General features: G+C 42.9%; 2 protein-coding genes and 2 long non-coding RNA genes across 8 annotated transcripts; 3 read left to right on the top strand and 1 right to left on the bottom strand.

Annotated features, from left to right (window-relative positions):
• CREBRF (CREB3 regulatory factor) lies at positions 1,787–66,578 on the top strand. Of its 4 annotated transcripts, none has more exons than XM_013990647.2 (9): positions 1,787–1,941; positions 29,271–29,474; positions 31,395–31,520; positions 33,381–34,467; positions 40,613–40,807; positions 42,000–42,189; positions 44,017–44,090; positions 50,026–50,148; positions 60,938–66,578. In XM_013990647.2, exons 2-9 carry the CDS (start codon positions 29,466–29,468, stop codon positions 61,051–61,053), a joined length of 1,920 nt encoding a protein of 639 aa, XP_013846101.1. In that variant the 5' UTR covers positions 1,787–1,941; positions 29,271–29,465; the 3' UTR covers positions 61,054–66,578. The 4 variants fall into 4 exon arrangements, with proteins under 4 accessions (XP_013846101.1, XP_020932557.1, XP_005657688.1 ...); XM_005657631.3 differs by lacking the exon at positions 1,787–1,941 and adding an exon at positions 2,644–3,477; XM_021076896.1 differs by lacking the exon at positions 1,787–1,941 and adding an exon at positions 3,627–3,748.
• Positions 59,594–74,147, bottom strand: LOC102165988. 2 transcript variants are annotated; one of them, XR_002339698.1, is made up of 4 exons: positions 72,906–74,147; positions 72,085–72,510; positions 68,131–68,339; positions 59,594–59,679 (listed from the first exon to the last, which is right to left on the bottom strand). It is a non-coding gene; the product is annotated as an uncharacterized LOC102165988 (long non-coding RNA). The 2 variants fall into 2 exon arrangements; XR_002339699.1 differs by having other exon boundaries at positions 59,594–59,676.
• BNIP1 (BCL2 interacting protein 1) lies at positions 72,204–85,671 on the top strand. The gene is made up of 6 exons (XM_003134044.6): positions 72,204–72,562; positions 75,005–75,097; positions 77,409–77,500; positions 80,565–80,666; positions 81,827–81,945; positions 85,070–85,671. Exons 1-6 carry the CDS (start codon positions 72,479–72,481, stop codon positions 85,264–85,266), a joined length of 687 nt encoding a protein of 228 aa, XP_003134092.3. The 5' UTR covers positions 72,204–72,478; the 3' UTR covers positions 85,267–85,671.
• On the top strand, positions 94,779–107,882 carry LOC106508165. The gene is made up of 3 exons (XR_001304773.2): positions 94,779–95,071; positions 102,202–102,352; positions 105,893–107,882. It is a non-coding gene; the product is annotated as an uncharacterized LOC106508165 (long non-coding RNA).

Genomic DNA, 121,896 nt, shown 5'->3' with positions numbered 1-121,896 from the left:
AAAAAGGCAAAAAAGAGAAAAAAAAAAAAGAAGGTTATACGTTAGACTTAAGAAAATAATTATAATCCTGCTGCTTTCTGTGTGGTAGGGAAAATACTGATTCCTTCGTTGGGTATCGAGACCCTAAAGCATTTTGAAGGATACAGAGATTAGGTATCCTTTTACTTTCCTCTTTGGTATCTACATATACTTACCTTTTAATATCCTTCAAAAGTATTATTTTAGTAGCTGTTAAACTGCTGAAGGCTAGAGTTAGAGTTATCCTTACTTGCTATTTAAAAGTCTGCCACAGATCTTCCAAATTATGTCTCTCAAACAATCCAATAATACTATCGTTCATTAAGCACTTACTCTATTTGAAGCACTGTGGTTAATACTTTATACGAATTTTTTCACTCACTTCTCACATCCACCACATGAGGGTTAAACCTTTGTGAGGAGCCTCACAAAGGTTAAATAATGTGTGCTAGTTCACACATTGATAGAGCAAGGATTCAAATCCACGTTGCTATTCAACCAGTATTCAATGACTGCCTGTGTGGCAGGCGTGAAAGAGGGTAAACAATGCCAGCTAGGAGTTCCCTTGTGGCACAGAAAGTTAAAGATTCAGCAATGTCATTGCAGCAGCCGGTGGGGGGCGGGGGGGGGTTGGGGCAGTTCGATCCCTTGTGAGGGAACTTCCACATGCCGTGGGCGTGAAAAACAAACAAACAAAAAATACACAACATGGGCTAGCCCTTGTGCTCTTGAAACTTAGGACCTATAAAAGTCTTTCTGGTTCAAAAGTCCGTGGTTTTGACATTACTACTTATCCCTATCTGTGCAAAGAGGAGCCACTTTTTCAAAGGCAATTTGAGAACTCCTAAGACAAAACTGGTATCTAAAGGAATCTGGACAAGCATTTCTGTTCCCCAGTACTCCTTTATGCTTACTAAAATTAGATTTCTGTTCTGTGCTCAGAAGATAAATTTTGTGCTCTTAAGACGTATAAAGAGCAATCTGGAAGCATAGGCTGTGATGACAGACCTGCGTTCTAGTCCCAACTGGATCATTTACAAATTGCCCGACCTTGAGCGAGTAATTTAACCTCTCTGAGCCTTAATTTATGAAAAATTGCTATATTACCACTGAATGTTATTATTTATAGAATCAGGGACCACACACACACAATCACTCAAGTCCACGTGTTACGAAGGCTTGTTTGTATAGGTGGTTCTACCAGCATTCTGTTTGGTTGTGTATGGATCGCACCATTAAAGGTGCATGAAATCTGGTTAATTCCAGGGTCTGGAACATACGTGCACAATAAGTATTAGTTGAAAGAACGAACGAACAACTCAAGGCAAGATCAGTCTGTAAGAGAACTAGGAGGTTCAGACGTGGAGAACATTCATAAAACAGAAAGTAGATACATTCTCCTTTCTAAGTTAACGCTCTGTTTTCGTAGCTCCTTTCACGTTTCAGTAAACTGTAAAATGGGCATATGGGCACTTTAGGCCTCGCCGCGCAGTTGTGAGATTAGATAAAATGCTGGACGTGAAAGCATTTGTAAACCAACATCCCCCACGAACATGAGTGTAGCTCGGTATCCGAGACAGCCCACGCCTACGCTACACTGGCGGGCGCCGAGCCCCAGCTCCGCCCCCTCTTCCTGGTTTTTCCCGGCAACCCGCCCCTCCGGCGTCATGTGACAGAGGTGCCCTGCCGGACCGAGCTCCTGATTGGCCCGGCTGCAGAACGCCTCGCGATTGGCCCAAGGCCGGCGGGCCCCCGCCTCCCTCCTCCTCCTCGCCGCGGCCCACGTGAGGGGGGCGAGTCACGCGATTTCCGGGAACCCGTCAGGAAGGACATAAACAAAACAAACCCGAGGCAGCATGGAGAGGGGCCGCGGCCCCTGCAGCGGAACCGGACCCAGCCCCTGAGCCGCCCCCACATCCACAGGTGAGCTCCGCTGCCCGCCGCCCAGAGCCCGCTGGGACCTGGGCTGAGGGACGAGCCGGGTGGGGGGCGGAGGAGGACCGCTGGCCTAGGACGCGACAGCGCCGGGTCTCTGGGCCCGGCCGGCGCGGGGCGGGGGCCGGGACCAAGGCCGAGTCTGGCGGCGCGCGGGCCTCAGGCTGCCGCCTGCCGGTCACGGGGGCTCTGGCTCCCCTCCCCCACCCCCGGCCCGGGACGGTTATATAAAAGCGCGGGGCGGCAGTAGAGGGACCCATGGGCGGGAGACAGGCTAGGCCAGGAGTGGGCAGTGCCGGGCGTCCGCCCTGCCAGGCCGCTCGGCCCTTCACCCCTGCCTCGGAGCCTGGGGCCGTGGCTGCCGGCAACCGGCCTGTCAGAGAAGCGAGCGGGTGGGAGGGGCCGGGGAAGGGAGGGGAGGCGAGGCTGGCGGGGGAGGAGGAGAGAGAGAGGGGCGTGTGAGGAAGGGCCGGGGCCACGAAGCTTGGAACCAGGCTGGCAGGGGAGACGAAGAGGCGCGGGCTGGGGGTGGGGGTGGGGTCCAGGCAGGGGTGTCTCGGGGTAGCCGCTCCCCCTTCTCTTCCCCGCCCCGGCGACGCGCTAGAGGGGCCTCCCTCCCGGGATTTGTTTATATGTCTTCTCAAAGCAGCTTGAAGCGGCTTGGAGGCGGAGCTTTCGGCGCCGAGTGGCAGCACGTGCTATCCAATCGGGCATGCGGACGGAGGCGGCCGCACCAATGGGCATGGGGGAGGCGGTGCTGCGGGCTCCCCAATTTGTTAGGCTGTGCCGGGGGTGGGCCGGGTGGGGCGGCCATGTTAGATGGGAGGGGACCGGTGGCGGTGGGTCACAGAGATGGGAGGAGACAGGGCAAAGGGCGAGGGAGCCGGGCCGGGGGCGTTTCGGGTGTCCGAAGGCGAGTCTGATCCGACCAGGAAGTAGCTCAGGGGAGCCTGACCCCGACCCACCGCTTTCCCCACCCGAGCCGAGGCGGCAGGGAAGTACCGAGGGCAGTCTAGCCGCCCCTTGGGGGTGGTTCCTGGGACCAGATGCAGCTCAGTCTCTGGATTCTCCCTCTTTCTCGGCCTTACGCTTCCTGACAAACCCGGCCTCCAAACCTTGTAAATGCCCTCCTTTAACCCAAGAAAGCAAATCTTTTTCGCTGTTTCTGAGCAAGCTTGAGCTTTAAGAATGCCTTAAGAAGGTACTTGGATAAATAGCGGTCTTTTTGCCCCAGGCCTCAGATGGAAGCAGGCAGTAAGAAGGAAGTTGTGCTTTTCTGGAAAAGAAAATCAGGACTAGAAAAGCCGAGAAAGTTAAGGGCTGGGCGGAGTCTCCATTTTTTTCATCTGGATACCTTCTAAAGATCAGGCTCCTCGTGCTTGCCCTAGTCTTAGTAGTAATTTGCTCCTCCTGCTTATATAAATTGGTAGCTCACTTAAATCAGCTTCATGAGAAAACTAAGCATTGAGAACATTATATAGGTTTGAAGGTTCTTTAGGATTCTGTCCTGCGAATACCCTGCAGGTGAGAAAAAGGATCAAGATCTGACATTTCTTTTAGGAAAAAAAAAAAAAAAAAAAGGCAGAAAAGTAGACTTCTAAATCTATGCTAAACTGGTTGTCACTTGATTGCACTTTAAAATATTTTTCCCGTTTTCTTTTAATCCAAAATAGCTAGGAGAAACACCAAAGATGAACGAGGAAACGGTATGAGTAATTACTAGAAAATCGCGTATTTTACTGTTTCATGATTATTTTGGCATCATATCGGCCCGTACTGGATGCTTAGTTTTATGGTAAGGTCACTTTACAACCTGTGACTGCATCGTTGTTGTCAAGGGTACCAGGCTGTTGATGCTTCTTTGGTTAAGTACTTACAGTTAGCAACACACCTTAGGTATGTCTTGCAGGGACTATTCAAGAGTTGACTGTGTTTATTTAGGAATTTGCATTGTCTGCTATTTTGTTAACTGGAGAAACATAATAATTGGTGAATAAATGATTTATTGATTTCTGTATTAATTTGATGTGACTGACTTAAAATTCTGTTACGAATGATGTATGAAAGTATAGTCCCTGATTACTTGATAGACTTCAGATCTTACATATAAATTTTATAGCAAATAAAAATTCTAGTTTATTTTTTATCTTATTCTAAGAATGGCAGATCCAACAGGACTTATTTGGGTGTGATTCTTTTATATGATTGATAAAGCATCTTTGGAATTTTTAGAGTTCTAAGCATAGAAGAGGCTAAATACAACCAGAAGAAGAGATTTTGGATCCTTCCCTCACCATCCTATTCTCTGACTGTCATGACAAGGGAGAACCAACTTTTACAAAGACTATGTCTTATCTAGTTTACTGGTTTAATGTGTGTGGGTTCTTGGATGCCGGTATAGGGAATAATTAGTGTGGCTCCTGGTGGTGGTGAACTAAATATAGGTGGCAGTGAAAGTACAGTGAGTTTGCCTGTTGATTCTAACATCGCACAGTGTTTTAAAATTAAGAAAACTAAATTCGCCATTTGCTTTTAAAGTTTGGTTTTTAGTCATGATTGATAAGAACATGACTTTGAGTGATTCAGCAGAGGTTTCTTTCCATGAAGGCTTGTACTTGGAGGTTTTGAGGAAGAATCCTCTTTACTGAATCCGTATGCAGTAGTTCATCTTTCAGGGTAGATAACCTCTTAGACTGGACATGAATTTGTCATAAATCATTGGTTCTAATGATTCTAAGATAGGGCAAGTAGTAAATATTCAGGCTTTGTGGGCCACTTAGCCATGCAAATTGTAGCCCTAGAATGTATGTTTGGGGCGGTAATCCAATAAAACTTTATTTCCAAGAACAGGCTATAGTTTAAGGCTCTAGTTTGTTTGTCAGCCCATGTTCCAAGACATCAGTCTCTGAGTTTAAGTACTTAGATGTTACGATATTGCAGCATATATAAACATGAACTCCAGGCAATATTTGAGCACTTTCTGAATGTACCTATCTCCTGCCTTGAAGAACTTTTAGAATAAGTGCACATGGAAACATTGTATTCTATATTTTTATTTCATTTGCAAATAGATGTTTTCCTGAAAAACTATTTAAAGCAAGGAATATTAAGACCTATTTATTTTATTTTATTTTTTGTCTTTTTGCCATTTCTTGGGCCGCTGCCGCGGCACATGGAAGTTCCCAGGCTAGGGGTCCAATCAGAGCTGTAGCCGCCGGCCTACACCAGAGCCACAGCAGCATGGGATCCAAGCCGAGTCTGCGACCTACACCACAGCTCACGGCAACGCTGGATCCTTAACCCACTGAGCAAGGCCAGGGATCGAACCCACAACCTCGTGGTTCCTAGTTGGATTCGTTAACCACTGAGTCACGACGGGAACTCCAAGACTTATTTATTTTAGAGATGCATTCTTTTTTTGTTTGTTTTTTTATTTTTGAGGGCCGCACTGGAGACATATGGAAGTTCTCAGGCTAGGAGTGGAATTGGAGCTTTAGCCACTGGCCTACACCACAGCCACAGCGATGTGGGATCCGAGCCGCATCTACAACCTGCATCACAGCTCACGGCAATGCCGGGTCCCTGATCCTCTGAGTGAGGGCAGAGATAGAATGTGCATCCTCATAGGTTCTAGTGGGATTTGTTTCTGCTGCACCATGAAGGGAATGCCCTAGAGATGCATTCTGGTTGAAAAACCTTCGGCTTTAAGATGTATCTAAGAACTTTAGTATATTCAAAGGTATTGAGGTTTAAAAATGCTGTTAGCATATCATTCCTAACAAAAATATACAGCTGTTTGAAGAGAAATTGGTCAAGTGAATAGACAACACACTTAGTTCTATCGTGTAATTAATTTGGAAGCCACATTGTTTTGTTGATTGTGTTGTTGCCTGGGTTGTTTCTAGAATTACCTAAATAGGGTATGGTGATTTTTCAAACAAGACCCCCAAAGTATGGGTTGCCACTCCTCCCCTTCCTTGAAAAATGTCAGGTGGTGCTAAGTGCCCACTGAAGTGGAGATGCCATAACTGAAAGTACTACACGGGCAGATACTTAATTTTTTCATGTGTAGCTTTTTGTTTTGTTTTAATGTCATACTTCGCCGGTCTTGTTGACATGAACTAGATTTTAAGTGTGAGCGTGAAAGTTTAGAAAGGAGAATATATATTGACCTCTTAATACTGAAAAGCCTCATGTGTCCTATAATCTTGTTTCTAGTTCTAATTAACCTATGTTTGCCTGGGTGATTATGAATATTTCAGTTTATTAATTTCTTAACAGTTAGGAATAATGATGTTTTCTATCTCACAGGGGGATATTGGGAAATTGTTAGCGTATTCTCAAACTCTTGTACTTTGAATATGCTCAAGTTTCCTGCTGCTGGAAACCACCTCGCAAATCTGGATTTGGTTTTCTTTTTCTTAGTGATTTCCTCTTAGTTTCTTTTTATTAGGACTTTTCCCCCTCTATAGAATTTCTCTACCCATTTAATAGTGAGCAGCTTGAGGTCATAGTCTGCCTTTTATTTTAATACCCTTAGTGCCTCCACCTTTTAGTGCTTCTGAACTACTTAAATAAGTGATTTGCTAAAAACTGCTTATCTGGAAGGCAGAGAAGTCAGTCTACTATTAGAAGAGATGTTGGGTATGTCTTAGTTGGGAGTAATTAATCACCATGTGCTTATAACAAAAAGTCTTCATTTTAAAGTGGAAATTTTCTTTCTCATAGGAAAACTTATAGAGAAGCTATTTTAATGATATGTAAAAATCCCTTGAATTATTTTTTATCGTTGATACTAACCTGATTTTTATTTTTTATTATGCTTGATTTACAGTGTTCTGTCAGTTTCTGCTGTACAGCAAAGTAACCCATATATACGTTCTTCCTTGAATTCTTTTGTTAGTTTTTTTCAGATACATTCCCTTAGTTAGACTTGTTGAATATTCCCTCCAGGCACACACACAAACCCAAAAAACAAGCAAAAAGCCTTGTGCTTTGTCCTTTGGATTTGTCCCTAGCTCTTGGGACACTTGGTCTCTGGGTGTTTGGCAAATGTGAGTGAAACTTCTTTTATTTCTTAGCCGTTTAGGATAATTACTCATCTATATAGCAAAATCCCTTTGGGGGAGAAGCACTGTAAAATCATTCTTGCTAATAAGTCTGATTAACCCCAACAGGAAGGGCTAGAGGTGGAGGGAGTTCGATGCAGTGGTACTTTGTGACTACAGTACCATCCCATTCCACCACCAGCCAGGCCTTGTATGCCTTTTCCCCAGTTCATGACGTTTCTTCCAAAATCTACATTGGAACTCTTCTCCCTCAACAGCTTTTTAAACTACTCATCTCACCGCTAATTCCCAGCAACTCCGATCTTCCTGTCATTCTGTCCTTTTAACACCAAAACCACTTTTACATCTTTTGTTACAAAGTCATGTTTTCACTTATTTATCTTTGGATGTTGTTGACATTGAGAAGTTTCCCACGAAAGTGTCATGAGCTTGCTGATTTTTTTGTCCTTCCTCTTTTCTTCAGAGTCTTTGTTGCACATTTATTTTCAGTAAATAAATGTACAACATATGTCTTGGTGAGTTTAAACTGCTCCTTTTATTTTGTAGAGGAACTTCCTTCTTTGCTACAAACCATTCCTGGTACTGTTTGCCTTCTCTATTACATGTCTGGCATTCGCTGAGAAATTAAAAATTTTCTAAAGTATTAATAAAATGTCCTTGATGTTATGGGGAGAAAGTAGGGGTAGTTAGGATAGATGGACTCTTGTTTGAAGATTCACTGCACCCTTTAAACATCAAGGCTTCAAGCATCCTACTTGTGTTGTAGAAGATGAGGTGGACCTAATAGTTTTTTGAACCGCTCTTTAGTTAAGGGTTTTCATCTTTACTGCTGAATCCTCTGCTGGAGGTTCACATAGGCTGGTAGAGGAGACAGACATTGCAGTTCAACATTATAGTATATGAAAATACCAAAGAGTTAGACTGCTAACTCTGCCTGGGAAAGTTGGAGAAACTTTCCAGAAAAGATGGCATTTGAAGGGAGTTTTGAAGACCAGTGAAAAAAGTCAGGGAAGTATAAAAGGTGTGTAGGATATGTGGAGCGGGGCTGGTTATGAGGAGGCTTCAACTAGGGCTGGGGGTAGATGAGGAGAAAGCTAATTACTTTTCGAGATTTAGGAGGAAAGAACTTTTTTGCTTTCCCTTGTCCTTACTCTCCTGGGCTTGCAGTGCCCTGCCAGGCCTCTGTCCTCTTTTCTTTGCAGCTCTGACTTTGATTGGCTGGTCTCTTTCCCCCTCGTTTTTAGGTTTTCTTTGGAACTTCATCAAGGTCTGATGCGCCTCCCTTCTTCTCTCTTCTGTTTGGGTACCTTTGATTCTGACCCAGTGTATCCATTCATCACCTTTATTTCATCTCCTTGCTTCCATCCCTTCCTTTACCCTATGAGTTTCTTTTCCTTTTTTTGGCCGTGCCTGTGTCATATGGAAGTCCACAGTCCAGGGGTTCGAACCCTTACCACAGCTGTGCCCCAAGCCTTAGCAGTGACAGTGCTGGATCCTTAACCCACTGGCCCATCAGGGAACTCCTTTTTCCCTTTTTTTGAGTCTTTTCCTTTTGCTATTTAAAAACAAAACAAGAAAAAAAGAGGAGAAAAAAAAACCAAAAATTTTTTCAACACTATTGCTTATTTTGCATATGAAGAGCAATATAATCTCTGAATTGATTCCCTCCTGGGAAATCTTGTAAGATCTTGTCTTTGATACTTAGCCAGGTACTAATTACCCATCTCTATGAATTTCATTTTTTGAAGCATTTTTCTTTGTATTCAGAAATGCCATTTCTCACAGACTACAATGCAGAATATTACTCCTACTATCTTGTATTTTCTACTTTTCATGTGCCTAAAACTGGTTCTATGACGAGATCCTTTTCAAATCTCACCTTTTCCTGAAACTTTCCCAAACTTTCCCAGGTAGAAATGATAGTAGTCTTCTCTGTAGTTTGACAGTATTTTCTAAACACCTTTTTTTAGAATCAACTTTATTGAGGTATAATTTACGTAAATTCACCCAATTTTTAGTTTTGGCAAATGAATGCAGTTATTTAATTACTTCTGTAGTCATGATATAGAACATTTTGATCACTACAAAAAGTCCCCTCATGCCCTTCTTCACCCCTGGCTCCAAATATTGTTTTATTTTCTGTCACTGTAGTTCTTTCTTTTCTGGAATTTCATATAAATGCGTTGATAGAATGTGTTGCTTTTGAGTCTCATAGCTTTTACTTAACATAATGCTTTTGAGATTTGTTCATGTCATTTGAGTGTCAGTTGAGTAGTTGTTATTATATGGCTGTACCACAATTTGTCTATTCATTTACCAGTCGATGGACATTTGGGTTGCTTCCAGATTTTAGGCTATTGTGAATAAAGCTGCTATAAACATTCAAGTACAGTTGTTTTAAATGCCTTTCATTTAGAGGTTGAGTTGCCGAATGATTAAGAAAGATAGTCCTGGAGTTAGCTGTATTCATCAGCAAGCTTTTTGCTAGCTCTGTGGTTTTGAGAATGTTTAAGGTTTCCCATCTGTAAAATCGGACTGGATGGAGATTGGAGCAAGCTGGAAAGCACAGGCCAGTTTCAAGAGATAACTCTTATTTCAGTTCAAGAAAGATCTTGCTGGGAGTATGTACCCAGTGTTGTCAGGTCGGATTTTTTTTTCTTCAAGAGAGTGGCATTTGATAAGCAGGATTCAGAAGTTTTATATGAACTTACCAATTTAGGTGCTGTCAGTTAAAAATTAATTTTTTAAAAACACTGATGTGTGGGCTGAACAAAACCCATGTGTAGGCATCGATTTGTGGCTGCAGTCCAGTTTGAGACTTTTGCTTTAAATCTTCAGGTTTTTTTTGTCTCTTGTTTTAAAATGTACATATTCCTGGTAGAGTGAACTTATTAGGACCTTGTTACGTTTGTTTTATAGTTGAACATAATAACTTGCTGGTTGTCCAGACTTCCAAGTTAAAAACTGATGAATTACTGTAAATGAATTTTATCCTTTCCTCTGATTGCAGAGAGAGAAAATTATGAATGTCTAAAGGCAGAGTGGGACTATTACTTTTTGTACTTCTCTTCTGATAGGTGCTGATTTTATTCAAAGCTGTATTTTCCCAGCAGTTGGGATAGTCTGCCTCCTCTGTTTGATTTATTCTGAACCCTATTGAGACAAGTATAGTAGAGATTAAACTCTGTGTGTGTGTGTGTGTGTGTGTGTGTGTGTGTTAGAAACTATGTAAGGCATTATGAGTAGAAAAATAAATTTGTTATGAATCCGTTCCCTCGAGTTGCTCAGACTCTTTCGTGAAGCCAGTATAAATAACTATAAAAAAAGAGATAAGTGGCAGGTGATTTTTTTGAACAATAAGAACAATAATCTCTCTGAAGAAAGCCCTTTCCCCTTGTAATTTATCCGCCAGTTCTTTATTGTGTATAGGAGATGGCTAGTTTGCAACTTTATGAACTACTTTGTGAATCCAGAGATTCTTTTGCCGATTAAACCAGCATAATGAACATTTCACCCTCATAAAGCCAGAGCAAGGGCATTAAATGACCTATGTTGCCTGCATATCCTTTATTCACTTGAGTTCCAGGCAGTTGGGTTTTTGTGACAATTAAGTGTGGAATTCAGACAATCTGGGATTCTGAGTTGAGTTTGGATTTGTATATGGTCAGTAGCAGCCACATCTCAGGAACATCTTATACCAAAGAAGGAATCTGAAAGCCAAAATGGCCACCATTTATTGTCTGTTTTGAGCCAGGTAAGATTCTTTACGTATTGTCATGAATCACGATATCCTGCAAAGTAAAAGGGGGGGCATTCTTATATCTACAAATAAAAGAAGGCAAGTGAGACTCCGGAATGAAATTCCAAATATTCGATAAAGCAGAACCTTTTATCTTGAATCTAGAGTTTGCTTCCCACAGAGCAAGCCTCATAGGAGTATTGGCGTTAAGGAGGCAGCCAGCCTGTCTCAGTGTTGAAAGAAATGACTGCAAAACTGTACTCACAACCTTTGTGTAGCCCTGCACCATAACCTCTGTACCTCTATAGTTCTGTGCTGGTGGTTTGTATAACCCATTTCACACTAGGGAGGAATTTGAAGGGAGTTCCAAGATTGTCTCTAGTATATGTTCATGCTTTTGTTTTAGTGTATGGAGTTCCTAGGCCAGGGATCAGATCCAAGCCACAGCTGCAATCTATGCTGCAGCTCTAGCGACACTGGACCCTTAACCGACTGTGCCAGGCCTGGGATCGAACTTGAATCCCCGTGCTCCACAAACATCACTGATCCTGTTGTGCCACAGTAGGAACTCCCGTTCATGCTACTTTTGAAAAACATTGAATCTAAGAAAGGAGGAGGGAGATAATGCATTTTGAGGAAGAGTCTAGACCCCTGATTAACAAGAGCAGTGAAGTTGTTCGGTATGTCCAGAGTGTCCTCCGATGGATATTTCCCTGGAATCTTGCAGATGGCTCAAGTGTATTCTCACCTGCTTTTATGCCACTATCTAGAATTGTACTGTTCTCTTTTTCATGTTGTAGATTTCTGCAGAATAGCTCAGAAAACAAAATAATTCTTTAAAACTCCCATGTTTAACCTGCGTAAAATATTTTGTCTTAATTAAAAATGTGTGTGTGTGAGCAAGAGTGAAAGAGAGAATAGTGTAATACGTATCAGTCCAGTACCTGGATTCAGTTGGTTTAAATAAGTTTTGATCCTGTTCTTTCCTCTACCCTCTCCTCCCTGGTCAAAAATTATTTCAAGTCTTTAAAACTGACTGAATTCGAACAGCACTCTTCCTAGAAATTTAAAAGAAAATTCAGGAGTACAATTTAAAATATTTTTACTGTATTATACTACAGTGGTTCAAGACCTAAATTTACAAACTCCTGCAGGGTACTTTGGAGCCCATAAAAGATGCTTAATAAATATGTATTGAATGACTGACTTCTTTGTAATGTCCTCTTTCTATATGAAGAACATCGCACCTCTGACTACTGATCCACGAGCACCTATGATCTTAGGGGATTTCCTGTTTGTTGTCATTCAGCTCTTGTCTAGATGCCTGTCCTGAGCAAAGCATTGCTTTTGGCATTGTGACTAAATAGACATGAGATGTAATGGTCATTCTCAAAAGATTTTGCGCTTTCTGGTAATAAAGGCAAGGGTCTGGGGAAAAGGAAGAGGATTGTGAGCAAAGGCACGAAAAAATCAGAATCGCACTGCTGGAGGTCCTTAAGTGGAGTGAAGTGGGTTTATAAGTAATTCAAGGATTTGGGGGAAATTGTAAGATCAGACTAATATTAATGTTATATTTATTAAAGAGTAGAGGAAAAGGGGGTTGGAAAGATTGTTTTTTTGTGCCTGTGTACTTTGAACATCATCCAGGAGATAATGGAAGTTGAAAACTCACAAGCACAGTGCTAATGTGATGTGGAGGTTTAGGGAGAATAATTTTATAATGGAGCATAAGAAGTGGAGAGAGGGAGAGGCTAGAAGCAAGATCTGTAGGGCAGATATTGGGATGGTAGATAGAAGATGATGAAGTCTAGGCAAGAGTTGAGAAAATGGGAAAGGCAAAGTCAGACAGGTACATACATGCTCTGTCCAAAGTCAGTTGTCAGTGTGTCTTTGATAAAGAGACTGGCATGATTTAATAACAAAGCGAGTCGGGAGGAGGAAGAAAAGAGCCAAGGCTGAGATCCGTGTTACATGCCTGGATGTCTGAAATGGTACAATGGACAGAATAGGACTGTGTGGATGGGTGGAGTGGTGGCATGTTGTATCTGAGTTCATGGGAAGTGAGTGAACAGGGAAACACCTGGATCTCAGATGGTAGGGATGGTGTGCACTTGTGTGTTTAGGATGAAGATGCAGAACCCCCGAGAGATGATCTTTGAGGCACTGAGGGTGGAGATGGTCTCTGTGATGATAGGTTTGCACAGAGGCATCCATTTGCTGAACTTTTACAAATAATGTAAAAGTGGTTGGACAGAGAGGGTGGGGGTTGCTAATTACACTAAAATTAACCCTAATTATTTCCCAAGTTGTTTTATTAAATGACAAGGAAGAGCAGTTTGCTTTGTAATCTATAAACAGTTACACCAAATATAAACTGAATATTTGTTGCCAGTGGGAATCAAGGGTGGCTGGGGTTAGAAACGCATTTTTTGGTTCTGTCTAAAACTGTCCCATGCTCTTGTTATTGTACTCTGAACAACTTAATTGGCAGATACCAAGGTTGCAGAAAGCCCGTAATATCTTGTAGTCGGTAGTTTTCAGAAATAAAAACTTCCCATTCACCTCACACTGATCCGGAAACCTGCTTTAATGATCTTTCTTATTGGTTTTCAAAATGGTTTAATTAAGCTCCCATGTGTTGTCTCTGGGCCAAACCTTTGGAAAGGAATTGAATTTTTTTTTTTTTTTCCTGCTGCGTATGAGTATCTCTCTTAAAAGTCTTTTTTTGTTGTTGTTTTTTGATGATTTTTATTTGTTCCATTATAGTTGATTTACAGTGTTCTGTCAATTTCTACTGTACAGTAAAGTGAACATGCTCATACATATATATATATATTCTTTTTCTCACATTATTCGCCATCACAAGTGATTAGATACAGTTCCCTGTGCTATACAGCAGGATCTCATTGCTTATCCACTCCACATGCAATAGTTTGCATCTATTAACCCCAAACTCCCAGTCCATTCCACTCCCTCAATAAAATTCTCTAAGAAGGCTTGTGTCTTTCTCCAAGACAACGTTCCAAGGAGAGATCACTTCTGAGATTTAGTATATTTTCTTAGCTCTTCAAGATTCTCAGTAAAATGTGGTTTTAATTATTTAATAAAAATTTGTGGCCAACTTAATTTTACCCTCTTAAAGTTTTTTGGCCGTGCTGGTGGCATGTGGAAGTTCCTGGGCCAGGGGTCAAACCCACACCACAGCAGTGACATTGTAGAGTCCTTAACCCACTGGGCCACCCGGGAACTCCTAACCCCTTATTTTTTTAAACTCTGAGAGTAAGGATAAAAGGAGACTATTAGGTTGACCCAGGGATAAAGAATTCACAAGGTGTTATGGCATAAAGACAGTATCCAAATTGGATTACCATCAAACTAGGATAACCATCTGGTTTGAGATTTACTTGCCTGTTTTCCAGATTCTGGAGTTTTGAGAATTGCTGTGGAAGGGTAGAGAATAGCGATTCGTCTACAGTCATGTTCACAGGATTAGTGTTACGTGATGAAGGAAAAATGCAGCCCCCAGGTTTTCTCCAGTGCATTGCATAGTCAGCCTCTGCTTCCTCAATGGTTTGGAGATTTGAGGATCTCTGACTTCTGCTGTACCATGAACTAGGTAGTGGCTTGATTTAGTAAGCTTCTGAAGGTCTGTTTTATTCAACCCTTACTTACTAAGTAGTTTTCAGAAGGAGAGGAATTGAAGTGTAGCAGTTTGGATGGACTGCGTGGTGGTCTTTCCTTCCTCCCAGCCTCCTCTCTCTTTCATCTTGGGGGTTAAATCACAGAAGAAATTATTTATTTAAATAGGTGTCATGACAGTTACAAAGAGAGAACCTAAGAACTCTGCTCACATGAAAAAAAAAATGATGACTATGAACTAGCAAAGTTTAAAATCAAAATAAACCATGATATAGGAATTATATAACAGTATAAATGTGTTGGCCTTTCTAACCACAGACGTTTAAAAAAATTCTCATTGTGGTAAACAAATTTTGCCATTTAAACCGTATTGTCTACCATTCAGTGGCATTAAATGTGTTGATTTGTGTAACCATCACCACTATTCTGAAATACGGAGAATATTTTCATCATCCCAAACAGAAACTTGGTACCCTATTACTCTCTCAGTCTCTGGTACCTTCTCTTCTACTTTTTATCTACATGATTTGCCTATCCTGATACTTCATCTAAGTGGAAATCGTGTAACGTTTGTCTTTTGTGTCTGATTTATTTCATTTAGCATAAAGTTTTCAAGGTTCATGTATGTGTAGCACGTAGCAGGGTTTCATTCCTCTTTATGACTGAGTGATGTTGCATTGTATGTGTATACCACATTTGTTTATCCTTTTATCTGCAATCATTAGGGTTGTTTACACCTTTTGGCTGTTGTGAATAATGCTGCTGTGAACATAGGTGTACATGTATCTGAGTTCTTGTTTTCAATTTTTTTTTTTTGGTATATATCCAGAACCGGTAGAGCATATGGCAATTCTGTTTAACTTTTTGAGGAAATACTAAACTGTTTTTCAGGTATACCATTTTACATGCCCACCAGCAGTTTTTCCATATCCTCGTCGCACTTGTTATTTTCTGTTATTTGGATGATAGGCATCCTGATGGGTGTGTCAAAACATTTTTAACTTCTACTCTGATGACTGTTGGATGACTCAGAAGTGCTTCTTACCATTGTGAGGAACCAGTTCCCTCAAGATAGTAAAAGGAAGCAGTGGCCTAAGCCAGTGCCATGTAAGGGGAGCTTCAGGGATTCTAGCCATCATATACAGTACCTGCTTATTCATAGATATTTTCATTTATAAAGTGGTTTATATTTTTCTTGATGTCAGCTTCTTTTTTTTTTTTTTTTTTTTTTTTGCTTTTTGGGGCTGCACCCTCAGCATATGGAGGTTCCCAAGGCTAGGGGTCGAATCAGAGCTGCAGCTGCAGGCCACAGCTGCAGCTGCAGGCCACAGCCATAGCCACAGCCACACAGGATCATCACAGCTCATGGCAACACTGGATCCTTAACCCACTGAGCAAGGCCAGGGATTGAACCAGCAACCTCATGGTTCCTAGTCGGATTCATTTCTGCTGCGCCAGGATGGGAATTCCAAGCTTTTTTATTATATATATTGGACTCTCATGGATCAGCTGAGGCCCTCAGATTCAGAAGAGGCACAATTTAGGAACTCTTGGATATGTGTGAGCTGCCAGGGCCACATCAGTTAGCTCTCTGGTTTGCTTTTAAAGGTTGGATTCATGGTTTGAGCAGTCCCAGGAAAGAGCTTTTTTAAGAAGTCCTTTGACCTTACCTATCATTTTACTTTACCTTTTGCCTTTGCCTAATGTACATAGTAAGCCCCAACATATCTTAAAATGGGGAACCAAAATAAACAAAAAAACAAACAAACCCTAGGGTAGGACCTGGTGGAAAAGGTTGTGAAAAAGATTGAAGTCATGGCTCTCTTCTAGTGGTACCAGTGCTATTCATTAGTCAGTCATTTGCCCCATCTCCTTGCTTTGGAGAGGTAGTTCTCTGTTACTGAAGTATCTTCTTGTGCCTATGAGCTGTGGTGGAATAGTTAAATAGTTTTGAATGAGCCAGGTACAGAAAATCTATTGGTAAATATTATTTCTGATGGACCACAGTCTTTTCTCCCTTGAAAAGACTCACAAAACTGTACTGGTACTGGTGAGCCAGAGCTGCGAATAGGGAAGTAAAAACTAAGGGAATTAATTTAGCCTTTCCTCTAGCTGTCATTGTTATTGGTTTGTGTGGGGGTTTTTTTGTTGTTTTTTCCTGAATAAACACTAGTCCTTGAGGTCAGCTTGAGGGCAGGATAGAGGATTTTGTGATCAAATAAGTTTGAGAAATGAGATGTGCTCTGTTCATCTTTTGGTGATTTATAGTGCACGTTTTCACCTAGTATCTTCAAGTTCCCAAGGAGCCCTGTGTAAAGGCAACATAACAGTTTTATTTAATGTGGTGTTTTCCTAACCTCCCAACCCTTTTGTTGAGTAACCATTTAACATTCCTAGGAACAAATATTTCTCAGGCCACACATGGGAAATTAGATCATTGCTTTTTAGGGATTTCGATACCAAAATGTTGAGTAAAATGTGGATATTCTTGAGCCTACACAAGTGTGAAGACATCCCCCCAAAGCAAGCTGTTACACCTTCCTCCTCAGTGTTACTCAGCCTTCTAAGCATTAATGTCCCTTTTGCATATGGCTCCCTAGAATAGGAGGTAGTTTTAGAGCAGTGTGTCATGATGGAAGATTCTGTGTGTTGGTAATTGCCGTAGAGGCCCCTATTCTTTTTTTCCCCTTCCACTTTTGGGTGGGAAATTTTGCTCTTCTTGGTTGTTTCACAATAAATACTTGGAATGATACCAGGCATTTCTGGAAAATGGGTGCAGAATGTTAGGGGTGAGTATAGTTGGTGTCGTGACCTTGAGTCATTAGCTTTAAGAGACCGGGCGAGTTTATCACTGAAAAGAGGTCCTACTGCTTAGAATGGAATTGACTCTCCCCCCACCCTCTTTGTTGCCACCTGAGAGACTAGGAAAAGCAGGTCAGGACCTTCCTTCCAGGAGAAAGAGTTCAACCTTTTACATTGTGGATACCCTCTCTTTGGGAATTGGTGTCTTTAAAATATTCAGCCTTGTTGCCAACAGCTGTTACAGATACTGAGTTTCTGAGTTGGACTAGCTGTGGGATAAAAGAAAGCATTGGCAAAATATACCTATTGGAAATAATCACTTTTCAGATTTACTTTATTACTATAGCCTAATTTAATATCTCATTCAGTTCTTATAACATCTCTATTACATGGTTAAGGGGGAATAACTGTAATTCCTCAGTATGGGCACTAAGACATACATGGAAGTAACTTGCTCTAATTCATAAGGTTGTTCAAGCCTGTTTTTTTTTTTAATTGAAGTACAGTTAATTTACAAGGTTGTGTTGGTTTCAAGTGTACAGGAAAGTGATCCAGTTATACATACATTTTTCATGTCTCTTCAATTATAGGTTATTATAAGGTATTGAGTATAATTCCGTGTTATACAGTAGGTCCTTCTTGTTTACCTGTTTTATATATAGTAGTGTGTATATGTTAATCCCAAACTCCTAATGTATTTCCCCTCCCTTCCCTTCCCCACTATCCCCTTGATGGCCGTAAGTTTATTTTCTGTGTCTGTGAGTCTATTTCTCTTTTGTAAATTGTATCATTTATAAGATTCCATATATATATATTCCATATATAGATTCCATTTATATCTCTCACAACTGTATCCATTCATCTTTTGGTGGGCACTTAAGTTGCTCCCATCTTGGCTATTGTAAATAGTGCTGCTATGTACATTGGGGTGCACGTATCTTTTCAAATTAAAGTTTTCTCTGGATATATGCCCTGGAATGGGATTGCAGGATCATGTGATAACTCTATTTTTAGTTTCTTAAGGAATCTCCATATGTTTTCCATAGTGGCTGCACCAATTTATGTTCCCATCAACAGTGTAGGAGGGTTCTTTTTTCTCCACACCCTCACTAGCATTTATGGTATGTAGAATTTTTAATGATGGCCATTCTGACTGGTGTGAAGTGATACCTCATTGCAGTTTTGATTTGCATTTCTCTAATACTTAGCGATACTAAGCATCTTTTCACATTCATATTGGCCATCTCTATGTCTTCTTTGGAGAAATGTCTATTTAGGTCTTTAGACCATTTTTTGATTTTGTGGTTTGGTTTTGGGATATTAAGCCGTATGAACTATTTGTATATTTTGGAAATTAATCCTTTGTTGGTAACATCATTTGCAAATATTTTCTGAGTCTATAGATTGTTTTTTTTTGTTTAGTTTATGGTTTCCTTTGATGTGCAAAAGCAATTTAAGTTTAGCTAGGTCCCATTTGTTTGTTTTTATTTTCATAACTCGAGGAGATGGATCCAAAAAAATGTTGCTGCAACTTATGTCAAAGAGTTTTATGCCTATCTTTTCCTCTAGGAATTTTATAGTATCCAGTCTTTAATCTCTCATTTAAGTCTTCTCTTTTGAGTTTATTTTTGGATATGGTGTTAGAGAATGTTATAATTTCATTCTTTTCCATATAGCTGTCCAGTTTTCCCATCACCACTTTTTTTTTTTCCTAGTTTTATTTTATTTTTTGGCTCTTTTTTTAGGTCCGCATCCATGGCATGTGGAGGTTCCCAGGCTAGGGGTTGAATTGGAGCTATAGCTGCCGGCATATACCACAGCCACAGCAACACGGGATCCTTCACCCACTGATTGAGGCCAGGGATCGAACCCACAACCTCATGGTTCCTAGTTGGATTCGTTTCTGCTGTGCCACGATGGGAACTCCTAGTACCGCTTATTGAAGAGACGGTCTTTTCTCCATTGTATATTCTTGCCTCCTTTGTCATAGATTAATTGACTGTAGGTACATGGCTTAATTTCTGGTCTTTCTGTCCTGTTCCATTGATAACGTCTTTTGTTATGCCAGTGCCATTACTGTTTTGATTACTGTAGTTTGAAGTATAGTTTGAAGTAAGGGAGTTTGATTCCTCCAGCTCTGTTCTTTCTCCAGTTTGCTTTGGTTATTTGAGGTCTTTTGTGTTTCCATACAAATTTAAACATTTTTTTGTTCTAGTTCTGTGAAAAATGCTTTTGGTCATTGATAGGGATTGCTTTGAATCTTTAGATTGCCTTTGGCAGTATGGTCACTTTAACAATATCAAGTCTTCCAGTCCAGAAACACAGTGTATCTTTCCATCATTTGTGTTGTCTTCAAATTCTTTCATCAGCATCTTAGCAGTTTTCAGAATACAAGTCTTTTGCCTCTTTAGGTAGCTTTATCCCTAAGTATTTTACTCTTTTTTTTTTTTGTCTTTTTTTTTGTCTTTTTGTCTTTTTAGGGCCACACCCATGGCATATGGAGGTTCCCAGGCTAGGGGTCTAATCAGAGCTGTAGCTGCCGGCCAACACCACAGCCACAGCAATGCCAGATCCAAGATGCGTGTCTGCAACCTATACCACAGCTCATGGCAATGGTGGATCCTTGGCCCGCTGAGCAAGGCCAGAGATTGAACCCGCAACCTCATGGTTCCTAGTCGGATTCGTTTCCGCTGCGCCATGATGGGAACTCCAGTATTTTATTCTTTTTGATGCAATGGTAAATGAAATTGTTTCCTTATTTTTTCTTTCGATGTTTTGTGGTTAGTGTTTTGAAATGCAACAGATTTCTGTATATTTTTTTTTGCATCTAGCACCATTAATGAATTCATTGATGAGCTCTAATAGTTTTCTGGTGGTGTCTTTAGGATTGTCTATGTGTAGCGTCATGTCATCTGCAAACTGCCCTCAGTTTTACTTCTTTTTTTCCAATTTGGATTCCTTTTATTTCTTTCTCTTCTCTGATTGTTGTGGCTAGGGCTTTCAAAACTATGTTGAATAAAAGTGATGAGAGTGGGTATCTTTGTCTTGTTTCTGATTTCAGGAAAATTTTTCACTTTCAACTTTTCACCATTGAAAATTTGTCATATGTGGCCTTTATTATGTTGAGGTGGGTTCCTTCTTTGGCCACTTTCTGAAGAGTTTTTTTTTTTTATCATAAATGGATGTTGAATTTTATGAAAAGCTTTTTCTGTGTCTATTGAGATGATATGGTTTTTACTCTTCAGTTTGTTAATGTGGTGTATTATGTTGATTGATTTGTGGATATTGAAAAATCCTTGCATTCCTGAGATTTATCCCAGGATGTATGATCCATGGTGTATGATTTTTGCATCTGTGTTCATCAGTGATATCAGCCTGTAATTTTCTTTTTTTGTGATCTCTTGGTCTGGTTTGGGGGTGGGGTTGATGGTGGCCTCACAGCATGAGTTCAAAAGTATTGCTTCCTCTGCAATTTTTTGGAATAGTTTTGGAAGGATAGGTGTTAATTCTTCTCTTAGTGTTTGTTGGAATTCACCTTTGAAGCCATCTGGTCCTGGACTTTTGCTTGTCAGAATTTTTAAAATTACGAATTCAGTTTTAGTAGTGGTAATTGGTCTGTTTATATTTTCTATTTCTTCCTGGATCAGTCTTGGGAGATTGTACCTTTCTAAGAATTTGTCCATTTCTTCTGGGTTGTCCATTTTATTGGGGTATATTCGCTCATAGTGGTCTCACGATTTTTTTATTTCTGTGGTGTTGATTGTAACTTTTCCTTTCTCAGTTCTGATTTTATTGATTTGGGCCCTCTCCCTTTTTTTCTTTCTTTTTTTTTTTTTTTTTTTTGTCCTTTTAGCTATTTCTTGGGCCGTTCCCGCGGCATATGGAGGTTCCCAGGCTAGGGGTCGAATCAGAGCTGTAGCCACCGGCCCTCGCCAGAGCCACAGCAATACGGGATCCGAGCTGCGTCTGCAACCTACACCATAGCTCACAGCAACACCGGAGCGTTAACCCACTGAGCAAGGGCAGGGACCGAACCCGCAACCTCATGGTTCCTAATCGGATTCCTTAACCACTGTGCCATGATGGGAACTCCTCCCTTTTTTTCTTGATGAGTCAGTCTGACTAAAGATTTGTTAATTTTATTTATCTTTTTCTTCCTTGTTTTTTTTTTCTTTTTTTCCCCCAATTTCATTAATCTTTTTAGAGAACCAGGGTTTAGTTTTATTGATCTTTCCTATTGTATTTTTAGTCTCTAGTTCATTTATTTCAGCTCTGATCTTTATGGTTTCTTTCCATCTATTAACTTTTGGTTTTATTTGTTCTTTTTCTACTTATTATAGGTGTAAGGATACATCATTTATTTGAGTTTTTTTCCCTTTTTATTCATGTAGGCTTGTATTGCTATACACTTCCCTCTTAGAACTGCTTTTACTGCATCCCATAGGTTTTGGATTGTCATGTTTTCATTTTCATTTGTCTCTAAGTATTTTTTCATTTTCTCTGATTTTTTCAGTGATCCATTGGTTGTTATGTAGTATATAGTTTAGATTCCACATGTTTGGTTTTTTGCAGTTTTTTTTCTTGTAGTTGACTTCTAATCTCATGGCGATGTGGTCAGAAAAAAATGCTTGATATGATTTCAGTTTTCTTAAATTTACTGAGGTTTGCTTAATGGTTCAGCATATGATCTGTCCTGGAGAATGTTCCATGTGCACTTGAAAAGAATATGTATTCTGCTTTTGGTTGGAGTGCTCTATAAATGTCAGTTAAGTTCATCTGGTCCAATGTGTCGTTTAAGGCCTGTATTCCCTTACTGATTTTCTGTCTGGATGATGTGTTCATTGATGTAAGTGGTTAGGGTCCCTCACTATTGTTGTGTTACTGTCAATTTCTCCTTTTATGTCTGTTAACATTTGCCTTACATGTTGAGGTGCTCCTGTGTTAGGTGCATATATATTTATAATTGTTATATCTTCTTTTTGGATTAATCATTTGATCATTATGTAGGATCTTTGTCTCTTATACCAGTCTTTATTTTAAAGTATATTTTGTCTAATAGAAATATTGCAGCTCTGGCTTTCTTTTGATTTCTATTTGTGCAGAATATCTTTTTTTCCATTACCCAGACTTTCAATCTGTATATGTCCCTAGATCTGAAATGAGTCTCTCCTAGGCAGCAAATATACAGATCTTGTTTTTGTATCCATTCAACCAGCCTGTGTCTTTTGGAGCATTTATTCTGTTTACATTTAAGGTAATTATTGATATGTATATTCCTATTGCCATTTTGTTAATTGTTTTGGATTTGTTTTTGTAGATCTTTTTCCTGTTTCATTTGTCTCTTCTTTTGTGATGTGATGACTGTCTTTAGTGTTGTGTTTGGATTCATTTTTCTTTTTTTGTGTGTTTATCTGTTACAGATTTTTGTTTTGTGGCTACCATGAAGTTTTTGTGTAGGGATCTATGTTTATACATGCTGGTTTCAAGTTGCTGATCTTTTTTAAAAATTTTTTATTGCAGTTTATTTACAGTATTCTGTCAATTTCTGCTGTACAGCAGAGTGACCCAGTTATACATATATATACACATTATTTTTCTCACATTATCTTCTATCATGTTCTGTCACAAGTAATTGGATATAATTCCCTATGATATACTGCAGGACCTCATTACTTATCCAGTCTAAATGTAATAGTTTGCATCTACTAACCCCAAACTCCCAGTCCATCCCACTCCCTCCCCCTTCCCTTCGGCAACCACAAGTCTGTTCTCCATGTCTGTGAGTCTGTTTCTGTTCTGTAGGTAAGTTCATCTGTGCCATATTTTAGATTCTACATATTAGTGATATCATGTGGTATTTGTCTTTCTCTTTCTGACTTCACTTAGTATGAGAATCTCTAATCACATCCATGTTGCTACAAATGGTGCTGTTTTGTTCTTTTTAATGGCTGAGTAGTGTTCCATTGTGTATATATAGCACATCTTATTACATTCCTCTGTCAGTGGACATTTAGGTTGTTTCCTTGTCTTGGCTATTGCGAATAGTGCTGCAGTGAACATAGGGGTGCATGTATTTTTTGAATGAATGTTTTCTCTGGATATATGCCCAAGAGTGGGATTGCTGGATCATATGGTAGTTCTGTATTTAGTTTTCTGAGGAACCTCCGTACTATTTTCCATAGCAGTTGTACCATCACATTACTTCAAGTTAATTTCAAATGTATTTTAATACCCTGCATTTGTGTACTCCCCTCAGGATTACAGTTACAGATTTTATATTTTACATATAATTGTTCTGTGTATCCCTTACCTACTTACTGTGGATACAAATGATTTCACTACTTTTTTTCTTTTTTTTTTTTGCTTTTTAGGGCTGTACCTGTGGCATATGGAGGTTCTCAGGCTAGGGGTCAAATTGGAGCTATAGCTGCCAGCCTATACCACAGCCACAGCAACACAGGATTCTTAACCCACTGAGCAAGGCCAGGGATGGAACCTGCCTCCTCATGGATGCTAGTCAGATTCATTTCCAATGTGCCACAACAGGAACTCCGATTTCACTACTTTTGCCTTTTAACCATCCTACTAGATTTGTGTATGGATGATTTCCTACATTTATTGTATATTTGTCTTTGCTAGTAATCTTTTCCATTTTGTAATTTTCTTGTTTCTAGTTATGACTTTTTCTTTTCCACTTAGAGAAGTTCCTTTAGCATTTGTCGTAAAGCTGGCAACAAATTTGTTGAAGTTTCTTTTAACAAACAAAAGTTAAATTCTTTTTTAACTTTGTCTGTAAAGCTTTTGATTTCTCCATTAAATATGAATGAGAGCCTTGTAAGGTACAGTATTCTTGGTTGTAGGTTTTATTTCTCTTTAATCACTTTAAATATATCATGCCACTCCCTATAGAGTTTCTGTTGAAAAAAATCAGCTGATAGCCTCATGGGGGTTCCTGTGTATATTATTTATTGCTTCTACCTTGTTGCCTTTTTTTTTTAAAGTGACCACACCCATGGTATAGGGAAGTTTCCAGGCCAGGGATTGAATCTGAGCCATAGCTCTGGCAACATTGGATCCTTTAACCCACTGCACCAGACTGGGGATCGAACCCACCACCACAGCCATGCAAGTCACCGCAGTTGGATTCTTAACTCACTGCACCACAGCAAGAATTCCTCCCTTGTTGCTTTTATTTTATTTTTTGTCTTTGTCCTTTTGGGGCCGCACCCATGGCACATGGAGGTTCCCAGGCTAGGGGTCTAATCGGAGCTGTTGCTGCCGGCCTACACCACAGCCACAGCAATGACAGACCTGAGCCTCATCTTCGACCTACACCACAGCTCATGGCAACGCCAGAGCCTCAACTCACTGAGCAAGGCCAGGGATTGAACCTGCAACCTCATGGTTCCTAGTCGGATTTGTTCCCACTGTGCCACAACAGGAACTCCCCCTTGTTGCTTTTAATATTCTCTCTTTATCTTTAATTTTTGTCACTTTGAGTACAATATGTCCTGGTGTATTCCTCTGCGGGTTAATCCTGTCTGAGATTCTCTGCAGTTCCTGGACTTGGGTGACTGTTTCCTTACCCAGGTTTAAGGAAGTTTTCAGGTATTATCTCTTCAAATATTTTCTCAGGCCATTTCTCTCTCTCTTCCCCTTCTAGGACCCCTATAATGCAAAACATAGCATGCTTGATGTTTTCCCAGAGGTCTCTTACACTGTTCTCATTTATTTTCCTTCTTTTTTCTGTGGGTGGCAGTGATTTTCACTACTCTGTCTTCCAGCTCATTGATCTGTTCTTCCTTATGTAGTCTCTATTGATTCCTTCCAGTGTATTTTTCATATCAGTTACTCTATTCTTTAATTTTGTTTAGTTCTTTGTATTTTCTAATTCTCTGTTAAAAATTTCTAATTTCTCGCTCTTTGCATCCATTTTCCTCCTGGAGTCTTTAGTTATCTTTAATGATCACTACTCAACTCTTTCTTGGGTAGATTACCTACCTACATGTTCCTTAGTTCTTCCAGGGTTTTATCTTGTTTCTTTGACTGAAACATGTTCCTCTGTCACCTCACTTGTCTAAATTGCCATTTGTATTTTTACATATGTGGTAGGTTGGTTACATTTCTAGACCTTGGAGAAGTGGCCCTCTGTAGGAGACATCCTACCTGTCCTAGCATTGCCTTCCCATCTCACCACCCAAGGGCCAGGGGCCAATTGGTCCCAGGATAGTGTCTGGTCTGTGTTTGCAGACTCATTCTGCAGGCTGCGGGACTGTAGTTTTCCTACTTTTGGTGTGTGCCTTCTGACTGGGGGGTGATGGTGGTGGAGGAGCTGGTTTAGGTGTTTGTGTAGGTTTTTTGGCAGGAGGGCCAGGTGCCTGCCTCTCGTGGGTGGAGTGGGGTCTTGGACCTCTGGTGGGCAGGGAGTGTCTTGGGACATGTTTAGAGGCAGGCTCAGGGAGTCTTTAGGCAGCCTGTCTGCTGATGAGTGGGGCTGCTTCCCCATCCAGTTTGTTGATTACTGGCCAGATATATCCCAGCACTGGAGCCTGTGACTGTTGGGTGGCTCCAGGTCTTAGTGCCAAAATGTCAGCATCTAGGACAGCTCATGCAGATGACTGCTTCTGAATATATCTGCCACAAGTATCTGTGTTCCCAGGGTGGGCCACAGCCACCACTCCCTGCACATCCCCCCCCCCACCAACTCCCCAGGAGAACCCTCCAAGACCAGCAGGTAGGTCTGGCCCAGGGTCCTATGAAATTAGCACTTTTGCTTTTGGTTTTGGTGTGCATGAGATTTTGTGTGCCCCTTTTAAGAGTGAAATCTGTTTCCTGCAGTCAAGCCTTCAAAGCCAAATGCTCTGGGGGCCTCTCTTCCCAGTACTGGATCTCCAGGCTCGGGGGAGCCTGACGTGGGGCTCAGAACTCTCACTCCTATGGGAGAACCTCTGTAATATAATTATTTTCCAGTTTTTGGGTCACCCACCCAGGGAGAATGGGATTTGATTAATTTGGGAGTCTGCTCCTCCTACCAGTCTCATTGTGGGTCCATCTTTATGTCTTTAGCTATAGAGGATCTTTTCTGGGAGGTTTCAGTCTTTTTCAACAATGGTTGTTCTGTAGATTTTTGTGATTTTGGTGTGCTCATGAGAGAGGTGAGCTTAGGGCCCTTCTACTACTCCACCATCTTGTCCACCCTCTTGTTTTGTTTTAATTATGGAATCAAAACTGGAATATAAGTCTCTTGTTTCCCAAACAAGTGCTCTTTTGCTAACTGTGTTGACAAGTTTGTTTTGATGCTAAGTGTTTAAGTAACATTTAAAATAAATATTTGTATTTGTGTGGAAGTATTATAGCTTAGAAAATTTGATAACCAGGAGAGAGTAGTATTATTTTCTTTCTAGAGATGAGAAAAATGAGGCTTAGAATCATTGCCCTACCCAGTGTTGTGTAGTTTGCAAGTGAGATCTATGATTAGAACTTTGCCTTTTTTCCTTCAGTGTTTCCCTGATAAACCAAGCTGTTGGTACATAGTATCTGTAGCAAATGCCAGTAAATTTAAGTTGAAGAGAACTCAATCTCTTCTTGAGTCTTCACCTCTGTTGCCAGAGAGGGTAAGTTTCAGGTATGAGAAAGTATCAAGCTCTTTTCCCAGATCTAGGTTATAGACCAAGATTATACTGGTCCACTTTGTTGGAATCTGTCACTGGAATAATATGCTTTTTGGAGGGTCTAAGTAACAGTCTGGAAAGGTCAGCTGACCTTATTTCTCAGAGGAATCAAGAAGAGTTAGGAATGAGACTACACATCAGCAGTAGGTACAAGGCATGAAGCCACATAAAGAGGAATTGGGCCAGAACTGACCTTTGGCACTAGCAGGCATCAGTCCATTTAAACTGTAGCACTGGGAGTTCGGTTGTGGCTCAGCAGATTAAGAACCCGACATAGTGTCTGTGAAGATGTGGGTTCAATCCCTGAAGATGTGGGTTCAATCCCTGGCCTTGCTCGGTGGGTTAAGGGTTTGATGTTACCACAAACTACTGTGAAGGTCGAAGATGTGGCTCAGATCTGCTGTGGCTGTGATGTCAGCCAGCATCTGTGGCTCCAGTTTAACCCCTAGCCTGGGAACTTTCACATGCTACAGGCGTGGCCCTAAAAAGACAAAATAAAAAATTTTTTAAATTAAAAACAAAACAAAACAGAAGTTCCCATTGTGGTGCAGCGGAGACAAATCTGACAGGTGAACATGAGGTTTTGGGTTCAATCCCTGGCCTCTCTCAGAGGATCAGGGACCTGGCGTTGCTGTGAGCTGTGGTGTGGGTCGAAGATGAGGCTCAGATCCTGAGTTTCTGTGGCTGTGGCATAGGCCAGCAACTCTAGCTCTGATTGGACCCCTAGCTTGGGAACCTCCATATGCCAAAAGTGTGGCCCTAAAAAGCAAAAAAAAAAAAAGGGGGGGGGGTGGAGAGAGAGAGACAGCTCTCTCTCTCTGGATTGAGATGCATAGTTAAAATTCTGTTTCTAGGCCCAGGCTGGGCACTTGAGGGTGTTTTTCCTAGGCTAGAACAGTGCACTTGGAATGAGAGGCACCAGAAGGAAGCGCCTAGCAAAGATCTACGAAAAGCTCCTACAGTGATAGTCAATTTATTAATCTAATTGAGTAGAACAATTATTGAGTCCCTGTTGACTACCTCTTATTTGTTCAGCAAGAGGTCTCTGAAATCAGTCCAGAGAATGTGTTAACTGCAGAGGGCAGCACAGCTTAAATTGACTCTTTTATCTCAGCCTAAGAAATGAAACTGCTTGTAGACCAAATGAGAGGAAGGAGTTCATTGTAAAGTAGAGGTTGTCAAATTTTAGGGAGGATCAGAATCACCCCCAAGGGCTTGGTAAAACATGTTACTGGGCCCTACTCCCAGAGTTTCTGCTTTAGTAAGTCTAGGCTGGAGCGCAAGAAAATTTTACTTCTAACAAATTTCCGGGTTAATACTGATGAAGATTGGACCAGGCTTTGAGGGTCACACATCTAGGAGGAGATGATGAAGGGTGTATAGTTTTTCAGTTTTTGATTAAAACTTTCATAGAGGAGGGTGGAATTTCCATTGTGGCTCAGGGGTTTAAGAACCCGACTAGTATCCATGAGGATGCAGGTTTGATCCCTAGCCTCGCTCAGTGGGTTAAGGATCCAGCGTTGCCTTGAGCTGCGACATAGGTCACAGATGAAGCTAATTGGCTGTGGCTTTGGCCAGTGGCTACAGCTCTGATTCCACCCCTAGCCTGGGAACTTATATATACTGCACTTGGCCCTAAGGCCCTAAAAAAAAAGAAAAAGAAAAAGAAAGAAAGAAAAAAAAAGGAAACCTTCATAGAGGAGGGCAAAGGGAAACTACCCTGTCAGTTTCTATCACAGTCAAGACCCTGTGCCAGGTGGTTTGCAATCATTTAATTTAACCCTTGAAACCACTCTGCACTCTGCAAAGTAGTCCTTATCCCTCTTTCCCTCTCAACATACAAATGTTAAAAACTTATTGAAATAATTCTTACCTCAAGGACAGCTTTCAAACTCAAAGAATAGCGTTGCATATACCTTTACAAACATGATTTTATTTAATGTAGAGGATATGTTAGATTCTGTTGTTTATAATTATGTATTCATACTCTTCTTAGAGATTTATAAGGGGTATAAAATGTAGATTCACTTAGCAGTAATGATTATACAATAGATGGAATTTTTGAGACACTGTTTTCTCATTTGAAACACAAACCGAATGGAAACTTTATTTTAACATTAAGTATAATACGTCTTTAGATCCCAAGAAGGTTGGGCCTATATTAATTTTGCCAGTTTTTTTTAAATTTTGCCAATTGTTTATTAACCAATTCTATTGCAGAAACGAAAGGGAGGGATGGTGAATTGCAGAATAATTGGTATTAAAAACCAGCCAAATTCTTGATATTACAACTATAGTACTTATTCCTTTAAGTGTTATTTGCTTAATGTCATTTTTGAAAGGTCAGCTTGTTTTTAGTGGTGCTCAGTGAAGTTGCTTTGTGTTGTCGTTTGACAGAGTCACACAGAATTATTAAAACAAACACACAAACCCACAGTGATCCAAGCAGTTGAATTGAAGGCATTCTGGGAAACCTGCTGTTGATTGTGAAAATCATCTTTAACCTTAAATTTAAAAGTAAAGCTGGAAAAGAATTTACAAACAAGAAAAAAAAGAAGTTTGGGATCGGACTCACAGGATCTGGGCTTGGAAATGCCTCAGGTAAATCTTACAGAGTAGGTGTAAGATTGCAGAAAGCCAGTACCATTGGTTCTGTAAGTTCTCTGAATCTTAATATAACTTAATATACTCTTTCAAAGATGTTTTGCTTTTGATCTCAACTGGTTTGGAATACATGTTCTTCCTTTGCTGCAGCTTTGAAATTTAATGCACTTGACAGAGGGAACAATGTGAAGGAACTCTTGGTTGGAAGGTAGGCGGAGGTGCTGGCTTTAGGGGAGCTAAACTAACTCCCCTGAAAATCTGCCACAGAAAGCCCACTTCCATCCCCTGTATCTTCTTCCTCTTTCCCAGTTGTTCCTTTCCATTTATGCCCATTGAATTCAAGTAGGAAGAGATGGTGAGGGATGTCAACCTCTCTCTCTTTCACACACACACACCCATTCACACATATACCTGTAACTCCTCAGTACGTATCTGAGAACGGCTGGATCTGTGTCGGTTATGGTAACTACTTTGAATTGACCAGTTCAGGTTTGCTGAAACAGTAAATGAAGTCCTCTTAGTCCCCACTCTTCATATTCAAACGTCTTCCCTTCCCCATGCATTGGTTAGCTCTTATCCACCACTTTTTGTGCTGGGGAGAAACCCAGAGATCTTGAGAGGACAGGGACCCTAAGGTGGCTTTATGTGGGGCCAAGCGGAACTATGCCTTGAGCACAGGACATCAGCAGCTTGCTGAGATGGTTTGGTGACTCAGAGCCAGGCAGCAGCAAAGGAAGAAGATTAGCTGGCTGATAGTGGCCTACCTCCACCCTAACCACTGGGCCAAGTGGACTACAGATACCCATTTCGAGTTCTTTCCCATTCACACTTTCCCTTGCTGTTTACTGAATACTTGACTTTAGGTCTATACAACACTTATTTTGAGCTTGCAGCCTGGGAAGGTTGTGGAAAATTAGAGAAAGAAAAGAAAGGCATGGGAGGTACCCATAAAGAAAAGCATGATGAAAAGCGTCTGTGAAAAGATCAGTCTGTGGTAGGTAGATGGTCAATGAATAGAGCGATATACGTAAGTAGACTAATAGCATTTTAAAAGTTTTGATAGGAGCTTATAAAAGAAGAACAGAAAGACAAAGAGGGAGTTTTTAATTCTTTCCTGTCTTCTGCCATTATCCAAGTTAAAGATCAAAGTGAGGACTTGTTTGGGCCACTTTAGGGGGTCTTGGCCCAAACTTCATTCCAGAGTGGTTTGTTATAGATACTGAAATGGAAAAGGGGGATGAAGAGAAAAAGAGCAGTGACTCTGGGTGCCAAGTCTCCCCCCCTCCTTTCTTATTAGTCATAGAAAGTGAATCCTTTTCAGGGATCAGGATTAAAGCTACTGAGTTCATGCCCTAGTTATTGGCCTCATGCGGAAGACTTTTTGATATCTGGCTGACTCTACCTCTGTCATGTTCCGGGAGGCATTTCTTGGACTAGAGATGCCCAAATTGTCTTCCGTTTGGGGACTTTGAACTCCTTTAGGAGTATAGTGTGAGACTGTCTTGCTACCTCTACAGACCCCAGGAAATGGCAGGGGATTCTCCACTTCATGGAGTTAAAACAGAGAGTGTCGTTAGAAGTGGATTTGAAGAAATGTAATATAGCCAAAAAATAAAAGTACTCATTAGGTACTATTTGCTGACTCTGGTGGCTAAATAAGCTTTAGTTTTTGAAACCTAGGTATTCTTAACAATTGCCACTCTATTTCTTTTCCTATTTTTAATGCATATTAATTATTTTCCTAATATAAGTCCACAGTTTAATGTTAGTTAAATATTTAAATGTACCAAAATGCAGGGAAAAATACAAAATTGTTCTGAAAATAATCATTTAGTAGATATATGGGGGTGGGGCTTATGTGTGGTAAATTGATCTCGAAGCAGTGTTAACTTTCCAAAATTAAAATCACTCTTGTAGCCTAGCGTAAGCGGAATGGATCCGCCTTTTGGGGATGCCTTTCGAAGCCACACCTTTTCAGAACAGACTCTGATGAGCACAGATCTCTTAGCAAACAGTTCAGATCCAGATTTCATGTATGAACTGGTAAGTAACATTTTCTTAGATTCTGCTTTAATTGATTTAGGGTAAAAGTGTTGTGGTATAATTTTTTAATTTATAAATGCCTAAAAAGAAAAAAGGATGTGATTATGCCAAATTTTATTCTTGTCATTGTCAGCCTAGTATTTTTGAAGGATGTATGAACCCACTGGAAATAATAAGAGGAAGTGTTATCTAAATATCCTTAAGTCTAGTTTTTGATGATGAAGATGGGAAGCCGTCTTTTTTTTTTTTTTTTTTGGTCTTTTCTAGGGCTGCACCCATGGCACATGGAGGTTCCCAGGCTAGGGGTCGAATCGGAGCTGTAGCTGCCGGCCTATACCATAGCCACAGCAATGCGGGATCCAAGCCACGTCTGTGACCTACACCACAGGTCACGGCAACAGGATCCTTAACCCACTGAGCGAGGCCAGGGATTGAACCTGCAACCTCAGGGTTCCTTGTCGGATTCGTTAACCACTGAGCCACGACGGGAACTCCAGCCGCCTTTTTAATGTACGTAATTGCTAAAGGACTTTTCAACTGGGATATTTAAGAATGATAATCTTGAGCAAAGCATATAACAGAATTATGTGAGACAAAAATAGCAATTCTAAGCAATATCTGAATATATGTTGAGGTAAATAAACACTAAAAGACTCCTAAGGAAAACACTTTAGCAATAGCTTTAGAGGTTTTCTTCTGGCCTAGCAGTTAAATGATCTGGTGGTGTCACTGCTGTGGCTTTGGTCACTGCTGTGGCACAGGTTCAATCCCTGACCCAGGAACTTTTGCATGCCATGGACATGGCCAAAAAAATTTAATTACATACAACTTAAGTAACACAGAAGTACATAAAAACTGGAAAACTAAAACAGATTTGTTAATTTACTAAAAACCATTGAATTTTTAGTAAAAAAATCACTAATTTTTTAGCAAAATCACTTAATGCAGGTGGATTTTATAGCATGTAAACCATATTTCAATAAAGCTGTTAAAACACACAGACACACACATGCAGGCAAAACAAAACAAAACCCCCCCCCAAAACTAATAGAGTAATTGAAACAGAACAAAAACAAATTGGAAAACAGAAAATTTTCTCATTTCCTTCTGAGCCTCAACCCACCAAACCTTCTCCCCAAAAGTAATTGCTAGTAACAGAGTATTTCTATGCATATAATGTGTGTGTGTGTGTATAGATATGTGCGTGTGTATATATATATGAATATTTTAAATTAGATTTCATAACATGTAGTAAGCAGCCTTTTCATCTTAGTACATTAGAACTTAACTACATTCTTCTTATAATCTTATTGACATTTTAAAAATCATATCTCTACTCATGAGGAGTATTTTATTCCCCATGCCCAAGAGTTGTTACAAGGTCTTACAAAGATCTTATCTTTTTGTTGGTTGAGTTCCAACCCTCTTTGGATTGCTCTTTATCTCTGTATTTAAGTGCTAAAGAAGACAGATTCTTCTGTGATGAAGATAAGGTCTTCATTATTTGCTTTATAACTGAAGCTTGTTTCTAAGAAGATCCCCAAATCCTTCCAAGTCAAAGATCAGAAAAATGTAAACTTTTTTTCAGAAAAAAGTGCTTATAGTGAAGTTCAAGAGCCCTTGACCATACCTAAGCTTCTCAGGGGGCACATTCTGCCCCCCCTTTTTTTCCTCGCCTAAGGAAGTGACACTAAATGGAATGGTAGACTGTCATGTAAGTAGTCTTTATCTAAAAACAGACCAGCAGTTGAGTACTGATATATTAATTTGATATATAGAAGTAAGGATAGAGGTAAATAATTCTTTCATCAAATATGGTGTATATATATATATATATATTTTTTTTTTAACCTTTCTCAGGATAGAGAAATGAACTACCAACAAAATCCTAGAGACAACTTCCTTTCTTTGGAGGACTGCAAAGACATTGAAAACCTGGAATCTTTCACAGATGTCCTGGATAATGAGGGTGCTTTAACCTCAAACTGGGAACAGTGGGATACATACTGTGAAGACCTAACAAAGTACACCAAACTAACCAGCTGTGACATCTGGGGAACAAAAGAAGTGGATTACTTGGGTCTTGATGACTTTTCTAGCCCTTACCAAGATGAAGAGGTCATAAGTAAAACTCCAACTTTGGCCCAGCTTAATAGCGAGGACTCTCAGTCTGTTTCTGATTCCCTGTATTACCCTGATTCACTTTTCAGTGTCAAACAAAATCCCTTGCCCTCTTCATTCCCTGGTAAGAAGATCGCAAGCAGAGCAGCTGCTCCTGTGTGTTCTTCTAAGACTCTTCAGGCTGAGGTCCCTTTGTCAGACTGTGTCCAAAAAGCAAGTAAACCCACTTCAAGCACACAAATCATGGTGAAGACCAACATGTATCATAATGAAAAAGTGAACTTTCACGTTGAATGTAAAGACTATGTGAAAAAGGCAAAGGTGAAGATCAACCCAGTGCAGCAGAGCCGGCCTCTATTGAGTCAGGTTCATGCAGATGCGGCAAAGGAGAACACCTGCTACTGTGGTGCCGTGGCCAAGAGACCAGAGAAAAAAGGGACGGAGCCTCTGCAGGGCCATGCTACTCCAGCTTTGCCTTTTAAAGAAACCCAGGAACTATTACTCAGTCCCTTGCCCCAGGAGGGGCCTGGGTCGATTGCAGCAGGAGAGAGTAGCAGCCTTTCTGCCAGCACATTGGTCTCAGATTCATCCCAGAAAAAAGAGGAGCACAATTATTCCCTTTTCGTCTCTGACAACTTGGGTGAACAGCCAACCAAATGCAGTCCTGAAGAAGATGAGGAAGACGAGGAGGATGTTGATGACGAAGACCATGATGAAGGATTTGGCAGCGAGCACGAACTTTCTGAAAATGAGGAAGAGGAAGAAGAGGAAGAGGATTATGAAGATGACAAAGATGATGATATTAGTGACACTTTCTCTGAACCAGGTATTGTAATGCTTGGAGGCTTACCAAGCTGACTTTTTCCTACTCTGTCGAAATAGAAAGTTGTGCTATGGATGCTTTCTTTGTCTTAGTTTGGGCATTGACTTAGTTTTTTGTCTTGGATATGTAATTGCTTTTATCTATTCAAACAGCTCTAAAATAATCACTTTTCCTCATGTGTGGTTCATATGCTGATTCCTCGAGGGCTTCTTAATTTGTCTTATGTTAAGTGACCTGATTTGTCACTCTCTGGAGCAGCTGTGCAAAGATGCCCAAAATGGATTGGTTCAAAAATATGCATATTTCTGCATGCATCCCTCTGTTTTAGTTGAGGTAAGTTAGGAGTCCATAGAATGGTGAACCAAGCGATGATGGCTTATATTACTCATTCCTGTAACCAGCAAAGCCTACTTAATGAATAATGTAAAAGAGAGCTTTTTCTTTGTGTCTGCTGCATCTTTCATTTGCACAGTATTTTTCCATTTAAGAAAAATACATGCTATAATTTAATAAGCATGAAGGAGTCTCTGCTCTGCGTACAGCACATATAAATAAAAGGAAGAAAGAAAATGAAACCTGTGGGGAACTGGCTCATTTCAGCATGTACATGGTTGGTCTCCTGTCACTACTGGCTTGTGCAGTTTATTTATGAAAATGGTATTGACAAGTGGCACACAATTAAAAATGCACGAAGAAATGAAGAGCTTCAGATTTGAATGAAAGTTACTTTATCCAGAAATAGCGTTGGTACTGTAATTTTACATAAAAGACCAAGTTATTAAAAAAAAAAAAAAGACTCTGGATTGTCAAAGAGCCCTTTTGTTGTTAGAATTTCCGGCAGTATAAACACAGATATTTAATTTTTGGAAAGATTTTTCAGCCATAGTAGCTATATTATAGCCAGTGAAGCATATCATTGCTAAGAGACTGTCCTCTTAGCGAAATCTTTCTATTGCACAAATGCTTAGATTTATGCATTTGGTACAACTAAGTTGTTTGACTTGGGTGGAGTTGCAAGTAAGGAAAAGGTACTTTACAGTGGAGGAAAAGGGTTTATGCCTTTTCTTTGGTTTACCTTAACATTCAGTATAGTCTAGATAAAACAATTGTCTTTTCTACTTAGCAGGAAATCTTTTCTCTCAACAAGTGAATAAAATCTGCTTTGAGCTCTTTCAGGGATTGCTGTCTTTGCTTAGTGATAAATTAAATCCCACCCATAGGAGTCCAGAGGGCTGCCCAGGAGTGGTCCTTAAAGTCTGACAGATCAGCCCTATTGTTTTGAGTCCCATATTTAGAGTTGGGGTAGGAGGGCAAGGGAGGGTGATACAAGGAGTAATAACTAGGGTGATAACTAGGAGGTGGAGTGTGGGGAAGTAACTGCCTCTACCAGCTGGTGCTAAAAGGAATGTATAAATTCAAGGGAGTCAGTGAACCCCACTAACGAGGGCAGCCAAGGACTGTTCTGTTTATTCCACCTCTGGTTGTAGCTTTTTTTTCTTTGACTTTTAACTTGAATTTCAGTTCATCCTTGATCCTTTGACTTGGTTTCACCTGGATAAATGTATTGAGAGGTGCATAGGTCCATGAAGAGAGACTGCTCGATAAGTTGACTCTTGTTCCTTTTTCTCAGCCTTTTGATTCTTGTAGGGATGGGGAACTAGTGTTGCAGTTGGTATTGTCCTGTCACGCCACATTCTCTTGCCCTGTCACTTGTAGGAGAACCCTGATTTGTGAGTTTGTTGGTGTAAGTGACCAACACTGTTTTAAAAGAGAGATGCGCCCATTGGCACTCGGCAGGGTAAAGCTCTCCTCTTGGCACTATTTAACACTGATGGATGTTTGGGTGGAATTTAATTCACTCACTTCCAGTTGACTTGAAGTAAAACCTCTTTGGTTAGTATTACTTGGACACTTCTCACCAGTGTTTTTGAGTGACATGCTTTAAGCACAAATAAGTGATTTTGCAGTATTTGGGAGGTTTATTCATATTTGCTAGTGAAAATTTCCCTTCTTTGGAAGAAAGAGCTAAACAAGCAACTTTAGGAATACAAACATGAATTATTGGTGAGAGGCAAGAAGAAATTCTTTGAAACAGGAAAGTGGGATAAAGTTTCTTGAGAGTGCTAGTTTTAGAGTGGGTTGATTGGTTTAATTTGCAGCAGACAGTTTACAAAGGCCCTTTTGTGATGACTAGCTCCCTTGATGCTGTTTCTTGGCAGTTGACTACAACAGTGCCTGAGCCTACAAAGCTCCAGGAAAGGTGTAAAATAGAGTTTTAGTCCCTATTCTGGACTTGCTCCCAAGTTTTAATAGAGCCTATTCTGTGGACAGACTACAACTGTTTGGGGTCATAGAATTACATGGTTGTAAGGCTAAGAATTAGGCCCCCAGAATGAGAGTTTATTTTGTAATCTCCATTAAACATTGTCACGATTGACTTTACCAGCTTAATGCAGTAGTCTGCACTTTGCAAAACCAAAGATGTGCAGTCAGAATTTTAGAGAAATTCCCTGGTGGCTTAGCAGGTTAAGGATCCTGCATTGTTCCCTGGCCTGGGAACTCCTGCGTGCTGCAGGCACAGCCCAAAAAACAAAAACAAACCACCCCACAGAAAATCATTTAGGGGAGAGGAATAGCGATGGCCTGGGAATTTTGGTTAGTAGATGCAAATTACCGTATTTAGAAAGGGTAAACAGCAATCCTGCTGTATATAGCACAGGGAACTATATTCAGTCACCTGGGATAGACCATGTTGGACACAAATATAAAAAAGAATGTGTAAATACATATAACTGAGTCATTTTGCTGTGCAGCAGAAATTAGCACAACATCGTACATCAACTATGCTTTATTTTATTTTTGATTTTTTTTTTTTTTTTTTTGTCTTTTGAGAGCTGCACCCGTGGCATATGGAGATTCCCAGGCTAGGGGTATAATAGGAGCTCTTGCTGCTGGCCTATGCCACAGCCACAGCAACACCAGATCTGAGTCACGTCTTTGACGTGTACCACAGCTCATGGCAATGCAGGATCCTTAACCCACTGAGCAAGGCCAGGGATTGAACCTGCAACCTCATCATTCCTAGTCAGGTTCATTTCTGCTGAGCCACGACGGGAACTCCTATTTTTGCTTTTCAGGGCTGCACCCTGGGCATATGGAAGTTCCCAGGCTAGGAGTCTAATCAGAGCTGCAACTGCCAGCCTATGCCACAGCCACAGCAATGTGGGATCTGAGCCATGTCTGTGACCTACACCATAGCTCATGGCAATGCCAGATCCCACTGAGCGAGGCCAGGGATCAAACCCAAGTCCTCATGGATACTAGTTGGGCTTGTTACCACTGAGCCACAACAAGAACTTCCATCAAATATAATTTTAAAAAATTAAAAAAAATTTAGGCAGTAAATGTGGCCTTTTGACCTCCTTTTGGTAATTATGTCAGGAAGGAATGAGTTAGATCAGGATGGTGATCCATCAGATGAAAAGAGAGAAAAGGCTCCATGGGAAATGTTACATTAAACAAAGCACTGATTTGTTAAAAAAAAATTGGGGTGTTACCTATTTTTGTGTTAGACATTGTATATTAGATTATTGGCTATGCAGAGGTGAACAAAACAGATCCTCATCTTCACAGAACTTAGAATTGAGTGGGTTTATTTACTGTCGTAATTTCTCGGTCTTCCGGTTTTATGTGTTCTGTGACTTGGATGCAGGATGGGAGTTTCTTAAAATTTATTTGATCACAGAACTATTTGGGACTGAAGGCATATCTTAGAGTAATAACGTTCCTCAGAACACACTTTAATAAATATTTAATTACCTTAAATGCAAGACCAGTGATCTGGGAATATAATTTTCCTCCATTCTACTTGATCACAGTAGTTTCTGTATTGAAAAGTTGGATGACAAATCTGTCTCCACAGAGCATGTGTCTCTGTGTGTTATTGTGAATTTATGGTCTATACTATTAGAGACTGTTGAAATATTAGATCAAAGAAAACTGAGTATCCTTAAGTTTCTTGGAAAACGGCTGAACATATGTAAGTAAATAAAACCGGTAATAATTTGGGTGGGACAGAAGAAATCTAAATCCTAATGACTCTTTGAATTTAATATGGAATGTATGTGGGGGAAAAAATATTTAGACCATTTACCTGGCTAGGCACAGGGAAGGTAGGAGCCCAATTGGAGCTAGAGCCATGGGGCCTGAGCCAGTTCCAGCTCTACTAGGTTCCTAGAAGCCTCAAATGAAATAACTGTGAGTGAATATGTGAGTGCATTAAATGAGAGAGATGGTGCTTTGCCAGAAATCTAGGCCACCTGAGGGAGCATGTCAAATAAAGTGTCAGAAGGATGGGTTACCTGAGGAAGCTGTATGTAAAAGTTTCCCTTATGCTTTGGGCTGGGATAGACTTGAATGTGGAATAGCAGTTCTTGACATTGATAGGAAGATGGAATGTTTCAGTTGGGTGCATCTGCCTTTGTTGAGGTGTTCCCAGCCATACTAGGGTAATCCCTATGAGCCAGTAATTTCAGCTTGGCCTACTACAGCAAGGACTTTTTTTTTTTTTTTTTTTTTTTTTTTGCATTTTAGGGATGCACCTTTGACATATGGAGGTTCCCAAGCTAGGGGTCTAATTGGAGCTGTTGCCACTGGCCTACACCAGAGCCACAGCAACAGCAGATCCAAGCTACATCTGTGATCTACACCATAGCTCACCAGCTCAAGGCAATGCCCGATCCTTAACCCACTGAGTGAGGCTGGGGATCAAACCTGCATCTTCATGGATGCCCGTCAGATTCGTTTCCACCGAGCCTCGATGGGAACCCCGTGCATCTTTTCTTAAGAAGCATCTAAGTTCTCTGTCACACTTCTTGCCATGTTTTAAAGTACTCCATGAATCTTATCAGGCTGTTAAGCCAGCATTGCTGCAAAAGCTTGTCTTAACTCTTGCCTCAAAATCCTTCTTCTCTCTGAATTCTTTTTAAAAAGGTCATGTTTACCAAGATAGAGTTTTCACACAGTAAAATTCACTGTGTAATTTTAAGTGTATATTTCTTTGGGTTTTGACAAGTACATGTAGTCAAGTAACCTCTACTAACACAATCAAGGTATGGGATAGTTTGATCATCCCCAGATTTCCCTCGTGTTCCTTTATAGTCAGCCCCTCCCTCCGCCCCAACTCCTAGCAACCATTTTGTCCCTATAGTTTTGCCTTTTCTAGAAGGTCATGTAAATGGAATCATGTTTCTAATTAATTCTTTTTTAAATTATACTTGATTTACAGTGTTGTGTCAATTTCTGCTGTAAAGCAAAGTGACCCAGTCATACATATATATACATTCTTTTTCTCACATTATCCTCCATCGTGTTCCACTACAAGTGACTAGATATAGTTTCCTGTGCAGGATCTCATTGCTTATCCACTCCAAATGCAGTACAGTAGTTTGCATCTCCTAACCCCAGACTTCCGGTCCATCCCACTTCCTCCCCCTCCCCCTTGGAAACTACAAGTCTGTTCTCCATGTCCATGAGTTGTTTCTTTTCGGTAGATAGGTTCATTTGTGGCATATATTAGATTCCAGATATAAGTGGTGTCATATGGTGTTTGTCTTTCTCTTTCTGACTTCACTTAGTATGAGAGTCTCTAGTTCCATCCATGTTGCTGCAAATGGCATTATTTTGTTCTTTTTTATGGCTAAGTAGTATTCCACTGTGTATATGTTTTCTTCATTCATTCATCTGTCGATGGACATTTAAGTTGTTTCTGTATCTTAGCTCTTGTGAATAGTGCTTCAGTGAACATCATGGTGTATTCTTCCCAGTTTTTGATGGGGTTATTTGTTTTCCTGTGGGTCTGTTTCATTGTTTTCTCAATCTTAGGTGAAGGTACAAAAAAAGTATCATACACTAACCAAAGAGAAACCTAAGGAATATAGACAGTGTCGTTATCTCTATTATTCTCTAAGTATTTTATGAGTTAGAGATTTCTGTGTTAAAAGTTATTTTATAGATTTGGTTTATTATCTTTGACATGCTAATAATGCTTTCAGAAAGTGTCACATGGCAAATAGAAGAGATCTTTTTGTTTGTCCTGATTGGGTCATTGAAATTTATGGAACTTAAAAAATTGGGATTTTTTTTTAAGGCTATGAAAATGATTCTGTGGAAGACTTGAAAGAAATGACTTCAATATCCTCTCGGAAAAGAGGTAAAAGAAGGTACTTCTGGGAGTATAGTGAACAACTCACACCATCACAGCAAGAGAGGATGCTAAGGCCATCTGAATGGAACCGAGACACTTTGCCGAGTAACATGTATCAGAAAAATGGCTTACATCATGGTAAGAGAGGATTGTGATCATGTATATTGTATCCCTTCCCCCTTCCTTCCTTCCTTCCCTCCCTCCCTCTCCCCCCTTTCTTTCCTTCCTTCCTCTTATTTTTGAAATACAGCTGACATACAGTATTATGTTACTTTCAGGTGTATTTCATAGTGATTTGACATTCGCCTACATCATGAAATGATCACCACGGTAGTCTTAGTAATCATCTATCCCTGATATTTCCTGTCACTTTAAACAGAGATACTAAACCATAATGCTTAATCATTATGCATTATACGAAGGTATTCAGCCCCTGCTAACAACTGGAGAATAGAACAGTAGAGCTGCCATGTTTGCTGTGACTACTCTTCATTCACAAATAACTTTTATCAGTGTTGAGAGCCGTCACCTACACAGAGAGGAAAGCTTGTGTAAAAGTAATTTCCAGTCACTTCCTTTCTTTTTTTCTTTTTGGCCATGCCCGTAGCATGTGAAAGTTCCCAGGCCAGGGATCGAACCTCAGCCTTAGCTGTGACAATGCTAAATACTTAACCCGCTGCACCACGAGGGAATTCCAGTCACTTCTTATTTTACTTATCCTACCCAGGAATTGACCAGGAGCCTGCTGATTCCTGACCTGTCACAGGTGCTATAAACAAGAAGTGTTGGGGAGAAAGAGAAGGGGCTCCAGCATCTCTGTCTTTCATTCTTGTTCAGTCTCCAGGCCTAAATGTAAATGGAGAGATTGGAATCAAAATGGTGGGGGGGAGAAAAGAGGAGGGAAAGGAAAAGAAAGGGAGAATAATTGTGGAGAAAAGAAATGGAGTGTAATATAATTGAATAGAAGGAGTCAGGAGAGGCTTATAATCTTAGGTAGGCCAAATTTCAAACTGTGAACACAGGAGGATGTAATTGAGTAGAGTTCTTCTGTACAAATGTTATTTTTACCTTAATCTAAAGTCTGTACTGAGAAGGGGGAGGGCGTTTGTGCAGGAGAAACTCTTTTGAAATTGTGTTCTATTATCCCCATTTCATGCTGTCACAAGGTGGGAAGGAGAGGGGGCCCGCCCTTCTAGCATAGGTTGCTCAAATAATGAGACCTCTGAAAAAGAAGAAAGGGGAGGGGAGAAGTGGGTTTTTAAAATATGACTGTAGAAAATGTATCTCTTGTTAAATAAAGTGATCTCCACTTCTTTTAAACCACCTATAGGAAAATATGCAGTAAAAAAGTCACGGAGAACGGATGTAGAAGACCTGACTCCAAATCCCAAAAAACTACTCCAAATAGGGAATGAACTACGGAAGCTGAATAAGGTGATTAGTGACCTGACTCCAGTCAGTGAGCTTCCCTTAACAGCCCGGCCAAGGTCAAGGAAGGAAAAAAATAAACTGGCCTCCAGGTAAATCTACTCTTGTTCACTCAGGTGATTGAAGTCTAGAAGGTGTGGTTAGACTTTCCATGAGCCTTTTTTTTTTCTTTTTGGGGCCACACCCACGACATATGGAAGTTCTCTAGCTAGGGGTCCAGTCGGAGCTTCAGCTGCTGGCCTACACCACAGCCACAGCAACACTGGATCCTTAACCCACTGAGTGGGGCCAGAGATCAAACATTCATCCTCATGGATACTAGTTGGATTCGTTTCTGCTGAGCCACAATGGGAACTCCCTCAGTGAGCTTTTATAGAGGGGAGGACCCTTGGCCATTTATTCATAAATATACTTTTGTAAATACTACAGTAAGAGTATTACAGTTTTTCCTTTGACAGTAAAAGATGGTACTTACGCTTCATTGAGGAAGTTTTTAAAGGGGAGAGACAAAAGGACTCGAGTGTTTTATATCATGGTATAACGAAAAATTTTATCAAAGCTTTATTTTTTGTTGTATACTAAGTCCGGTTTTGTTTTGTTTTTTTTAACTGGGGTATAACTTGCTTGTGGTAAAATTGATCCCTTTTAGTATATACTTCTATACATTTTGAAAAACATAGCTCGTCATGTAACCATGACCACAACAAAGATACTAAAATTTTTCCTTATGCCTCTTTGTAAAAGTAAACTCCTTTCACATCTAACCCCTCACAATCACTGATATGGTTTCTGTTCCCACAGTTTTGACTTTTCTAGAATGCCATATAGATGGAATCATACTATAAGCAGCTCTTTGGGAGTTCCTGTTATAGCTCAGTGGGTTAAGGACCCGACATTGTCTCTCTGAGAATGTGGGTTTGATCCCTGCCCTGGCTCAGTGGGTTAAGGATCCAGTGTTGCTATAAGCTGCAGCATAGGTCACAGATTCGGCTCAGATATGGCATTGCCATGGCTGTGGTATAGACCCCAGCTGTAGCTCCCATTCCACTCCTTGCCCTGGAACTTCCATAAGCTATAGGTGCAGCCATGAAAAGAAAAAACAAGGAAGCAAACAACAAAAAAGCAAACTGTATGCAACCTTTTGCATCTGACTTTGATTTCACATGTGGTGAATTTAAGATTCGTCCATATTGTTGTGTGGAACAATAGTTTGTTTCTCTTTATTGACATAGTAGTCCTTTGAAGTGATATGCTACAGTGTACCTCTTCACAAGTTGAAGGATATTTGAGTGGTTACCAATTTTTGGCAATTACGAATAAAATCACCATAAACATTCACTTACAGATGTTTATGTGAACATAAATTTTCATTGCTCTTGGGTAAGTACCTGGGAGTGTAGATTTAACTTTATGAGAAACTACCAAAGTAGCTATTTCTGAAGTAATAAAGTTTATTTTTAAAATGTTTACTATTTTCTAAAGTAGCCTTAGGTACTACTTTGCATACCCTCCAGAAACATGTGAGGATCCCACTTCACATCTTCTACACCTGATATTGTTGGTTTTTGTTTATTTCAGTATCCTAGCCATAGTTTTGTTTTTTAATGTATCCTGAAATTTTTAAAAATCAGATTGGACAAATGATTATATTGTGTGTTTTGGGGCAACTGAGTCCCTTGATATAAACATCAGTATAGGCAGTGATTTTTGGTTGCTTATCACAAAATGAAAAAAGTGAACTGGGAAGTTCCCATTGGCAGGTTAAGGATCCAGCGTGGCTGTAGCTATGGTGCAGGTTGAAACTGTAGTGCAGCTTCCATCTCTGGCCCCGGGGAACTTCCACATGCTGCGGGTATGGCCAAAAAAAAAAAAAAAAAAAAAAAAAGGTAAAATGAACTAATTGCTCCTTTCTTTCACAGGGCTTGTCGGTTAAAGAAAAAAGCACAGTATGAAGCTAATAAAGTGAAATTATGGGGCCTCAACACAGAATATGGTAAACTTCCACTTTTAAGAATTTGATCACCTTCCTTTTACCTTGCTGACCTCTCTCTTTCTTCTTTTTCTTTAGTTTTGTTATTTGCTTTCCTTGTGTTCTGCCCAGTTTTAGGCCAGCCTCCTTTTTGTTCATCCATTCACTAAGCTGTATGCTTGGTCTTACTCCTTCACGTCCTTCTCTTAGTGTGTCTGTATCTGTGGCTGGCCAAGCCAAATCTCTTCTCGCTCCTAAAAAGCACATCTTCTTGTGATCATGGTAATCTCTGATTTCCATTTTACAGTTAGGTACTGGGTTAGCCAATTTTATCGGACTAATGTATATTTTAACCTTTGGATAGTTTGGAAGTGTATCTTATAAATTTGATTGCTCATTAGAATCATCTCTGTGTACATTGTAAACTGTAGATTCCTAGGCTTCTTCCCAGATCCTCTGAATTGTAATCTATGCAAGTAGAACCCAGAATCCATTTTTTGTTATTATTATTATTTTTTTTTTTTTGGCCACCCCAAAGCATATGGAGTTCCTGGGCCAGGAATCAAATCCAAGCCACAGTTGCAACCTATGCTGCGACTAAGCTGGATCCTTAAACCACTGTGCCAGGCCAGGGACTGAACCTGCATCCCAGTACTCCGGAGACACCACCCATCCTTTGTGCCAGAGTGGGAACTTGAGAATCTTTTTTTTTTTTAGGCCGCATTTGTGGCATATGAAAGTTCCCAGACTAGGGGTCAAATTGGAACTGCAGCTTCCAGCCTATGCCACAGCCATAGCAACACTTTTCAGATACTTAACCCACTGAGCAAGGCCAGGGATGGAAACTGCATCTTCAAGCATACTAGTCAGGTTCATTACATCTCTGCCACAACAGGAACTCCCATATATGTATTTTTTCTTTTTTTTTAGGGCCAAACCCTCAGCATATGGAAGTTCCCAGGCTGGGAGTCTAATTGGAGCTACAGCTACCAGCCTATACCACAGCCACAGCAACATGGGATCCGAGCTGCATCTGGGACCTACACTGCATCTCATGGCAACGCCAGATCCTTAACTTACTGAGTGGAGCCAGGGATCAAACCCCCATCCTCATGGATCCTAGTCAAGTTTGTTAACTGCTGAGCTATGAAGGGAACTCCCAAAATCCATATTTTTAACATTACTCCAGTTAGTCTTATGCAGTCATCCTGGTGCATATTTGGGAACCGTTGGTTTAGATCAATACTTCTCCATCTTTCATATCATGGCATGTGCAGACAACTATCATCTCTAAGGCATCCTAGAATATGACAGAGTAGGCTGCTCATGGGAAGAGGCCCCTAAGGGCAGAGAGGATCAATATCCCATACACCTGGGACCCTTTTAACAGCATCCTAGAGGGTTGGAAAGCTCTGCTTTCCATCTTCTGTAATAAGAACTACCCGCCTCCCTTCCTCCCTTACTTGGTTACTCTTCTTGAAGCCTGGTTTCATAAAAGCTCATATGTTCCTTTGCCTCTGAAATTGTCCTCTTCACTGTGTAGCTCTTGGGCGAAGTTGCATCTGAAAGTGAAACAATAGCTAAATGGTCAATTATTACTTGTTCCGGAGACTTTGTTAAGTTCCAGCACGTAAGTGCTCAGTAAACATTGTGCAGTTTTTCTCAGTTCTTTATCTCGATCATCTTGTTTCCATTTGCGAGGGCAGAAAAAAGGTTTCCAACTGTGAAGTTTACAACTTGTAAAGTGAACTGGTATTTTTTTTTTTATTAGTGGCTATGCAGGAACTCTAATCAAGGTAAATGAATTAGGTAAAACAATGGTTGGTTTGTTGGAATGAAATCTATCATTTCCTATTAATTCTTTCTTGCTATTTGAAGCATTTTGATTTTCATCTCTGTGAGTATTGTATGTAATGCTTACAATGTCATGCACATTCATATTTCCTTTTAGAACCCAGCTGACTCACTTTGCAGGGAGATAATAGTGGGCCACTGGGAGCCTTCTGGGTTTCATTTTCTCTGGACACATGAGGCATCTGTGTGTTGTTCAGTTAATATATTTATCCATAATAATACATCTGTGTGGTCATATATTTTTGCATTTGTAAATATATACATGTATGCTCTCTCTCTCTCACACACACACACACACACACACACACACACACACACATGCTTTTCTGTGGTGAAACTATATTCTGGGATAGGGAGCAAGTGGGGAATTGGTAAGGGCCAGGAATATATGTATTTTTTAATGTGTTCTATTTCAAATTGAGTTTTTGATGTCTGCTTAAAATTTTTCTTGTTTCCAGAGCTAACTCAAAGCCTCTGGTATTTTCACTTAAGAAAAGACAAGACGGGAGTTCCCATCTTGGCTCAGTGGTTAATGAACCGGACTAGTGTCCATGAGGATGCGGGTTCAATCCCTAGCCTCACTCAGTAGGTTAAGGATCTGGTATTGCCATGAGCTGTGTTGTAGGTCGCAGACGTGGTTCAGATTCCGAGTTGCTGTGGCTGTGGTGGGAACTCCATGTGCTGTGGGTGTGGCTCGAAAAAGACAGAAAGACAGAAAGACAGAAAGAAAGAAAGAAAGACAGAAAGAAAGAAAGAAAGAAAGAAAGAAAGAAAGAAAGAAAGAAAGAAAGAAAGAAAGAAAGAAAGAAAGAAAGAAAGAAAGAAAGAAAAGATAAGATGGAGTTCCGGTCGTGGCTCAGTGGTTAATGAATCTGACTAGGAACCATGAGGTTTCAGATTGGTGTTCTAATTAGAAACTTTGCCAACTCCAAAATCACAATTATTTTCTTGCATATTTTCTCCTAAGATTTATATAGTTTAGGTTTTATAGTTAGGTTTATGGTCTCTTTCGTGTTAATTTTTATGTATGGTGTAGGTAAGAGTCGATGTTCATTTTCCACCCCTATGTGAATATCTGGTTGATCAAGCACCATTCTTTGAAAGGACTTTCCTTTCCCCCTTAAATTGTTTTCGTGCCTTTGTCAAATCAATTGGCCCTATATGTATGGGTCTACTTATAGACTCTGTATTCTGTTCCATTGATCTATTTGTTTGCTCTTATGCAATACGCAATATCTTACTGTAGTTTTATAGTGAATCTTAAAAGTCGGGTCGTGTCAGTCCTTGTTAGTCTTCCTGCTTTGTTCTTTTCTTTCAAAGTTTTTTTGGCTATTTTAGGTCATTTGCATGACCATATAAGTTTTGGAATCAGTTTATCAACATTTTACAAAAAAGTTTACTAAAATTTTGATTGGAATGTCTTTGAATCTGTAGATGAATTTAGAGAGAATTACCATCTTAACCAAATGGAGGCTTCTAATCCATGAACTTGGTGTCTCTTTCTATCTAGATAAGTCTCTAATTTCTGTCTGGCTTGTTTTATAGTTTTCAGTATAAAGTGTTTGAACATCTTTTGTTAGATTTACCTGGGTTTTTTGGTGCTGTTGTAGATGGACTTGTTTTGAAATTTCAAAACTTTTTATTGCTGGTATATGAAATGGATTTTTGTGCATTATTCCTGTACTTTACTATTTTGATAAATTTGTTTATTAGTTTCAGTAGTAGGTATGTACATGCCCTGGGATTTTCTATTGAAGCAGTCGTCATCTACAAGTAAAGATAGCTTTATTTCTTCCTTACTGATCTTTATGCCTTTTAATTCTTTTTCTTGCTTTATTGCAATGTCTGGGACATTGAATAGAAGTGATGATTGCCTTGTTTGCAATCCCAGAGGAGAAACTTTCACCGTTAAGTTAATGTTGGCTGTAGGCTTTTTTGTAGATAAGATTATTTTGCGTAAGTTCCCTTCTTTTCCTAGTTTCATTAAGCATGAATAGGTGTTGAATACTATGATTTCTTTTTTTTTTTTAACTTATCGAAACAATCACATTGTTCTCCTTTATTCTGGTAATATATCACATATTCCTTTGTCAGTGTAGTGAGTTAACATTAACTGATTTTTTTTATTACTCAATGAATTTATTACAATGATCATCACAATCCAATTTTATAGGATTTCTATCCTACAACCCTAGTGCATCCCCCCACCCCCCAAACTGTCTCTTTTGGAAACCATAAGTTTTTCAAAGCCTGTGAGTCAGTATCTGTTCTGCAGAGAAGTTCATTCTGTCCTTTTTTCAGATTCCACATGTCAGTGAAAGCATTTGATGTTTGTGTCTCATTGTCTGACTGACTTCACTTAGGATGATAATTTCTAGGTCCATCCATGTTGCTAAAAATGCCAGTATTTAATTCTTTTTAATGGCTGAGTCATATTCCATTGTGTGTATGTACCACATCGTCTTGATCCACTCCTCTGTCGATGGACATTTAGGTTGCTTCCATGTCTTGGCTGTTGCAAATAGTGCTGCAGTGAACATTGGAGTACATGTGTCTTTGTGAGGCATGGTTTTCTCTGGATAGATGCCCAGGAGTGGGATTGCTGGATCAAATGGTAGTTCTATTTTTAGTTTTCTGAACATTAACTGATTTTTAATTAAACCAACCTTGCATTCTTAGAATAAACCCTATTTGGTGGGTTTTTTTTTTTTTTCTTTTTTAGGGCTACACCTGTGGCATAGGGAAGTTCCCAGGCTAGGGGTTGAATTGGAGCTATAGCTGTTGGCCTACACTATAGGCAACTTGCAATCTGAGCAACCTAACCACAGCTCAAGGCAATGCCGGATCCTTGGCCCACTGATCAAGGCCAGGGATCCAACCCGCATCCTCATGGATATTAGTCAGATTCATTTCTCCTGTGCCACAACTAACCCTATTGGCTTTGATGTATTTTTTTTAATGTTAGAATCTATTGAAAATATTTTGTAAGATTATATTCTGATATTTTATGTTGGATTCTGTCACTATTATTTTGTCAAGGATTTTTATGTGTGTATTCATAAAGGACATTGGTTTGTGATTTCTTTTTTCATAATGTGTTTGTCAGGTTTTAGTATTTGGGGATACTGACCTCATAGAATGAATTTTGCCATGATCTTCCTCTTTTTTGAAAAAGTTTGATAAAATTGATTTTTCCTTCTTTTTTTAATTTTACCAAATTTGCATTTTGATGCTTCTTTCTTTTTTTTATTAAAGTATAGTTGATTTACAGTGTGGTGTAATTTTTATTTCTTCATTGTATATTTGATAGATTTTTTTTCATTAAAACCCTCTGGGTTTTCTTTGGGGAATATTTTTTTGATAAATTCAATTATGTACTAGAAATAGGCTGCTCAGATTTTTGTATTGATTTTTTTTAAGTTACATTTTTAATAAATTTGTCTATTTCATCCAAGTTGTTGAATTCGTTGGCATAGGGTTTTCTTATTATCTTTATGATGGCTCTAGATTCTCAAGTGACAACCCCTTTTTCATTCTAGGTGCAGGTAATCGAGCAGTCTAGCTGAGGATGGGGATGAGGGTGGAAGTGGGTATCAATTTTGTTGATGTTTTCAAAGAACCAGCTTTTGGCCTTCTTTACTTTCTCTATTGTGTATTTGTGTTCTCTTTCATTGATTTCTGCTCTTTTATTACTTCCCTCCTATTTACTTTTGGTTAACTTTGCTCTTTTAAAAAAAAAAAGCTTCTTAAGATGGGGAAATTTGTTTTTAAAACTGTCTTTGAAGGACTTCTTTTGATTTGTGTAATAAATATTTTCTAAGATGCTATGATTCAATACTAGTTACTGTCATAAGTCTTAAAGCTGTGAAGACAAGTAGGGCAAGTTTCTTATAGGGTAGTGGACACTGATACATGTCTACAACATGTTTTTAAAAGTGGTACATCATTTGAAATTAGTCTCTTTGAATAAGAAAGCTTATAACCATCACTGTTTAATATTTTCTTACTTGTTCTTCATTTTTAACCTAATGTATGTTATTACATAATTAGAAATAAATTCTTTCATGTTAGTGACATGTTCCAAGTGTCCTGTTCTGTCTTACAGATAATTTATTGTTTGTAATCAACTCCATCAAGCAAGAGATTGTAAACCGAGTACAGAATCCAAGAGAGGAGAGAGGACCCAACATGGGACAGAAGCTTGAAATCCTCATTAAAGATACTCTTGGTAAGAAGAATACTGGATAAATTAATAAAAAATGATAATACATAGTATAAGATATATGATTCAAGGGGATATTAATTTTTTTTAAGGAAAACCTCAAGTGCTATCATTGTACTTACTTTCCTTTAGGAGTTTTGTCTTTCAAGATTTAGTATTCATAAACCTGTCCTGCTGGTTACCACAATTTATTATTTAGAATTCATCACTGAACTATTTTAACACTTTGGAAAGAGAAACTTCTAGCAACTTTAGTTTTCTGTGGGGAAAATACTGTCAAGCCTGCAGTATGTACTTTAGTGGAGGTTCCTTCCTTTTTTTTTTTTTTTAACTCTTTCACAGGATTCTAACAAACTTGACTATCTGGTTTTCCATCCCTGAACAGATTGTATGTACCACATGGGGAGGAACAGAGAGGTGGGTGTCTGGATGTCTGGCAGAGCTATGGAGAGTAGAGGGAGCTAATGCAGATATGACGTGAGAACCCTAGAGGCCCAGGAGCTTAGCTGCCATAGGAGCAAATCACCCACTATCAGTAGCATCCCAAGGGCATTATAGCATAACGCAATCCATGAAAATCCTAAAGCGTCATAAAATTAGTTCAGCTATAATATATTCTTTAACAGAATTTATTTATTTATTCTAGGACTGTGTCTTAAAAACTGGTTCTTACATAGTCGTCTAGAGAGTAAACTTCAGTTACCTGAGAATTTTCTTCCAGTTCATTTTTTCTCAGGATGCTGTTTATTATTGAGTCAGGTCACTTAAAAAAGTTAGAGCTTACTTTTATTTATTTATTTTTTTGCCTTTTAGGGTTTGCCCCCGAGGCATATGGAAGGTCCCAGACTATGGGTTGAATCGGCGCTATAGCTGCCAGCCTGTGCCACAGCCACAGCAATGCAGGATCCGAGCCAAGTCTTTAACCTACACCACAGCTCACAGCAACCCTGGATTCTTAACCCACTGAACAGTGCCAGGGATCAAATCTGCATCCTCATGAATACTAGTCGGATTCATTTCCTCTGACTCAAGATGGGAACTCCTAGAGCTTATTTTTCAAACATTAATTTCATACCTCAATTTTAGAGTGCCAAATATGATTAAAAAAAAAAAAAAAAGGAGTTCCCATCATGGCTCAGCTGTTAACAAATCTGACTCTAGCATCCATGAGGACACAGGTTCAATCCCTGGTCTTGCTCAGTGGGTTAAAGATCCGGCATTGCTGTGAGCTGTGGTGTAGGTCGCAGACTCAGCTTGGATCTGGCATTGCTGTGGCTGTGGCGTAGACCGGCAGCTACAGCTCGGATTAGACCCCTAGCCTGGGAATCTCCATATGCTGTGGGTACGGCCCTAAAAAGCACATGCACACACACAAAATTAAATTGTAAATATCTTAGAATCTGTTAGAATTTTTCTGACTTCCAGTTATTATAAATTCATTCCACAAAATTTTTTCAGTGCCTCCTGTGTGCCAGATGTTGGGGGTACAGAGATGAATAAACAGAGACTTAGTTGCTACTCTTCTTATGAAGCTTGTAATCTAAAAATGGAAGACAAGGAATAAATTGAAAAACAAAAATGATAACAGTGTGGTAACTGCTATGAAGACATCTAGATGTGTAAATGGAGTGCAGTGAGCAAGGATATCTTATTTTTATTCATACAGAAATATTTCTCATAGCTACCAAAATGATTGCTTGCTTTTTTTTTTTTTTTTTTTTTTTAATGGCTTCCCACAGCATATGGAAGTTCCTGGGCAAGGGGTGAATCTGAGCTGCAGCTGTGGCAACATGAGATCCTTTAACCCACTGCTCTGGGCTGGGAATTGAGCCTGTACCTCTGCTGTGACCCAAACCACTGCAGTCAGATTCTTAATCCACTGTGCCACAGCAGGAACTCCCTGTGTTTTCTTTAATTGAAAATAAATACACATTGAATGCTTCCATGCACTTAGTAAGTTTCTCATGGTCTTTGCAATGATTTATTGGTTTCTCTTATCAGTGTTGTGTTCATGCTAAATGTAAAATATTCTAGTGTTTCTGAAGGGCAATTTGGAATCATTAGTAAAATCAGCATTACATATAGATTTTGACTCAGTTTCATGAAACTTGACATCATCTTTGATTGAAAGCCAAAGGAAAGATTAAGAGACATGACCAAAGAATTCCTTAGGTTAGGAAGGGATAAACAGCTAGCATTTATTTAGTACTTACTATGGTCCAGGACCTTAATGTTGTTTAGTCATTTACCTCCACAGTTCTGTGAAGGAGGTATTATTACTCTGGTTTTACAAATGAGAAATTGGAAGCAGAACGGAGTATTAAGTAATTTGCCCAATTCATACAACCAACAGGTGGCAGAACTAGGAGTAGAAGTAAGTTCTCCTAGTTGTAAGATTTTAACTATACCCATCATTTGGCTCTGTCATCTGACACTCATCTCTAGATAATTTTTGAGCTGTGTAGTTCACAAGTGGCCCTCTAATTGCTTCCTTCAGTAGACTTAAGAATTTATTTTTCTTGACATTCTATGATACATTTGGTTCTCTTCAGCATTTAACTTAATTCTTGCAACGTTTTCTTCATTCTAAGGTATTTAGGTTCTGCATGCCTTATTTCCTATCTTTTAACCAAAAAAAAATGTAGTGGTTCTCTGTAGCTCTAGCAGTACTCACTGGTCATGTGTAAAAATTAAGATATGTTTTTATGTTTTCAAAAAACAAAAGCTTGTTTAGCGTATTGATTAACATCAGAGTATTTGAAATCAGTTCTAGATTTCACTAGCCCTGCCTCTTACTACATGGGGACCCTAGGGAAGTGAAATTTTATGTCTTCTTTCATAGCATTTTTGTCTTTTTCTTTAAAATCATTTTCAGTCTTCCTTTTGTTAGGTAGAGGGAGGAATTTCAAGTTACAAGAAAAAAATTTTTCCTAGCTTTTTAACTTACAGGTCTTGTATATTGATATGTTTGTGCCTTCCCTTTATACTTGATTGTCAGTTTTATCAAGTACAATCCTTGACTCACATTTTCCTGTATTGAGTATTTTAAATTTGTTTCTCCATTTTTCTTCAGGCATAAAGTGTTGTTATTGACAAGTCAATAATTGCCACATTTTTCCCTTATGTCATTTGCTGTTTTACCCAGGGATAAACAGCAATTTTATCTCAGTAGTTTTAATAGACCATGTCTTGGAGTTGGTCATTTTAGGTTGATACTCTTATGTACAGTCCATGTTCTTTCAATTTATATTTTCAGATCTTTTTAGTTTTTGACCTGTTCCCTTGCTTTGGTTTTCTTCTTTGAGGACTCTTACTGTTTGTCAGTTGGATCTTCTTTGCCTGTCTTCAGTATTTTCTGAAGTATATTCACCTTTTCTCAAATTTTAAAACCTTTTTTCTTTTCACTGCTGTTTCTCTTAAATGAATTACTTGGTGTTCTTGTATTCCTTGAGTTTTTTCTTAATCTCAGAAATTAATTTTACTGTTTCTAATTTTTTGAGGTGTAATTGACATAACATTATGTTAGTTTCAAGTATATAATATACAGATGATATATGTTGCAAAATGGTCAGCACAGTAAGTCCAGTTAACATCCATCAGTATACATAGGTACAAATATTTTTTCTTGTGATGGTATCTTTCCTCTCTCCTAGCTACTTTCAGATATGCAGTACAGTATTATTATTTTTTGTGTTTTCTTAATTTTTTTTATGGCCACACCTGTGGCATATGGAAGTTCCTGGGCTACGGATCAAATTGGAGTTGAACCTGCAGGCCTGTGTCTCAGCCACAGCAACACTGGGTCTGAGCTGTATCCACAACCTACACTGTAGCTTGTGGTTAATGCTGGATCCTTAACCCACTGGGTGAGGCCAGGGGTTGAACCCACGTCCTCATGGACACTATGTTGGGTTCTTAACCTACTGAGCCACAACAGGAATTCCTGCAGGACAGGATTATTAACCATAGTCACCACATCATACATTATATTCCCATGATTTACTCATTGTATAATTGGAAATTTGTACTTTTTGACCACCTTCACCCATTTTGCCCACCCCACCCCCACTCCTGCCTTAGGCAGCCACCAGTCTGTTCTCTATATCAGTGAGCTCCAGGGGTTTTTTGTGTGATTTTTTTTTCAAGATTCCACATCTAAGTGAGGTCGTATGGTAATTTATCTTTTTCTGACTTATTTCATTTAGCATAATGCCCCCAGAGTCCATTCATGTTTTCAGAGATGGCAAGTTTTCATTCTTTTTTATGGCCAAATAATATTCCTATGTGTGTGTCTCTGTGTGTGCATACCACAATTTTTTTATCCATTCATCGATTGATGGACATTTAGGTTATTTCCATGTCTTGGATATTATAAATAATGTTATAATGAACATGGGGGTTTATTTCTAATCCCTTCCTGAGTTTTTCTCTTGCTGATTGGTGTTGCTCTTTTATGTCTTGAAGCATTTTCTATAATATCTTTTAGTTAATTTTGAAACAGTGGTGGAAAGTTCCTGTTGTGGTTCAGTGGTAACGAACCTGACTAGTTAGTATCCATGAGGATGCAGGTTCAATCCCTGGCCTCAATCAATGGATTAAGGATCCATTGTTGCCATGAGCTGTGGTGTAGGCCAGCAGTTACAGATCCGAAGCAACCCCTAGCCTGAGAACCTCCATGTGCCTCGATGGGGCCCTAAAAAAACAAAATAGTAATAATAATAGTGGGTTATGGTTTTTCATCCATTTTTTGGTCGTGTCTTTCAGGCATGTTTTCATTGGTTGTAAGAATTTTCTTACTCTTTTTTCTTGTAATACCTTTTTATAGGATTTTTGACCTTGCTGCTTTTCTGTTGTTCATTTGTATGTGAAATTAGCTTTCCTGAACTTTTAAAAGAAAGTTTGGTTCAAGATAGCTTTTCTAACTTCAGTCCTCACTGTTTTAAGTTAAATGAAAAGAAATCTTTTGTATGCATTTGTGAGATGGTAGATGGTTATTTAGGTCCAGCCACAAAGGGGACATAAGAGAGGAACAGGAAAAGAAGGTTTATCCTAGAGAGAGAGAGTCACCACATGTTGAGGGGGCCACATGAAGGGAGCATTAAGAGAGCAGGTTCAACCAAGCAAGTAGGGAGGAGGCAGAGAAAGAGAGAGAAATAAAAGAACTAGTGTGCAGGTACCTTGATTAGGGGTCAGGCCGAAGTGTAAAAGGTGTGAGGGGATTTTTTTTGGTCACTAGGTCAAAGTCAGGTGAGAGCAAGAAGAGGAACTTGTGGCAGGGCCGTCCTTATCAAACTAAAGCATATGGCAGCTTGCTTTCTGAGATTTCTTTTTCTGTACCCCCCCCTCCCATTTTATCTGGACCATCTCTTCCTTTCATATCTACTATCTGTGTTTTGCTATGTTTTTCTTAACAGTGCTGGCCCTTGTCCTACACGGGAGTCCTAGTTGGTCAGTTTTCTGTGTTCACAAAGGCTAGACTGCTCCAGCCCCTTGACATCTTATGGTGGGCTCCTGGCACTCACCTCAGACTCACTATTCTCTTGGACAGACTTTCCTACAGCTTCAGCTGTTCTCCAAGTTGGCCTCCTATAACTTGTAATAAATAGGTCCATTATTGCCTTTTGATTCATCCCATACAAGTATATTTCTTCTTTTTTTTCTTTTTATGGCTGCACCTGTGTCATATGGAAGTTCCTGGGCTAGAGGTCGAATCAGAGTTGCAGCTGCAGACCTCTGCCACAACCACGGCAGCACCAGATCTGAGACACAACCTTTACCACAGCTTATGGCAACACCAGATCCTTAACTCACTGAGCAAGGCCAGGGATCAAACCTGCATCCTCATGGATTCTTGCTGGGTTCTTAACCTGCTGAGCTACACTACAATGGGAACTCCACACACTAATTTTAGTATCATGCAGATCTTAGAACCTTAGGTAGGTTGTTTCTATCTTCTGGAATTTTGGGATTCTTGGAGGTAACTTGTCACTTGTTAAAAGTTTTGCATCGTTTTGCTCCTTAATTGCTCTATTTTTATGTGGGTAATTGAGATTAAAAACCCATGCTGCCATAGAACCATCTTCCCAGAATTCCCTTCTGGAGCAGCTTAAATATGTTGGAGTTCCTTTTCCTGAAAAGTTTCGTAGAATATTCTTTGAAAATATCTGGCCCACTGTGGTTTTTGTGATTAACACTTTGAAAACGTTCCTTATGTCATCCATCATAATTTGTCAGGTTGCAAGCTCTTTTGGAATCAGTTTTTTTTTTTTTTTTTTTTTTTTTTTTTTTTTTTTTTTTAATGGCTGTACTCATGGCATTTGAAGTTCCCAGGCTAGGGGTTGAATTGGAGCTGTAGCTGCTGGCCTACACCGCAGCTCACAGCAATGCTGGATCCTCAACCCACTGAGGGAGACCAGGGATTGAACCCACATCCTCATGGATGCTAGTCCAGTTTGTTACTGCTGAGCCATGATGGGAACTCCTGGAATCAGTTTTGATCATTTATTATTCCTAGAAAACTACCCACTTCTCCAGGCTCTCAAATTTATCAAATTGAGCAAAATAGTTTTTGTTTCTGAATTTTTTCTGTATCAGTAGTGTTCCATTTTCATTTCTTAATTTTGTGTTTATGTTCTCCTTTCTTTCTTGAATTAGTTAGTTTTAGGTTATTCTATTTCTCCCGTCAAAGAACTAGCTCTTCTATACATCAATTCCTTTAATTTCTTCAGTTAGATGATTAATTTTTTTAGTCTTTCTTGTTCACTAATATAATTAAAAACTTTTTAAATTTCTTCCAAGCACTGCTTTAGTTGTATCTCATAGATTCTGATATACATATTTTAATTGTTTTCTGAATACGTTTTTGTTTTCTGACCCAAGGAATTATTTGAGAGAGATTTAAAATTTTCCAAGAGCTCCCGTCATGGCTCAGCAGTAACAAACCTGACTAGTTTCCATGAGGACATGGGTTTGATCTCTGGCCTCGTTCAGTGAGTTAAGGATACAGCATTGCTGTGAGCTGTGGTGCAGCTTGGATCTGGTGTTGCTGTGGCTGTGGTGTAGGCTGGCAGCTGCAGCTGATTGGGGCCCTAGCCTGGGAACTTCTGTATGCTGTGGGTGTGGCCCTAAAAAGGCAAAAAAAAAAAAAAAGGAAAAAGAAAGAAAGTAAATTTTCCAGAAGGTAGCAATTATTATATTCTAGTTACTCTTTTTTTTTGTGATTTACTGAAAAATTTAAAAAATCTACTTAACATATGATTATAATTTTTTTTTTTTTTTGTCTTTTTGCCATTTTCTTGGGCTTCTCCCATGGCATATGGAGGTTCCAAGGCTAGGGGTCCAATCGGAGCTGTAGCCGCTGGCCTACGCCAGAGCCGAAGCAACATGGGATCTGAGCCATATCTGCGACCTGCACCACAGCTCACGGCAGCGCCAGATCCTTAACCCCCTGAGCAAGGCCAGGGATGGAACCCGCAACCTCATAGTTCCTAGTCGGATTCGTTAACCACTGAGCCACGACAGGAACTCCAACATATGATTATAATTTTAAATGTTTTGTGGGCATTTATAAAGAAGACATATTTTCTGTTTTATATTAAGACTCCAATATATATATGTTAATTAGCTAATCTTAATTAAATCATCTTTTTATTTTTGTAGGGGGTATCCATTTATTTTATTTAGAACTGAGAAAGGCTGCCACTAATGTGTTTCAGTTTCCTCTCATATTTTCTGTGTTTTGGCTTTTGAAAGCTGGGATGTTTGAATATGATTTATTACTGCTGTATGTTCATTATGGATTCAAGTCTTTATCATCAAGAAGCACACATCTTTTGTCTTATTTCCAGCTTTTTCCCTGAATTCAGTCTTTGTGACATTACAGTCATGAATGCAGCTTTCTTATAATTTTTTTTTTGCTTGGTATCTTTTTGCCTACCCTTTTATTTTCAATCTTTCTGAATTACTTTATATTAGATACATTCTCTTTCTTTAAAAGATCTTAATTAAAATTAAAATATAATTTTCATTTGCATAACATAAAATTCACTTAGATTTTTATATCTAACTTATAGTTGGATTTTCTTTGTTAGTCTAGGAGTTTTTCTGTAATAGGTGAGTTTAGCTCTTTTTTTTTTTTTTTTTTTTTTTTTGTCTTTTTGCCTTTTCTAGGGCTGCTCCCACGGCATATGGAGATTCCCAGGCTAGGGGTCTAATCGGAGCCGTAGCCACTGGCCTACGCCAGAGCCATAGCAACTCAGGATCCGAACCATGTCTGCAACCTACACCACAGCTCATGGCAATGCCAGATCCTTAACCCACTGAGCAAGGCCAGGGATCAAACCTGCAACCTCATGGTTCCTAGTGGGATTCGTTAATCCCTGAGCCATGACGGGAACTCCTAGCTCATTTTTATTTATTGATCTATGTTTTTAGTTCTATCATCAAAAGATCTGTTAGGATTTGTTCCTATGGCTTTCTTGCCTTTCTCTGTCATTCACTGTATGATCCATTATTATAGTTTCATTTTTTATGTATTTTCTGATAGTTTGCAAGCTCTGCATGTTTGTCTTGCAAGTTCACTTTTTAACTCTAACATAACTTGTATACTTAATTTTTCCCCTCAACCTTTCATTCAAGATATCAGTCCTACAAGAAAAATATAAATAGTCCAGTGAACATCTGCATATCATTCAACTAGTTTTACCAGTTGTTAATATTTTGCTGCATTTGCCTTATTTCTACCTCTATATTTTTTTCTGCAAATATTTGAAGGAAACTCAGAAACATAGTATTCTTCATCTCTATGACTTCAGCATGTATTTCTCAAGAAAAGGATTTTTTTTACCTTAAACACGGTGCTACTATCACTTCCTGCTTCAACATTGATATAATATCTGTATGGAGTCTATATTTAAATTTCCCAGGGTTCCCATCATGGCTCAGCAGTAACAAACCCGACTATTATCCATAAGGATGCGGATTCAATCCCTGGCCTCACTCAGTGAGCTGAGGATCTGGCGTCGCCTCGAGCTGTTGTGTAGGTTGCAGACACAGCTCGGATCCCGTGTTGCTGTGGCTGTGATGTAGGCCGGCAGCTATAGCTCCAATTCAACACCTCACCTGGGAACTTCCATATGCCATGGGTGCAGCCCTAAAAAGACAAAAATAATAAATAAATAAATGTCCCTAGTTGTCTCAATAACGTCCTTTATAAGCTTTTGTTTTGTGTTTGATCCAGTTAAGGATAATGAGTTGCATTTAGTTGCTAACGGATTGCATTTATTTGCATTTAGCTATTATATCTTTTTTTTTTTTTGTCTCCTTTAATCTAGATCAGTCTCCCAGCTTTTTTTTCTTCCATAAGAAAATCCAGGTAGTTGATCTTGTAAAATGTCCCAACATCTGAATTCATCTGTTTCTTCATGATTAGGTGGGAGTTCAGTTTTTGTGGCAAGAATATATTGTAGATTATATATATCCTTATCATTCCATCAGTCAAGAGGTACATGGTATCAGTTTGTCCCAAGATTGATCCTGCTGAAGAGATCACATGGTTAAAGTGGTGTCATCTCTCTATTTCTTACAGTATCTTTTGACTTCTTCTTTTTTTTTTTTTTTTTTTTTTTTTTGTCTTTTTGCTATTTCTTGGGCCGCTCCTGCGGCATATGGAGGTTCCCAGGCTAGGGGTCCAATCGGAGCTGTAGCTGCCAGTCTATGCCAGAGCCACAGCAATGCGGGATCTGAGCCACGTCTGCAACCTACCCCACAGCTCACAGCAATGCCGGATCATTAACCCACAGAGCAAGGGCAGGGACCGAACTCGCAACCTCATGGTTCCTAGTCGGATTTGTTAACCACTGCGCCACAACGGGAACTCCAGTATCTTTTGACTTCTTATGAGCAATAATTAAATAGTATTTTTCTCCTTCCTTCTCCTTTTAATTGCTTTTTTTTTAAATTTTAAAACATGTATACATGTTACTTAAAATCAATAAATCAAATATCTTTGGGAGTTCCTGTCGTGGCACAGTGGTTAACTGAATCAGACTAGGAACCACGAGGTTGCGGTTGCAGGTTCGATCCCTGCCCTTGCTCAGTGGGTTAAGGATCTGGCGTTGTCGTGAGCTGTGGTGTAGGTTGCAGACGCGGCTCGGATCCCAAGTTGCCGTGGCTCTGGTGTAGGCTGGCAGCTACAGCTCCGTCGACCCCTAGCCTGGGAACCTCCATATGCTGAGGGAGCGGCCAAGGAAGTGGCAAAAAGACAAAAAAAAAAAAAGCCAAAAAACTTTGACTTCAGCTGTAGAAGATGAGGAAGACAGAAGGAATCAACATGCCTACAGCGTCTACCACCTTTCCTTTTCTCTTGCGACTTTGCTTACTCATCCACTTTTCTTTAAAATGAAGAAAAGGGAACATAAAATTTATCCAATCATAAAAATGACTAAAAATATCCTTCAGGTCTATATTTTCAGTCACGTGGGTGAAGCCCATCTGTGAGATGTAGTGAGGTTGGAGCAGTTGGAAGAGACTGGCTGGAGAACAGGGAAAAACACGTCGAGCAGGCTTGGGGCACAGTGCCTATTGGCAGGCATGGGATTTGGGTTTGGACTGTTCTTGGTTTGACTCTGCTAATCTTACAGGCTCATGATTTGGTGGGTAGAATTATTTTCTGGGCTATAGTAGCAAACAGCAGAGCATGCATCAGGACCAGCATTGAGCCGAGGGCCACTCCTAACCTTCAGATTTTCCTACTCATTGCCTTCGCATGTGTCTAAGCGTGCCTTTTATTCTTCAGGTCTCCCAGTTGCTGGGCAAACCTCAGAATTTGTTAACCAAGTGTTAGAGAAGACTGCAGAAGGCAATCCCACCGGAGGCCTTGTAGGACTAAGGATACCAACATCAAAAGTGTAATCAGCCTCATTGGACCACTGGTCAGAAATGTCTGTGTTACGTTATTCATTGTAAATTTTCATTCTGTTTTGCATGTCAGTTTAGCATTATGTAAACATTTACAATTAGGTTACATTGTTTTAAGAACTAAGTAGCATAAGTGAAGCATGATCCAAAATACTTGATTATTGCATTTTCAGAGCATAAACCATGGTTAAAACTGCTACTGGCATCAGAATTGAAATTCATACATTTAAGTAGATGTTTAGGTACAGATTGCAAAATCTGTTAAAGCAAAACACTTTGGAAGAGTGTAGAGAATGGTAAATGCCAAATGTTGTGGCAGGTTTATGCTCTGAACCACACAAAAAAATTGAGGAAGCATTTTTTTAAACAGTCAGTTTAGATTGTTTTTAGAATTACTGCTTTTTGTTCTAATTTTCCACAACTATTAATTTCACTTGTACATGGCACAACCCAGCATTCATGCCCATGTGCCATATTAGATGTTCATTTTCTGAGCTCAATATGGTATATATAAATATATATAAATATATATATATATAATGTCTGTGCAAGTAAGAAAAAAAAAGCATATTCTTTGTGCCTTGTATTTTGGGGAAACTATAAAACTGGTAATATTTTGTATGATGAAAACCCTAATGAGGAAAAACAAGATATATAGATGGAAAAATTATGGGGTTTAAATGTTTTTTTGTTCCAACTCTTTTTCAGATTTTTTGAATGTATATAGGACTATGTTGAAATGTAGATATATGCCACAGAGTCTGTGTATTGTATAAAAAACAAAACAAAAAAACAAACAAAAAAAAAAAGATGGCTCTAGAAAACTCATATTTCGGTACTTGACCGGAAGAAGACAAATACTTGCACATTATTGCGATTGTTTTATTTTTTGTACCAAAGACAAATGCAACTGATATGGCAAACTGCCAGTCTAAGTAAAGTTTTGCACAGCTTACATGATACTGTATGAATGTATGAAAAAAAAAAGGAGAAAAAAAAGAAAAAATGAAAAGGTCAGGGTTAGGGATCTTACTGAACTGTGAATTTTATTTCTGTTTGGGTCCAATTATCTACAGAAGGAGCATCCACACATACAGATATTATTTTGCTGTTCCTCTAGTTCGCTTCCATAGTAGATAAGTTGGTGGCCATTTAGGTGTCTATAAGTCTTTTTATTTCTGCACTTATTGTAGGAAATTTTAATATATTTCATTTTAGTAAGCTATTGGTAAAATAGTTTTTGACATTGAAAATTTAAAAGTTTATTTAGCTTATTGTAGTATACTTCCACCAAACAACCAAAATACAGATTATTTTTATTGTATTATGTATATATATGTAAAGAAAGAAAAAAGCTAAAAATATCTAATTCTTTAGTTGCCACTTTTCCAATTGATGTATTATTGTGCATGTAATATTTTCAAAGATCAACACAAGCTTAAAACAAAAACAAAAAAATTTATAGATTTTTATATTTTTGTACAGGTATTTTCAAACTAGCTTCTTCAAACTTAACATGTGACTTCTATAGTTTCTAGAACTGAGAAATATTAACACATTTAGTTTTTAGGTGCTCTTTTTTGCTCACATAAAACAGCTTCATTAGTCAGTGTTTTAACTATGTTAAAGCTTTACCTCCTGATGAGAAATTTCTTATGTCAAGGCAGCATTATAAACCTTCCCTACAGATCTTTCCATCCTGTCTCTCTTACTGTTTTATTTTTATTTTCAGATCTTGTGTTTTGAATTCTGAAAACTGGTAGCCTAAAAATTATATCTTAAAAAAAAAAATCCTATTTAGCCAGAAAAAAAAAATACCAAAAATTTCAGACCTAGCTGCTGAAAAAGCATGTATTTCTCCAACTATTTCTCCATTACCCCTTGGAGAATTTATTTTTAATTATCTTTTGTCCATACAGTTGTCTCCTTTTCTTTTACTTTCTCCCTCCCCACCACCCTTGCCCATTTGTAAGCACATGAAGCTATAGCTTATAAAGGTTTGATTCTAAAACACACAGTAACAACTGAGCAACTATGCTTTCATGCTTCTTTGACATTATGAAAAAGAAACTCTGAGAGGGATTGTCTTAAAGGCTTAGCTGAACTGTGATGCACAAGATTCCCCTGTGTGCTTGGTGGAAATGTACCTGGTTAGTGGGTTCACACTAAACAGATAAGCTCAGATCTAATGGTTTAATAGAATGTAAGTTTATTGTTCAAAGTTTTTCCTTTTTAGGTGGGAGAAGGCAAAGCACAGGTTTGTAACTTGTGACAGAGTGTGTCTGGGAAATTGAAACATGTTCCAAAATATGGCAGTTTTGCAATCAGGTGAAATCACTTCAAGTTAGAGATTCAGCTGATGAGGTTTATAAAATTGCCCCTTTCTAGCTGCTCTGTTAGGAATTCTGGTTTTTTGATACCTTTTTCTTGTCTGCAAACCAGAATTTGATTTTTTGGTCTTGCATTTCAAAAAGACTTTGAATCTGTTTAGTAGATTCCATATCCTTGCATTTCAGTGTTTTATATGTACTACTTAAGTTAAATAGTTAAAAGCTTTTAAATAGTTGAGCTTTTTAATGTTGACACTTTATTTTGTACCTATTTATATATGTATGTATATCTTAGAAAAGCACTTTGTTAAAAAAAATGCATTTTATATGATTCCTGCCATTTGCTGCTAAATCTGGGCTGGTCAGAATGCTGCAGCGATACTTGATCTAAATAAAAACCTGGCAGTAAAATGTAGAGTGAAAGTTAAATCCTCTTGCTGTTTTAACTTTATCATAAAGATGACATAGGCAAGCTGTGCAGCTTTACATTTTAACCAGGGGACTCTGTGGCATTTAAAACCGTCTAGAAATGGTTGTACTTTAATGCCAGTAATAATCTGCTTCCTCTATTGTCATTAAAATATATACGTTTAGTGTATCACACAAACAAATCTTATAAGGGTAACGTAAAAGTCCCAACAATTGTACATGTTCTGTTTTTGAAAATCGTGGCATGTGTTTTTGGGTGAAGATCATTAGAGAAGAGCTCTCTAAAGGTTTTCTGTGTTCATACATGGTAGCTCATAATGAAGTCCAGAATCTTACTTTAAGTGAAGGCATTGTGAATTCACTCAAATAAACCCATGTTCCAAAAGCAAATAGAAACTTTGACCCTAGTACTACTATGATTAAAAAACAAAAACACAAAAAACATTCTTCCTCGTTTCAGATACACTGGATTCTTTATAGAATTTGTCTCCATATGAAAGCATGCTGTCCAGTTGTTCTTGTTAAGATCTTGTCTGAGTTTTGAATTGGGTGCCACACTTTTTCAGTCAATATGATTGCTTGTTCTACTGTACCATGTATGATTCTTGTCCTTTCCTATGTCCTTCATGACAGATTATGATGTGGCTTTATATTGTGCCTTACTTGTACATTTAAAACAAAACGTCTTCATTCCCTTCCAATTCCTAAATCTTTCACTTTGACCTTTTTGGTAAGAGAATCAGAGCTATTATAAAAACATCATGAAGGATTTCAGATGGGTATGGGTTCAAATTCCCTCTCTTTGTTGTTATTTTATATTTGTATGAAAGACCAGTTTTGAATGGTCTTTGAATATGAGAGGGAAGGATGAGCAGTAATTTCACTACATCCCTTTTTCCTAACTTTCATGAATTTGTCATACATCTTCTTTCTGATGCTTGACTTTATTTGCTCCTTAGCAATAGTCTGCATTTAAAGAAAGGTGTGTTCAGTTCATCAGCTTGAAATTGACTATTTCATTTTTCCAGAATTTTTTAGGAGAAGAGTACTCGTTTTGTTTGTTTTATACAACAGATGACAAGTCTCTTTAAAAGAAACAAAAGTACAGTACTTTTGAAATACAATGCTGTTAGTTTGGATTTCTTTTTTATATATAATATTCATACAATTATCTGATGTTTGCCTTCATTAATAAAGCTGTTAGTTTATTCACCAAAACGTCAAGAATGGATGTGCTTTTCTTTATTCCATACATTTTAAGATATTTTAGCTGCTAAGATTTAGTTAACTTTCTAAGAAGCGAATTCAAGTTGCCTTCAGCAGGAAATAACAAAAACTTAGGATCCCTTTCTTTATATAGTCTTCCTGAAATTCTGTTCAAGTATTTTCTAGTTAATTATGTAACAGAATGTTAGCATCTCTCCAAATCTCGAAACTTGAATTTTGAGAATGCATTGAATTATGCTTTCAGTGTTAAAGTAAAAGGTTTCAATTTATCCTTCTAGTGAAGTCTCTTGTGGAATACCATTTCCCATGGAACTGAGGCCATTTCCACAACTTTGCACAGAACTGCAGTCTTGTTCTTCCCTCGGATCATGACAAATAAGTCTCACACAGTGCCGTAATACTTGTGGATTCTTTTGTAATCTTTGTAATCTTAATAAGGGCATTATGAGAAGATGACTCCATGTTTTTTTAATATTTCAAACACATTGGGATGTACTAATGAATGTCAGCTGTAGGAATGGTGGTTTCGTTTTAAGGAATAAGCGTGTTGGGGGAAGATGATGAAAATGTACTACTGAACGTTTTACACTTCCATAGGCAAGTGGGGTTATGTGTTGAAGCATAATCCGCATGCTTCGTAAACTGACCGAAATTGTAGAAATTACACCTAGGAGCTGAATTATGCCAAATGGCTATTTTCCTTTAAAAAAGAGATTTGGGGGTAGTGGTGAGGGAATTGACCCTTAAGACTACTTCTGAATAGTATTTTGGAATTGAAGACTTGGTGACCAGCACAGAACATCAGAGTTGGGTATTTCAGTGTGCCAAGTTCGGGTGAACTAGGTTTGCCTCTTTCATAACAATGTAAACACAATGGTGTAGTTCATTAAATTCTGGGTGGATGGGAGCGGGACTGATTACTGTGTCTTGCCCTTCGCCCTGTGTTTTTTTCAGAACCAAATAACAGAAATGTATACGTGTGTACTGTATCTGCCTCTTCACCACATTTTTATGACACTGTATTCCACTGCCTGCTTTTTTAAATTTTTTAACCTTCTTTCCCTAGGATTTGTCCTGTATCTTAGCATTTGTGGTTAACAGTGATACTAGGGCTGACCGCACATAAGAAGTCACAAGAGAAGAGCGGAAGGGCAAGAATTCAAAGCATTTGTTCATACCATGTGGCGACCTCTTTTGCATAGTCGCGTAGGATCCTGTTTGTAATGCTATCATAAATATTCTGTAGTTTTGTTTCTCCCTCCCCCAACTGGAGCTATGAAACATTTTATTGGATTCAGTCTTGTCTTTTGTCTAGAAAGAATTTTATCTTGTTGACGCATGAGCTGTTTAAAAATTATTCTATTAAATGTTGGTTAATAGTTGTGCAGTTTTTCTTTTCAGAAGAAAAGGCAATTCAGACATTGCCTTTGCTTTCTGTCACCTTCCAACCCCTCAGCACTTCTAGTCAGATACAGATTCATCAGTGTATGCAACATCCTTTGTAACTTAAAATAAAAAAAGATGGAAAGAAAAGGTTTTGAATTGTTTGCCTCATGTGTTTGTCTTTCCTTTCTCTATTGCTTTTCTGTTGCTTTCCAAGGTGACTGTCCACTCCTCTTCAAAATATAACCCCCTGCGGCGAATTCCAAACTAAAGACAGCACTGAACTCTTGAGTACGCAGCCCCTCTCTTGGTGTAGGGTACGAAGAGCTAACATTTTCCAACATTTTGGTTTGAAAAACCCGCATTTTTCAATACATGAGTGAAATTTAGCGATTATGTAGAATTATTTGTTGACTTAAAAGATTCACATTCTTTGTAGTTGAGAGCATAGTTTAGTTTATCCTTACTTCTCCTCCTGGATTCTCTGGCCAAGTGATTTCTCTGAGAGAAATTAAGTATTTTGAGTCTCCCCTAACTTAAGCCTTTGTATGCATTTGTGTTTCATAATTCTAAGTAAGTCCCCAACAGGGCTAGGCGTATGCATAGACCTGTTACATCAGGGGGCCGTGTGAACACCACAGTAGCCGTGTGTTCCTTTGGCCAACACACACTGGTTTAGCACTTACTCTGCCGAGACTTGTTGTTAGGTCCAGGGCTAGAAGGAGATTAAAGAGACCTCCGGGGAGTTCTCTTGTGGCCCAGCAGGTTAAGGATCTGGTGGTGTCACTGCTGTGGCCCAGGTTCAATCCCTGGCCCAGGAACTTTCACATGACATGGGCGCAGCCCCCCAAAAAAGAAAGACCTCCAGGGACACTCAGCTGACAGAGGCCACAAGGGAACAGAACCACAGAACAACACAGGAGCTGTTATGTTCCAGGTACATTATTGCAGAGGCATTTGCAAGGACACAGGTACCAGTGGGCTATGTTAGCGCATGGACAGGCTGTGTTCATTGACCACCCTGGTCCCTTGAAGAAGCCCCTTTTGCTGCATTGAGTGACACTGAGGCACTGAGGAAGCAAAGTGGACCTGGTCTCTCGTGGACTGGCTCTGCTTTAGGACTTGACCTCACAGAAGCCTCAGTCGGGGTCTGGGAACTTTCAGGAGCTGGGTGAACCAGGTCAGCGTAGCACTTAGGAAACTAAACCCTCTGTAGGTAGCTCCCAGTGAGGTGGGTCATTCGGTCATCCCTCCTCACCCACACTCTGTTTCAAAACCAGGAGAGTGCCTTAGCCAGAGACAAAAAATGGCTAAGTATGAAAAGCAGCTGGGGAAGAGACTTGTGGCTGCCTGATGGGAGGGGGAGGGAGTGGGAGGGATCGGGAGCTTGGGCTTATCAGACACAACTTAGAATAGATTTACAAGGAGATCCTGCTGAATAGCATTGAGAACTATGTCTAGATACTCATGTTGCAACAGAAGAAAGGGTGGGGGAAAAAATGTAATGTATACATGTAAGGATAACCTGACCCCCTTGCTGTACAGTGGGAAAATAAAAAAAAAATTAAAAAAAAAGTAGCTGGGAAATAGTATAATATCCCAGCAGAAAGGTTCAGAATAGGAAGAAGCATTAGAAGGTCCCAGAAGGCTAGAGTGGCATTCATTAAGCCCCAGCTAGGTGCTTTTCCAACAGGGAACTCACCTGCTGCTCTCCATGGCCCAGTGAGGTGGGTGGTCATGTCTATTTTACACAAGAGTCAGACGAGACTCAGATGCAGAGACTCGCCCCAGAGCCAGCTTAGGCGGTAGATAACTCCAATTCAGATGGCACTCTGCTTGCATCCCTCGGAGACAATCCATGCATCTCTGTAAGGGACCTGGCCACATCACAGGCAATGTTTGGATGGATGTCTGGGTAGAAGGGAGAGAATGGGCTTAAAATCTGAAAACCAGAAAGAACTCTGGCCAAAACTTAATAGATGTAGCAACCAAGAGCTAGTGTCAGGATCAGGAGGTAAAGAGGACAGAAGGAAAACAACGTTGGCAGGGAGTCAGAGATTGGGGAGTGCAGGTCACCAGGCTGCACATCTGTTTCTCAAAGATGGCCTCTAGCTGAAGGGCTTTAGAATTGAGGGGTATTTTTGTTAGAAGGAGGTGTGCTGGAGGTCAGAGAAAAGGGAAACTATGTTTTCTTCTTTCACTGCAGCACAGAGATGCAATTGGTGACTGGTGGTCACAGAGGAATTACCGGCAAGAAACATGGTGGGAAAAGGGGCCAAGGTCATGTGGGCACATCAACCACCAGCAGCCTGGGTTTCTTCACTGTCCTCAATAGGGAGCTTTTATTTGTGGATCCAGGATGTTTGACCTGAAAAACGTCAACCTCAGTTTTTTAAAAGGTTTTAGTCTTAAACATCACCAGGAATAAACTGAATAGGAAATGTACAAAGTCTAAAGAAAACATTAAAATACTATCAAGGACACAGAAGAAGACTTGAACAAATGGAAAGATAGATCAAGTTCGTGAACAGGAGCGGTCAACGGCATAAAGCTCTCCTAAAATAAGTCACTTAATGTCATCCTAATAAGACAGACCAATACAATTCAGAAACTCTAAAGTTCACATAAGGGAAAAATGGTGTGTTCAATCCTATTATATTAAAACACATAAAATTGTAGTATTAGAGTTGGAGTTCGCATTGTGGCTCAGTGGTAACAAACCCAACTCGTATCCATGAGGATACAGGTTCTATCTCTTGGCCTCACTTAACGGGTTAAGGATCCGGTGTTGCCATGAGTTGTGGTATAGGTCACAGACGAGGCTCAGATCTGGCACTCCTGAGGCTGTGGCATAGACTAACAGCTGCAGCTCCCTTTCGAGCCCTAGCCTTGGAACGTCCATATGCCTCAGGTGCAACCCTAAAAAGCAAAAACAAAACAAAACACTAGGACATGTGGGGAATTCCTTTGAACCCATGTGAGCATGGAAGGCCTTTCTAATGGGATCTCAAATCTAGGAGTCATAAATGAAGATTAACAAATTATATATGAAACAGAAATAAAAAATTTCAAATCTTGAAGGTCCAAAATACTTAAACGGGAGTTCCCATCATGGCTCAGTGGTTAATGAATCCGACTAGGAACCATGAGGTTTCAGGTTCGATCCCTGGCCTTGCTCAGTGGGTTAAGCATCCGGCATTGCCGTGAGCTGTGGTGTAGGTCGCAGACGTGGCTCAGATCCCGCATTGCTGTGGCTACAGCTCCGATTGGCCCCCTAGCCTGGGAACTCCATGTGCCACAGGAGCAGCCCTAGAAAAGGCAAAAAGACAAAAAACAAACAAAAAAAAACCCAAAATACTTAAACGAAGTCAAAATTCTGTAGCTTAAGAGGCAAAGCGGAGTTCCTGTCGTGGCGCAGTGGTTAACGAATCCGACTAGGAACCATGAGGTTGCGGGTTCGGTCCCTGCCCTTGCTCAGTGGGTTAAGGATCCGGCGTTGCCGTGAGCTGTGGTGTAGGTTGCAGACGTGGCTCGGATCCTGCGGTGCTGTGGCTCTGGCGTAGGCCGGCGGCTACAGCTCCGATTAGACCCCTAGCCTGGGAACCTCCATGTGCCGTGGGAGCAGCCCAAAGAAATAGCAAAAAGACAAAAAAAAAAAAAAAAAAAAGAGGCAAAGCTTATCTGTAGGAACAAATCCTCCTAATGAATAAAGAGCTCCTGGGAATGGATAGGCAAAAGACCAACAACCTAATAGAAAAACAGTAAATACAAATAGTTCTCAACCTTATTCATGATAAGAGAAATGCAAATTAAAAGGTGGCATTTTTCACTTGATCCAATTGGCAAAAATCCCAGTGTTTGTTATCACACCATGTGGGTGAGGCCATGAGAAAGCGGGCGTTCATACCACATCGCTGGTGGGAGTGTAAATTGATATAACCTCTAAGAAAAGCAATGCAGTTGTATGTATTAGAATTTTGAAATGCATGTAACCTTCGACCTAGCCATTCCATTGCGCTGGGCAAGTCATTATTCTCTCTGTGCCTGTTTCTTTATCTGTAGGAAGTGGATAATTCTACCTCAGGGCTGTTGTGAAAGAATGATACACATAAAGCACTTCATATAAAGTTCCTGGCACAAGGGAAGAGTGCCACAAATGTCAGTAATATAATAATAGCGGCCAATGTGCTTTGCATTCTTAGCATGTGCCACATTACTACATTGTGCTTGGTGCTTTTTATGTATGACTTCATGTAGCTGTGATCTCCACCAGCTAGCCTCTGAGGAGGCTGAAGTACCGAGAGGGGAAGCCTGCCTTAACCCTCACGTGGCCTCTCTATTAGATGCAGTGGAATAATGAAGGCCTGGAGGGAGGGGGTGTGGAACACTGGAGGAATACAGATGTGGGAGCACGCAGCTCCCCCCTTATTCGACACTATTCAAGGGGCCATATTTGGTTTTTGAGGGAAGGAAGATAGGGCTTTCACTTAAGGCTCTGCCACTTTTAATTTGGGCAACCTTGGGGCAAGGATGTTTTGTTCTGTTTTTGTCTTTTTTGTCTTTTCTAGGGCCGTACCCACGGCATGTGGAGGTTCCCAGGGTAGAGGTCTAACTGGACCCCTCATCGGTTCCCAGACCGCAGCCTACACCAGAGCCACAGCAACACCAGATCTGAGCCTCGTCTGCGACCTACACAACAGCCCACTGCAATGCCAGATCCTTAACCCACAGAGCAAAGCCAGAGATCAAATTCAAAACCTCATGGTTCCTAGTCGGATTCGTTAACCACTGAGCCACGACGGGAACTCGTTTTTTGTTTTGTTTTGATCTGGCCTTAGTCCAACTCCCGAACTGTGAAACTGGGTTATTACCTATTTCAAGGGTGGTTGTGAGGCTAAAGGGCAACAGCTGACACTCAGTTTTTCCCAGTCTATGATTGCAGAACAAAGGTGAATGGGGTGAGGGCAAGTGGGGAAAAGCATTCTAAGAAGGAGAAAAGCACATTCCACAACTACAGATCCAGACTTCCCATTTGCTCAGGGTGTTAAGCATCCAGCACTGTCACTGCAATGGCTGGGGTTGCTGCTCCGGCAAAGGTTCAATCCCTGGCCCAGGAACTTCCACATGTCCCAGGCACAGCCAAAGAGAAACCACCCAAAAAACAAAACAAAAACCCCACAACTACGGACCCAAAAAGAGCTTGAAGAATGCAAGGGGGGCGGGGGCGCTGGGTGGGGTAGCTGATGGTCTTGAGGGCCAAGTTAAGAAACTTGGACTATTTTATAAGAAAAATAAAGTGAAAGACTCTCTGTCTGTTGAGAGAGAGACAACAGCCAGGTTGTTATTTCCATCAAAACTACTCCAGCCAGGTAAATTATTTAATAAATCTAATTGTACACAAAAGGGAACCGCCAGGAGCAGAGAAGGGGTATAAACTGGAATGTGACTTACCAGTTGCGCATTTTAGACGCAAAGATCCCTAGCACTCAAGCTGGACTAACAGAAGATTCCCTAGGGACTTGCCTTGAATTTCGTATATTTAAAAAAGTGTAACAACGTTTGTCATTTTTTTCTTTCATTCCACAATTTATATTCACTGTAGAAAATATGAAAATACAAGAAAGTTTAAAAAAGTGTAAACAATTGTTAATTATACCTTTCAGAGATATCCCAGTTGATACTTTTCTTCCAGCGGTTCCCCCCACCCCCCGCCCCCATGCAAAAAACCCCGCATTCTTTAGAGTGGCTGATGGGCGGAGTATGCGGAGGGATCACCGTTAAAGCGTTCTCGATAATACCCTCGGCTCTCGCTCTCGCTCTCGCTCTCTCTCTCTCTCTCTCTCTCTCTTAACTAGATCCACACCAACAGGCCGACTGAGTGCGCGCCCACGTGTCAGGGAAAGTCCCCACCACTGCGCCGCCGCCCTCGCTCGCCGCAGGCCGGTCTTTAGGGGGCGCTGCCCCAAGGCCCGGCCGGGAAGGAAGGGAGGCCGGGAGAAAACGCGTTGGAACTTGGGCCCCGCGGCTGTCCGTAGTCAGCATTCCCCAACATGGCGGCTCCCCAGGATGTCCACGTACGGATCTGTAACCAAGAGATTGTTAAATTCGACCTGGAAGTGAAGGCGCTTATTCAGGTACTAATTCCCAGGACCCCCAATGGGGACCAGCGGCCCGAAACCCAAGTGGTTTTGGTTTTCTTTCAGCTCGGCGGTCTCACTGCTGAGCTTTCCCCATCTGGTCAAGTCTCCGAGGTCGCTGGCCCCGCCCCCTTTTCCTAGCTGCTCCCCTTTTGGTCCCGTTCCCTTCATCCCCTGGACTCTTCTCCTTGATCCTTCTTCCGGCTCCCGTTGGCTCGCCCTCTCCAAGGCCTCTCCTCTCCCTCTCCCTTCCCCAGCCTCCGCCTCAGGCCTGGCTACCTTTTTGTGGCCCCTGCCCCACTCCGGCCGTTTCCTCGCCCTGCCCCAGTCTCCAATTTACCTGTCATCCTGCTTGGCCCTGCCTTCTGACACCGCCCTTTCCATCCTTTGGTAGAGTCCTGGGGGCCGTTAACCCCGGCCCCTGTGGCCAGTTCCGTGGGTCTGATGTCCCGGGTCACCAAAGGCCCCTTGGCGCGGGAGGCACTGGATGAAGTGAACGTAACCTGGACGTTGTGATTTGTAAATTAGGAAATCGAGTCAAGGGCCAAGGCCTGGGTCAGAGGGCAGATAATGGCAAAACTGGGGTCGGACAGGGAAAGTCAGTATAGAAAAAAGACTTGAGTCTACTTCGTTTAACAGATGGGGTAATTGAGGTCCTTTGTTTTAGGCCGTTTGAGGGTAGAAGATAACAATAAACCCCTTGGCATAGGCAAGAGTTAGGAATGTAGAAATGGTTACTTGAGTTTAGCAAAAGGAAACCAAGAGTTTAAAATCTTCATTTGAGGCAGATCGTTTCCATTTACAACAAACGTTACTAAACGTTGGATGTAGACTGAGAATTTGCAGCCAACTGTGGTAAAAGGTGGAGGAAAATAAGGCTCCCCACAGAAGCCAAATGCAAAATAAACCAAATTAATAGTTTATTATATGGAGCAAAGAAGTGTGATTTAATGCATAATCCATAGAACAAGTGAGGCAACTTGATGCAAACAGTTAAACTCTTGAACTTCATGTTTCCGATGTATAAACTACAAACCTCTGGGCCAATTTTAGAAAAATAAGTTGAGGAGTCATAAAACAAACGAAACTGTCTTTTCACATAATCTATATTGCTTAAGCCCTTTTGGGCACTCTCTAGCTCTCTTTGTTCTTGTGATGAGAACAGTTGATCATAGCTAGAGTTAGCGCATTCTTACTGTGTTCCAACTCCTCTGCTAAACCCTTTACTACATACCTGATCTATGAAGTAGGTAATGTTGGGATGAGGAAACTAAGGCACATAGGACTCAGTAACTTTTTCAAGGTAAAATAAAACAGCTTATAATTGCTACAACCAGAATTTGAATGTACATAATATATCCTAGGGCCTGCTTTAAAACCTGGCCCTGGAAATTCTGAATGTCCAGAAGCAAATTCTAAATCTATCTTTGAGCATGTTTATAAACAGTGACTTACAATAGAGGGTTTATAAAATTAGATCAAGAAGTTAATCTTGTCATATAATGCCAAATATTAGCATCCTGACTTTTTTTTTGGTCTTTTTGCTATTTCTTTGGGCCGCTCCCGCGGCATATGGAGGTTCCCAGGCTAGAGGTCCAATCGGAGCTGTAGCCACCGGCCTATGCCAGAGCCACAGCAACATGGGATCCGAGCCGCGTCTGCATCCTACACCACAGCTCACGGCAACGCCGGATCGTTAACTCACTGAGCAAGGGCAGGGACCAAACCCGTAACCTCATGGTTCCTAGTCGGATTCGTTAACCACTGCGCCACGACGGGAACTCCGCATCCTGACTTTTAAGTTGGAACCATGTAACATTACAGTCTAATGTTATAATACGTCAGAGTTCCCATTGTAGCGCAGTGGAAATGAATCCGACTAGGAACCATGAGGTTGTGAGTTCAATCCCTGGCCTCACTCAGTGGGTTAAGGATCTGGCGTTGCTGTGAGCTGTGCTGTAGGTCACAGACGCTGCTCAGATCCTCTGTTGCTGTGACTGTGGGCGTAGGCTGGCAGCTGTAGCTCCCATTGGACCCCTAGCCTGGGAACCTCCATATGCCATAGGAGTGCCCCCCACCATTAAAGTAAAGCTACAGTCTGTCTTTTAGATGTCCATTCCTGTCACAAGTTGCTTTAAGTCTTTCATAATGGCTGAATGGAGTTTTGGTAAACTTCAGGAACTAATAGGTCAAGATAGAGTTGTGTTTCTATCTGTGCTTTTATGTTACTTGCTGAGAAGTTATCTAAAGCGGGATGAGAAAAATGTAAATTACATTGTTTTTGCTTGTGTTGTAGAGGTAAACATCAAAGATCAGGATGAATTTCAGTTAGTAGGCCAAACTTAGTTGTGACCTAAGCCAACTCTCTCACGGTACAGCTGGTGTCGTTTCATTTCATTGCCTTGAGAAAGGCTCCCTCATCTCTTCACTTTTTCCTAGGATATTCGAGATTGTTCAGGACCCTTAAGTGCACTTACGGAACTGAATACTAAAGTGAAAGAAAAATTTCAACAGTTGCGGCACAGAATACAGGTAAGTGTCCGCAGAGCAGGGATGCTGAGACTGGGCAGCATTCATTGTCCTTGGAATTTTTCAACTTGAAGACTCAGAGATCACTTGAATTAACTTTCTTTTCTCTACCCCTCTCTCTAACCCATCCACCTCAATTCATTACAATTATCTGGTAATGGTTTTTTTTTTCATACTGTCACTTTGGCCTCTTCCTCTCTGTTTCTGTGTCTCTAGTCGCATCATATGCTTATGTAACAGTCTTGAATTCAACTAGGGTATATGTGCTGTTTCCAAAATCATTAGAGCAAGGAAAGTAGGTGTTTCTGTGCTGTGCCCTGAGTGAGGGTAAGCTGGTAGCATGGGTCTGTCCATCCCTGGGCGGGTCTTGGGGCACCTGGTCTCCATCCATGTGATGCTGGATTTAGAGACTTGTGCTTTTTATCTGACCTGGTCCCAAATGCCAGCCCTTGTTGCTTAACAGAAGAAGACAGTCTGTTCCAAAGATACTTGAAAAACTGGCAGTTTGGACCCTGAGAAACAGAATGTCCATGTCCTGTGTTGCTTTCTAAGGGATTTTCAAGGGCAGTTTTGCCAGTATGCAGTTTTTGTCAAAGGAGGTCACTCTAGGTTGTCAGCAATGTCACTGAACCTAGCTGGTCTCTTTCCGCCTCCATCTCTAGTACTGATTTAATCATTTTAATTTTTTAAAACTTAACAATATATATTGTAGATCTTTCCATGTCAGTATTAGGAAGTTTCCTTATCCTTTTTTTTTTTTTTGCTTTTTGGGGCTGTACCTGCGGCATATGTAAGTTCCCAGGCTAGGAGTCAAATTGGAGCTATAGCTGCCGGCCTATGCCACAGCAACATGGGATCCAAGCCACATCTTTGATCTACACCATAGCACATGGCAACACTGGATCCTTAACCCACTGAGTGAGGCCAGGGATCAAACCCGCATCTTAATGCATACTAGTCAGGTTCTTAACCCGCTCAGCCACAATGGGAACTTCGTCCTCATTCTTTTTTTTTTTTTTTTTTTTTTTTGGTCTTTTTAGGGCTGTACCCTCAGCATATGGAGGTTCCCAGGCTAAGGGTTAAATCAGAGCTGTGGCCATTTGCCTGCAACACTGGATCCTTAACCCACTGAGTGAGGCCAGGGATTAAACTCCTGTTCTCATGGATACCAGTCGGGTTCGTTACTGCTGAGCTACAATGGGAACTCCCTCATGGAAGTTCTTGAACCACCCACGGAGGATGAATTTGAGCCCCAGATCAGTGTGAGGGTAGCTCTGTGGTTATATATTCTCCAGGGAGATTAATTTTACATCCCTCTAGCCAGACCCCACAGGAAAAAAGGACAAGCTTCCATGTTTTCTCTGTGTGGGTTGACAGACATTTTCTTAGTGCACCTTTTCATGGAGGGTGTATTTTGCAGTCCTAGCTTAGTGGTATTCTCTGTTCCCATTCCCAGCCTCAAATGGACAAAAATGCTTTTTCTGTCCCTACATGGACTTTAAAACCCTGTTTGCTACCAGTCTGCAGTGAAATATGTACAGAGATTGAGAGTAAGCATTTAGAAACAGCAGTGTGATAGTTCTGTCCTATATCAGAGTGGGATTTGTAGGCTCCAGTGTTTGTTTGTTTTGGCTATCCTGTGGCTATGGAGTTCCCAGGTGAGGGATTCGACTCAGAGTTGCAACCTATAACTGTGACCTATGCCACAGCTGCAGCAACGCTGGATCTTTGACCCCCTGAGCCAGAGGGGGGATGGAACCTGTGACCTGGCGCTACAGAGATACCACCCATCCCGTTAACGCCACAGGGGGAACTCCTGTGTTAGCTTTTAAAATCATTTTGGGGGAGTTCCTGTCGTGGTGCAGTGGTTAATGAATCCGACTAGGAACCATGAGGTTGCGGGTTCAATCCCTGCCCTTGCTCAGTGGGTTAAGGATCCGGCGTTGCCATGAGCTGTGGTGTAGGTTGCAGACGTGGCTCGGATCCCGCGTTGCTGTGGCTCTGGCATAGGCTGGCAGCTACAGCTCTGATTCGACCCTTAACCTGGGAACCTCCATATGCCGAGGGAGTGGCCCAAGAAATGGCAAAAAGACAAAAAAAAATAAATAAATAAATAAAATCATTTTGGGGAGTTCTCTTGAGGCGCAGCAGGTTAAGGATCTGGTGTTGTCACTGCGGTGGCTTGGGTGGCTGCTGTGGCGTGGATACAGTCCTTGGCCTGGGAACTTCCACATGTCACAGGTGCAGCCAATAAATAAATAAATAAAACTATAAATAAAATCATTTTAATTTAGAGCTGTTTTCCCCCCCAAAGGAGCTTGAGCAGTCGGCTAAAGAGCAAGACAAAGAGTCAGAGAAGCAAATTCTGCTCCAGGAAGTGGAGAATCATAAAAAGCAGATGCTCAGGTAAGTGGAGCCTGACCCCCTACCAGTGGCCTCAGCTGGGTCACTTGCTCCCTGTGAGGCTTGTGCCTGAGTTTGCATAATAAACCTGCCTTCATGACTCAGTTGTGCCATTTATACCCAGACCAATTATAATTCTTGAAGCTGGGGGCAAGCAGGGACTATTGGGTAGGTGGGGCTGTGCATAGTTTAAAAGAGCATATTGAACATTATACTGTATTGTAGTTTTTTTAAGCCAAAAAATGGTCGTTTTTGTAAAATAAGGTTCTTTTTGATCTAAGAAGAACTGATACCAGAAAAAGTCCACTGAAAGTGAAAGTAACATAACCTTCTGTTAAATCAAATTGAGGGTTTCATTGCAGCTATATGTGAATCCTTGATGATATAATTGAGGATAATGTGCTATTTCTTGGTATAGAGTTGGGGGACTTTTCCAACCAAATTATCTTAAAACATGCAACAGTACCTGACTCTTGGCATTTGATGTTTGTGCCATAATGATAAAGAGGATTGTTATTGCAAAAATAATTGAGGGCCCCTAGTAGCCAGACTCTTCTCTTTTGAAGTCCGTATTATGTCACCATCCTCGTAGGTTTTCTCCTCGTCCTTGTTAGCTGGTCTAACATCTGTATGTGTCTGCAGCTTTGCTTCTGATTTGAGGAGTTCTCCACTATCATCCTTGCTTCCTGCAGCTGTGTTTTTTTCTTTTTTGGCTGCCTCAGAGCATTTGGAGTTCCCGGGCAGGGATCAGGTCCGGGGTGGGAGGGGGGCGGAGAGAACGGTAAATGGAGATCCTGTTGTGGTTCAGCAGAACACACTTGACTAGGATCCATGAGGATGCAGGTTCGATCTCGGGCCTTGCTTAGTGGGTTAAGGATCTGGTGTTGCCGTGAGCTGTGGTGTAGGCCGGCAGCTGCAGCTCTGATTCTACCCCTAGACTGGGAAATTCCATATGCTGCAGGTGCAGCCCTAAAAAAGGCAGAAAAAAAGAAAGATCTGAGTCGCACTTTCGACATAAGCCGAAGCTGCAGCAACCCTGGATCCTTAACCCACTGTGCTGGACAGAGGATCAAACCTGTGTCCCACAGCTCTCAAGATGCCACCGATCCTCTTGCACCACAGCAGAAACTCCAGCAGCTGTGTGTATAACACCCAGCGGTCAGGAGAACAGGGACTGACAAAAATACGGGTGTGGTAGAGGCTTTGTTAAGGAGGAAGGGATGTGTGGGTGACAACCAGTGATGCTTTGTGTCATGATGGCTTTTATGTCCCTAGACCACCATGGGGACTCGGGTTATAAACACTGTAAAGTCTAGCAAGTTACACCGACAAATTCAGCCCAGCATGTGTTTAAAGTTGAGAGCAGCCATTCATGTTGTGGAATTCCAGGATAGAATAGAGAAAGCAGCTAAGTTAATATTTAGGCATCTGTATATTGAAACAGTCCTTGTGCTTGCATACCTGGGTTATTGTGCTCGGGTCAATAAAAAAAAAAAAAGGTAAATATTTGTTGTCTGTCATTCTCCCCAGTAAATGTGATCCCCTGAGGGCAGGCTCTGTTGCTCACTCATCTCTACACTGCAGATCCCAGCAGAACTCCCTTGCAAGCAGATCAAAAATATAATTCATTCTTTTTAAAATGTTGCAGGAAGGAGGATCCCTTCCAGGGCCCGAGCATGGGCTTTTGTCCAACACTCAGAAATGAATTGTCCGAGGAGACATGTGCTGAAAAGCAAAAGACATTATTGGGAAGGGGCGCCCAGGAGGAGAGCAGCAGGGGAGGGAACCAGGAGAACTGCTCTGCACGAGGCTCACAGTCTCAGGCTTTACGGGAATGGGGTTAGTTTCCAGGTCGTCTCTGGCCAGTCATCTTGCTTGGCCCACATTTGGTCCAGCTCAGGGTTCTTCTTGGTGGTGCAGGCACCTCTCAGCCGAGACGGATCCCAGCCAAGGATTCCGGGAGGTCGATGGTCTCCTCCCTCCTCTCGGCCCCTCCCAGATCCTCCCTGTTAGTCTTCAGGGCAGCACCGGGTTCCTCATCAGGGCCTCCTGCTGCGACCCAACTCATGCAAGCGGCTATTATTGTGCCTGGCCAAGGTGGACCGCTTCAGGTAATGGGTTCCCCAACAGAAGTGAGACAGCGTAACATGCTGGTCAGGCATCGGCCTATTTAAACACTTCCAACACAGAGGTGCTGTTCAAAACCGCCCTATCAGTTTCTGTATTGTCCTTGCCTTTTTAAATATTCTGGGGGTTAGCACAGCTGATTTGAGCAAGCTTTGTAGGAGTTTGAGCACATGAGTTTGCATCTCTGAGGGGCCCCATTAACTTTTTTATAGTCCATCTGCAAAGGCCCCACTCTGACTCCAGAGAACTGTTTACCAAATTTGAGTAAATTTGGGATCAAGTAAAGAATGGAAATGAATCATGTCAGATGGGGCCCTGCTCATATGTGCATTTGTGTCGTCATGATCTGTCTGTGGTATATAAAGAACAAGAAAACTTGAAGAAATACTGAAGACTATCTTTTAATGATTTTTTATTTCCTACTACATATATAGATTGAGCAACTAATAGGCCAGTAACTCTCACTCTGGGTACTGGTGATACAAAGCTGAGCAAGGCATGGCTCTTGAGGAACAGAACCAAGCAGCACACAAGGCAGAGCAATCAGGTGTAGGAGGTAACTTAGAACGTGGCCTTGTGTGCCCAGCGAGGAGTTGGGATGTTGTTCCCAAGTCTGGACCATTGCAGGCTATAAACACAGGCATGCTGTAGCCAGACTGCTCCCTCTGGCGGCCCTGGGTTGGGGGGCAGATAACAGGCTGTAGGAGAATGTCCCAGAGGGAGCCTCCAGCGTCTGGATAGAGAGGTGTTAGGACCTGAGCCATAGCAGTCGTTGGGGCAACCAAGGGGAGGAAGTGGCAGGAGGTGGGGATGAACTCCGGACCACACCCGGGTGGCTTTCCTCCTCCTCGTTCCTTTGCCAGAAGGAAGACCCACTGTAACTTGAATTGACAGCCTGGTGATGTCAACAGAAGCTTACACGTGACCCTTCTGATTCCAGCAATCAGACCTCATGGAGGAAAGCTAATCTCGCTTGCAAAATTGCTATCGACAACTTAGAGAAAGCAGAACTTCTCCAGGGAGGCGACCTCTTAAGGCAAAGGTATCTGTCTTTTTGTCTTTCTGGGCTCTGGTGATAGAATAGACAGTAATCGGCAAGGTGCAGAACCCACTATAGGGAACGCAGTCTTGTTTTCAGCGTAAAATTAGTACTTAATTTTACTGTATGTTGTATTTTTTAAAATATGAAAGAAATACGTGCTAATTTGTCAGACATTGGTAAAAGAAAGAAAAATATGAATTACAAAGGGAAAATAAGTCCTAACCATGCTACTCCTGACCGTGTTGATATATTGCCTTCTCCCATTACTTTTTCTTCCATATGTTTTATAAAGTCAGCGTCGTACCATAGATAAAATTTAGTCTCCTGCTCTTCTTTATAGCACAGAGACTTGCTTTTTAAAAAAAAATAAATAACTCTTTAAACAAAATTTTAACAGTGCAGAGTATTCCCTTTATTAACTAATCCCTTGTTTGTATGTTTGTATATTCTAGTTTGTCAGTATGGTAAGTAACACACCAGGGCACATGTTAGAACATAAGGCTTGGTCCACATTCTCTCTTTTGTGGCCTACGCCCCAGCCACAGCAACGTGGATCCAAGCCATGTCTGTGACCTACACCACAGCTCACGGTAACTCTGGGTCCTTAACCCACTGAGCGAGGCCAGGGATCAAACCCACATCTTCATGGATGCTAGTTGGGTTCATTACCACTGAGCCACGATGGGAACTCCCTGTCCATATTCTTGATGTTTCCTTTGGAGAGAGTTCCAGGGGTGAGATTATTGGGTCAAAAGCATGTATGTTTTCAAGGCTTCTAATACATGTGTGTGGCCAGATTGCTTTGAGAAGGCAGCACCAGCTGACGTTCCTGCTAACATTCTGCAAGGGTGTGTGCTTGGCCCTTGCCATCATGGAACATGATCATTTAAAAATATATTCAAATTTAATAGATTAAAAAAAGAGGAGTTTCCTGGTGGCCTAGTGGGTTAAGGACCTGGTGTTGTCACTGCTGTGGCTCAGGTCACTGCTGTGGCATGTGTTCGATCCCTGGCCTGGGAACGTCTACATGCCACAGGTGTAGCAAGAAAAAAAAAAAAAAAAACCCAAACAAACAAAAAAAGCCAAGAATGTGATGTTATTTGAATCTTTCTTGCAGTCAGGCTTTTGTTGACATTGCTCCTCCCACTCTGGACTTTTAGGAAAACTGCCAAAGAGAGCCTGGCCCAGACATCCAGCACCATCACGGAGAGCCTCATGGGGATCAGCAGGATGATGTCCCAGCAGGTCCAGCAGAGCGAGGAGGCCATGCAGACGCTAGGTAAAGCCAGGGCGCCGTAGGAAGCTGCCCCCGTTCCCCCCCAACAAGCTTTCCAGTTGGTGTGGTTTCTCTTGCCTTTGACAGTGTGGTCTTACCCAGAGTGGGATACACTGCGCTTATTTCCCTTTCCAGTTTTGACAGTTATACCACAAGACCCACCCCACCCCCCATCCAAATGTTCTGAAGCACTCCCGGGGCCTCTCCTAGAGAGTCGGTGCCAGCAGGGCTGGGGAGGGCTGCAGTCTGTTTCTCATCTAGGGCTCTGGGGACCCCCTGCCGGGCAGAGAGGTGTTCAGGCCTTGGCTGCCAGCTAGTCTGCTAGGACCTCAGCCCACAATTGTCCCCAGCATTATTTTTTCTGTGAGCTCCTCTTAAAAGTCAGAGGCCACAGAAGCAGCTTCTTGAGCCCATCTGATTCTCTCTGCAGCTTTCCCGTGATGTCTCCCTTGTAACGCAGATGAGACTCTCCCTGTCGGGAGCTCCTGTGTAGGGAAACAGAGGAAGCAAGTTTACTCTTTGAAGCACTATTGGAAGATTTCACACAAGGACAAAGGTAGAGAGTGTGGTGTATGAATCCCACAAGCCCATCACCCTGTTCAGCCGCTGTCAACTCCTGGCCAATCTTGTTTCAACTCTGTCCTCACTAGGTCCCCATCTGAATTACTTTGAAGCAAATCTCAGACATCATTCATAAATATTTCACTGTGTCTCGCTAAAAGATACGAGGCTCTTGGAACAAAAAAGAAACCAAACCAAACCACAGTAGCATTATCATCTGTAAAAATTTTTGGTAATTTTGAACTGCCTTTTTTTTTTTTTTTTTTTTTAAGTACACTAGTCAAACAGGCAGAAGCAAAAGAAAACAAGCAGCTTATCCCCAAGGTCCCTCCCTGTGTTTGGTACCTATGTGGGCATTTAGTCTGGGAACCAGCTGCTTACTTCTTGAGTATGCCCTGGGGGCAGGGCCCAAGCCCAGGAAGTGGCCTTGGAGAACATGACAGGGAGGAGCCAGCTGGCCTGGGAATCAAGGGCTTTTCTGCTCGGGTGTGAGTGACAGGATACCCACCTCCAGCACAAGTGTCAGAAACAGACCATATATTTAAGCCATGAGAAAGGTGCATCGATGCTGAAGATTTCTGGGGTGTTAAGGGTTGTTCTTGGGGCCCATTTTATAGGAGAGATAGCCATTAAAGCAAGAAGAATGCAGTTCTTAATTCTTTCCTTTATGGCTCACAAATTCAGCTTGATTTAAAAGCCTATTAGAACCACATTTTTTTTTAAGCCCTAGGGATATGATGTCTGGAATTTGCTGCAAAACCACAGGAGTCGGGGGAGTTGCATGGGGGTCATGAGGGGACAGGATTGCCAGGGAGTTGGCAATTCTTGGGTGTGGGAGGTGACACATGGCATTTCATGATGGGACTCTCTCTACTTTGTGATGGCTAAAATTCCCTATAAAGAAAGTTTAAAAAGAAAGGCCCATTAGGTTTTTAGTTAACAGGTCCTTAGTTTTTGGGGGGTTTTTTTGTTTTAGTTTTTTTATCTCTTTAGGGCCACACCCGAGGCATATGGAGGTTCCCAGGCTAGGGGTCAAATTGGAGCTGTAGCTGCCGGCCTACACCACAGCTCACAGCAATGCCGGATCCTTAACCTGTTGAGCAAGGCCAGGGGATCCATTCTCATGGATACTAGTCAGGTTTGTTTCCTCAGAGCCACAACAGGAACTCTGGGTCCTTAGGTTTTTGAAAAGGCAGCAGGCATGGAGAAATATGGCTGAGAGGGATTTTTGTTACATGAGTGTTTATTCCCCTTAACCTGTGTTTTTCTAAATGCTGCTCTGTTTCCTCTGGTAATTTCATTCACTTGCTTATTAACTTGTAACTTTGTGAAAAGGTTGTCTAAATTACTTGTTTTAAGGAAAAAACCTCCAGGTCAGCACTGTCCAATAGAAACGTCATGTGAGCTTAACTTTAAATTCTCCATTAGGCACATTTAAAAAAAAAAAAAAAGTACAAAATCAATTGTAATAATATATTTTGTTTAATCATTCTGATATGCAATTCAAAGTAAAAACTCTTGAAGTATTTTACATACCCCCTTCCCCCCTACACACACACTAAATCTCTGAAATCATGTGGGTCTTTTACCATAAGGATATCGCAGTTTGGATTGGACACATTTTATACTCTCAGGTGCCACGTGTGTCTAGTGAGAGTCAAATGGGGCTGCACAGCCCTGGGCAGTGCAGGAGGGAAACAGACTGCCCTCCCTTCTGATCCCACCCCATCGCCCACCTCCAGATCTGCTTTCATATCCTCCTGAGAGCCTCCAGCATGTGTAGCACAAGCAAAATTTATTCATCCGCTTCTTTCTTACACAAATGGAAACATTTCACACCTCCTTCTTCACACCTGCCTTCTCACTTGGCAGCATGTCTCACTCTGTGCATGTTCTGATGATGCCCTGTTCCGCTTTGTAGGAGAATCTGGCCAGTTAAACCTTCTTCCCCAAGTGTCAGACCCAGAAACCCACATTCAAGAGTTAGTTTGACACATGGGCACTGTGAGCCTTAAGGAACACGTGCCTCCTCCTAGGTCACATGGGCCGGAACACAGGTGTCACATGTTTAAGACTACAGCCAGTGTCCCAGGACTGAAGGCGTCCTGGCAGGGTGCCCTCGCAGGTGGAAAGTTCTGCCTCCGGCCCCCATAGAGACCTTATAGTGCCTGTCCACGGTCACCCAGGTAATTTTGTGGCTGGTGGTTCTTTTCAGCCGTGCCTGCCTCCTTCAGAAAGCAGAGGGTGGTGGTGAGGAAGGGGACTGCCTTCTGCCCTTTTCCCTGGTGATGTCCACGTTGGAAGGACTCTTAATTATGACCCTGTGATGTTGTATGTAATTAAACCCTGTCGGTCTCTGAGCTGAATCGACCCAGGGGTATGTCTCTCCTTGCCCTGTCCCTGTTCTGTGCTCCTTGGCGTGGCCTCTGTTCACAGCCTTTGCTCTGGCTCAGAGGGACTTGCTTCCAAGCACAGTGGTAATCACTGGTAACCCAGTGGACAGAGCAGTCTTCGGATTTGGTGCTTGTCAGTTTCAGAGCCAGGCTCCCTCCCTCTTTTGTTTCAGTCAATTCTTCCCGGACTATCCTGGATGCAAATGAAGAATTTAAGTCCATGTCGGGGACCATCCAGTTAGGACGGAAGCTCATCACAAAATATAATCGCCGAGAGCTGACGGACAAGCTTCTCATTTTCCTTGCACTGGCCCTCTTTCTTGCGACAGTCCTCTATATTGTGAAAAAGAGGCTCTTTCCGTTTTTGTGAGATCTGAGAGCTGCCACCTTTTGCCCTCTGAGCTCCAACATCAAGATCCAGCCAACCAGACCGGCCCACGCCCCCTAGTCCGCTCCAGTCGCTCCACAGGTCAGGTGGAGACACAGCCCATGGGTTTCTGCAGGTGGCTAAAGTGTAAGGGGCAAGCAGAGCAAGGGCAGAGAGGCCTGTCATCGGGACACCTGCAGGGACATGAGGACTCCAAGAGCCGTCGCACACTGTGGGTGGCTGCTGCATGGAGCACTGGAGCCAGCTCCGGGATTTGGTGTCCCTCCTGCCTCTCCCTTTCCCACTGTGGCCTTCATGCCAGGTCTGGTGAAGGGAAGAGAGGAGGGAAGGGAAGGAGGAGGAGGAAAATACATCCATTCCTTGAATAAAGTTGACTATTTAATAGCATGAAATGCATTCGGTTTTCTAAGGTATTCCTCTGGGAATTCGTGTGCCTGCTTTTGCTGTCTATAGATTTCTAGGACATGGACTTGGATCACTGATTTGTTCACTCAACAGAGAATTATTGAGCAGCAGCCACGCACAGAGTATTATAGACACTGCCGTGGTCCCTCCCTCAAGGAGCAAGATGAACAAGATCCCCCAGGCTCTAAGGGACAGGGGTGCACACAGCCCCACTGGAGGCAGCTTTCAGCTGACGTCTCAAGAGGCTGAGCCAGATATCCTCTTTCTCCACACAGTGGCCTGCCTGTTCCGGGGGTGTGCGCTGTCTCAGGGGCCGGCCCACGCCTTGCCTTTCTCTTTGAGGTTCAGAGCTAAATATAACCAAGAGAGCCAAGCTGGTGATAAGGCGGGGCCTGTCTGGGCCCGAGTTCTGTTGAGGCCTGGCGGATAGTAGGGCCTGGGCCAGGCCAGGCCAGGAGATGTTAGTGCCTCCTGGTGCTATAGTCCTGGCTGGCCTCACACACAAAATCCCAGCCTCCCCCACTATTTATAGCCCCAGAGGCTGTGGAGGGGGAAAGTGGAAAGAACATGTGGATTTGAACCTGCACTCAAAGACCTGGTTTTGAGCCTTGGCTCTACTGCTAAGGAATCACATGACTGTGGGCAGGTTACCTTATGTCACTAAGCCTCAGTTTCCCCACCTGTAAAGTGGGCCAGATAGTCCACATAGACACCTATGGAGTCCATTTGTGATCACACAAGAAGGTCAAGTGACAAGTGCAGCTTCTGTCTGAGCCATGGGATTCTCAGTCTGGCCACCTCTAGACCTCTGGGCCCTAAGGTTTCCTGCAGCAAATACCAGGGGTCTCCAGGGGAAGCTGGCCTGGGCATTGGGTGTTCTGTTTAGATGTCCGAGAGGTTAAGGCCTGATCGTCCTGGGACCAATTTACACGAGGTTGGCTGCACACTTCAGACTGACTAATGAGTAGGTAGTGAGTTAAAGTGTATATGCACACTTTATATATATCATCCTTAAGCAACTTCTGGCCCCAGAAGACACTCAGTGCATGCAAGTTGTGCACGTGTGAGTCTTATTTATAGTCGAATTAAAGCTGAGAATAAAGCACAGATGGGAAATTCCCACTCAGATTCCAGCTGTAAGTGCAGCAGATGGATGTGATCATGTTAGGATTTTCTTGTCTTAACATTTTTCTTTATTCCTTCCCACTAATTGTCAACATCCTCCTCACATTATGGAAATGCGTGGGCGCTGTACTCCCTAAAAATTCTCCCTTTGACACTTTATTCCTCTTTCCCTTGCTGCCTTCTCAAAATAAGGCTGAATTTGACCCATTTTGAAATGTCATCAATAGCATATCTTGCAACCCCAATCAGCCATCAGGTCCTAAGTCGTCCCCAAGGGGCTGTTGGTGTGGAAGGCCGCATCCCCACGCTCGACCAGGAGGGGGCAGTGCTCACATTTGCTCTGTGGTCTTACTGTGTGTGAACCATTTTCATCCCTCCATATGAAATGCTATGGATTTTTTTTTTAAGCAGATACCAGATTTTGTAAAAACACGCAAACATACAAAGCTTACCTATAGAGTTTCTGGAAGACATTTCATAAATGACCTTAATTTTCAGTATTAAACAATAAACAAAGCTTGGGTTCTCCATTTTGCTTAGCTGACAGTCAAGGAATTAAAAGCGTAAGCACAACCAACGCAGGAGAGATGTTACCAGAATCCGTGTTCTTGTTCATGCAGTTGAAGAACGAACTCCGCGAACACACAGGCAGCAAGCAAGCAAGTCTTTATTAAAGGAAAGCAAAAAGCTCCTAGGACTGCTGAGAGGAGGGAGAAGAGCCCCCCTTCTCTACTGTCCTATGGGGATTTTTATCTCTTAAAGATGGGGGGCACCAATGTGGGGTCCAGAAAGGTGTGGTTTTCTCCCTTTGGCTTTGCTCAATTACCTATATCAGTCCTTACCCAATTTTAGGGGTGTAGGTCTCATGGTTTCTTTGCCCTTTTCTTCCGGTAAATGGAGTCACAGGGGATTAGGGATTAATGTCCATCTGGGCATAGGTGCACTCCCTGTAGTAAACAGGGCCTGTGGGGATGTTACTCCCTGGAGCCCTAAACCACAAATGTTAATCAATGACCATATCAAAGACTGCACTGAAGCCCTGTTACTACACTGACGACCTGAGTTAATATTCTGCCTCACTATCTTCAAGTGATAGTTCATTCAAGTATTTCCTGAGCACCTACTTGTGGCAGGTACTGTGTTAGGGATACTCAGTGAACAAACCCAAGATTCCCTGTCGTCATGGAACTTGCAGTATGTGGGAGATGGTGGACAGATGATAAAAAATAAATGTACTAGAAAACAAACTTGTCGTTACCAAAGGGAAGTGGAAAAAGGGAGGGACAAATTGGGGGATTGGGATTCACAGATACAAACTACTATGTATAAAATAGATAAGCAACAAGGATATATTGTTTAGCACAGAGAATTATGGCCGTTATCTTGCAATAATATACTGGAGAATAATCTGCAAAAATATGGAGTCCCTGTGCTCTACACCTGAAAATACTATAATATTGTTAACTATATTTCAATTTAAAAATTAACACACTAAATAAATCATTCATTATGTTAGAAAATAAATATTTTGTGAAATGTAACTCCATGGGAAATTAGAAATTTGCAAAGAAGGTGAAGGTGTAGGGAGTGGGGGCAGGTTTGCAATATTAAGTAGAAAGGTCAGAGGTGGCCTCATTAAGGAGGTTAAGATGTGAGCAGAGTGGACCCCTGAGGGAAGAGGGTTCCACACAGGGACCAGCTAGAGCACAGGTGGGAGCATCTGTGAGATTGTGGTTTATAATAAAATATATTTGGTTTCTAAATAAATAAAATATATTTGATTTCCAGCACAGAGCTCGTAAAACCACTGGAATTTCCTGCAATGGGAGTGATAAAGTTGTCCTTTGTTGTGTCCATGAGTTGATTTTTGGAGATCTTTAAGGGTGGGAATTGGTTGCCAGGGGAACCAGCCACGTGATTAGAGGGTTGGAACTTACAGTCCTACCTCTCAACTTCCAGGGAGAGGAAAGGGACTGGAGACTGAGCTCAATCACCAATGGCCGATGATCTAATGAAGCCTCCATAAAACCCCAAAAGGATGGAGTTCAGAGCTTCCAGGTTGGTGAACACATGGAGACTGGGGAGAGTGGTGCACTTTGGGAGAACACAGAAGCTCCGCCCTTTTTCCCCATCCCTTGCCCTGTAGATCTCTTCCATCTGGCTGTTCCTGAGTTATATTCTTTTATAATAACCTGGTGACCTACTAAGCAAAATGTTTCTCTAAGTTCTGTGAGCTGCTCTAGCAAATTAGTCAAACCCCAGGAAGAGGGGTTCATGGGCACCTCCCATCTATAGCCTGTTGGTCAGAAGCACAGGTAACAGCCTGGACTTGCAATTAGCCTGAAGTGGGGGGTGGGCAAGGCCATCTTGGAGGACTGAGCCCCCCATCTGTGGCATCTGCTGCTCCCTTCAAGTGGGTAGTGTCAGAATTGAGCTGAATTGTTGGATACCCAGCTGGTGTTGGAGAATTACTTTACATGGGGGATAAACCCCAGAATTGGTGTGTGACTGGCATGTCTGGGGACTAGCAAGGGAGCCAGTGTGGCTGGGGCAGGGTGGGAAGATCGAGAGAGAAGGACCACAGGTGGTCAGAGAGACGGTGAAGGACAAAATCACGAATGGCCTTGCAGGTCCCTGGAAGGACTGGCCTTGTACTCTGAGGGACATGGGGAGCCATTGGGACTTTTGAGCAGAGGAGCGACTTGATATGATTTATGCGTTGATAACAATGTGAAGGGGACACAGGCAGAACAGGGAGACCAGTTAGGAGGTCAGTTGGCAGCCGTCCGGGTGGCGGTGATGGTGGCTTGTACCTGGCTGATGGCAGGACTTACATAGTGGTGAGAGAGAGTCATATTCTGAATGTATTTTGAAGAGAAAACCAACCAGACAAGGTTTCCTGAAGGAAGGGCTATCATTCTTGAAGGATGGAGAGCAAAGAACTATGACATGTTGGCCTAAGTGACTGAAGGAGGAAGGAGATCAGGAATTGGGTTTTGGACACGTGGGTGTAGGTGCGTTTATGTGCCAGCAAGGCCTTGCTGGAGGCAATCTGGGACCGTGACTCAATTTGGAGATGCTTCTAAGGAAAAAAAAGATTCAAAAAAATAAGATAGTAAAATGTAAAATAAGCTCTGTTTTCTTCCTTGGCGAATGGTGGTCTCCTGGGGGCCCTGCCTGTGAGTTTGCCCAAATTGTGTTTCTTCCACTAAGCAAGGGCAGAATAAAAATAGCTGGGGGCTAATCTAAGAGATACCAGACCGGAGTCTCAGCCACGCTGTCAGGAATGAAGGGCTGCAGGCTGGGCTGAGGGGAGGTGGGTGTTAACCACCCTACCCCCCCAATCCCCAAAAGGGCCTGTGGTGTTGGTCAGTGTTTTCAATGGACCACAGTGCATGGTGGTCACAAGTGGGGCCTTTGGGTCAACAGCACTCTTCCTTGCCTGTATGTCCTGGGCAAGGATCGCGCCTCCGTGATTTGCTCATCTGGAGCACAGAACAGCCAACAGCCCCGACCTCTTAGGAGCACTGGGAAGATTTAAGGACAAAGCTCAGGCCAGGAGCTCATGCTGTGACCCTGATGAACACTGCATCCGTTCCCCTTTCTCGCTGGGGCTTTATTTGAGGAAATGGCTCAGGCCAAGAAGGGGGTGCCGAGGTTGTTGAGTCAGGACCCGGTTTGGAGGAGAGCTTCTCACATGGCAAAGTGTCGACAGTGGGACAGAGCAGGCCAGGGCACACTGGCCATCTTTCCCAGTCCATCCGCCCCCCAAAGTCAATGGGTAGAATTAGCTCAGTGTAAAATATTCTCTTTTTTCTTATCCTTAAATCCTCGCTCTCCTCCTCCTCCCCCAGTGGTTTTGTTTCCTGGCAATGTGCTCCTGGATGAAATGAATCCAGAACGTCGCTAATGAACATGGGCTGAAAAATGAGGAAATGACCCGTCATTTTTAATCTGACAGCTTGACTGGTATGAAAAACAAGTGTGCTCCTGACAGAAATGTCATGGTTTCTAAGAAGGGTGTTCCTGGTTGGTTCCTCTTCCGTGGTGTTCTCTGCCTCCGGAACAGGCTTGCAAACCAGTTGATGAGACAACCAAGGGAGGGGTAGTGGTTAGACTCTGCCTGGTCCCAGCTGCCTTCCTGAATGACCTCAGTCTATTCCAGAATCTTTTGGAGTGCAAGCACTGGCTATACTCTGTGCTGGGTGCTGAGACAAAAGAGGAAGATTCCACCTGCCTTGTGCAGCCTGATGGAGACAGACCTGGAGCCAGAGAGTTAGACTAGAGGGTGGTAAGTGTCCTAGACTGGGTCCCAGAAACCCTGGGAGCCCCAAGTGACCACTCCTTTAGACTGCTTAGAAACAACCAGTGGCGGTCAAAATAAAGCTAATGCTAAATGATTGTAATGAGATCCAAAAGCAGTATTTGGGGATGTGTTTATGTTCAGCAGGTGATGATAATAAATTCACTGAGTGATCACTTATTATGTCGCTTAATCCAAGGATTCTACCAGGTAGGTGGTGTCACCACAGTTGAGGCAATTGAGGGCCAGAAAGGACCAGAAACATACCCCAGGTCACATAGCTGGGAACTGGTGGATCAAGGATTAAAATCAGGCAGTTGGCTTCCAGAGCCTCCGAATTCTCTGAACAACAGGAATAAGGGAAGCCAACTAAGCTGTAGGGACAGAGGGACTAGTTGCTCCCTCTTCATGCAGACTCCACTGAGCAGCCATAATCATTTAAAAGGGAGGGTGGAGATGAGGCATTGAGGGGTGCAGGGATTAAGATCCCTGTGTGAGGATACCTGCTGACCTGGGCTCAGCACAGGGAGTTCAGAACCAGGCAGTCACCTAAGCAAAGGAGGGAATTCATTGGCTCATATAACAGAAAGTGGCTTTTAGGTACAGCTGGATCCAGGTGCTCTAACAGCAATATTAAGAACTGGTCTCCTTTCATCTCTCCTCCATATTTCCTCCATGTTGGTTTTATTCTCAAGACTTTCCCCAGGTGGCCAGTCTCTCCCACCCTCCATGGGACAGCCTCAGACTTACATCCACTTAGCTTGGAATCCCAGAAGAGAGAGCCTTTTCCCTGAGTTCCTGAAAATCCCTCTGTGGGTCCCTGCACTAGTTCTGCCACCAGAGGGGCAGGTTGTCCTGATTAGTGAGGGCCAAGTCATGTGCCCAGTATGGGGGTGGAGTCCACCCCGCTTCCACCAACCACAGGGTGGAAGGCAGGGGGAGTGGGAAATGAGGGCGCTGGGATCAGAAGGGGTAGTCCGTGCAGGGTTATCCCCAAACCTCAAGGGTGTGATGCTGTGCTGTAGGAGTTTCCAGCCACCCTAGGGCCAGCACTTCACAGATGTCACCTTAGCTCGGGGGTTTTACCCCAATTTATAAAGGCTGGAAGGTGTTTCCTTTATAGGAGAGAGCACACTTTTGTCAAAGTGGATTTTCATATTATGAAAGCAGTACAGTGTATGTCAACTGCAGGAAAACTAGTACATGAATTTAACCAGAACAAATTCCTCCCCCAGAAGATATGAAATCATAATCCCATCTAGAGAGAATAATCCCCATTAACATTTGGGAGTGGATTATAGATCTTTTTTTCTTTCTTTTCCATCTACAACAAATATGGGATTTTATTGTAAGTACTGGCCTTTTTAAAAATAGTCTTACTGAGAAGAAATTTATATATAACAAACTGCACAGGCTGTACAATTGTGAGTCCTGACATTTGTATACAACCATAATCAAGATAATGAGCATATCCACTGCCCCACAAACTGTTCCATGACTCTTTGTAATCCACTTGCCCCGCGTGCCGTGCGAGCGCGCCTCCACCGCCTCTGCACTGACTCCAGGTGACCACTGTTCTGCTTTTTTTTTTTTTCCATTTCTTGAGCCGCTCCCGAGGCACATGGAGTTTCCCAGGCTAGGGGCCAGCCTATACCAGAGCCACAGCAACGCAGGATCCGAGCCGAGTCTGCGACCTACAACGCCGGATCATTAAGCCACTGAGCAAGGGCAGGGACCGAACCCGAACCCGCAGCGTCATGGTTCCTAGTCGGATTTGTTAACCACTGCGCCACGACGGGAACTCCTGTTCTGCTTTCTATTACTATAGAATAGTTTGCATTTTTCATCACATTATGTAAAGGGATCATATAGTATATACTATTTGGAGCTGTGGCTCCTTTCACTCAGTAAAATTATTTTGAGATTCATTTGTGTTGTTGAATGTATCCATAGTTGACTCCTTTTTGATGCTGAATAGTATTTCATTATATGAATGGATCACAGTTTATTTATCTGAACTGAATAGTGAGTAGTAATGTTTCCAGTTTTTGCTGTAACAAGTGAAGTTGTTATGAACATTTGTGTAGAAGTGTTTGTATAAACTTGGGCTTTCATTTGTATTAAGTAGATTTGACCTACGGATGTATTGGCTGGATCATATAAGCATATATTTAAATTTTTTAGAAATTGCCAAGTTGTTTTCCAAAGTGTCTGCCCCGCTTTACATTCCCACCAGCAGTGCGAGTGAGTTCTGTTATTTCACATCGTCACCAATTTGGTGTGGTCGACCCTTTAAACCGAAGCCATTCTGGTGGGCATGTGACAGTATTTCTGTGGGCTGCTTTTTGTTTTTGTTTTTGCCCGTACCCTCAGCATATGGGAGTTCCTGGGCCAGGGACAGAACCTGTGTCACAGCATCGAGCTGAGCCACTGCAGTGACAATGCTGGATCTGTAACCTGCTGCATGGTTTAGTAAACTCCTATTTATTGTGGTTTTAACTGGTATCTTCCCAATGATGAATGATGTTATGTGCTTAATTGCCATCTTTGGCGAAGTGTTTATTCAAATGTTTTGCCCATTTTTAATCGGGTTGTTTGTTTTCTTATTGTTTAGCTGTAAGGGTTGAGTGTTGGATACGATCTTGCATTCAGTCAAATGCTCCATAATTAATCCACAATCGCTGCTACCTTCCAAAAATATTCTAATATATTCATCCATTAACTGGGATGCAGCAATGGAGCGGATTTGCCAGCATCCGTGCTAACCCTGCTCTACCAATTGCTAAATATTATGAGTATTGCCCCTGTATTCAAATATTTGTACTATATATATTTAAGTATATTTGTGTGAGCTGATATGTTTGTATGTATTATGTGCACACATATGTGTATGTAAAATTATCCAAGTGGAAGAATCCTGTGCACACAGTTTTATACCTTCATCAGTACAATTCTGGATCCTTCCATTTTGTTTCCCACGGAGATGCCTCCATCTTTAAGCAGCCCTGTGGTACTGCAGTGGGCGGACACACTATCATTGATTTCCTCTGTTCTCTGCCGATGGCCTTTGAGATGGTATCTAGTACAACATCACTTCTTAGTTTTAATTTTTATTTATTTATTTGCTTTTTCAGGGCCGCACTTGTGGCATATGGAGGCTTCCAGGTTAGGAGTCAAATCAGAACTGCAGCTGCCGGCCTACGCCACAGCTCACAGCAACACCAGATCCTAACCCACTGAGTGAGGCCAGGATTGGAACCCATATCCTCATGGATGCCTGCTGGGTTCCTTAGCACTAAGCTGCCGTAGGAATTCCATAACATCATTTTTTAAATGATTGCATCATGGAGTTCCCATCTAGCCAGGGCCAGGCACTTAGCAAATGAGTAAGGGGCAAATGGTTCTGTTTAGAAGGCCAGGCTGGGAGTTCCCATTGTGGTCCAGCGAAACGAATCTGACTAGCACCCATCCATGAGGATGCAGGTTCCATTGCTGGCCTCGCTCAGTGGGTTAAGGATCCGGCATTGCCATGAGCTGTTGTGTAGGTCACAGACGTGGCTCAGTTCCCAAGTTGCTGTGGCTATGTTGCAGGCTGGCAGCTACAGCTCCGATTAGACCCCTAGCCTGGGAACCTCCATATGCCACGGGTGCAGCCCCAGAAAAGACCAAAAAAAAAAAAAAAAGAGTATTTCAGTTACTATCTTTCCCCCTGCTATTTGGTTAATGCTTGGTTACAGTCTTTCTGCATCTATCTTTTCTCCCAGCCCAGGTTATTTAATCAGGCTGTTTGCTAACATTGGGAAAATTTGCTAACACTAGTGCTTGTGGACATTCGTCATGCAGGCAAACACCTCTGCAGCTCACAGTCAGCAATCCATGTGTTGTGCTAATACTTTGGAGGCTAAGCATGGTGTTTGGAAGGAAGTGATGAAGTTATCATTGAAAGCTCATATGGTAGGTCTTGGCTTTGACAATTTTTTAACAGCTTTGTTTAGATATAATTCACATGTTGTACAATTCATCATTTAAAGTGTACGATCTACTGGGTTTTAGCATATTCACAGAAATGTGGAACTATCACCACAGTCAACTTAACTTACTTACTTATTTATTTATTTATTGTCTTTTTGCTATTTCTTGAGCCGCTCCCGCAGCATATGGAGGTTCCCAGGCTAGGGGTCCAATCGGAGCTGTAGCCACTGGCCTACACCACAGCCACAGCAACTCGGGATCTGAGCCGAGTCTACAACCTACACCACAGCTCACAGGCAATGCCGGATCATTAACCCACTGAGCAAGGGCAGGGATGGAACCCGAAACCTCATGGTTCCTAGTCGGATTCGTTAACCACTGCGCCGCGAGGGGAACTTCTACCTATTTTTTTTTTTTTTTTTTTTTTTTGTTATGGCCGTACCTGAGGCATGTGGAAGTTCCCAGGCCAGGGATTGAATCCAAGCCACAGCTGCAACCTACCAGACAACTGCAGTAATGCCAGATCCTTAACCCACAGCACTGGGCCAGGGATCGAACCTGTACCTCCATAGCAACCTGAGCTACTTGCAGTTGGATTCTTAACCCACTGCGCCATAGCAGAAACTCCTGTGTAACAGGGTTTTTTTTCTTCTCACTTTTTAAATTAGTTGAACAAACATTGATTGTTCATGATTCATACTTCAATTTTTTTTTCTTTTCTTTTCAGGGCCTCATCCACAGCACATGAGAGTTCCCAGGCTAGGGGTCGAATCAAAGCTATAGCTGCCGGCTTACGCCACAGCTCACAGCAACGCCAGATCCTTAACCCACTGAGTGAGGCCAGGGATCGAATCCGCATCCTCGTGGATATTAGTTGGATTTGTCTCTGATGCACCACAACAGGAACTCCTAAAACATTTTTTTTGATATCTCTTGAGAGTAAAAATTTTTGTATGTAATGGTTTTTGTATGGACACATGTTTTCACTTTTCTTGGGTGTATACTCAGGAGTGGAATTGCTTGGTCATGGGATAACTCTAGATTTAACTCTTTGAAGCACTGCCAGACTGTTTTCCAAAGACCATTTTCACATTCCTGATATTTCTGAGCCATGTGATGCTGAACAAGTTCCCAGACTTCTCTGCGGCTCCATTTCTGTCAGCCATGAAGAGACTAAGAACTCAGGGTTTGGGGGAAGGTAAATGAAAACAAGAGTGTGAGAGCACTTGGCAAATTAGAGGTGGTTCAGTAAATCTAAGGGAAAGTCGTTTTAGTTTTTCTTTAATTTTTGCTCAGTTGTTAAAATGTCTGTGTGTGATTGGTTCTGTGGTTTGGGGGACTTGCTCTCCTGCCAAAACAATGAACAAGCAAGAGACACTGAGATATCATTATCTTCTCTGACCTGTTCCTGACCAAGACAGAAGGCCAGCACTGTCTGGAACTTGGGGCCCCTGCTCCCAGCCAACCCACAAAGGCCCTGAGTTTATAGATACTGGAGATTACTGCCATTCAGTCAGGAAGGTAACTCTACAGGCTGGGGAGCCTGTGGCTGCATGAAGCCATGTGGTCTTAGGGCACATTGGGGACAGTTAGACCATCCAGGTTAAATGTACTTCTTGGCTCCTTATAATCCCTGACAATCTCCAGAACCACGAGAGAAAATAACAATGAATGAATGTTGTTAGTTTCTGTCACTATGTGTGGGGTGATTTGTTACGCAGCGCTAGGTAACTAGTGCATGCTGCCAGACCACTCTCAGAGCATGAGTTCCTCTTGTTGATTTGATCCTTGTTGAATGAACATTAATTTTTTTTCTGATGATAAAAATGATACAGGCTCATTGGAAAACACAAATTCTAAAAAAGAAAAAAACTTTCTGCCTAGAGATAACTGCTGGTACATAAAAGGCACTCAATAAATATTCATCAGGTGAATCAACCTGATGGTTTGACCCACCTCCTTTCATTTTGGCGACTGTAGGTTGATTGCAGGGTTTTTTTTTTGGTTTTGGTTTTGATTGCAGGTTTTCAGGGCCGCACATGCAGCATACGGGAGTTCCCAGGTTAGGGGCCGAATCGGAGCTGCAGCTGCTGGCCTACACCACAGCTCACAGCAAGGCCGGATCCTTAACCCACTGAGCAAGGCCAGGGATCAAACCCACGTCCTCATGGATACTAGTCGGGTTTGTAACCTATTGAGCCACAAGGGGAACTCCTAAGTCTTGGCTTCTAAAGTTCCCGTGCTAAGCAAGGTGGGAGCAGGGCAAGCCGTCTGGAGGATTGCTACCTCCACATGTGTCTTGCCCAGGTTACAAACGCATTTTGTGGAACCTGCAGCTTCCTCCCATCTGGAGCACTGACTTACCCCAGGTTGGAAAAAGAGATTGCAAACATCTTCCTTCTGGAAAATGGATTTATGCAGGACTTTCCTAAAGTGAGCTTTCAGGGATAATATTTACACCCATCTTTCAGTCCCCCTTCTCATGTTACTCGGTATCACACCAACTTCAAACACTTTTACCCAGCCCGTTATAGGCATTTGCCATCCACTGGGCTCAGGACAAATGTGGTTGTGTAATTCAGGCCCTACTCAGAATGTGGCAGCAGCTGAAACCAAACTCTTAACTATTTTCTCAACCCCAGACCTAGAAAGCAAAGAGTCGAAGTACTTTTGAGCAGATAACATTAGTGGTCCGGAATTTCCTCAACCCTCTGACCAAAATACATCTAGTCCCCTCTGACTCGAAAGTCTCCACTCACAAGGTTAATGTTTTGTTTTGTTTTGTCTTGTCTTTTTTAGGGCCGCACCCATGGCATATGGAGGTTCCCAGGCTAGGGGTTGAATCAGAGCTGTAGCTGCCGGCCTACACCACAGCCACAGCAACTCAGGATCCAAGCTTCATCTGCAGCCTGCACCACAGCTCACGGCAATGCCAGATCCTTAACCCACTGAGTGAGGCCAGGAATCAAACCCACGTCCTCATGCATGCTAGTCGGGTTCGTTACCGCTGAGCTGTGACCAAACTCCTCATGCTTCTCCTCATGTACTTTAACACACTCAAATTGCTTCCTTCCCTAGTTCTCTGGCAGTGATGTAAACCAGGTGTGAGCAGAGCTAAGGGGGTGATCCCTGGCTACCCAGTGGTACCCCCCTCTTTTCTTTAGGGATAGGGAAAAGGGGTCTAGCTGAGCACAGAGGAGGTCGTTGGTTGCGGCTAGAGATGGTCGGGGAGAAATTCCCACGCTCCTTTTCCTTGGGCAGAAAAGGGAGGTCCCCCTGCCCTTGGCCTCAGGGTTGAGAGGCAAATGCCTTTCGGTGGACTGCCCTCTGTCCAGTCCCCTTCCTCTGGGGATTTTCCTTTGTGCAGCCGCTCTTCCCCACTCTCAGTCTGCTTGGTCAGGATGGTGCTCACCCAATCCCTGATGCTAGGGTTGGATAAGTGACCTGAACAGTTAGGGTCAGAATGACTGGCTTGGTGATGGGCCCATATAACCAAAGTGAGGTGGTGGAGCATCCATCCTGCCTGGGATGTTTGCTGGAATTCTCCAGATAGAAGCATTTCCTTCACCTGAAATCAAAAAGCTTGTAGGTGTTAGGTTTGCTGAGGGAGGAACGTGCGAGGCCAAGTTAGTAAAGCAAAAGAGAATTACTAAGGCATCAGAGGGGCATGGGCTGAGCTCAAGATGGCACCAGCTCTGACTGTGAGGCGGTGCTAGGCTTATAAAGGATCTGGAGTTCATGCTGGAACTTGTGTCAGGAACAATGAAGAAGGAAAGGTAAAGGGAGGGGTGGGGGTCAGGTCCCATGACAGAGGGCAATTAATCCTTGTAGGAGGTTAATCAATGCAGGCAATTGTTTTCCGCAGGCCATTGTTTCTCGCTGTCTACCTTGAGCTTCCACATTCCAGGAGAGGGTGTCCACAGCAGGGCTCCAAGGTGAACAGCCATATTTGGGGGGGTGGGGTGGGATTCTGCCTCCTTCCTCTTGGGAACCTATCAGCAGGTCAGGATCATGGAGCAATAGAGTGACTATTGGAGGGGCCTAACTAAGAGGAGAGCTAAAAGAGGGACAGAGAGACAGTATCCTCTTGACATCATTTGAGCCCTGGATCCAGCTGTGCCTGAAACCAGACGTATCTCTGGTCTTCCTATTTAGGTCAGCCGAAAAATAATTTCTCCTACTTTGGGTTTCCGTCACTTTCACCTGCAAGTGTCCCTACTAGTACTGCCTCCCCACCCATGTATTGGAGAAGGGGAGAGATTAAGAGGGTGGGACTGGCAGCCACCCCCCCACCTGCCACACACCCATACAAGGCTTTCAGAGAAGAGCCTTCTGCATCAATATGCCCCAAAGCAAAGAAGTTTCTGCCCAGACCTCTCCCTGCAAAGGCCTCAGGCCCCAGTGCAGGCCATGGGCACTCACAGCTTACTTTCGCTTTTACCACCAGGTGGTTCGGGTGACTGTGAACTGGTCTTACCTAAAAGCCTAGATATGGCTCTTCTTGACATTAAGCCTGATCCTTGGCCTCACCATGGGGTTCTGGCCCAAGACCAGACCCCACCTGACCCCAGAAGGTGTGCCTGCCTTAAATGGGACCTGAGACTAAGAATAAAGAACCTGGATGTTAAAACCTTTACCAACCCTGGCAGTGCAACCTAATCACCACCTTGAAGCCTCCTCCACTCTCAGCCACTGGTCCCAGTGCTCAGGCTGGAAACTCAGCCTCCTTCCCATCTCCTTTGTCTCAGTCTGTTCTGACTGGTCAGGGACTGGCCAGTTGCCAAGACCCCCACCTCTCCATTCAGCCTCTGCCTGGTTCAGGCCTCCCTGAAATGTCCTACCTGGATCATTCTGGCAGCTTCTGACTGGCCCAATCAGTCTTTCCCCGTTAAATCAGCACCATACCTCAGCCCCTGCTTTCAGAAGCTCCTGCCATACCCTCCTTAAAACCCTCAGTGGGCCCACTGCCTGATGCAGGGGTCGTAATACAAATATCTTAAGGCCAAGCAGGGACCCAGGCCCAGTGATGCCATATTTTCAGTTTTTTGTGTTTTTTTTGTTTTTTTTTTAAAGAAAAGCCATATTCATGAGTTTTTTGTAACGCTCCTGATTTTTTTTTTTTCCAGCCATGCCCATGGCAGGTGAAAGTTCCCAGGCCAGGGATCAAACCCGAGCCACAGCAGTGACTGGAGCTACAGCACTAACAGTGCTGGGTCCTTAACCACTAGGCTACCAGGGAACTCCTCTCTTGATTTTTAAAAGTTAGCCACTAATTAAGAAAAAACAAACAGGCAAGCTAAAATCCAAAAGACAAACAAACAGAGAAAAAAACCTACATGGGCCAAACAAAATACATCTCTTGACCAGACGGACCCCTGGCCCATCATTTTGCAATTTTTGTGCTCCCTGAATAGGGTCCCAGTGTCCTGAGGCATCTTCCCTGGGGAGGAGGCATCTAAGCTGAGTTCTGAGAGTAAACAGACGTCACCTAGGTGAGCTCAGGCCACTGCGCACAGAGGGAACAGCTGTTACCATTCCAGGAAGTGCTTTTAATTTTTTGTGTCCTGAATTCCACCAATTCCACTTGGTTTCACTGTCAACTCTCTGAACTCAGGATGTGTCTTAAAATCCACCATGTGTTATATTTTCAATGGCAGCACATTTAAAGAGTCCAAGGGCAGGGTGCCAGTTAGCTTGTCCACTTGTGAATTTGACTTGTCGGATCCCCCTAGGATTCATTCCTGTCCAGGAGCCCAACCTTCAAGCAACCCACCATGGGACGCAGGCAAGTCAGGGTGGCAGGTAGTGTGAGCGGCCCTCTTAAAACCACTAAATGGTAACAGAATCCAGTCTCCCATCTTTGTTTGTCAGGGTCCCCCTGAGTCCTCACTGGAGACCAAGAATGCCTTCATAGTCAGGCAGGGGCATTGGTGGGGGTGGGGACAAAACAATTTAAAACTGTCAAGGGAGTTCCAGTTGTGGCTTAGTTGATTTCGAACCAGACTAGTATCCATGAGGATGTAGGTTCAATCCCTGGCCTTGCTCATTGGGTTAAGGATCCCACGTTGCTGTGGCTGTGGTGTAGGCTGGCAGCTGTAGGTCCAATTTGAACTCTAGCCTGGGAACTTCCATATGCTGCAGGTGAGGCCCTAAAAAGCAAAAAACAAACAAACAAACAACAGATTGGCCCTTCCAGGTGTAGCCTGGGTGGCCCCTGTCTCCCCCTTGTTGGCTGCGGTGCCCACTGGGCGGCCCTTCGGTGCGCCACTGCTGGCTTCAAAGGCAGCCCTTTCAAGGGTGCAGACAGGGCTCAGCTGTGGGTGCCTGTGAATAGTTATGAATTTGGGCGAGGACTCCAGAGAATCACAAGCAGCTCTGATTCCCGATTCCTGTGCTTAGGGCCACTCCATCCCCCAGCTTTGAAGCTCCAGTTGGGGAATCTGTGTACTTCCAGGGGAGCAGAGTTCAGGGAAGGAGGAGGATGGCTGTGTCATCTGCGGAGGTTGGGGGCATCGTCCTCAGGCTGAGGATCCAGAGCTTAGGGGGCGGAGGGTGAGTTTCTTTGTCCCCTTAGGGAGCTGAGCCTCTGGAAGAATAATTCCAGGAGCCATCAGCCTCCAAGGCACCCACTGAGGGTCACAGGTCCTTGGGCCCGTGCTGGCCAGTGGGTGGCACCCTCGTGTGAGAGCATTTGGCCATCTCAGGCAGAGCTCACATGGGCAGAGGAGGATGCTAGAACACAGGCTGGGACAGGCTACGAAAGACTGGTTTTTCACAGCAAGAGGTTGGACCCTCGGCCTGTGTTTGAGAGGAGGGCCAAGAGCTGTCAGTCAAGTGAGGTGTCCCTTGATCTAACGGAAGTCTAGTTTCCTACCTAGTGGATGTAGTTGACTGGTGGTTTTGAAACATGGTGGCAGATTCTGCCAGTTCTCCTCTCCTGGAGGGGTCTCTGTCTATGTGCATAGGCTCCATGTCCTTCCTCTTGAATCTCCAAGAGCTTGGGACTGCTTTGACCCATGGAGTCCAGTGGAGCTGATTCTATATGGCTTCCAAGGTTGGGTCTTAAAAGGCCATACAGCTTCCACCTCATTCTCTGGATCCCTTCCCTTTAGAGAACGACCTTCCATGTAAGAAGTTCGACTACCCTGAGGCCACCATGCTGTGAGGAAGCCCAAGTCACATGGAGAAGCCAGTGGAGATGCTTGGGTTGTCAGTTCCAGCTGAGCCCAGCCTTTGAGTCATCCCAGCCCAGGCACAGAACAGGTGAGTGAAGAAGGTTCCAGATGATTCCAGCCTCAGGCATCAGACATCATGGAGCCAGAGATAAGTCACCCAAATGTGCCTTGTCTGAATTCTTGACCCACAAAAGTGTTAAATGGTGGTTGTTTGTTGCCACTAAGTGTGGGGGTTCTTTGTTCCACATAAATAGGGAACTGGACTAATATCAATAACCCAAGGAAGCCAGGAATCTTAACCTTGGATGCTTTCACTTGGGCAAGGCATGCAGTAAAACGTGTGAGAATGGCGTCTAGTGAGGGAATGGGATTGGGGCAAACGCGTGTGCCTTGCAAACAGAAGGCCCACGTGTGGGCCTGGGGGAGCCCCGGGTGACGTCTGGGTTCTAGTAACACCTTGGTAAATGTGAATGGAGTGTTTTGGGGATGCCCCAAATTCCAGTGACATCTGGGGCAACCTCTCAGGGAGGTCTAATTATTGGACAGGAATGTGGTTCTTGGAGCAGAAAACACATCTACGTTGTTGTGTCCATCCAGAGAAACACCCTAGTGATCACCACAGCCAAAAGGCTAGGAAAGAGCTGCCCCAGAAGTCTCATCTCACAGCCCGCCCCCCCCCCAGGTTGGTCCATCTCGGAGGAGTGGGTCCTCCCCTCTCCCACCTCTGGTTCCAGCCTCACCCACAAATGCCTTTCTGTGATGATGCCCTGGTCCTGCCACCTCTGCCCCAGGCCCTTCACTAGCTTAGCCCCCACCCTGGCCTCCAGGCCTCCAAATGTGTCCCTAGGATCTAGCGCAGTGTCTGCACATAGTAATTACTCAGTAAGTACTTGGTGCATGATAGATGGCTTAAAACAACAGAGAATGGTTGACTCAAATTTCTGGAGGCTGAAAGTCTGAAATCAAGGTGTCTGCAGAGCCATCTTCCTCTAAAGGCTCTAGAGGCGAAGCCTTCCTTGCCTCTTCTAGCCTCTGGTAGTTTCTGGCCATCTTCGACATGCCTTGGCTTGCAGATGCGTGACTCTGATCTTGGCCTACGTCACCACATGACTGTCCTCTCCCTGTATCTTCACATGGTTGTTCCTGGTGCACGTCTGCCTTGTGTCCAATTTCCCTTCCTTATAAGGACACCGGTCATATTGGACTGGAGCCTGTCCTAATGATCTCATCTTAACTAATTACATCAGGAATGACCCTGTTTTCAAATGAGGTCACAGTCAGAGGTCCTGGGGGTTAGGACTTCAACATACCTTTTTTTTTTTCTTTTTATGGCTGAATTTGCCACATATGGACATTCCTGGGATAGGATTTGAATCAGAGCTGCAGCTGTCAGCCTCTGCCATAGCCACGGCATCAGGGCATCTGAGCCGCATCTGCAACCTATGCCTCAGCTTGGGGCAATGACAGATCCTTAACCCACTGAGCAAGGCCAGAGATTGAACTGGCATCCTCATGGATACTAGTCAGGTTCTTAACCTGCTGAGCCACAACGGGAACTCCTTCAACATATCTTTATGGGGAGATAATTCAACTCATAACGGACTGGACAACATATCCTGAGATAAGGATCTGCCCCTAGGATGCCAATCAAAACTTCTGAGCCATCAGGATGAGGGGGGAGAATTCAAGCCTGAGGGGATTCACCAAGTTACCAGTTGGGCACCCATCCTACTCCCCTGGGGGGAACCTCTGGGGGACCCCAGAGCATCGGCTACATTGTATGGATTCCACCTTATCCAAAGGCGATCCCCATTTTATTATCTTTCAACCCACCTCTTCATATGGCGGCGCTCACTAACACATCATTATTTCATTCGCTATCAGGTCCAGGAGGAGCAGGGTCCTTATATGTATCTTATTAGTGTTAAGACTCGATAGACATGGACTGAGTGCCTCCCTTGTTGGAGGGAAAGAAAAGTTTTCCAAAAGTTCTTTTGAACCACAGTGGAGGGGCAGAGACCAAAGTCGAGGGGACCTGGGAGGTGGCTGCAGCCACAGGCTGTCACGTAGAAAGCATCTGAAAATTGATTTGTGGAGGTTTCAACCTGAAAGCAGATTGCTGCCTGAGCCTTCCAGGAGATAAGGTGTCTGTGTCCTGTGATAACAGCGCCCCTGGGAGCCAGGGAGGCGCTGGGCAGGGATCAGCACACACCCAGTGCCACAGACAGGCCGATGGGGGGTAAATATAGAACAACATGGAAGCAATGCCCCCAGCTCCCTCCTTTCCAACTGTGCGATGGTCAAAGATGACTAAGCAAGGGTTGTTAACTCAGCCTTTCCAGGCCTTTTCATGCCCACTCCAAATGGGGCTGAGATGACCAGGGGCGGTGACAGAGAGTGGACATGTGCCCTTGGCAACCCCTCTTGCAAGAAACAGTCATGCGGGCTGGTTACTGGCCAGTGAGCAGACACAGCAAGCATTATAATAGCTTTCTGTTCAAACCACATTACACAAACCCTCTTCAGTGGTGCCCAAATCCCTGACAACCACTGTTCAGTGAGTGCTTCCCTGGCCCCGTTTCCACTCACAGCAGCTTCATGGCGTCCTCATCATTATCACAATGATGCATCAGAAGCTGAGGTGCAACAGGGAAAGTGTCTTGGCCAAGGTCACGCAGCTGGTCAGCAGCGCTCAGGGCTGGTCTGCGGCCAAAGCCTATGCTCTAACCACACTATACCCCATCTCCAATTCCACCTGCCTGAGAGTGTCTGGGAGGAATCTCGGCTTTGGAGTCGCACACTGAAACTGCCTTTTAGGCCCAGCTTCCTGCTTGGGACAGAGACTTGTGGAAAGAGGGAAAGGGAAGCAGCACATGTGGAGAACCTGCATCATCCCATTTTCTACTCCTCACAACATGGCCTGGGCGGGGGGGTGCTTTACTAGTCCCATTTTATAGTCAAAGAAATGAAGGCTCAGAGAGATGAAGCAAGTTGCCCAAGGTCTTGTGATGGCAAAGTTGGGATATTAATGGAGGCCAGTGGGTGCTAGGACAAGTGCTTTTTCTATTACCCCCGGCCCCTTCCAGAAGAAGCCCTCCCTGCACCCCCAGCCACGTCATTGTCTGTCCCATAGGGCCTCTTGTTCCAGGACTGATCTGCTATAAGCCCTGCCTTTTTTTTTTTTTGTCTTTTTAGGGCCACACCCACAGCATATTGAGGTTCCCAGGCTAGGGGTTGAATCAAAGCTGTAGCCGCTGGCCTACGCCACAGCCACAGCAACGCGGGATCCGAGCTGCATCTGTGACCCACTCCGCAGCTCACAGCAATGCCAGATCCTTAACCCACTGAGCAAGGCCAAGGATCGAACCTGCATCCTCATGGATGCTAGTCAGATTTGTTTCCACTGAGCCACGACGGGAACTCCCTTCAGGCCCTGCTTGTCTGTGATTGCACAATGTAGCTGGTCCTCCCACCCAGGGCTGGGCTCTGTGGAGGTAAGAGGATGGGGACTACTGGGCTGGGCTGGGCGACTTTTAGGGATGGGAATAGCCCTCATGCTGGCCAAGCCCAGCTGGAGAGAGACCCCAGTTGACCACAGCTCTCAGGAACCTTTCCTTTCCTTTCTCAGGGTGAGGCTGCTCTGCAGATAATCAGTAAAGATTGACAGGGCCCTGGGATGAGACTACTACCACCACCACCACCGTCACCATCAACGCCACCGCCATCACTTTCACCAGCATCACTACCATCACCATAATCACCCCCATCATCACCATCACCACCCACTACACTCACCAAACCCAGCAGTCTCATAAGAAGGAACAAACAGCAAACTTACCTGGAATAAGATTTCCTGCTGTGGCGCAGTGGGTGAAGAATCTGACTGCAGTGGCTTGGATCGCTGTGGAGGTGTGGGTTCCATCCCTGGCCCGGCACAGTGGGTTAGAGGATCTGGCATTCCTGCAGCTGTGGCTCTGAGGCAATCCCTGGTCCAGGAACTTCCATATGCCACAAGTGTGGCCATAAAGAAACAACCAAACTACCTGAGGTATGGACATAATTCAGTAGATCAAAAAAAGGAGGGGGGATATGCCTGGAAGAATTAAAGCAACTATCTCCCTTCAATCATAATTACTAGAAAGACCAAGAGACAAATGTTGGGGGGGTTGGGGGGGAACAAGCTCTCTTTTATCTTCTTAGTGAGATTTGAGAGGACGCAGCCTCTGAAAAACAAAGTCAGGCAGTCATGAAAAGGAACTAATCTGAGAATCAGAAAAAAATTCCTGGGGGTGAAAATTATGATGATCAGATTTTTAAAGTGTCATGGAGAAAGTGATAGGAATTTAGGTACCACAAAATACTGAATACTGACTTGGCGAATTAAAGAAGAATTCTCCCGAAACTCAGAGAACGAGACTGAAGAAGGGACATGAATGGGAGAGAGGATAGGAAACGGCAAAGACGCCCAGAGGCCCATTCTCCACAGTCTTGTGGCCTCTGTGTGACACTGCTGGGGCTGAGGAGGAGGGCAATGTCAAAGGTGATCCCGTGGCTCAGTTTTTATTGTGATAAAATATGGATGACATAAAATTTGTTACTTTAACCACAGTACAGTTCAGGGGCATTAAGTACATCTCCATGGTTACGCTACCCCAGCCCCATCCTCCGGGACGTTTTCAGCTTCTCCAATTAAAACTCTGTATCCATCAAATTCTCACTCCCCACTGACTCCTCCCCCCAGTCCCTGGAAACCACCCTTCTATTTTGTCTCCATTAATTAACGTGACTTCGCTATCAGGCCTCTTGTGAGTGGCATCAGATAACACGTGTCCTTTCGTGGCTGCCTTACTTGACTTAGCACAAAGTCCTTGCCGTTCATCCATGTTGTCGCATATGTCAGAATTTCCTTCCTTCTTAAGGCGGGATAATATGCCATTGTATGTTTTGTTTATAGTCATTCATCTATCAGTGGACACTTGGGTTGATTTTACCTTTTGGCTATTGTGAATAACACTGCTGTGAACGCTGGCACCCAAATGTCTATTTGAGCTCCTACTGTTTCTCCCCTTTTGCTTTTTTTCGGCCATGCCTGATGCCTGCAGAAGTTCCCGGGCCAGGGATGGAAGCCATCCCACTGCTGTAACGGGAGCCACAGCAGTGACAATGCTGGATCCTTAACCCGCTGAGCCTTAAGGGAGCTCCTACTTTCTCTTCTTTTGGATGTGTATCCAGATATGAAAATGCTTATTCTAGTTTTTTTGTTTTTTGAGGGATTGCCGTGTTGTTTTCCACAGTGCGTGTACCATTTTACATCCTTAGCAGCAGTGCACAAGTGTTCCAGTTTCTCTACATCCTCATCCACCCTTATTTTCTATTTCTTTTTGGTAGTGGACATCCTAGTAGGTATGTGGTTTTGGTTTGCATTTTGCTGATGATTAATGATATTGAGCATTTTTTCATGGGCTTATTTTGGCTTATTTGTGTATTTTCCTTGGAGAAATATCTATTCAAGTCTTTTGCCTGTTTTAAAATCCAGTTATTGTTTTTTGTTGTTGTTGTTGAGCTGTAGAGAAGTTCTTTGTCTATTCTGCACATCAATTCCTTATTAAATATGTAATTCAAAAATATAGTCTCCCATTTTATGCCTTTTTACACTGTTGAGGGTGCCCTTTGATGTCCAACTTTTTCTTTTTTCTTTCTTTTTTTTTTTGGCCACCCCTATGGTTTGTGGAAGTTCCTGGGCCAGGGATTCAACCTGGGCCACGACAGTGCCTGGAGCTGCTGCAGTAACAATGCGGGATACTTCACACACTGCAGGCTGCAAGGGAACTCCTAATGCCCAGTGTTTTAATTTGGATGAAGTTCAACTCACCTATTTTTATCTCTGGTTGCTTTAATTCTCTCTTAACCTATTGTCTAGGAGCGCCCTGTTAACACTGCCCATTCTCTCTAGTAGCCTGGTGGTGTTTCTGGAACTGGTTAATTCAGAATGGGGGCCACTCTCTAAGGGGACCTTGGTGTTGAAAACACCTGCCTTCCCAATGCCCTCTGAAACGGTGATGCTTCCAGCACAGCTCAAAACAAAATCCGGAGTGTTTCTGGTAAAAAGATTAGGCACATGAAAAGGAGCAAGTGTCTGGGCACGGGAGCTAATTGCTTGCAAGGCCTCACCTGCCGCAGCCCCCGCCATTCACCCCACACTTGACTCTGGACCGCAGGCCCCAGAGGCTGTGGATGAAAGAGCAGAGAGGATGGATTCCAGCATCTTCATTTCAGCCCGCAGCTTGGACAGCTGTGTGAAGCAGGCCCCCTATTCCACCCGGGGAAGGCAGCCCAGCCATCTGGTTGGTGGCTGTCAGGGGGCGTGATGAGCTTCTTCTAAAGGCGGTGCTTGAACCAGGTTCTCTGGCTTTGAAAATGATTCCTGCAGGACTAAACAGTTCATTTCCTTGAGGGGAAATGCTGTCAGGTTTTAAAGCCATCATTCTCCAGCAAGGCTGGGTGGCTGCCTCCTTGTCTGTAAATCATATTAAAGAGGGGCTCGATTTCAGTTCTAACAAGATGAAACTCTCTGGGCTTTACACGTGTGTGTGTGTGTGTGTGTGTGTGTGTGTGTGTGTGTGTGTGTGTGTGTGTGTTTCCAGGCAAGGGATCAAACCCGCACCACAGCAGTGATCCGAGTCTTAACCACTAGGCCATCAGGGAACTCCTACACTTTTTAAAAATTGAAATATATGGAGTTCCTGTTGTGGCTCAGTGGTTAAAGAATCCGACTAGGAACCGTGAGATTGCGGGTTGGATCCCTGGCTTCGCTCAGTGGGTTAAGGATCGGGCGTTGCCGTGAGCTGTGGCGTAGATTGCAGATGCGGCTTGGATCCCACATTGCTGTGGCTGTGGCTGTGGCCGGCGGCTTCAGCTCTGATTAGACCCCTAGCCTGGGAACCTCCATATGCCGTGGGAGCGGCCCAGAAAAGACCAAAAAAAAAAGAAAGAAAGAAATATAGTTGACATACAACAGTACAGGTGTACTACATATTGATTTGGCATTTGCCAGCTTACACTCGTTGGGGACAGGGTGGCACAGGGAACAGATGGGCAGTTGGGCTATAGCCTCCTCCAAATAGTTTGATGTTGTCATCTTTTTCTTTTTGTCTCTGTGTTTTATTTTGAACAATGCAGCTGTGCTCTGTCCAGCATTCCCATTCTTTTAGTAAAGGCACACACGTTCTCAGCCCTTGGTGTACTTCATCTAGGGCCATTCATCTGCTGCATATTTATTGAGCACTTACTGTGTGCCAGGCAATGGTGAAGTCAAACAAGCAGTGGAGTCCAGTGCATAAAAGAATGGGCTCTGGGCCAGCCTTCCTGGTTTTGTTTTTGTTTTTAATTGTTATTTCCCTAAACACAATTTTTTTTTTTTCCACTGTAGAGCATGGGGACTGCCTGGGCTCTGAGTTCAGTCCTGGCTCTGCCCCTTACTCTCAGTGTCCTGTGTGCTAAGACTTTGGGCCATGTCTATAAAATGAAGAGTAAGATGGTGTCTAGCCACAGAATTATTGTGAGGATTCCATATGATGTTGCAAGTGCATCCTGAGGCTTTGTAATTGCTCAATAAGTATTGGCTGTGATTGCAAAGCCCCTGCCCTCGTGGTGCTTACAGTCTAGAAGGGAAGACAATAAATACATTAATGCACCTGCAGACGTGTAGCAACAGACTGTAACAAGGCCGCTAAAATAGAGGGGGTGGGAGCACCCAATTCAGACTGCGGCCCAGGAAGGTCTTCTCTGTGAAGCTGCATTCAAGCCACGTCCTGGAGTTCCCGTCATGGGTGGTGGTAATGAACCCAACTCGTATCCATGAGGATGCAGGTTTGATCCCTGGCCGCGCTCAGTGGGTTAAAGATCTGGCATTGCCAAAAGCTGTGGTGTAGGCTGAAGTTGTGGCTTGGATCCCGTGTTGCTGTTGCTGTGGTGTAGGCTGGCAGCTTCAGCTCCAATTCAACCCCTAGCCTGGAACTTCCATATGCCCTAGGCGTGTCCCCCCCACAAAAAAACTACCCCCCCAAAAAAAAATGAAAGAAAGAAACAAGCCTAGTCCTGAGGGAAGAGGGGATACAGGAGATCCATGAGGCGAGGAGCATCATGGGTGGAAGCAAGAGACCTGCAGGAAGGAGCCGAGGAAAAGCCAGTGTGGCAGGAGCTGGTGCCCTGGAGTGAGTGACTGCACTGGAGAAGTGGGCAGGGCCTGTTGCCAGGCAAGGAGGTCAGAATCCCCCAAAGCGGAGGGGACCCCTGGAGAGCTTTGTGCAGGGAAGTGACAGGGTCCAATTTCCGTTTTATTTGTTTTTTTTTTTTTTAATGGCCATACTGTGGCATATGGAAGTTCCCAGGCCAAGGATTGAATCCCAGCTACAGCTGCACCAACGCTGGATCCTTTAACCTACTGAGATCAAACCTGTGCCTCAGCAGCCACCCGAGCTGCTGCAGTCAGATTCTTAAGCCACTGTGCCACAGCAGCGACCGCCTTATCTATGTTGTATATAGTCGTTTGTATCTGTTAATCCCAAACTCCTAATTTATCCCTTCCCTCTTCCCCCTCTTGTAACCATAAGTGTGTTCTTATGTCTGTTTCTGTTCTTTAAATAAGAGGTTGTGTTTCTGTTTTATAAATACATTCATTTGTATCATTTTTAAAGATTCCACTTATAATTGGTATCATATGCTCTTCGTCTTTCTCTGTCTGACTGCACTGAGTGTGATCATCTCTAGGCCCGACCACGTTTCTGCAAATGGCATTACTACAGTCTTTTTATGGCTGAATAATCGTCCATTGCATTTATGTCCCACATCTTCATCCCCTCCTCTGTTGAGGGACATTGAGGTTGCTTCCACATCTCGGCTCTTGCAAATAGTGCTGCAGTGAACATTGGGGTGCGTGTATCGTTTTGAATTATGCCTTTCTCTGGGTGGATGCCTGGGAGTGGGATTGCTGGATCATATAGTTATTCTGTTTTTATTTTTTTTTAAGGAATCTCTGTCTTGCTCTCCATAGTGGCTGCATCAATTTACTTTCCCACCGAGAGTGTACGAGAGTTTCTTTTTCTCCACTCCCTCTTGTTTCAATTCTAAAGCAAACCAAAAATGGAATCAAATGTAGATTTTGGAAAAGGTATAATTTTTCAGGCCAATTCAGCCGCATCCTTCACTTTGCACTTGATTTCAGAGCCCAGGCCTTCCCCCAGGGGCTCTCTCCCTCGTCAGGCATGCTAAATCGTTTTCCATTGAAGCTGCCTCATTTTCAACATCTCCCTCACCGTTTTTCTCTCCCTGGATGGTTGTCCACTCTCCTTCCCTCCCAGTCCCCAGGGCCCAGGACCGAGCGTGGATCTGCGAGGTTCCCATGCTACTGTCCTCAACTTGGTGACTTCCTGTAGCTTTTTTGCAAGGCTTGTCCTCTCATTTTGCCCTTGATTCGCATTTCGTTTGCACCATCTCAGAATGCTTGTCAGCCAGCTCACCAAGGTATTCACAACATTATTGGTGGCCTTGTTGGGGGCTGGTCTAGGCACCTGCCTTGGGGTGGATTCAATACCAGGTCAGGTCCTTAATGACATGTTTGCTACCCTGATCCTCAGTGTAACAGGGACTTGAACACTGCAGACCCTCTGTGGCTGCTCTGTCTGGGGCTTAGGTTGCTGGGGAAGGTGAGAGGAGTTGAGGCTGAAAGTGGGGAGAAGCAAGGCCCAAGTAGCTTCAAATGCCTGGCTTTCCCTTGAGGGCAACAGGGAGCCATGGAGAGTTTAAGCAGGATGAGACCTGGTGAGATTGGACTTCAGAAATCTCTTCTGAGACGGCTGAGTGGCCGGGAGGGCCAGGGAGGGGCGTGAAGCCCCTTTATTTATTTATTTGCCCGTTTTTGGCCATACCCCTGGCATTTGGAAATTCCTGGGCCAGGAATCGAATTCGAGCCATGTCCAAGACCTACATCACAGCTGCAGCAACACTAGGTCCTTAACCCACTACGTCAGGCTGGGGATTGAACTGGCAACACGACAGAGACAAGCCAGATCCTTAACCCACTGTGCCACAGTGGGAACTCCAAGGCACCTTTAGATTAAAGGGTAGATGTGACTCCCTTCCATGCAGGCTGGTGGCCCAAGTGACTCAATCCAGGTCCCTCTTTTGTGTGGGCTGGATCTGAAGGACAGGCGCTTACTCTTGGCCGAAAGGGGCTCTTCTGGAATCAGGAACTGTCATTGTAGGCATTGTAGAGAAGAAGGTGGGATGGCCAGAGGAAGCCCTCTGAGGAGTAATCCTTAAACAGGAGACCAGAGGGCTGAGAAGGGGCTAGTCAGGCAGTAAGTGTGTGGGAAGGGGCTCCCAGCAGAAGGAAGAGCATGGGCAAAAGTCCTGCGGCAGGAACTGGCTTTGCCGGTTTAGGAGACAGACTGTAGATCAGTGCGTCTCGTGCAGGAGAAGGAGTATATAGGGTAAAGCTAGAGAAGCAGATGGGATCAGGAAGCCCCAGAATTTGGTCCCGAGTTTAATGAAAAATCACCAGAGGGATTCCTTCTTGTGCAGTGCATTAAGGCGTCACCACTGCAGCGGCTTGGATTGTTGCCATGGCATGGGTTCAGTCCTTGGCCTGGGAACTTCCATATGCCACGGGCATCGCCAAAAATTAAAACAAAAAAATTTTAAAGGGCATTAATCAAGGGAGTGATATAATTCCATCTGATCTGTGTCCTTGTAAGATAGAACTGGATGGAGGCCAAGGTCAGGGGGCAGGGAGACTGGAGCCTGAGGCTGATCCCAGTGAGACCAGATCATTGCTTAAATCATGATGGTGGCAGTGGAAATGGAAAAAAGGGAATAGATGTTAGACATAGTTTGGAGGGTCCCCTGACTGCACTTACTGATGCCCCAGCATCTACCGGCATCTCAGCTCCACCTCTCAGCTCTGAGGCAGGAGAGTGTGCCAGAAATAGCATGGATTTGAGAGTGAGACAGTCCCAGGTTACACTCTCTCTAGAGTGGAGCCAGTCCTTTCACCTTTCTGAGCCTTGGTTTTCTTTTTTTTTTAATTAATATTTTTTTCTATTATAGTTGATTTACAATGTTCTGTCCATTTCTGCTGTACAGCAAAGTGACCCGGTCATATGTATATATATAATTTTTCTTATATATTATCCTCCATCATGTTCCATCACAAGTGACTAGATATAGTTCCCTGTGCTATACAGCAGGATCTCATTGTTTATCCACTCCACATGCAATAGTTTGCATCGGCCTTGGTTTTCTTATCTGTAAAATGGGAAGAATATCCTATGGTCCAGCATGTGGTCTAGCAATTCCATGCCAAGGTACATGCCCAAGGGAGTTGAAAAAATAGAGGCTCAAACAGTATATGGACACCGATATTCATAGCAAGATTATTCATAGGAGCCAAAAGGTGGAAACAACCCAAGTGCCCGTGGACAGATGAATGGACAAACAAAATGTGATACACACACACCACGTACACACACACAGGGAATATTATTCAGTCATAAAAAAGAATGAAATTCTGAAACACATTACAGCATAGATGAACTTTGAAGACATTATGCTAAATGAAATAAACCAGGTACAACAAGACAAATACTGTTTGATTCTACTTATATGAGGTACATAGAGTAGACGAATTCACAGAGACAGAGAGAAGAATAGAGGCTACCCGGAGAAGGGGGAAATGGGGTATTGCTTAATGGGTACAGAGTTTCTGTTTGGGATGACGAAAAGTTCTAGCAATGCATTGTGGTGAAAAGTCCCAGCAAGGTATTGTACAGTGTTGTGTAACACTGTAGGTGTGCTTAGGGCCACTGAATTGTAAAAATGTTAAAAATGGTTTCAACACAATGAAAACATTTTTTTAAAGAAGAGGGAACAACAGTGCCTGCTTCTCGGGGAATTTGTGAGCAGTCAAAGAGGCCCCCAACTCATTGCAAAGCACCCACGGTGGCCCTGGCACAGGTGGAGCAAATGAGAAGAGGCCTGGGCGTTGAGCATGTGGGGCCACAGCTGCCTGGATGATGGCAAGGGTTACATCCTCTGATGGGAGCTTTTGTCAGAGCTGAAAGAAAATGACCAGGTCAGAAATGGGCAGTAAAGAGAACATCAGAGAGGAGTTCCCTGGTGGTTCTGTGGTTTAAGGATCTGGTGTTTTCACTGCTGTGGCTCAGGTTGCTGCTATGGCAAGAGCACAAGCCCCAGCCCAGGAACTTCCACCTTCTTTGGGCATGGCCAAAAAGAAAAAATAAAGAGAGAGAGTATCAGAGGGACAAAAAATTTGTAGACAACCTAAATATCCATTAATAAGGAGCTAGTTAAATAAAGGGGCATCCATGCAGTGAAACAGGATGTAGTTATAATAAAAAGAATGAGGAGCTGCTTATAAACTGATACGGACCAATCTCCAAAAATTATTAGGTTAAAAAAAGCAAGGGCGCCTAAAAGCTACCATTTACATAAAAGAGGCAAAAGAAAAAGGACCTGGTGTATTTGCTTATTTAGGTAGGAGGTATCGCTCCAAGAATGCAGTTTGTTACTTTTGTGCTTTGTGAACTTTTTCTAGACATTTAAAAAACCGCATTAGAGGAGTTCCCATCGTGGCGCAGCAAATCGCACCCCACTAGGAACGATGAGGTTTCGGGCTTAATGCCTGGCCTCATTCAGTGAGTTAAGGATCCGGCATTGCCATGAGCTGTGGTGTAGGTCACAGACACAGCTCAGATCTGGCATTGCCGTGGCTGTGGCGTAGGCCAGTGACTACAGCTCTGATTAGACCCCTATCCTGGGAACCTCTACATGCTGCTAGTGTGGCCCTAGAAAGCCAAAGTAGTAATAATAATAATAATAAGTAAAACCCATTAGATATAACATTCAGACAGAATGAGGCATAAAGCACGTATGTGCTTTTCATTTATACTAATAAAGCAACACCCATGTAACCACTATCCAGGCCAAGAAACATAAACATTGCTGGAAAAATCTAGTTGATCAAAACTTCCACCTTCTTTCTGGAGCTTAACACCATTGAGATCCTCCTGACTTGTAAGTTATTGTGTCTGGTATTGCAGTCTAACCTCCCCTTTTTTCTTTTTTCTTTTCTTTTTAGGGCCACACCCGAGGCACATGGGAGTTCCTGGGCTAAGGATCCAATTCTACACCACAGCCACAGCAACATGGAATCTGAGCTGCATCTGCAACCTACATAGCAGCTTTCAGCAATGCCAGATCCTTAACCCACTGGGGAGGGCCAGGGATGGAACCCACATCCTCATGGATACTAGTTGGGTTTGTTACCACTGAGCCACAACAGGGACTCCAGGAATGTAAGTTTTGGTTTTTACTTGGCCTCCTACAAGCTGGCTGCCTCCGGGGTTCACTTGATCTCTGTTTCCTTGGTTTAAACAGTACCTGGACCACCTCACAGAGTTGACGGGGAGTTGCCGTGGTGGCTCAGTGGTTAACGAATCCAACTAGGAACCATGAGGTTGCGGGTTCCATCCCTGGCCTCGCTCAGTGGGTTAAGGATCTGGCGTTGCCTTGAGCTGTGGTGTAGGTCGCAGACTAGGCTCAGATCCTGCATTGCTGTGGCTGTGGTGGAGGCTGGCGGCGACAGCTCCGATTGGACCCCTAACCTGGGAACCTCCATGTGCTGCAGGAGCAGCCCTAGAAAAGGCAAAAAGACAAAAAAAAAAAAAAAAAAAAAAGAGTTGATGGGAGGCCCAGGTGGGCATATGACTCTAAAGGACTCAAGGCACAGCAGGCTAAATAATTTTGACAGCTTGGGAAATAATGGTTATTAGTTAATGTAACATAGTCATATGTCACCCATTATAATTAATAAAAACATTTTTTAACGTACTTGACATCCTTATGGAAACATAGTTTTCATTTTGCTTCCTTTCTTTTTAAAATATATCTGGGAGTTCCCTGGTGGCCTAGTGGTTAAGGATTCAGCATTGTCACTGCTCTGGCTCAGTTTCAATCCCTTGTTCGGGAACTTGTGCATGCCATGGGCATGGCTGAAAATAGATAAAATAAATCTTGACAGTAGGAATGAACACATTGTAACTCAACTATACTTTAATAAAAATAAAATAAAAAATAAATAAAATACATCGTGGATGGAGCCTCCTTATTCTGAGACTAAGTCCTGAAGTTCAGGACACCATGATTAATTTGAAGAGTGAATTTTAAAATTGTGAAATACGACACTGTGCATATATATACACAAAAGAGTATAATTATTTGCAAAATTTAGTTGAGCTGATCACTTAAGATTTATGTACTCTTGGAGTTCCCTGGTGGCTCAGTGGGTTAAGGATTCAGTTTGTCACTGCTATATCTCTGGTTACTTCTGTGGTGCAGTTGAATCTCCAGCCTGGGAATTTCTGCAGGCCTCAGGCACCCCTTCCCCCCTCCCAAAAAAATATATGTACTCTGCTGAGTGTAAACTATACCTCAGTTGAAAAGTTAAATAAAAAAAATAATAAAATAAAAATAAAGAGTATATATCTGTATAGTTTAAAGAATAGTACAATAATACCATGATGGGTACCATCACCCAGACCAAGACTCAGACCACAACCATAACTCACAAGGCCCTCTGAAAGCCCCATCCTGCATTCCTCTTCCTCTCTAGAGGCAACCACTGTCTGAATTTTGCATTAATCATTCACTTGCTTTTCTTTACAGTTTTAACATCTAGATGCACATCCCAACTAATACTTCATTGTGTTTTGCCCATTTTGACTATGATGTCCATGGAACCTCGCTGTCTATATCTTTCAGTGACATTCCTTTTGCTCACCTTTGAGGTAGATGCATGTTGAAGAGTGTGGCTGAGACACTTTCATTTTCACAGCTGTGTAATATTCCACTGCTTGAACCTCCTACAACTTACTTATCTTACTTACTTATGCCCAACTGTCAATGGGCATTTGGCTTGTTTCTAGTCAATATTAGTGCATACAAGGCTGTTTTGAACTTAATGACATGTGTCTCCAGGTGCACTGATTATAAGCATATATGCCTAGAAGTGGAATTGCTGGATTGAGGGTGGGCTCATATTTAACTTTACCAAGTTGTGCCAAATTGTCTTTTCAATTCCTTGTTCTTGTTCACACCTCTTCCAGGGAAAGAGTTCCCATCGATGCCTGCTCTCTCAATTTCTGGTATTGACGACTCTAATTCTTGCCAGTCTGGTGGGTTTCAGCATCACCTTACTTTTTGTTTTGCTAACTAATGAAGAGTCTGCGTATGTTTATATACTTTGTGGCCATCTCTACTTGCTTCTCCATGAAATAAATTCTTGTTCATTTCTCTTGCCTAGTTTTCCTTTTTGGATAATTTGTTATTCATTCATTCACCATATTTTACTAAGCATCTACAAGGCAGGCTTCTAGATGTTTGGAATACACCATGGGACTAAACAATATATGAAAAGGTGACAGAGGCTAAAGGAAGAAAAAAATAGGGGCTTCCAGGAGTATGCATGTGTGGATGTAATTTTAAATAGTGTGGGCCTCATGAGAAGGTGACATTTGAGGAAAGACTGAAGAGATGAAGCATCAGACAGGCAGGTGTCTGGTGAAGGTCATTCCAAGCAAAGAGAGCAGCCAGTGCAAAGGCCTTGAGGCAGGAACATGCCAGGCTTGTGTGACAAACCTCCCCTAAGAAGCTGGAGACAAAAGAAACTACTTTGGGATGAGAGGCAGAGTATGTGAGCCAGTGCAGCAACTGAGATTTCTGTAGGTTGGAGTTTGAGTTCGGTGGGGTTAGTTGGGAGTTTGTGCTGGAAAGAAGAGCATTTGGTGTCAGAATTCAGCAGGGCTCTTTTTTTTTTTCTTTTCTTTCTTTCTTCTTGCTTTTTAGGGACACACCTGTGGCATATGGAAGTTCCCAGGCTAGGGGTTGAATCAGAGCTGCAGTTGCCGGCCTACACCACAGCCACAGCAATGCCAGATCCAAGGTGCATCTGCAACCTACACCACAGCTCATGGCAATGCCGGATCCTTAACCCACTGAGCAGGGCCAGGGATTGAACCCACATCCTCATGGATACTAGTTAGGTTCAAAACCAGCTGAGCCACAATGGAAACTCCAGGGCAAGTGGCAAAGCCTTTTTAAGCCTCAAGTGGACAGAGGGCCAGCTGAAAGCTGGCACCCTGTAAACCCCGACGGGGGCTGGTTGGTCCCTACTCACCTTCCTGGGAGACTCCAGGGGGAAGCTTAGGACCTGGGCAGAACAGATGGACTGTCTCTAAAGAGTGCCCTCTCTGCAGCCCTGGAAGGTACTGGGCTGCTTAAGCCCCAGGGATGGCTTTGCGGTCCACACAGACAGGTGTGTCCCTAATACACCTCCCCACGTCTTCCCCTCCGCCTTCCCTCCCTCTGCCCTCCTCCCTGCTCCCAGGGCCCCAGTGCCACTGCAGGGCTTGTGCTGTAGCCCAGCAAACACACAGAGACCCTGAGATGGAAGAGCCCGGCCTGGAAAGGGGAAATTTGACTCCAATTTCTCTCAGGCCATCAAGAGAGGAGCCTGAAGGATCTGGGGCCTCTGTGAAAGATGCAGTTCTCCAACTTGCCAGATGATGAGAATCATCTGGTGGCAAATGTGGTTTTGCAAGCCCTGTCCCTGGGGAGTCCAATTCAAGGGAGCTGGGGGCAGGCAGAGGGTTGGGTTGGTCCCAGCCTCCAGCAGTTGGTGTCTTCGGCAAGTTGGGGAACTGCTGAGAGTGGTTCAAAGAGCCAGGGCTCTAGCAGAACCATCTGGGTTCACGCATAGGATTCCCCAGGCCACATTGCCAGAGTGGCCTTAGGGAGTCAATGTCCTTAACTTCTTTGGGTTTCAGCTTCCTCCTTGGGAAATGACAGAATGAGATTTGCAGGTTCAGTGCTTAGCCCTGTGCCTGGCACAGAGTAAGCAAGAACAGATGTTCGGCAATAATCCGAACAGTTATCCCCCACAGCTGTGGGTCAGAGCAGGGTGGGAAGCACGTGGTGGCTCTGGGTGACCAGCCTGCCAGGCCTGCTGGCTTCGTACATGCCTCTGCAGTAAACTCTCCTGAGAAGCAGCAGAGTGGTGCTGATGGGGGCCAGTCAGCCCTCCTGGAATCCCAGCTGCCTCGCCTACCCCCCTGGAAGATCTTGGGTGGGCCACTATTTGTGCCTCAGTATCCTTTCCTGCCATAAGAGAAATAATCGTGCCTCTCTCATGTGCCTGATAACCATGCTTGATACATGGAAATCTTTGAAGAATGGTTAGCTAATATTACCACCATACCTTTGAACCCACTGAAAGGCATTTTTGGTGCCGACTCTTTCCCCAGCCCCCTGCCCCCGCCCCCACCTGCCCCCCTCCACATCATATGAAAGTTCCCAGGCCAGGGATGAATCCCACACCACAGCGGCCACCGGAGTGGCCGCTGCAGTGACAATGCTAGATCCTTAATCAGCTGTGTCACAAGAGAACTCTGGTGCCTACTCTTTGAACTGGGCATCAGATGGTTTCTTGCTCTTGGGCGGGGGAGCCAGACTGCCTGGGTTTGCACCAGGCTCTGGCCTTAACCAGCTGTGTGACCTTTGGCAAGGTACTCCTCTTTTCCGGGGCTAAGATGAATTCTTCACCTATTTCCTCAGTAGAACTCAGAGGTGTAAAAATTAGTTGAGTTTATTATAAAGCTAGGACACTGCCTGTAACGCAGTAAGCTCCATGAGTGATAAATGGCATCTAAGTCACGGGCCCCTTTTCCCAGGAACCTGGTCTAGCGGAGGCATCAGCAAGATCCCAGGCGCGTGGCCTGAGCCCGGAATAGAGGAAGCGGGCGCGGGCGCTGGAAGGGCGTGCTTGCGGTGGAGCCGCGCAGGCTTCGGCCGCTGTCAAGTTCTCGGATTTGCGGCGAGCGCTGCGGGTCCTGTGCGTTCTTTTTAAATACAGGTATTGAATTGCGCCGCTTGGCATAGGTTGAAGGGGAAATCTATGCAAAATGAAATGGGAGCTAGTCTGAGTTGGCAAAACCTGTGTCTGCTCTGTGGAATAACGCGAGGAAGCCAGAGGATGTCTGGGCCAGAGAGCGGAGGAAAGGGGAGAAGCGAGGTAACCCGGCCTCGGGTTCCGCGGACCCCCAGTAGGGGCTCTCCTCCTCCAGCTCGTGCAGGGTGGCGCCGGGCTTGGGAACCACTCCACCCCAGCCCGGGGAGCCAGCCTTTTCTTTTTAATGTCACTGTTTCTCTCTAATAAATGTTTAACCGTGGGGTGTGCTCGTTTAATTTTTTTTAAAAAAATTACTTAGGATATCTATTTCCTATGTGCGCCCCTGGCGCTCTGGGCACGCACCGCCCTAATCTCCGCGCGCTTTGTCACCTCGGAGGCGCCCAGCATTTCTCACTTTTCTGTGCTCGTTGAATGTTCTCACTCTGCACGCGTCGTTTATAGAATACTTGAAAAAAACAAATACTACTGATTTAATTTGGGACAGGATCGCTATGGGAACGTGGGCGTTGTTCGTTGAGGATACAAAGGCAGCCCTCGGCCCGGGCTCCCAGGCCCAATACCCTCGGCCGAGCCGCGTGCCACTTCCCAGGGCTCGGAACACCGCAGTTTGGCCGATAATGAGCGTGGATACGGAGCCCGAGATCCTTACGCCCCTGGTGAGAGCGTGGCGTGGCCCGGGGTGAGGAGCAAGGTCTCGCTGTATCTTTAGGAGAGACGTAGGGGGTTCTCAGTTCTTAAAAACGCCCCTCTCCACCCTTCAGTATCTGCCAGTATCCAACTCGCCATTAGGGAATATACGATCTTGACCACTGCCATAACCCCCGGTCCTCAGTTTTCTAGTTTGCAAATTATGAGGGATTAGAGAACTCCTTGAAAGCATTTAGCCGGGACACCTGGCTTTTGGTGAGCCCAAGGCCAGCCACTGTTATCCCTTTATGAGAGACCTTGGGGGTCACTCACCGATCCTTAAAAGATGACAGGAAAGGAGAGAGAGGCATCATAGAAAACCCCTCGCAGTATAAGCTTAAGTGAAAAAAAAAAAAATTTCCCCTAACGTGACTGTAGATGAATGTTAGATGAAAAAAGGCCTGGGGATGTGCAGGACCCCAGGGGGAGTGGACCCTGATGAAGGGCGGGCATGTGGGGGAGCTCCAGATGTCCCTGGTTGTGTGAGTTAAGGGCTGTCTGCAGGGGCTGCTCAGCCGGAGAGCGCTGTCTGGCTGAAGAGCTGGTTTGATGGCCTGGCCACAGCCTCCATGTGCCCTTCGTGAGATAAGACCACAGCTCGCATCTCTCTCTCTCTTCCCCTCCCTCCCTCCCTCCCTCTGTCTCGGAGAGGATCAGACAGTGCTGAGGCAATGGAGGTAAAGGATGGAAGTAGGGTCCTAGGCTCAGGAGGCAGAGTGTGTGTGGGGGGGGGGGCGCTGAGCTGAACACACATCCCCCCAACCCTGAGGCCCTCCACTGCTTCGATCTGACAGCATTAGCATTCAAGTCTGAGCACCCAGAACTAAGCTGGGCACACCCTTTCCCCTTCCTTTACAGAGGGCAGCCTGTACCCCTGAGATGGTCAATTGCATGCACCCCAG

The sequence above is a fragment of the Sus scrofa genome, chromosome 16 (assembly GCF_000003025.6).
Source record: "Sus scrofa isolate TJ Tabasco breed Duroc chromosome 16, Sscrofa11.1, whole genome shotgun sequence".
Classification (NCBI taxonomy): domain Eukaryota; kingdom Metazoa; phylum Chordata; class Mammalia; order Artiodactyla; family Suidae; genus Sus; species Sus scrofa.
This window is presented reverse-complemented; position numbering and strand designations above follow the sequence as displayed.

Bases quoted from the DNA above. Each gene is read 5' to 3' on its own strand.
- CREBRF (XM_013990647.2), top strand. The intron at 31,521-33,380 runs GTAAGTAACATT...AACCTTTCTCAG, and splicing joins CAGATTTCATGTATGAACTG to GATAGAGAAATGAACTACCA. The intron at 40,808-41,999 runs GTAAGAGAGGAT...AACCACCTATAG, and splicing joins GAAAAATGGCTTACATCATG to GAAAATATGCAGTAAAAAAG.
- BNIP1 (XM_003134044.6), top strand. From the start codon at position 72,479: ATGGCGGCTCCCCAGGATGTCCACGTACGGATCTGTAACCAAGAGATT. The intron at 80,667-81,826 runs GTATCTGTCTTT...CTGGACTTTTAG, and splicing joins GGCGACCTCTTAAGGCAAAG to GAAAACTGCCAAAGAGAGCC. The intron at 81,946-85,069 runs GTAAAGCCAGGG...CTTTTGTTTCAG, and splicing joins GGAGGCCATGCAGACGCTAG to TCAATTCTTCCCGGACTATC.